At 39.0% G+C, this 113316-nt stretch overlaps 2 protein-coding genes across 5 annotated transcripts in view; one reads left to right on the forward strand and one right to left on the reverse strand.

The window, feature by feature from the left end:
- The window catches only part of Nxt2 (nuclear transport factor 2 like export factor 2), a 9011-nt gene extending 3013 nt beyond the window's left edge, over positions 1 to 5998 (reverse strand). The window contains exons 1-4 of one of the 4 annotated variants that reach the window (XM_048336758.1): positions 5782 to 5998; positions 5610 to 5694; positions 4564 to 4650; positions 2705 to 2849 (exon numbers count right to left, since the gene is read on the reverse strand). In XM_048336758.1, the coding sequence (XP_048192715.1) occupies positions 2705 to 2849; positions 4564 to 4650; positions 5610 to 5618 (241 nt within the window). In that variant the 5' untranslated portion in view covers positions 5619 to 5694; positions 5782 to 5998. Of the gene's footprint in view, positions 1 to 2704; positions 2850 to 4563; positions 4651 to 5091; positions 5366 to 5411; positions 5436 to 5609 lie in introns of those variants that run through there. The other 3 variants (XM_048336757.1, XM_048336760.1, XM_048336759.1) reach the window with 3 other exon arrangements.
- Positions 5999 to 34921: 28923 nt separating this feature from the next.
- On the forward strand, positions 34922 to 113080 carry Gucy2f (guanylate cyclase 2F, retinal). Its single transcript, XM_048336230.1, has 18 exons — positions 34922 to 35722; positions 45733 to 46034; positions 59504 to 59858; positions 61209 to 61293; positions 64544 to 64640; positions 70376 to 70507; positions 76647 to 76736; positions 81066 to 81242; positions 83960 to 84116; positions 89982 to 90131; positions 93229 to 93377; positions 95540 to 95703; positions 96469 to 96661; positions 101359 to 101533; positions 103255 to 103353; positions 106893 to 106987; positions 112814 to 112902; positions 112993 to 113080. Exons 1-18 carry the CDS (start codon positions 34993 to 34995, stop codon positions 113078 to 113080), a joined length of 3327 nt encoding a protein of 1108 aa, XP_048192187.1. The 5' UTR covers positions 34922 to 34992.
- The last annotated feature ends 236 nt before the right edge of the window (positions 113081 to 113316 follow it).

A 113316-nucleotide genomic window follows, 5' to 3' on the forward strand; every position in this document is an offset into this window, starting at 1 on the left:
GTGACAGGCACCAAAAGGAGTTCATTTGGACAGATGGATTTTTCATGATGTTTAGCTTGCTCATATTTTTACAAACAAAAGTTCCTTGTTGCTTTTGGTATAAAACTCACTGCTCATTAGCCAAGAAGAAAACACAAAGGGGATCCAAATAGGAAAAGATGAAGTCAAACATTCTCTCTTCGCAGATGACATGATCCTATACCTAAAGAACCCCATAGATACTACTCCCAAGCTACTAGAGCTGATCCAAAACTTTGGCAAAGTTGCAGGATATAAAATAAACCCTCAAAAATCAACAGCCTTTCTATATGCTAATGACCCAAAGACCAAGGCTGAAATCAGGAAAGCAACTCCTTTTGCAATAGACTCAAAAAAAAAATGAAATACCTAGGAATAACATTTACCAAAGAAGTGAAAGACCTCTATGATGAGAACTTTAAAAACATAAAAAATGAAATTAAGGCAGAACTAAGGAAATGGAAAAACCTCCCATGCTCCTGGATTGGGAGGATTAATACAGTCAAAATAGCAATATTGCCAAAGGCTATCTACAAATTAAATGCAATACACATTAATATCCCAACACCATTTTTTTAATGAACTAGAGGAAGCAATCCAGAAATTCATATGGAACAATGAAAGACCCTGAAAAGCAAAAACAATCCTAAGCATAAAGAACAGTGCTGGAGGAATTACGCTACCCAACTTCAAGCTGTATTATAATGCTATAGCAATAAAAACAGCTTGGTATTGGCACTGGAACAGGCCTGAAGACCAATGGAACAGAACTGAAGACCCAGAAATGAACCCACAGAACTATGCTTACTTAATCTTTGATAAAGGAGCTAAAAATATAGAATGGAAGGAAGATAGCCTCTTTAACAAATGGTGCTGGCAAAACTGGTTCAACACCTGCAACAAACTAAAACTAGATCCTTATATATCACCCTGCACCAAAATCAATTCCAAATGGATCAAAGACCTCAAAATTAAAACAGATACCCTGAAAACACTAAAAGAAGTAGGAGAAACACTTGGGATCCTTGGCACAGGATGGAACTTCCTTAACAAAGACCCAGAAATGCTACAAATCAAAGAAAGGATGGACAAATGGACTGCATCAAACTGCAGAGCTTCTGCAGGGCAAAGGACATAGCTCGCAAGATAAACAGAAAGCCCACAGATTGGGAAAAGATCTTTACTGGCCATACAATGGACAAAGGCCTCATATCTAAAATATATTCAGAACTAAAAAAATTACATTCCTCCAAAACAAAACTGCAAAGAACCAACAGCTCCCTTAACAAGTGGGCTAAAGATTTTAAAAGAGACTTCTCTAATGAAGAAATGAGAATGGCCAAGAGACATGGGAAAAAGTGCTCCACATCACTGGCCATAAAAGAAATGCAAATCAAAACAACATTAAGATTTCACCTCACCCCAGTAAGAATGTCCTATATCAAGAAAATTAACAATAATAAATGTTGGAGGGGATGTGGCCAAAAGGGAACCCTACTTCATTGTTGGTGGGAGTGTAAACTGGTTTAGCCACTCTGGAAAGCGGTATGGAGATTCCTCAGAAGGCTAAACATAGAGCTCCCCTATGACCCAGCAGACCCACTTTTGGGCATCTACCCAAAAGACCACAAACAAGAACACACTAAAGCCACCAGCACAACTATGTTCATCGCACCACAATTTGTCATAGCTAAAATAAGGAACCAACCCAGATGCCCCTCAGTAGACGGATGGATCAGGAAAATGTGGTACATATACAGAATGGAATTTTATGCCTCTATCAGAAAGAATGACACTACCCCATTCGTAAGGAAATGGAAGGACTTGGAAAAAATTATACTAAGTGAAGTGAGCCAGACTTAAAGAAACATGGACTTTATGATCTCCCTCATAGGGAATAATTAGCACAGGTTTAGGCTAGTCACAGCAGAGGATCACAAGAGCCTAATATCTATGCCCCTATGAATGCATAAGATAATGCTAAGTGAAATGAAAGTAATTAAAACAGTGATATATCACTCGTTTCTATAACATGAAGTTCATTTCACCATCAACATGCCATGTGAAACTGTAGCTTCTATTGTTGTATCCCCTTCCTGTGGTTGTACCAGCACTAACACTGTATCTTATCTGAGTACATTGGAAACTGTATATACTGGTATTAGAACTAGGAAAATGAAAGGGAAAATCAAAATTGAGAGAGACACAATAAAAAGACAAACGGCTACAAAAGCAAGACTTGCCGAACTGTTTGGTGTAAACCAACTGAACAACTCATGGGGGGAGAGGGAAAGGGGGAGAGGGGAGTGGGGAATGAGGGAGGAGGTAACAAACAGTACAAGAAATGTATCCAATGCCTAACATATGAAACTGTAACCTCTCTGTACATCACTTTGATAATAAATATGGAAAAAAACACTCACTGCTCACCAAAGGAAAATAAATGAAGCATCTTAAAGAATCTTGTGGCTGGGAATATGGCCTACTGGTAGAGTGCCTGCCTCGCATACATGAAGCCCTGGGTTTGATTCCTCAGCACCACATATATAGAAAATAGCCAGAAGTGGCGCTGTGGCTCAAGTGATAGAGTGCTAGCCTTGAGCAAAAAGAAGCCCAGACAGTGCTCAGGCTGAGTTCAAGCCCCAAGACTGGAAAAAAACAGATTCAAAAAAGAACATAATCTTACCATGAACCGGTTGACAATCTAACATATTAACCTGGAACTGACTAGAAGGCAACATTTCAAAGAAATGTCTTAGCTCGCTCAGCCCGGTAACAACGTTTCCATTCCAAATTAAAGTGGCCCTGTCCAGGTACAGTCGGATAAGTGCCTAAAAGAAAAAGGTTTAAAAGTTTTTTTTGTAAATAAGCACTTTCTGGAAATTCAGCCAAAGTTTATAATACTATATGTACATTTCCTAGCCCTACCTCAATTACTACTTCCTTTACCCTCTAATGTGAATACAGTATCTGTCATAATCTTAGCCTTTAAGAGGTATTACCCAACTCTTATCAATAGGCCAATTAATATATCTTTTCATCTTTCCAGTTTAGCCACAAGGAAAAAAATTTGCATACAAAACCAGAAAGGGCTTTAAGGTTTTGCTTTCTGTTGTACAGCAAATTAAAATTATCTCAAGTTCCAAGTACAGACTACTTCTAATTTTTAGAAATTAGTTTGCCAATTAAGCTCTACTATGTTTTAACACTAGTGGGTACATATATGGAATCATTTGTATTTGTTAGGAAGAAATTGTTTATTTTTAAAATATCAGCATATTTTATTCTAAGGGATCATGAGCACTTACAAAATATTTAATAAGTGATATATAACTAATATCCAAAGGAGGCAAAATTCAGCAATTTCCAGCATCAAGGGAGACTTTATTTGCTTTATTCTAAAACTTGTTTTGACTTAAAAGGCCAAAACACATCTTGATACTGCTAGTAAAATATGCTGTTTTTTATGTGCTACTGCTCTACTTATTTATTTGTGAAATTATGTTTGAATTCAACCTCCCAAGATAGCTAAGACTACGGGTGTAGCCAGATATACTCAGCTTGCTACTTCACCTTTGAGAACAATAAAGTATAATAGAATTCAAGACAAGGTACAATAATAGTCGGTTGTCAACTCCTTTCTCTATGCCTTACATCATCAAATATAGGTTTCATTTTAATGTCTACTTAAAAAATTACATTTTTAGCTCACTGGGTGCTGTTGGCTCATGCCTAGAATCCTAGCTACTTTGGTGCTGTTGGCTCATGCCTAGAATCCTAGCTACTTTGGAGGCTGAGATCTGAGGGTCGAGGACAAAAGAAGTAGAGCTGTACTTTAAGTGGCAAAACACTAGATTTGGGGAAAAAGGCTCAGAGATAGTGCCCAGGCCTTGAAGTCAAGCCCCAATGGCTGTAATCATAGCTACTTTGGGTGCTGAGATCTAACGATCAAAGCCAGCCCAGGCAGAAAAGTCCATGAGTCTTATCTCCAATAAACAAACTAAAAAGCTGGAAGTAGAGCTGTGGCTCAAGAGCCAGAGGGCTAACCTTGAGCAATAGAAGTTGAGTGATAGCAGACAGGGCCCCAGTACAAACCACATCTCACAATTAGCATATTAATCCCCCCATAAGTTGTTTTTTTTCCTTCTTTTTTGATGGTATTAGTTCTTTGTGCTTGCTATGTAGGTGCTCTAACACTTGAGCCACTCCTAATCCTTTTTGCTTTATTTTGAAAACAAGATTTTGAGAAATATGTCAAATGAAAGCCTAAAGCATAATGCAATTTTTGCCTGCTGGCATAGCTTTGCTGACAGGTGCACACCAGTAAGCCAAGCTTTTTATTGGCTGAAATCGGTCCCCCAAATGTCTTGTCCAGGTTAGGCTCAAATTCTAAATTTTATTATAAGCTAGGATTATAGGCAGAAGCCACTGTGCAGGTAGCAATTTTCTTTTAAAGAAAAGGCCATAATTATCACTTATGCATGTAAGCTAAACGACAACATAAGAAGTGTACTTGAGAAACAGCAGAGATCACATTAAACTCACCCTTCTTCTTTTGTCCATTGTATCATAGTAAATACTGACAAATTCCTCAGCAGCTCGACATGCCTGATCCGCGTAAGTTTTAAAATCCTATAAGAACAATTTCAGAAATGTATATTGCCATTCCACTGAGAAGACAGAAACAAATCACTTTCACATCGTATGTATTCTTCCATATGTTTGGATATGCTAAAGAAAGTCAGGGCTGCTAAGTTTGAAGTTTTAAAATCTTTACTATTTCTTGGTGCATGCCCTTAGGAAATATTTATCTTCATTAAAGAATTGATTTTTTTGTGCTGGTTTGGGGGCTTCATCTTATTATCTTCCTCTTTAGCAACTAAGGGATTTTTCATTATTTTACAAAAACAATCATCTCCAAAACTACGTGGTCAAAAACTTAAAAACGTAGGGATGGACTCCAGTTCATAAAGTTAGCAAAGTGCTGGGCGCTCTTATTGGAGCTAGAGGTTATGAATTCGGTCACAAGTTTGAAAACCAAAACCACCAAGTTAACAAGGAATTTCAACGGACTTTCTGTAAGTCTAGGGAGCTCCAGTTTAGGAAACTTCCTTATGTTCAATAAACTGAAATTCCCCGGGTTTAGTAAGCAGAGCGCTAAATGGAAAACCCACACTGGTAAAATTCCAGTAGAGCATGCGGAATTGTTAGCTCCTCCTAAGTCCTTTGGAGAGCCGAGGATATTAGCAGAATCAAAAACAAGGAATGGTCACTTTCCCTTTCTTTCTGAGGTTACTGAAAGTGACTTTCAGAGCATGAAAAAACTGGAGCTTGTAATCCATAAACTGCAGAAGCCCAAGTGCCCCACCCCCCACTTTGTTCCTGGTACTCACGATCTGGAGCCTTCTGTAGAGCTGGACAGCAGCAGCTGGTGGGCGGGTAGCAAAATGGAGCCGGCCTCACAGGCTGGCGGGCCAGACCCTGATTCGCCACTTTTCCACGTGACTAACAGCGAGACTGGCTCGCCGCGCCTCCCAGGTTCCCAAGCTTTAGCATCCAGGCGTTCAATCTTGGGCCACCCAAACACTTACCGCAGACATGCCGGACGGCGGTTTTGAGTCACACTTTTTCAACTTCGGGTGTCTTCGTTCTCTCCTACTTGATCCGTTCCTGGGGCTAAGGAATCACAAGATATTTACCATGAAAGCGAAACCCGCCAAACGCACATAATATTTGCCCCGCCCACTCCCTCCCCGGAAGTACCTTGGAGGGGATTAAAACGCTCCCAGCCGGAAGTACCATTTCCTTTCCGTTCCGGCGGATCTGTCACCTCATATTTATTATTTCTTGTAACGTGGTTTTAAAGAAAGACGTGTTTTGGGAAACGGACACTACGAATACAAATTTTCCAACTTTCCGACTCGGCTAGTTCCCCCCTTTCGGTTCCTACCCCACTCCCGTAGTCCTCCCCCAATGGTGAAACCCCGTGTCCCCCACGACCAAGCTGAAAAGCTCCGCTCCCCGTCCCGCCCTCAGGGGAAAGACCCCATTCCCCCCCCACCCCCTCAGCCTGTTATGCTCCACGCCTCAGGGCGTTCCCAGCTTCGCCCTTCTCGGGTGAAAGGACCCGCCCCCGCCTCCGCTCCGCCCCTCCGGCTCCTGGCTCTGGCTTCTGAGCCAAAGCTGAAGCGCTCGGCTGCTTCCCGCCCCACCCCCTTTCCCTTCCTGTTCCCCACAGGTGAAACGCCCCCGCCCCGCCCTCTTTTCCCGCCCTTTCCGCCCCGCCCTCTTTTCCCGCTCTTTCCGCCCCGCCCCGGGAGTCTAAGCAGAAAAGCCCAGCTCTCTGCCACGTTCTCGTCGGGTGAAACGTCCTCCCCCAGCCCTTCCCGCTCTCGCTCGGGCCTTGATCCCAAGCTGAAACACTCTGCTCCTAGCCTCGCCCCCTTCGCTCCTCATGCGAAACACTCTGCCTTCACCCCTTCGCTCGCCTCGCGCCCCCCCCGCAAGCTGAAAAGCCGGCCTTCCTGCCGTGTTATCCTCTGGTGAAACAACCTGCCCCAGCCCCTCCAGCTCCTCCTCCCAGCTTCCCGCCTCGTTCCCACTTCTCCCGCCCTGAACCCGAGCGAGAGCGCCGAAGCTGAAACGCAGTGCTCTCCGCCCCGGCCCCAACCCCTGCCCCCTCAAGCTGAAACACTCTGCTCCTAGCCTCGCCCCCTTCGCTCCTCATGCGAAACACTCTGCCTTCACCCCTTCGCTCTCCTCGCGCCCCCCCGCCCCCGCAAGCTGAAAAGCCGGCCTTCCTGCTGTGTTATCCTCTGGTGAAACAACCTGCCCCAGCCCCTCCAGCTCCTCCTCCCAGCTTCCCGCCTCGTTCCCACCTCTCCCGCCCTGAACCCGAGCGAGAGCGCCGAAGCTGAAACGCAGTGCTCTCCGCCCCGGCCCCAACCCCTGCCCCCTCCAGCGGCGGAGAAACGCCGCGTCCCCCTCCCCCGCCCAACCGTGCTTGGGAGCAGACTTCGCTCCGGTAACGGCAACTGAAGGAAATCTCCCTCATCCAGTCAGGAAAGAGGGGCGGAGCCAGAGCTCCAGGGAAGCCACCTAAGCTGGAGGGCCGCGCCTCACGCTCCGCGACGGCACTGGGAGCATAAAGATGCCCCCGCACTGTCCAGAATAGCTTTTCAAACTCTAAACACGCGAATGGAACGTTGAAAATTTATCCCCACTTTGATTTTTAGCCTTTTTGACCAAAAAAAAAAATTACCGCAGCCAATCCCTCCGTTCTGAGGTAACTTGCACCCCTTCCCAAGACGCAAGCTACAGTTAAAACAGTTTAAATTAAACAGTTTACCTCACAAAAACGATGTCTGAGGTAATTCTGTAAACATTTCAATCCATAATCTAAGAAAAATATTAAAGCTTATCGCTACGATAAGATGCCTCAATGATTAGTAACCAGAATCACACCAATTCAAGGCCAATTAAAAACACACCCCTCCTTACAGAATATCACTCACATACATCTCAAAGCTACCAACAACTTTAGGCTCTTCGATCCGAAGTTTCTAGAAACGTACCAGTCGTGCTTGGCATCTCTTTCCTTGCGGAATCGGCTGTATCTTTCTTCTCTTTCCCCCTCCCAGTCATCCGACATGTTTCCCCTTCTATTCGAGCTTCTGCTCCGCCACATCCTACCTCTAACACCAACGGTCTGATTTCAGCCGTTATTTTCTGCTTAAATAGGAACACGGCTCTGACATCACTTCCGGCGACCTTCCAGCTCTCTCGAGATCTCACAGCCTACTCTCATCCCAAGCACCCCGCCCCCCGGGCCCCTTTTCAGAGCCGCAGTGGCTCACGTAGAGTTTTATCGAAATGTGTTACACACCTTTCTAACTCTTATGCCCCAAATTTAAACTCATTATTTTTGGTATATTTTCAAATCTATTTTTTTCATACACCTATGAATGAATCTTTGCGATCTTTAAGTTTGGTTTTCCTCTGCGCATTCATCACATAGTCATTCAATAGATATTTACTATGTGCTAGGCATTGCACACGGCTCTAGATATATTATAGTAAACAAACTAGAAACAATCTATACATTCATGAAACAGTGTCTCTAGAATACCAGACAGGGCTGGGGATATGGCCTAGTGGCAAGAGAGCTTGCCTCCTATACATGAGGACCTGGGTTCGATTCCCCAGCACCACATATACAGAAAACGGCCAGAAGCGGCGCTGTGGCTCAAGTGGCAGAGTGCTAGCCTTGAGCAAAAAGAAGCCAGGGACAGTGCTCAGGCCCTGAGTCCAAGGCCCAGGACTGGCAAAAAAAAAACTGACAATAAACAAAACATGAATGACTTCTGAAGAAATTCCAAGTAACTAATTCGCGGTAAGTTGCCTAATTTCAAACAGTCTCTAAAACTAGATATGCTTTTACATTTAAAATTTCTTTAAATATATTAAACCGGACTATTTATAATCTGATAATCCTCAAATTTTCAGGTTTTGTTGGTCTATTCAATGTTGTGTATTGTTTGTCATCTACATAATGTATTTTCCCCAAGCTGCTGGAAAATGATTTTTTTGTGCTTATTCTGGAGCTTGAACGTAGGCTCTGGTTTTTTTTCCCACTGTAATATTACATGTATCCATTTGTTGATTGATGAATATATATATATATGTGTGTATATATATATATATATATATATATATATAGTTGTTGTTGTTGTTGTTTTTTGCCTGTCCTGGGCCTTGGACTCAGGGCCTGAGCACTGTCCCTGGCTTCTTTTTGCTCAAGGATAGCACTCTGCCACTTGAGCCACAGTGCCGCTTTTCGCCGTTTTCTGTATATGTGGTGCTGAGGAATCAAACCTTCAAGCACTCTTGCCACTAGGCCACGTTCCCAGCCCCGATTGATGAATATTTGAGTGGTTTCTACTGCTGGCTATTATGAACAAAGTGTCTATGAACATCTGTGAACAAATTTTTTGTCTGAGTGTACCTTAGATACTTGTGAGCAGAATTACTGGCTCATATGATAATTTGTGCTTTATTTTTTCAAACATTCACCGGTCTGATTTCCATAGTGGCTGCAATTTACATTCCTACTGCAATGCATGAAGATTCAGTGTTCCACATCTTTACCAATATTTGCTTTCTCCTGTCTTTAGGTTTATAGGCATTTTCTTGAATTAAGTAACAGCTCATTGTATGAAATAATATTTCACTATGGTTTTGAGTTGAATTTCACTGATGTGTATTTTCGATAAGCTTCTTGGCCATTTGCATATTTTCCTTGGAGCAGTATTTGTTTAGAGCCTTCTGTCTTTTTTCATATTTTATATAAATGTGTTTCATAGTACTAGTACTATACAAACATACAATAGCTTCTGATCAAACTCATTCCCCCTATTATTCTGCTTCACCTCTTCTTCCTTCTAAAACAATTTCAACCGGCATTGTTCTATTTTCATATTAGTAGATAAACTACTTCAATCATATTCACCCGAATTCACCCTCTCCATTTGCCTTCCTCCTTCCACTGGTACTCACCCCCTAACAAAAGCCATTACATATTCCTATCATTCATTTTCTTTAGTGTATATTAACTTTGCACCTTAAATATATATATGCATTTAAAAGCAATTGTTTAATTAGAAACAAACATAATAACAGTACATATTAGTTACTAGGTTGTGTTTTGATAGAGGCATACATTGCATAGTATTTAAGTCTGATTAAATCTATGTACTCAAATATTGATTAATGAAGGTAAAGACTCAAAACCTGGGCTGGGAATATGGCCTAGTGGTAAAGTGCTTGCCCTGTATACATGAAGCCCTGGGTTAGATTCCTCAGCACCACATATATAGAAAAAGCCAGAAGTGATGCTGTGGCTCAAATGGTAGAGTTCTAGCCTTGAGCAAAAAGAAGCCAGGGACAGTGTTCAGGCCCCGAGTTCAAGCCACAGGACTGGCAAAAAAAGACTCAAAACCTTTTTCTTCAAACTTTCTGAGATGTACAATGCATTATTGTTGTCTATAAAAGGACTGCTGTTCACCAGAAGAAAAAAAAAATCAGAGCTCTTGTTCCTATCCAAGTGTAACTTGAAAAGTCCATTTAGCAACTGCTTCCCATCCTCCTATCTTCTTATTCTCCTCAGTCTCTGGTAAACTATTTTTCAATGCCTCTTTTAAAATTGGGTGGTTTGCGCCTTGTGTCTGCTGCTTACAACTGTAATCCTAACTACACAGGAGATCGAGATCTGAGAATTATGGTTGAAAGCCAGCCTGGACAGCAAAATCTGTGAGACTCTTATCCCCAATTAACCAACAAAAGCCCAATCGTGACTCAAGTGGTAGAGTGCCAGCCTTAAACAAAAAAAGCTCAGGGACAGTGCCCAGGCTCTGAGAACAAACCCTGAGAACAGTATTGGTGAGCACATGTACACACACACACACACACACACACACACACACACACACACACATAAGTAGTTCAGTTTCCTTAGTGACTTTTAACTGTTTATATATATATTTTTTACATATAAATTCTTGATTAAATAGGTAATTTGCAAATATGTTATCTGTGAAGCTGCTGTCTAGCAGTAACGTGAGCAGTTCAGGTTGACTCTCCAAACCCTGCTGACCTTATACTTCTTCTACAGTTCTTACTGAGTGTTCCTCTGATTTTACTCATTTGCTTGGCTTCTAGAATTCTAAAAAACCTTCCTTTTGACCATTTTGTCAGTCTTTTTATTATTAGGAAATTGAAAGGGAATACCAAAATTGAGAGACACAGGGTAAAAAAAGACAAACAAAAGCAATACTTGCAAAACTGTTTGGTGAAAGTGAACTGAACACCTCAGGGGGGGAAAGGGAAAGGGGGAGGAGGGAGGGGGGTATGAGGGACAGGGTAACAAACAGTACAAGAAATATATCCAGTGCCTAACGTATGAAACTGTAACCTCTCTGTATATCAGTTTGATAATAAAAATTTGAAAAAAAATAAAAAATAAAAATACTGAAAAAAAATAAATATAGTCACATGTAATCATTACAAAGAAAAAAGAATGTAGTTTTACAGAAGCCTGCATGCTGCCATTACAGAATTCCTGTCTTGATGTTCATAGTTTTAATATTAGTATAAATTTACATATGTGCATATTATGTGCTTTGATCAAATTTTGATCAAATTCACCCCATCTATAGTACTCTTTTTAAAAATTCATCTTTTAGTAGTTGTACAAGAGTTGCCATTTAACAAAGCAGTTTATGAATACAATGCATCTTCACCCCTTTCAACATTCTCACCAATCCCTACCAACCCACTGCTTCCCTTAGTTTTCTTAATTTTGTGGGGTATGCATTGAATTCTTAATTGTATTCTCCCCTGCTTCTCCTTTTCATTCATCTACAGCTCTCCCCTTGGCCCCACCCATGCCTTGCAATACCCATTTCCTGGTATTTATTTTGTTGAGCTTTAACTTTGCCTTTCTGAACAATTACACTATTTCAGTTCTCCCTTGAATCTACCATATTTCACTTAATACATTTTGTGAACTCTTGCATATCACCAACCTATTTACTTATAGAGTTATAACTTAATTCTGGCATCCACATGTGAGGGAATATATGCAACCTTTGTTTCTCTGGGCATCACATAGTATTATTTTTTCGAAGTCTTTCCATTTCTTTACAAATGGTACAATATCCTTCTTTCTAATAAATGAATGAAATTCCACTGGGAATATATACTGTATTTTCTAGATCCATTCTTTCATTGAGGGGCATCTGGGCTGATTCCATATATTGACTATGATGAATAGTGCTCTAATGAACATGGTTGTGCTGGTGGGTTTACTATAAACCGGCCTGTGATTTTTTGGATAAATACCCAGGAGTGGAATTGCTGGTCATAGGGAAATTCTATCTCTAATTTTTTAAATTTATTTTTTGTTTGCATTTTCTTTTTTTCATTAAAAATTATTCATTTCTTTATTGCCAAAGTGATTTACAGAGGGGTTACAAGTTCATACATAAGGCAGTGCATATATTTCTTATTCAACGCATAACCTCCTCCATCACACATACCTCCTCTACCTTCCACCCTCCCCATTTCCCTCCCCCTCATGAGTTTTACATTTGGTTTACAGCATATAGTTTTGTAAATATTGCTGTTGCATTGGTTTGTATTTTTATTCTTTGTCTCTCAATTTTGATATTCCCCCTCCCCTCCCTGGTTCCAATACACATATATACAATATCCAGGGTACCAAAATATAATTTTTTTTTTTTTGGCCAGTCCTGGGCCTTGGACTCAGGGCCTGAGCATGGTGCTGGGGAATCGAACCTAGGGCCTCGTGTATCCGAGGCAGGCACTCTTGCCACTAGGCTATATCCCCAGCCCAAAATATAATTTTTTGAAGAAACGCCATACTGCTTTCCAGAGTGTTTGCACAAGTTGATATTCCCACCAACAGTGTATTAGGGTTTCCCTTTGGCCACATCCATGCCAGCAGTTGTCATTTTTTGTTATCTTGATAATGGTCATTCTAACTGTGTTGAGATGGAATCTCAGTGTTGTTTTGGTTTGCATTGCCTTTATAGCCAGAGATATCAAGCATTTCTTCAATGTGTCTATTGGCTATTTTTACTTCTTCTTCAGAGTGGTCTCTCTTTAGCTCATTAGCCCATTTATTAATTACGTTGTTGTTTGGTTGAGAGATTAAGCTATCTGTATATTCTGGGTACTGGGCCCTTGTCTGATGTGCAACTGGGAAAGATCCTCTCCCATTCTGTAATCTGTCTTTTTATCCTATTGGCTATGTCCTTTGCCGTGAAAAATCTTTTAAGTTGATGCAGTCCCACTTACCAAGTCTTTTTTTGATTTGTTATGCTTCTTGATCCTTACTCAGTTCTGGCCTGTGCCAAAGACTCCTAATGTTTCTCCCATTCTTGTAATAGTTTCATGTCTTACATTGAGGAATTGGATTCATTTTGAATTGCTACAGATTCAAGGATTTTTTTTTTTTCAGTTTCCTGCATGTAGATATCCAGTTTTTCAACACCATTTGTTGAAGTGGCTGTTTGGGGCTCTCATATTGATGGCTATTGGTCTGTAGGTGTATGGTCTCCAATTGTATTCCATTGATCCTCAGGCCCATTTTTGTGACAACACCATGCTATTTTCATTACTATAGCTCTGTAGTAAATAAATACGAGAAACCAAAGAAATACAATGCTCACAGTAAACAACAACTGCACAACTATATTACTATTTCTTAATGTCCTTTTTCCCCCTCTCCATTAAAAATTTAGTAGGATTCGTTATGCTATTCTTATACATATACATAATTTACTTCTATTGTATTTACTCCCATTATCCTCTCATTTTCCCCTCCCACCTTCTGGTCTTCTCCCTGCATACAGTCTCCTTTTAAGATCATGTCACATTATTTTTAAGGACTAGATTCTGCATATGAATGAAAACATGCAATATTTATTTTCTGAACTTGGCCTAATATTGCACACTTGTATGTGTGTGTGTATGTGTGTATGTGTACATGTGTATGTGTATGCTGCTAGGGCTTGAAACCAGAGCATTGTACATACTAGGGAAATGACCTATGGATTTTTGAAGTATACCCCAACACCTCTTGTGTACATCTCCTAAAAGTATGTTATTATAAATAATACAGTGAACATAGGAGTATAAATAGCTTTATGAGGCACTACCCTTTGGTACATAGCAGCATTATGCACAATAAACAAGTAGTGGAAACATAGGTGTCCATCAATGGGTAAATGGACAAACTATGGTGCATATATAAAATATAATGGCCCATAGCCTTAGAAAAAGATCCTGATCCAGGCACTTCTGGCTCATGCCTGTAATTCTAGATATTTAGGAAGAAGAGATATGAGGAATGTAGTTTGAAGTCAGTCTGAGCAGAAAAGTTCATGAGGTCCTTACCTCCAATTAACTACCAAAAAACCAAAAGTGCAACTGTAGCTCAGTGGTAGTAACAGACATAGGTCAAAAGCTAAAGGAGAGTGCCCTAGCCCTGAGTTTTACGTGTATTGACACACATGAAAATAAAGATTGTGCTATTTACCCAATGTGAATGATTCTGGAGGTCGTTATGCCAAGAGGAATTAGCCAAACCCAAACAGGACAATATTGTATGACCTAATTTTTAAGTGGAATCTTTAAAAAGGTGAAATTTACAAAGATATGTCTACACTGGGTAGAAGTAGGCCATAAGATATAAAATAGAAGGTAAGTAGGATAAATAGGCCCATATATTTAATGTAATGAAGATTCTAGTATGCTGTATTAGAGATTTTTGCTAAATGAGTACTCGTGCCACAGGGGGAAAAATAGGTAACCATGTATGAGATTATAGCTATGTTGATTTGATTCACTGTAGTGTATATGTCTGTGTATGTCTACACTCATTTATATGCCTATTATAACATGTTCTATATGTTAAGAATACACAATAACTTTTACTTTAGAAAGACCACTGTTGGGTTGGAGGTGTGATTCAGATGCCTAGCTAGCAAGTACAAGGTCTTGAGTTCAAACCCCAGTACTGGAAAAAAAATAAAAGGCACTGCTATGGTCTGCCTCTCATTATTTATGTTTTTTAAATTTTGACGTGGTTATAAGTTCCTGGGGATAACATGATATAATTTTCATGTATTAAACACTTACCTAAACCACTGATATTGAATAAAATCCATACAAAATAGGTGGTTAAAAGTGAGTGATGAAATAAAATTTGCTTCTTGTAGCTTACCTATGTCCCCATTCTAAATCCATTCTGAAGCAGGTGAAGGTGTGAATTAATTTCCTATAAAGAGAAGTTTTTCTTCCTGTGATACAAAAGTGAGAGCATACTCCATTTTCACCTCATTACATTTCAATTGCCTCCTCTATGGGGTATTCACAAGTCTTATCTTCAAGGGAGAGCAATTCTCTCAACTCTCTGCTGGAAACTTTTTCTTCAAGTAATTATTTTCAGAATCAAACCATGTAATAAGGCTGTTGTATTGGTTGAGTTTTCTTGTTTCAGGAAGTCCCACTAAGACTCTGGTGTATCCAGTTTGCAAATTTCTTTTTTTTTAAGATTATGCATATGAAGCCATTGTAATGAAAGTTTTCAACAGAGACATACATTTAGTCAACAAGATGAGAAACTAAAATCTCCAAGTTTCTCCTTGTCTTTTTTTTTTTTTTTTTTTTTTTTGCCAGTCCTGGGCCTTGGACTCAGGGCCTGAGCACTGTCCCTGGCTTCTTCCCGCTCAAGGCTAGCACTCTGCCACTTGAGCCACAGCGCCGCTTCTGGCCGTTTTCTGTATATGTGGTGCTGGGGAATCGAACCTAGGGCCTCGTGTATCCGAGGCAGGCACTCTTGCCACTAGGCTATATCCCCAGCCCCCTCTCCTTGTCTTAATTGTCTCTACTTCATAGTAAAAATCAATGTACGTCTTATTCTGTCCCTCCCAGTTAGGCCTAAACTTCATCCTGGTCCATTAACTTAGACAAAACAAAACAAAATAGAAAAAAGGAGAAGTTGACACCCTCTTCACCTCCCAAAAAAGAAATAAAATATTGTGCTCTATATGTAGTGACTCCGATTTTTCCCCTGCTAATTATGACTACATTCTTCTAATGCTAGCATGGAGCTATTAGCATTTGTAGTTAATATGTGTCTAACATAAGTTTATTCTAGCATTTTCCCATCAATCTTTTTGAGTCCTTACATCGACATGTTGGTATTCTATAAATTGCATATGGTTTAATTCTGTTTGGCCTTAAATTTTTTTCTCTTCCAAAAATGTTACAGATATTTTAGCTCCAACAGTGTTCACAAAGTTGAAGTGTATAATTTGAACCCACAAAAGAATTAACTATATTAAAAAGAGAATAATTTCAGTGCCACAGAATTCAACTTCATGTTCTGCCCTAGCTATATTCTGTAAATGTAACTAAACTGTTATTGAAATTCATGTAAATGCTATTAAATAGGATGTGCATCTGGACTTCTAATTTAATTTTTAATCAACAAATTATATGCACATATGGTGTATAATATAATACTTTATATCTGTACACACTGTAGAATGGTTATATTAAGCTAATTAATATATCCATCAGCTCACATACTTCTTGTTTTTGTAGTGCAAACATTTACTATCCTCTTTTAGTCATTTTGAAATATGCAATATGTTGTTACTGGCTTTCGGCATGCTGTGTAACTGACCTTTAGAAGCATCTGAGCATTTTTACTTAAGAGCAAAATTCGAGTCTTCCATGTTATTGATGTGGTTTATTATTTTTTTATTGTTACTCAGCCCGAGTATAGCATAGCATAATTGTCTATTTTTCCATTGATTATTTCCTTATTTTTAGTTTTGGATATTTCAAATGAAGATGTCATGAACACGTGAGTGTGTGTGTGTGTGTGTGTGTGTGTGTGTGTGTGTGTGTGTAAGAGAGGGAGGGAGGGAGAGAGAGTCTTTACTGGTCCTGGTACTTGAACCCGGCCTGGATACTGTCCTTGAGCTCACTTAAGTCACAGCTCCACTTCCAGGTATTTTGTGGTTAATTGGAGATAAGAGTCTCACAGATCTTCTTGCCTGAACTGGCTTCAAACAGCGATCCTCAGATCTCAGCCTCCTGAGTAATTAAGATTACAGACATGAACCACCAGCACTGTGTACCTTATTTTTATTTTTATTCATTTTTTTTTTGCCAGTCCTGGGCTTGGACTCAGGGCCTGAGCACTGTCCCTGGCTTCTTTTTGCTCAAGGCTAGCACTCTACCACTTGAGCCACAGCGCCACTTCTGGCAGTTTTCTATATATGTGGTGCTGGGGAATTGAACTCAGGGCTTCATGTATGTAAGGCAAGCACTCTTGCCACTAGGCGATATTCCCAGCTGGGTACCTTATTTTTAAACTGGATTATTTGGTGAGACTTAATATTGAATTGAGTTCCTTATTAATTTTGAATATTAATCCCTGCTATATTTTCTCCTGCTTTATAGGTTGTCTCTACCCCACTGATTATCTCTTCTCTTGCACTAAATCTTTTATACATACATATATATATATGTATATAATTTATTTTTTTGCCAGTTCTGGGGCTTGAACTCAGGGCCTGAGCACTGTCCCTGGCTTCATTTTGCTCAAGGCTAGCACTCTACCACTTGAGCCACAGCGCCACTTCTGGCTTTTCCTATATATGTGGTGCTGAGGAATCGAACCTAGGGCTTCATGTATATAAGGCAAGCACTCTTGTCACTAGGCCATATTCCCAGCCCTCTTGCACTAAATCTTTAAATGTATGTAATACCATATGTTAGTATTTGTTTCTGTCACCTGTTCTTTTAGAGGCATTAAAAATGCATGCTTGGGAATGGGAATGTGGCTCAAAAAATAGAATGCTGGCCAGCAAACATAAGGCTGTGAGTTTAATTTCCAGTATTGCAAACACACAGAAAAACAAGTAAACAAATCTTTTTGCTTGTCTTAAAGTGTAATCCACAAAGTGTCTTTTACAATTGTTTCATAGTTCAAGTCTTGCATTCTATTCTTTTTTAGTTGACATTTGTAACTGATCAGAGAAATGGTATGGTCTCATTCTTTAATACATGGATAACCACTTTTCCCAGCACCATTTATTGAAGAGCCCCTATATTCCTCACTGTGTGGTCTTGGGCATTTTCTCAAAAAATCAATAGGCTATAAATGCATGAGGTTATTTCTGACAACTTTTCTTTGTTCTGTTGGTCCATGTGTCTGTTTTGTGATGTAATACATTTGTTCTCAGAAAGTATAATATTTCCACCTTTTTCCCCCTCAAAATTGCTTTAACTTTGTGGTTCCATGTGAATTTCAAGATACTTTTCTTTTCTATGTCTGTCTGTCTGTCTTTTTGTTTCTGCAGTTTGAACTCAGGGTTTTATACTTACTAGGTTAGTGCTTTACTATTTAACCACACACTCAGACTTTTTGCTTCTACTATGTTTTCACAAAATGTCTTGTATTTTTGCATGGGCTCATCACACATCATGATTCTTCTGCCTATTCCTCTGGCCTAATTGGGATTATGGATGTGAAAAAACGTGCCCAGCTTATTTGTTAAGATGGGGGTGTCACTAACATTTTGTTTGCATTGGCCTCAAACCACTATTCTCTTGATTTCTGTTAGCCTACTTGCTGGGATTACAAATGTGAGCCAATGACCAGTTTTATACTATTGTTGTGAAGAATTGCATTGATATTTTGATGAGGATTGCACTGAATCTATGGATTACCTCGGGCAATATGGATATTTTAACAATAATATTTTCCTAACTCATGATCATAGCATGTCTTTCTATTTACTTGTGTCTTTTTGCTTCTTCAACCAATATTTTATAGCCTGCATTGTTGATATTATTTATGTAATTAACTAAATTTATTTGTAAACATTTTTGTTGCTATTTATAAATGGGATTGGGCTGGGAACGTGGCGTAGCGGTAGAGTGCTCACCTAGCAGGCATGAAGCCCTGGGTTTGATTCCTCAGCACCACATAAACAGAAAAATCTGGAAGTGGCACTTTGGCTCAGAGTGCTAGCCTTGAGCAAAAAGAAGCTAGGGACAGTGCTCAGGTCCTGAGTCCAAGCCCCAGGATTGGCAAAAAAAAAAAAGAAGTAGAAATGGGATTATGGGATTATTCATTTGTTTTTTTTAGGGAGTTTGTTATTAGGGTGTAGAAATAATATTGATTTTTGTGTGTTTTAAATGCCAGAGCTTTACTAAATTTGTTCTAGTAGCTACTTTTGGGTGTGAAATCTTTAGAGTTTTCTATATACATGATCCTGTCATCTGCAAATGAGGAAAGTTTGAATTTTTTTCTTTCCAATATTGATGCTTCTTGTTTATTTTCTTGCTTAACTGCATTGGGTAACATTCTCAGTGCAATGTTGAAGAAAAGAATTAAAAATGCAAATCCTTGTCTTGCTCACTGTCTTTGAGGAAAAGCTTTCAACTTTTTCTCATTCAGTATGATATTGGTTGTGTACATCATGTATGGTCTTTATTATACTGAGATACTTTCCTTTTATGCCTGATTTTCTGAGAGTTACTTTTTTAAAATGGATTTTATTAAATTCCTTTTGTTCACTTATAGAGAAAATCAAATGGATTTTGTCTATACTTCTAGAAATACTATTGTTTGATATTGTACCATTCCCATGACAAATCCTACTTGATCACAGTAAATGACCTTTCTCATGTGCCATTGAATTCAGCTTGCTAGTATTTTATTGAGGATTTTTGGTATCAGTATTCACTGTGGATATTCGTATGTAGTTTCCTGGTGATATCTTTAAATTTGTGATTATGATAATAGTGGTGTCATAGAATGAATTTAAAAATGTTCTTTACTCTTTAATTTTGTGGAGGTTTAAAAGAATTGATGCTAGTACTTTAAATGTTTGGTAAACTTAATCAGCCAGATGTTTTTTGTTTGGGTGAGAGGTTTCTGATAATGATTCAATATCCTTGCTATCAATATGTCTGATGATATTTTTATTTCTTCTTCATCATTTAGTCCCAGTGGGTGGCATGTTTCCAGAAATGTATCCATTTACTAAGTTATGTAATTAAGTATGGTTAAGTACAATCAATCCACACAGATGCTGTGACAGAATCTCTCAAAATAAAATATGAATAGCCTACTAACATTCTGTGTGCAAATGTGTATATATATATGTATATATATGTATATGAGTCACAAGTATCTGACAAGAACACACATACACACACACACGGATAAATTCAGGTCTGTGAAAGATAATCTAACATGAGTCACTAGAGATTGGCAGTGACTATCCAAGTTCTTAGACTTATGTGTATTTATAGATATGGACAGCCCAGTTGAATTCTTTGAAGAAGCACTCTGAAACAGAGACATAGGGGTATACTGTTCCATTTTTTCAGCCTTTCCAAGTGATCTTCAGCCACATACCAAGATGATTATGCAGTGAGCAACAGAACATAACAGAAGTTTTGATCAACTGTTAGGTAGTGGCTCTCACTTGTTAAGACAAAAGATCCATTCTACAATTATTTCCATAGAGATAGAATATAACTGAAGGAATTCCTATTTTCTACTTTGGTTCACTGATCTCATTAATGAGGTCTATTATGGTAGGAGAGGGCCAAGGAGAAAGAAGTTCTTGGAAATTCACCCATTCTACTCTAGCACAATATACTAAAGAAATGCCTCATTCCTGGATGCAGTGCTGTGATAAGACTAAAATCTTTAGAGCCTTTTGTCACAGATCTATGGAACTCATCTATTGACTAGTTTCAAGATTAATAGAGAAGGATAGGTATGCAGTCCAGTGGTAGTGTGGATGAGGGCTTGAGTTTGATTCCCAATACCACAAAAAAAAGTAAAAAGTAATCTGAAGGCATGGCTCAGTGGTATCATACACCAGCATAACAAATATGAGGACTTGAGTTTAATTTACACACACACACACACACACACACACACACACACACACACACACACACACACATATATATACAGGTGCTTGTGGTGTATACCTATACTCTTAGCTACCCATGACTCTGGAGACTCATGGTTCAGAACTAGTTAGAGTCTGCAAAGCTATTTCCAAAATAGCAAAACATAAAATGAACTGGATACCCTCATTTCCAACACAGGAAACATGCTTTTTATGCTTTCAGAAAGTCAGATCATCATATGAAAACATAGTTTTAATTCTTTCTAAAGCATGAGAATGAAAATACAAATCTGTTGCATGTGTGTGACAACTCTGGAAGGGCTGAGTCAATTCAGCATATCTACTCTAATATGATATTTATAGTTTAGAACATTTCAACATTAATTTCTTAAAATAAGTGGACATAATTTTTTAAAATACCTTACATTTCTAAATGTATACTAAGGCACTGACAGCATTTAGTTCTGGTGCTTGCATAAAAAGGGCCTGGGAAAGTACAGATCTTTTCCCAATTTGGGAGGCAGAGCAGCTTCATTTTCTGTTCCAAATAATTTATGTCTTTCAGTAGAAACATGATTGTTTGTGCTTACATGCTTAACATAGCAAAAAATTAGAAGTTACTTCTTGCATACATAAAAACTTGTAAAAATAAAAACCAGTGAGGCTTAAAGCATGATTCAAGTGATAGAGCACCAACAGAAAAGTAAGATAGGTTGAGAATAATGACATGAAATTGTTCCAAATATAAGCTGGTACTGATGCCAAGTACAAGTAGATTTTTTGGTGTGATGTTTTCTACAAAGACAAATGAATGCCCCTTTGGGCTCCTAGTGTGAAGTTAGTCACATGGCATATGCTTTAGCTTCCCATTCTTGGAATAATGAAATAAAAAATAAACATAGAAGTTGGGAACTGGTGGCTAATATTTATTATCCTTACTACTAAAAAAGCTGAAATCTGAGGACTGTGGTTCAAAGCCAGCACAGGAAAGAGAGTCCGTGAGACCCTTATGTCCAATTAACTACCAAAGCGCTGGAAATGGAGCTGTGACTCAAGTGCTAGAGTGCTATCCTTGAGCACACAGCTCAGGGACAGCATTCAAGGTTGAGTTCAAACCCCAGCACCAGCTCTCAAAATAAAATAAAATGAAAAGAGTTGACCATATAGCTTTACTTGGTCCCAAACCTATGCTAGTTGTCCTGTTCTCTATAATAATAGGGTTTATGGGGACCTTGATTATTTTGATATTCCATAGAACATCATTTTTTCAATTAAATTGACAATACTATTGTAGGAAGAATTGATAATTAGAGAGTAAAAATAAAACTAGGTACTACAGGCCTGGGAATACGGCCTAGTGGTAGAGTGCTTGCCTTGCATACATGAAGCCCTGGGTTCGATTCCTCAATACCACATATATAGAAAAACCAGACATGGCATTGTGGCTCAAGCGGTAGAGTGGTAGACCTGAGTAAAAAGAAGCCATGGATGATATTCAGGCCCTGAGTTCAAGCCCCAGAGCTGGCACATAAAACCAAACAACTAGGTACCTCAGTATGAGAGAGTAATGTACATATGATGAAGATAATTCAGGACTCTGGAATGTAGATGAAGTTTCTAGGGATCCAATGGGGAGTAGCTTGAAATGTCTTTGCAAAAAGAAAGATAAATTGTTTTCTACCTTGAAGAAAGGGGCTTAATTCTTGGTGAGAATCTTTGAATTCTGAAGGCAATGCACACTATGTTTGAACTTGTTTAATCAGCTGCTATTTGTGTGTGAGGGAAATGTTTCAAGAGTAAGTCAGAGTTGAGACTGTAGGGCAAGCTCTACAACCACTTCAGCTTCATGCTGTGTAGAAGAATAAAGGGTTAATGGCAGATAAAACTGCTGAATGGAAACTGTGGAAGATTCCAATAAGTAAATCTTATCACAGCTAGGCCTGATAGTTAGCTTCTTTAAACGTACTCAGAAGGCAGAGATTGGGAAGGTCAAGGTTTGAGGCTAGCCTGGAGGTGAAGTGGGTAGATAATTGGCCAGAAATAATTTGAACCAATAAAATGTTGGATATTGTGGCACATGCCTACAACTCCTGCTACACAGGAAGTGTAAGTAGGAGGAACTCACTCTAGGCTGGCCTGTGCTAATGAGACGCTATCTGAAAAATAACCATAATACAAAGGCCTAGAGGTGTGCTTCAAGAGTTAAGAAAGCATACCTAGCAACCACAGGGCCTTGAGTTAATCCCCAGTACTGCCCGTTCTTATCACATTACAGATTCTAAATTTGAATTAAGTCCATAATTTTCTCATTTTTCTTTCCTTTTGTGAAAGTAGTGGAGCTTGAATCCAGTACCTTGCAAATTTTCTTGGCTTTTTGTTAGGGTTTGAAGATATGTCACTTTAATTCCAAAGTCTGTGACCTTAAAGAGAACTTGTGCACATTGCAATGTTAAATTGGTAAAAAAAAAAAAAAAAGTTTACAAAATTTTATGCCTGATTTAATTATAATTTTGGAATGTTAAAATATTCAAAGGAAAGTATGTTTTCTGATTTGCACTGCTCTTCCTTAAAAATAATTTTTACAATCATTTTGCCACATTTTAATTAACTAAAAAATTGATCTTTAGGCATTTCAATACTTAATGGTGTAATAGTGACATCCTGTGGTTATGTGTGGTCATTATAGCCTCAGCTTTAATCTTAGTTTCAGAGGTAACCGCTAGAGGGAAGCACTGAGCTTTATTCGGGCCTAAATTTGGCAGATTCCTGGGAGGACATTCTATCCATCTACTTGAAAGTGCAGATAATTAAACTATTATAATAATATAAATACATTCATATATAAACAAAATGCCATCTAATACATTTTTTCACAACCTGAAGGAAAACAGAAAAGCAAATAAGTGCAAGCTTCTGTAACCATGCTGAGTTTGAATCATGGGTACACTATTTCCCAATTATTCAATCATGGCTAAGTAACATAACCTCTACAGGCTTTATCTTTTGCTTTGTATATAAAGCAAAGTGGGGATAAAAATTGTTCCTTCCTCTGAGGGTTTCTGTGAAAAATAAAAAAATAGTACATTTATAATGCCAGTTGACTATATAACTATATTGACTGTTTCCTCAAACTACGCTAGTTTTGAGAACTGATATACCTCTGGAGGTACTGAGGTATGAACTCAGGACCTCATGCTCGCTGGTATGACATTATTGATCCATACTTGTAGTCATGGTTTTCACTATGTGTTGGGATCCATTTTCCCCTTGATGGAAGGGGCTTGATGCACCTCCCCCAGACCTGGGGAATGTGGCCCTGCTACCCCCTCTGGATTGGAATCCAGAGAAACCGGTTGGGCAAACAGCCCCCAACCCTCTAGCCAGCCTGGCGCCTACCAACCCCGCCCTGGTTCGGCGAGCTCCAGTGACGTTAGCCCTTGGGGGTCAGGTGATACCTTTCACCCAATCGACATCCTGGCCAAACCCCTCCCTTGGAATCATCTCCCCTTGTCCTTCTCTTAATAAAGTTAGTTCGCTCTAAGAAGCCAGCCCCGTTGCATATGTACGCCAGACTTCTAGCGTAAGGAGGTGAGCACATATCTGCGGCAGACCACATGCGCGCCAGGCCGGAGCTATCTCCCCCGTTCCACTCTAGCTTATTTGCAGGTCGAATGACTAGGGGAGAGGGCGTGAAAGGGAGAGTGGAAAGGAAGAAGTAAGAGTCCGAGCCAGGAGGGGCAAAAAAACCCAACAACTATGCATTTTGAAGATTCAGTCTTGCTTCTTGCCCCAGTGCAACCGAAGAGGGATCTGCCCTCTATCAGCTTCTCATAGCTGTTGGATTATAGGTTCTTATCCAAGCATCCAGTTTTCCTTCTGTTTAGAGGGACTTTTGTGGACTTTTCTGTCTAAGTTGGCTTGGCTCCACAATGTTCCCAGTCTTATCCTTCCATGTAGCTTAAAATGACAGGTACATACCACTGTGTCCAGATATGGTTTGAGGAAGCATCTTGAGGATGTTACAGCCTGGGCGGAGCTTAGAACAGTGATCTTCATATGCTCACTTATTATGTGGCTAGCATTGAAGGTATGAGCTTAGATGGAGACATGAAACTTATCAAGAGGATGAGTGACCTCCTAACTAAATTCAACAGGCTGGTGGCCCCTCAGGCCAGGCTAGTAGAGAGCTCTTTGGATGCCTCACCTTCAAGTGTGACTAGGAGGCCTCAGAGCCTAAAACCAGCCTTTGTGGAGCTCTTCTGTATCACCTGGCATTAGGGCTTCAGCCTGTGCCTCATCTTCTAGCCACTGGGCGACCTCTTAACCAATTACCCTGGAGCCAATCCCAAGCCTTAGACTAAATAAACCCAAGCTTTTTCCTTTTCAGAAAAGAAAAATACTCAAGCAAAGAAAAACCCAAAACACAAAAAAATCCCTTCATAGTATTGTAAGTCAATACATATTATCACCTAATTATCTCATCCTAATTCTCATTTAGAAGATAGGGAGAATAAAACTTACCTTCATAGTTGTTATGGATATAAAACCTTAAAAACTAAACAACTCTTGTGAAGGATTTAAAGAAGCATGTACCCTGACATATTGCTGAAAGAAATATAAAATACTGTACAGTTTGGAAACATTTTGTCAGAGCTAAATCTTCAAATACAGAGTGATCATATGTCTAGCAATTCTCTTTGCTTTGTTTTGTTTTTTGCCAGTCCTGGGGCTTGAACTCAGGGCCTGAGCACTGTCCCTGGCTTCTTTTTGCTCAAGGCTAGCAGTCTACCACTTGAGCCACAGTACCACTTCCGGCTTTTTCTATATATGTGGTGCTGAGGAATCAAACCCAGGGCTTCATGTATATGAGGTGAGCACTTTACCACTAGGCCATATTCCCAGCCCCTGTCTACCAATTCTCTACATACATGTCCAAGTGAAATGGAAACAGTACATCCACATAAACCTTTTACATAAACAGAAGCAGTATTCAATAACCAGAGTGGAAATATTTCAAATAGATATCAACTGATAAAGCAAATATCATATATCCAATAAAGTGGAATATTAATTGGTCACAAAAAAACTGAAGTGCTAGTGAGTAACAGAACATACACGAACCTTGAAAATATTACTATGCTACGTGAAAGAGGCCATTCACAAAAAACATACATTGAATAATTTGTTTATACAAAACGTCTAGAATAGGCAAATTCATACACATAAGACAAATGATTCCCTGGGGTAGCAGAGGGGTAATAGATCTCTTTTGGTAAGTGGAAGTCAATTTTTGTTAAATATTGTTAAAGTGTGGTTACTGATAAGCCTTTATTGTAAGCACCCTTGAAACATAGTTTGTCAAAAGAAAAGTAGCTTCCTGAATCATTGCTTGAGGAAAGGTGGAGGAGAGATGGACAACAGAAGAGCTGAAGACCTGTGATTTTTCATTTTTCATTTTAGTTTTCATTTCATAACTTTTAATTTGCATAACGGGGTATACCATGATTGAGACAAATAGAAGGAGACTTTTGATTGATGCAGATGCCCTTGTCCCTTCCCGCTCTGGCTATATATTCAATCTTTCATATCTCACTTTCTAAGCAGTTGTAAAATCCCTCGCTTGTAGACTTCCTGATGTTCTAACATCAGGTTTCAACAAACACTTGCTCTTTAGTGGTGATATCCCTTTGCTGAGCTGGTAACACAAATAGAGGAGGAAGGAAGTACCTCTGTCAGAAGGGCAGTGGTAACATCTGCGAGCAGGCAAAGCTGCCAGGAGTAGTGGGGCAGACAGTGACTATCAGCAAAGTTTAAGAGCAGGCAGTGGACAGCTGTAACACTTACGACTCATAGCCCCTGGGGTTATCAGAGAGACCTTACTAGCCACACGAGCTGTAACACTTAGGGTCCTGATCCCTGGGTTGCCACTGTAGCTGCCAGGGTTTTAGACCCCAACCCAGAGGCCCAAATCCTGCAGGCACAGAATGTCTTTGTGGGAGTAATGAGAATGTTTTGGAATAGGAAAGTGATAATAGTTGAACAGCTTTGTGAATATACTAGAAACAGCTCAATTGTATTCTTAAAAAGAGTGAATATGATAATACCATTATATCTTTAGTTGGTTATAGTAAAGATGTTTCTCATAGAGTAACTTTTACTCAGCAGAAGCCATTTTCTTTGGCCAGTCTTGGGGCTTAGACTCAGGGCCTGAGCTCTGTCCATGGTTTCTTTTGCTCAAAGCTAGCACTCTACTTTTTGAGCCACAGCACCACTTCTGGCTCTTTCTGTATATGTGGTGCTGAGGAATCAAACCCAAGGCTTCGTGCATGCCAGGCAAACACTCTACTGCTAAGCTACATTCCCAGCCCCAGAAGCCATTTTTAGCAACTAACACCTCAGCTTTTAGCCTCAGCTATATACAGCAGGATATTGAATGAATAGTACCCGGGGGGACAGAGAGAATAACAAGAGAAAAGGGACAGATCTGAGGTCTGGGGGTAAGAAAGCTTGTGTGGAGAAGGTTGGACTCCCTCTTGAAAGGAGTCAAAAAGGGAGACAAAATTCACTTACTTTGAGTTTAGCAGCGAATCAGTCTGGATCATCTTTCATATCTTAGGCCAGAATCAAAGTTAATGAATGTTCTGGCATTTAGAGCTGTCCTAGAGAAAGCACAATTTGTAGTTATTAGACAGAAAGGAAAAAGGAAGAACATAGAGGCTAAAGGCAAACTCCAAGGCTATGTGAATCTGATTTAAAAGTTACAAAAAGGAATTTTCTGGAACGTGAAATGGAATCTCAGTGTTCTTTTTTTTTTTTTTTTTTTTTTGGCCACTCCTGGGCCTTGGACTCAGGGCCTGAGCACTGTCCCTGGCTTCTTCCCGCTCAAGGCTAGCACTCCGCCACTTGAGCCACAGCGCCGCTTCTGGCCGTTTTCTGTATATGTGGTGCTGGGGAATCGAACCTAGGGCCTCGTGTATCCGAGGCAGGCACTCTTGCCACTAGGCTATATCCCCAGCCCCTCAGTGTTCTTTTGTTTTGCATTTATTTTATGGATAGTGTTGTTGAACATTGCTTCATGTATTTCTTGGCCATTTGTATTTCTGAGAACTGTCCAGTTCATTTGGCAATTTATTAATTGCATTATTTGTTTTGTTCTTTGTCACACTGCTGTTATTAAAAACTAAGCTACAGTAAATGCTGGTGAAGATGTGGAGTCAAAGGACCCTCATACATTGTTGGTAGGAAGGTAAACTATATCCAAAAGAATGTGAATTAACAAACAATAGACATACTGCACACCATGTTTATAGTAACAATATTCACAATAGCCAAAATGTGGAACCAACCTAGATGACCAATAACCAATGATTGGATAAAGAAAACATGATACATATAGCAAATGTAGTGGTACTCAGCCATTAAAATGGAATTATTTTGTTAAATAGAAAGTGGATGGTTATGTTAACTGAGATAAGTCAAGCTCAGAAAGACAAATAATCATGTTTTCATTCATATGTGGGATCTAGACCTTTCAAAAATGCCATCATTGTAGAAGGGGGTACCAACAGGATGAAGGAACAGTAAAGAAGAAGGCAATGGCAAGAGATTAATATTATAGAAATATATATGCATATGATGTGCATACATCATATGCATATATGATATATGCACATATACTTTCATATACATACATTAAAAATAACATATTAAAACTGTAAAATCTCTTGGAGGGAAAAGAGGAAGGGTGCTAAAATAACATAGAATGGATGAATTTGAAGAAAGTATAACAATAAAAAGATCTTATTTTAAAAAGTATAACAATAAAAAGGTCTTTATTGTGTAACAATGAAAAGGTCTTAAAAAGGAGGAGGGAGGCAGAAGAGGGTTAAGAAACAGTAATACAGAGTGAGTAATTTGATCACAGTACCTTGTATTCATGTGTGTATATATCATAATAAAACCTTTGTACAATGAATTTATACTAATAAAAATAATGAAATACATATTATTTCTAAAAGAAGATGGCATTGTCTGTGGAGGATTCTAACTGTTAATCTCTGGGTCAATGCATTTAGGTCATCTCTAACTCAGCTACAGGTAGGATCAATTTAAAGGATTAGAAGTGTCACTCTAAATCCTAATCCAGGGCTTGGTCTGGAGACACTGAAGTGATTTTTTCAAAAAGGTTTGCTCACCCCCTTTATTATTTATCCTTTTAAAAAAATTTCTCAACAGACTGGAATCCTTGCAAGATTGTAACTGCATAGAAGATGCAGAAACGCACACCCAAGGTGGCTATGCCAGAGATTTGCATGTGCAGGTGGGAAATTGAAGCCATTTGAGTGGTGAATTACATGGTGAGTACTTGATTGCTCTTGTTCTTAAGAACAATTGTTATAGGAGAAAACACAGCCCACCTGTGAGCTCAGACTCTACCTGAGATGTTATTTTTTTTACTACCATATTTTTTAAAATTAAAGAATGAAAAAGAAAGGAAAGAAGGGGCGAAAAGGCTGCAAGATAGTTTTAAATCAAGATTTCAAGGCTCTTCTCTGAGCTTTCATTTTTCTATCTTTCCTTTTCTCTTAGGTTGTTTTACACAAGCTGTTAACTTGATTCGGGCTGTAACAGCAAAGATCAATCATTCACAGAAGTCCTGTACCTGACAAGTTAGGATGAGGAGTCATTTATCTCTGAAAGCCATTTGTCACCATCTTTCTTGATATATGCTTAAAGAACAGAGTTTCTCTTGTGAAACCAGGCTTGCCACTAGATTGTAAAAGCTACCTGAAATGAAATGATGCCTCTGTGCTCGCCAACTACTGCCCATGGAAGCTTGATCCCACGGAGCTGTTTATACCTGTGTTACCTTGGCAACAAGCTCCAGAATAACGGAGGGTCAATGGTATTCTATTTCCAAAACTTCATACTTTCAGATTTTATTTATGTCCGTGTTTTCAATTAACCCCAAGGAGGCCTTCGGCTAGCTTGCTTTGAAGTCAACAGATAATGTCTTTTACACAAAAGCTTTATCATTTTGTCTTGAAATCTAAACCAGTAAACTAAGGCTTAGGGCATTCTTTTCCTTTCCTTTCTGTATCCCTCCTGTCATGTCTTCTCCTTCCCTTTCCCTTTCTTCTTTTCCTTTTTCCCCTCCCCTGCTCTCCTCTGCCCTCCCTACCTTGTCTTGCCATCCACCTTCCTACCTTCCTTTCCATTTAAAAAAAATAAGTTTCTTTCTGTAAAATGGCCCCACTCCTATTAAAAACACTACTGGTTGGGAAAAGTTATGAAAAGCATCAAATAATATCATTCATTTACAAAGCAGTGCAGATAATGTAGAGAGTTTTTCCCTCCCTAGAGGTGTTTTTCTCTCTAGTAGTGGAGAGGGTAGATAGAATTAGGCTAGAATTTTGAAGGCAAACTTTATTGATTGGACAATTTTGCCAAGCTGAGTTCTGATCAAATCTAAAATAGAGCCTTGGCAAGAACATAGTACCAAAACACATTCGTCTGTGCTCCATGTCTTCTTTTTACCATTTGTTCAGCAAATACTGAGTACATACTATGTGCCAAGTATAATGCAAAGCACCAGAGACAGGATCATGAGCAAAAGCAAAGAAAGGACATACAAATTTTGCCTTACAAACAAGCATGTGTTGTTTCTCTCCTCCTCCCGAAATAGATGATTGCTTTTCCTGTTGAGAATTTTTGGCCCCATCACTCTATTCCCATCTTCTTTTGGCAGTTACTGTCCTACCACAGACCACATTCTGAATGTGTATTGTATAAACAATGAAAACTAATGGCTTCAGGAATATGGGCTTTCAGCATAGCATAACTCCAGGATTGAAGGAGAGAGTGGCCCTTATATCATAGGCTCTTTATAGAAGATTATAGGTCAAAAGTACTATCTGAACTGAGTCTATCAGATAGAAGTAAGTGGAAATGACGTGGGCATTACTAACTCTAGTAAGAAGCTAATTTGAGGGCTGGGGATATGGCCTAGTGGCGAGAGAGCTTGCCTCGTATACATGAGGCCCTGGGTTCGATTCCCCAGCACCACATATACAGAAAACAGCCAGAAGTGGCGCTGTGGCTCAAGTGGCAGAGTGCTAGCCTTGAGCAAAAAGGAAGCCAGGGACAGTGCTCAGGCCCTGAGTCCAAGGCCCAGGGCTGGCCAAAAAAAAAAAAAAAAAAAAAAAAAAAAAAAAAAAAAAAAAAAAAGAAGCTAATTTGAGGAGAAAGAATAGGGAATGTGTAATGAAGTTTGACAGTAGTTAAGAGTGCAGAGGCTTAAAAAAATAATTTCCTGGAAGAAGTCAGAAGTCCAGGATAAAGCTGTATCAGAGAAAGAAGGAGCTCCTATAGCAGAGTTTTTTGGGGAAACAAAAGACAGACCTGTGGAGGAGGGGCAATCTGTTGGAAGTCCCATGGTGTGGTGGTACAGAGCTGAATCCAAGATCCTCACCTTCTGATTCCCAGTGCAATCCAATGTCCAAACAGCAAGGAAGAACCAGAAAAGACAATTGTGTGCTTAGCATTATAATCTCTTGTTGCAAAAGGATTACATTGACCTCCATTTTGTAACTGAAGGAATGGAGAATCCAAAACTGGACATAGATTTGTATAGAACAGTCTTCATTTTGCTGTGACTAGGGGTCTGCTCCCTTCATAGGGTTGTCCTTCCTGTTGCCCACTTTTAGTTGCTTTTAGGGCCTTGTAAGGACAAGTATAATATAGGTCAATACCTTCCACACCTTTGTCACAATATATATTGGAAAGTGGGACCTTTCCTATAGAAGCTGTCAATTTTTGCCATAACAGAGAAATGGCTAGGACTGGAGAAAGGTGGGAAGAGAAGCATGTGGCTCTAAATTAGAGCTCAGCTTGTGGTTCACACCTTACACTTCATCTTGTATCTCACTTACATGCTTTCAAACCAGCACACAAATCTGATATTTTGAGCCTTTTTGTTGTTGTTTTGATGGTCCTAGGGCTGGAACTCAGGGTCTGGGTTCTGTCCCTGAGATTCTTTTTCTCAAGGCTAGCCCCTCTACCACTTGAGCCACAGCACCACTTCTGGCTTTTTTGAGTAGTTTATTGGAGATAAGAGTCTCATGGGGGAGGGGCGGGCTGGGAATGTGGCCTTGTGGTAGAGTGCTTGCCTAGCATGCATGAAGCCCTGGGTTCGATTCCTCAACACCACATATACAGAAAATGCTGCAGGTGGCGCTGTAGCTCAAGTAGTAGAGTGCTAGCCTTGAGCGAAAACAAGCCAGGGACAGTGCTCAGGCTTTGACTTCAAGCCCCAGGAAGGGCAAAAAAGAGTCTCATGGACTTTCCTGTCTGGTATGGCTTTGAACCATGATCCTCAGATCTGTCTTCTGAGTAGCTGGGTGCTGGTGGCTTACACCTGTAATAGTAGCTACTCAGATCTGTTTTGAGGAAAAGTAGTTACAAGGCCTTTTACACTACACTTTTCTTTGGGTAAAGTGGAAAATTATCCTTCTTCCAGCCCCCACAGCTATTAGACTCTGGCTCACGATATTTTGTGAGGTTGCTTCAAATCTTTTTGGTGTCTCATTTAAACCAGCATTCACCTGTGTATGAAGGTTGGGTATCTTATTGTGACGAATCTCTAAGATTTACCAGCTGTGTTCCAAATTTGTTTCTGGAATAGAGTTTCTAGCAAAATTAGAGATGATAATCAAGATAACATCCAACAGGACTAGGACAGGCAAGAACTGTTGTTGACAATAAACAACCAGATTGGGCCTTGAGCATTATATATTTATGCGATCAAACCTGAAGACAGCAATGCCATTGTTTGGATATTTGACTAGAATTAAGTATTTACTAAGAAGTCCCCTCATTAACATATCTCTCAAACAATTGTTTCTTATTATACCTACTGAGGTTATTCATAACCTTGGATCAAGTTAAGTGCCTTAGTCATTTCACCTACAATCTGTAGGGCAATTGGCTAGGCATTAATACTATAAATAGGGTCTCTAGGAAGTCCTAGTCCAGTGGGCTCTGTTTGCCACAGAATTCCCTTCATCATTGGTCACTTCTTCTGGCTGGAAATATGACATCCTAGAAATTCATAGCTATTAAACAGTTTTATACCCTTGTCACAGCCAGAAATACAGACAATTTATCATCAGTGAAGCCTACTCTAATGGTCTTATGTGTGAAGCACAGATAAAGACACAAAGAACTCAATGAAGGGATGCTAACTAAGGCAGCAAAAAGCAGGGAAAACTTCATTTGTGTCTTTAAGGGAGAGTTTAAGAAGAGAATGGGGGGTTGGAAAAAGGCCTAGTGGCAAGAGTGCTTGCCTCATTCATATACATGAAGCCCTGGGTTCAATTCCCTGGCACCACATATACTGAAAATGGCCAGAAGTGGCGCTGTGGCTCAAGTGTCAGAGTGCTAGCCTGGAGCAAAAAGAAGCCAGGGACAGTGCTCAGGCCTTGAGTCCAAGCCCCTGGACTGGCAAAACAACAACAACAACAACAACAACAACAACAACGAGAGAGAGAGAGAGAGAGAGAGAGAGAATGTGGAAGCAGAGCAAGAGAAGAAGGGTTACCCAAACAATAGGAATAGCACTTTCCAATAATAGTCAATACATGATAAGACATATGTCTGATGAACTACATTAAACTTACTGTGTCATGAGAAAAGAACAGTGGAAGTGTAGTCAAAGAAAAGCACAGATTACAGAAAGGCCTTGCATGTGTTATCTTAAGAAGTCTCTGCACTGCTGCCATTACTTCATTAATTCCCCTTTATTCTTTTGCTCATTGTGATATTATAGTCCATCAGCAAAGATCATTGTGATATTATAATTCATCAACTTGCTTCTTTGTACCTTCTGAGTACTTACTTCACCTTACGTGGCTTCTTAGCAGAGTTTAATGCTCATTAATATTCTGTATCCTTAAAGTTTCATCTTCAAATTGGAAAATATTGTTGTCTCTTGGATACTGTTGTTTTTCTGAGCTCATAAGTATTCATTATGACCTAGTTTATCGCTGACTGACCTGTAGGTGTGGTGAGTTCTCAGAATTTTCTCTTTAACATTTAATTCTGGAGAAATTTATCTTAATTCCTCCTGATTTGTCATCATTTTACTGTTGAGCCTTCGAACATGTTATTCTGCTTCTAGTCTTGGTACACTGCTCCTAGCGTGGTATTTTAAAATGGGAACCTGAAAATACTTTTTCTTTTCTTAACACCACCATCTATAAGATTAAAACCTAACATTTAGGATCAGGCCCTTGTTATGGCAGATAGAGTAGACCATAGTAAACCTAAGTGAAAGAAATGATTTGCAATTCTGAGAATCTAAACACATATACATCTTAAGCTCTGGTCTTTTTTTCTTTTGCCAGTCCTGGGACTGGCACTGGGCACTGCCAGGCCTGGGCACTGTCCCTGAGCTTCTTTTGCTCAAGGCTAGCACTCTCCCACTTGAGCCACAGTGCCACTCCTGGCTTTTTCTGTTTATGTGGTACTGAGGAATTGAACCCAGGGCTTCATGGATGCTAGGCGAGCACTTTACCACTAGGTCACATTCCCAGCCCCAGCTCTGATCCTTTCTTCATAATATTGTTCTTCCTGTCTAGAAGCCTCTCCTCTCCTCTCCTCTCCTCCCCTTCCTTCTCCTACCCTCCCTTCCCCTCCTCTTTCTATCTTTCCTCTCCAGTTCATCTCCCCTCCTCTCCTCTCTTCTCCTCTCCCCTTCTCTCCATTCTGGATTTAGGTAATCTGGAGGTAATTTAAGTAATTTAGAGTCTGGATTTAGGTAATCCTTTCTGTCTGACTTTGTTTAGGCTATCTCAGTCATAGCACTTTTTATTCTCCATTGCCATTATCTGTTTTCAGCCATCTCTTACTTGGATAACAGTACAGGGGAGAGAGTGGACATATTGAAAACTATAATGACCATAACATAACTACTACAATGCTCATAAGAAGGTGGGCTCAGTTATAAGCACTTGCCATATGTTAACACATATAGTCTTCCCAACACTGTAAGGTGGGAAGATATTACTAAAGTTGAGTCAACATGACTTGTTGTGGATTGAATATGGAGAACAGAGGAGTCTCAATTTCAAGACTTCTTACTGAAGGAAGAAGGCATAAAATGGATGGAGGTGCCATCTACTGAGAAGTTTTGGCTGGGGAAGGAAACTTTCAATTCAAGGGAATGGCATTCTTTCGTAAGCGCTATTTCTAGAAGCTTCAGAAACAGCATGAGTAACATCTAATCCTGCAATCAGTTAGCATGAAGTACTCATAGAGAATATTGTGAGTAACAAAACTTTTTTCTCTGATTGACAGGCATTTGGAAACACCATTGTTCACCTCATCAGAGAACAACCTTCCAGTATCTCATTATTAGCTTACTGAAAGCAGAAGGGCTATGTTTCTGGGAATCTGGCCTTTTCCTCGCCTTATGCTCTGGTTTGTAGTTCTTAGAAGACTGTCAGGAAAGCATGGCTTTGCATCTGCCAAGCTCCAGGGATGCTTGTGTCTCCTGGCCTTTCCAACTCTCTTGCAGCAGGTGTGGGCACTGCCCTTCAAGATAGGGGTAGTGGGCCCTTGGACCTGTGACCCTTTGTTCTCTAAAGCCCTGCCTGAGGTTGCTGCTGCATTGGCAATTGAGCGAATCAACCGGGACCAATTGTTCGACCAGAGTTACTCCTTTGAATATGTGATTCTCAATGAAGACTGCCAGACTTCGAGGGCTCTCTCCAGTTTCATATCTTACCACCAGGTGGCCTCAGGATTTATTGGACCTGCCAACCCTGGTTACTGCGAGGCAGCCTCGCTCCTAGGAAACAGTTGGGACAAAGGGATTTTCTCTTGGGCTTGTGTGAATTATGAATTAGACAATAAGGATAGCTACCCGACCTTTTCTAGGATACTCCCTTCTCCCATCCAAGTGCTTGTAACTGTCATGAAGTATTTCCAGTGGGCTCATGCTGGGATCATTTCCTCAGATGAAGACATTTGGGTGCATACAGCCAATCAAGTCGCAAGTGCTCTTCGGAGCCGTGGCCTACCTGTAGGGGTCGTCCTGACTACAGGACAAGACAGCCAAAGCATTAGGAAAGCTCTTCAGCGGATTCGCCAGGCAGACAGAATTCGCAGTGAGTGTTTGCTTCTGGCAGAGGTTTAAATGTGGCTCTGGTGGAAAATATGACAATCACCAAAAGGTTTTCTGCTCTCACATCCTAGGATAGACTTCTGCATTTATTCTGTTTCCCTCACTCTTAGACCTTAAACTTCCAGTTTCAACAGAATCTCTTAGAAATTCAACAGTGGTACAAAGAACTCAGTGGCTAAGATATCCCTGGGCTGCTAGTTCCACCTGTAACCCCTAGGTGTGGAAGAATGACATTATGACTAGTTTAGCCACACATCCTCTCTGCTCTGGGGACCACAGTGGTTTCAGACTAGCCAAAGAGGGTCATTCTTGTGAAGTGTGGGTTTTTGTTTTTTTTGTCTGTCCTGGTCACTGAAGAGAGATTACCCCTTCTGAGTACTTTCCTTCCTAGTTGCCCAGTGTCTATGTTAGGACATCTCACTTAGAACCTATTTTCTCTGGGAATCCCAAATGCCTTCCATTTCACCCCTCTCTACAAAGCAGGCGTTTTCTCCCTGTAACATGTGGCTAATTGATGTGGTTGGCACCTAGATAATAAATGAAACCATATCAAAATAGCAAGACTGACTAAACATTAGGGTTATTTCCCTCTCCACAGAAAGTTTTACATTCAAAGAAAATTCTCGCATAGATAAGGCATCCTGTGACACAAAAAGACTAAATTTACTATAACAAAGATCTCCCAGGCAAGTTGGATGGATGTGGGAGAGCAGGGTCCTTCCTGCTCCTTTAGAAGATTTCTTTTACTTACGTCTATGGCAAGCCCTTGTGACAAATGATTTTAATTATGTGTCTACTCTGTGTGTGTGTGTGTGTGTGTGTGTGTGTGCCAGTCCTGGGGCTTGAATTTAGGGCCTGGGTGCTGAGCTTTTTGGCTCAAGGCTAGTGCTCTACCACTTTGAGCCACAGCTCCACTTCTGTTTTTTTTTTTTTTTGTACTTCATTGGACATATAATTCTCAGGGACATTCCTGCTGCACGAGCTGGCCTCAAACTGTAATCCCCAGATCTCAGCCTCCTGAACACCTAGGATTAGACATGTGAGCCACGGTCACCCAGCTTACTCTCAGATTTTAAAAGTCTCCACTCTACCTTTCTTCAGAAGGAGCAGCAATTGGTGGGAATGCTGCATATTTCCTCACTGCAGTCACCCTAACACTTTAGGATGGATAGTTCAGAAATTACTTGTCAAACTGATTACCTCTGTGATTAGTCTTGGTTCTAGTCATTTCCTTAACATAACAAAGGGCTTGTTAGAGAATAGTCCAGTTTAGGCCTGGCTTATAACCAGAAACTCATTTTAAGTTTCCAGTGTCTCTAGTATTGGGGTTTAATTATGATCATTATGGGAGGATGAGGGCAAGAATTTTTAGTTCCAGGAACTATAGTAATCTGCTTCCAACTCTAGTCTATAAGATCTTATAATATTAAACAATCAGCATGGCTGTTCAAAACAGAGCACAAAAGTATGTGGGTTTATAAAATGATTTCCAGTAAGGACCTATGCTAGAAACAGGTCATCATATTTAGTATCATAACTTTCTAATAAGTTGCAAAGCTTTATGAAACCCAGTGTCTCTAGCAAGTTTACATTCCATGAGTGTTTCACATCCTTCCCTTTTAAAATAGTACATTTAGAAATGACAACCTGGCCTCTACCATGACATGTTAAATAAACCTAGGCCCTGGAGCTCTTTGGGGTATCAGAGGAAATACAATCCAACACTTATCATCCACAACACTTTTGAGGCAGAGAAGTAGGAAATGTACGTGTTATTGTTCTACCATTAAGAATCCATTCTTTAAATCAAGGGTTCTCACTCTGGCCACATACTGAAATTATCTGGACACTTTTGAAAAATAACTGGAGGCAGAACACCACCTCCAGAGATTCTGATTGGTCTGTGTTGGAGTCCCAACAAAGATAATTTATTATATTTTTGGCAGTTCTGGGGCTTCTACTCAGGGCCTGAGCACTGTCCCGGGCCTCTTTTCTCATTGTTGGCACTCTACCACTTGAGCCACAGCACCAATTCTGGCTTTTTTTTTCTGTTTATATGGTGCTGAGGAATTGAACCCAGGGCTTTATGCATGATAGGCAAGTACTCTACCACTAAGCCACATTCCCAGCCCACCAGCAAAGATAATTTAATTCCCTTCCTAGGTACTTATAAAGTCCAGCCAGATTTAAGATACATTGCTTTTGAGCTAATGAAACTGCATTTAAGTGTTCACCATTTGATGTGACCAATCATTTTTGTCTAGACCAATCATCTCTGTTTAATCAGAATATTTTCTTTGTAAGAGTATGGGGAAGGGGAAATTTGTCCTTGATGGACAAAACCTAGGATAAAAAGGTTAGGGAGCAAAACAAAGTCCTTGAGTAGTAAGGATAGCCACAACATTTAGAGGAGGGAGGAAAGAAAAAGCTCTGTATTCCAGAAAGTTTTTTCTCTAGCTCCTAACAAAATGTAAGTATATTCAGATGAGACATGCTAGGATCTCAGTGACATAAATAAGAATGTGAGTAGGAGTGACAAGACAGGGAAACTGAGTTGTAGACTGGTCTGGAACTAAGTATTATCTCAGGCAGCTCAATATGCAGGAGCCAAAGGAGTGTGTGGTACTCATAGTTGGCACAGTTAGGTGTTATTATCTGAAGGCATGCCAATTTGTGGAGAAGGAGTTACAGTAGATGTTGGGGAAAGCAAAAGAAATGTTAAAGACAAAATAGCGCTTGTCCTCATTGTCCACTTGGTCATTTATTGAGAACAGTGCCTAAGCCAGTAGAAGCATGAGGAACAAGATCCAGGAAATGAATAAAAATAGAGCATCAGGGCTCTTGCCAAGTGGCCTATGATCCAGGACACATCTGTGATCACATTAGAAAACTGGACATCAGGTGAAAAACAGTCAGAAGCCAGTGAATATAGACAGGGCCAATATCACAGTGTGGGAGGCTGCAACACACCAGGTACAGCATATATCAAAGCAAATCTCTAGCTGAGAATCCAACTCCTCTCAACTGGTGGGGCTGAAGCTGCCAAGTATTCCTAGCTGTTATCTATCTGGAGTAAGAACTATAAAGGTACTGAGATTTGTGTGATCACCACTAAGCAGGGCTGAGGATGACAAAGCTTAACTTCTTTCTATTTTGCTGGCTATGAAGCTATTTCTTATCACTCTAGTTGACTATGTAAAATTTCATAGAAGGAAGAGAAGAATAGGCCATTACTAGTGGTTGGTGTGTTGCTTCTGATATTGTAAATTAATGTTTTCAACTCAGATATATTATTGATACTTTCTTAAAGTTAGAAGAAATACTTTTCTTAGAAATAAGTCTAAGTCCAAAGGCAACAACAGTAAGTAGTAAAATAATAGTAAAAATAGTAAAGCTTCAAGCTCTTGGGAAGGAAAGCAACAGAAATGTTATTAGATATTGGGCCACAGAGACTGTTAGGGTCACCAGGGAAAATGGCCTTTTTCTTTGTTCTCTCTCTATGCACCACGGCAGGAAGTCCTTCTTTAGAGGTCCCCGCCCAGCACCTGTAACCCAGGTTACTGGGGCAGTGGAAGGTTCCCCGGGCTTTGAGGTCACTTCTGCCTCCACTGAGGTCACCTCCTCATCCACTGTGGTCACACCTCCTGCCTTTTCCCTATATAACCTCTCTCTGCACACCTCTATCTGGTGTGGGCTTGCAGCTTGGTTCTCACAATAAACTCAAACCTTAAAGAGACAAAGCAACCGTGGTACTACTTCTCATGTATATAGCACTCTACAGAAATGTACACACACATTATCTCTCAAGATTGGCCAGGATATATGTTAATGATCAAGTTTTACAACATCTGTGAGTCTCATAAGAAGTAGATTGGTGTAGGCATTATTAACACCAGAAAATAAGTATGTGAAGTCTCAGAGCAGGGGAGTTCAGCCTCTTCTTGGCTCTCTTAAACCTTGGGATCAATTGTCAATTGTAATTATTTCAGAAAAAATGACTTAGGAGAGACAGTGGTCAAAGATAAAAGCTTCAACTTACAGTCAGAGCTACTATGTGGGATTATGTAGGTTTTTGCCCTGCATAAGAAAACCTGAGTGGGCATGAGGGCCCAAAATCCCTTCCACTCTCTGCTCCTCCAACCATAAGCCCTGCTGGAGGCTTTTGTCCAATGGTACAAAGGAGCATTCACTCCCCAAGCAGAGCACCTGTGGGATTGCATTCAACCAGGAGGGGTTCCTTTTCTTATTTCTACAAAGGCTAGCAGGAGGCCCTACCTCCAGTTCTATAGAGAACTTTTCAAATGGCTATTTCAAGCCATCTTGTCTTCTCCTCACCTTTTTGCCTATCAGCCCTATGCTGGGCTGATTGTGAAATCCTTTCAATTTGAGCTTCTTGGGCTATTGGACCATTTGGGGCTTCATTTAAATCCTCCCAAATTGGAAATATTTCATTACAATGTGGCACAGAATGGCTTTCTCTTTTTCTTTCAAAATTAGACACCTTATTGCTATCATAATACTGGGGACCTGGCTAACTTCTTTCCATCTATCCAAAATTCTTGTACATAAAATAACAATGAAAATAACTAATATTTTTCAAGATTTATTATGTGCTAGTCACATTATGGATCAACTTATTCAATTCCTGCAGAAATTACTGCTTACCAATTTTATGGATAAGACTTCTAAGGCTGGGAGGTTAAATAACTTTCCCAATGTGTCACAGTTAGGGAATGGGACAGCTGGGATTATATATTTAGGTTGACCTAAAGCATAACTCCCAAATCAAAGTCTGTACTACAATTCCCCAAAGAGCTTGTTTTAAAACACAGATTGTTGGGTCTCTCTCCAGAGTTTCTGATTCAGGAAGTGTAGGAGGGGACAACAGAATTTACATTTCTAACAAGTTCTCAGGTGATACTGATAGCTAGGGATCACACTTTGATAACTATACTATTGAAAGAGCTATGCTCTCCTACTTCCTATCCATTTGAGATATGTTGTTAAAAATGCTTAATTGAAGCCAGGCACTAGTGGCTCATGTCTGTAATCCTAGTTACTCAGAAGGTTGAGATTTGAGGATCATGGTTCATAGCCAGACTAAGCAAGAAAGTCTGTGAGCCTCTTATCTTCAATTAACTACTAGAAAAGCAGGAAGTAGAGCTGTAGCTCAAAGTGGTAGAGAGCTAGCATTGAGCAAAAGAGCTCAGGAACAGTGCCCAGGCTCCAAGTTCAAGCACCATGTTAAAAAAACCAAAACCAAAACAAAACATGGTCACTTGAGATAGTGAGTTCGCTATGTGACACATAATTCAACCCTTCTGTTTTTCTTTCTTCATTTTTGGGTCTCAAATTCTTACTGATTAAATTATTTTAAATGCCTCAATGTACACTAGGCATTGGCCCTGTTTTACTGCAGTAATAATGACTGCAATAATAATAATAATAATAATAATGATAATGATAATAATGTCAAAGGACTTAGTGCTGATGGAGAATCTGGTATAAAATTTGGAAACAAATTTAAGTAAATACCAACAGAAAAGGGTTTTTTCGAATGGGTCCACTATCAGTAATGATGAAATTTTTGAAGACTCAGTGTAAGAGAATTCTCTAAACATCTAGGCTTCCTCTAAGAAGGTTTATCAATAATAGCAGCTTAGGAAAAACTACAAAGACCTATGTTGCAAAATATGGAGAAATATTTCGAATTTATCTCATGCTGGGTAGCAATGTTAATGCAATAAATGCACTTGGAATACAGATTTTACTAGGCATGAAAAAAATCATGTTCTCATACAAGCATATAGTCATGGAATGTAATATTGCCTACTGTCATGCTTAGCTATTTGGACCTGTTCAGCACTGGCAGAAGTTAAGTAGTGGTAGTTACAGAACTTCAGGCTGAATATATGTAGGATTTCCTCAACTGACAAAAACTGGCATGCATTGCTTAGTACAGTGATCTTAAAATGACTTGAATCACACTAAGGGACAAGAGGCGGAAAGCATTTAAATGCCAGAGCCTCCAACACTCTTCTTATGTAGCCATTTTATAGACAGGGTAAAAGGACACTGAGAGAAACAGGATATGAACCTACTTTTACAATATGGCTAGATGGAGGTGAATTCTGGGAGAGACTTGGAAAAAAGAATCTATATGTTCCCCCACCCCTCCTCTAATCTGTCCTGTCTTTACTCTCAACAATTTTCAAAATGAAATAGGTTGCAATGAATGTCAGTGAGCATACGTAAAATGAAGGCCAATTAAAATTGAGGGTTTCTGTACCAATGAAAGCAATATTGAGGGCTAACAAATATGAATGCGCTCCTAAGGGCCTCTCAGCACTAGTGAAAGCATGTCTATCTCACAAGGTGTGAGACCAGCACAGTTTCCTCTGCGTGGGACTCCATAACCAGAATTCTGTGAGAGAAAAAATGAGCTTTGTCTTTTGAGGAACACAAGTCCTCTATCTTAAGGAAATACCAGATAGAGTGCCTCAATAAAGGAAGAAAAATAAGAGTTGAGTGACTCAGGAACTGCCTCTTCCTGGACATTTCCTGTTAGTAGCATTGAAGATGAAGACATAACTTCCAGACAGCTCAAATGGGGCTCAGGTAGCCTGGAGAAATTGCAAATATCATATCCTGGTGAGAAACCATCTTAGGAGTGTGTATTTCCTGGCTCCTATTTTGGCTATGGAATGTCTTGGCTGTTAACAATCAGGACAGGAACTTGCAAATTAGTATTAGTTGGTGACCACCTGTTGACCCAAGCCTTGTCTAGGATTTAAGGTTTCTGTCTATTAATCCTTTCCTGACACTAACTTACAAGTCAAATCCCATTTTAATGAATGTAATTTTGAGATAATAAAGCTGTTTAGTAAAACCATCTTGTAGAACAGATGCATCCATAAATCCCTGTTCATGAAGCACTCAATCTATTAAATTAAGATGCTGTTGTTTGAATTCAGTATTTATGCTCTCTAGTTTAATTATGTGCAATGGCAATGTCTTGCCATGCCAAAAATCACTGATCATTCCTGCTTGAGGACAGGTTGGGCTAGATGGTCTCAAAGGGTCTTTATAGTTATAAAAATGGACTGTTTATCTAAAATTATATCAGTATAGGCCAATGAAAGAAAAACAAAGAGGAGAAATTCAGGTTGAGGGGAAAGGTCTTGGGTAAGTTATTTATAGGCTGGGTAGTATCTACCTGCCCAAGTATCATTTCCAAGATTGTTCCTAGTCTTAATGACCCAAACACCTCAAGGAATCCATGAAAAAATACACAAGTACAAACCTTCTCCTCCTAACGAATCTGTTAGTATGCAAGAATTCATCTAAATACCATTTGTTGTGTGCATAACATATTCCAGGATGTAGAGATAAATAGGACACAGTATCTGATCTCAAGAAGCCCATAGTTTCATAATAGAAGCTCACATATATAGATAAAGGCAATAAATCTTCTATCAAGGCAATGATAGGAGTCATTTCAGGGCATGATGAGGGCTCTAATCCAGTTTTCCTGGAAAACAGTCAGTCAGATGGAACTATGAGTTCCAGGAAATTTATTGGTTGAATAAGGGTAATACCTGGTGTGAGAGAGAGTGGGAGAATTGGGAAGAAAACTGAATTTCAGTGCACTTACAACAAAAGCTTCATCCAATCCAATAGAGCTCTGCAACTGGGATGACCCTTCAATGTTGTTCAGAATGGACCTAAGGAATCTGGAGTCTGACTCCATGTATAGCAGTCATTAGGTGCAGTCAAACCCAGAGAAAGGGGTAGGGTGTGGTAATAATTTTTTTTAATCACCATTTGTCCCAAGGGAGAGGAACAGGAATCCTGATTTGTAGCACTTGCTGATTTCCACTGTGTCATCACTCCTCTCATCACCAATTTCAAGCTACTAAAATGATACTAACTGGCTCAATGGACCCCTGAAAATTTAACCACAGGCTCTTATGAATCAGCTGTTTGAGCCAACCCTAGCAAATGGCTGAAGATGTGTGACCTTGGGCAAGACTACTCTCTTCAGCTGAGGGTAATTCTCAGCAAGGTATTAGCTACTGGTTTTTAAAACCCCCAGCAGCTAGGGGAGTGAGTGCTTCAATTCTAAGCTGTATATATGGATGGTACATAGTAATAGCACCCTCTATACACACTGAAGTATTTGCTGTATTTCAACCGACACAAAGGACTTAGCTCTATTTAACATTTTCCATGCAGCAAAGTAATTTTCATATCCCCTAAGGATATTTAATAGAATTGTATTAAGTAACCTTGATCAAGTCATTTAATCTGCCTTTGTAGAAGAAATATGCTAATACTGACTTACTTGCCAAGAATACTGGCAGATGAACTGGCCAATGAAAGCACATTGCCTAGCTCATTTGTTCCTCTTAACAGGACTATGACTAGGCTACTATGACCTAATTCATGTTTAATGGTGTAGCCAAGTACAGAGAGTGATGCTTTCATTCCTAGCTGCTCATTCTGAATCCAACTCTTGCCATGTCAATTCTCCCTGACATTACCCCTTTCCATTTTATGATATGTCTTTATGAGTAATTGAAGTTGAATTTCTTATTTGGCTCATGGACTAGCTCCAAAGATACCCTTAGAGAATTTTGAAGAATGTCTAAGCATCTGAATGCCTATAAAACCTCTTATGGTAATTATTTTGAAGGAGCTAATGGTCATTTTAAAAACTCAGATTATACTGTGCTACGGAATGTGGGGGTGGGTATATGCGTGGTATTTGAAGCAATTTTATAACTTCCTAGTTACTTTGAAAAAATAAATGATATTTGTCATTGCTCCAAAAGGAAACTTTCTCAGAGTATTTAACAAGTGAAGAAACAGGTTTTTGAAAACAGATGAAGCAGTATATGTAAATGCCCAAGACCACTCATTGAACGTAGTTCAGCACACTTAGTTCCTGAGATTAAAGGTTCCATGTAAGCATGTATAATTAATATTTACCAATGGCCATAGGACTTTCGCCTTTCTTCAAGGAGCTCAGAACACTTGCCAGGCATTATCTAATTAAGCTATGCAATGTACCTGTGAAATGCACTGGATTCTACATTTTAAAGATGTGGGCACTGAAGCACAAGTGGGCTTAAACTAAACTCATTTAGCATGCCAAGGAAGAAATTAGATATAAGACTTTCAGTCTCATGATCTAGCTGCCATTCTTCAACCGTGGCCCCCCTAATCCACTCTATTCTAGCATAACTTTGCCAAACAACATCGTTTCGTAAGTCTAGGAAGAATTAAATTGAGTGCAAAGTAATTCCAATTATAAGAAAGTTAGATTTTAAAAGTTGAACCTATCACCCATAATATTAGTAGCATTTACAGATGAGTATGATTTAGTGCCATTCATTGTCTGTAGTGGCCTTGGTAAGGGTGAGAATGATTGGTCAAAATGTATATTTTTAGGAGGTGGAAAATAAAAAGTAAGGGGCTAGGGGAATATCTCCCATCCTCTTCTTCTAGTCTTCTTATTCTTAGGCACATTAGTATCTTCTGTTCATTAAGTGCCATGTTCTAAGCCTATTATGGGTATTGTTTCCATGAATCATCACTACTTCTCCATGGAGCCCAGGTTACCTCTGTATTTTATGGCTGGAGCAGAGAGGTTAATTTCCTCAAGAGTATTCAGCTAATAGATGGTTGTATTAGGATATAAACCTATCATTTCTAACCCCAATGCTGCTTTGTTATGCTACCTGCCACTTAGTATACTAGTTGGTTCATGTTTCTATCTGTGCTCTGTACACTGTAGGCAAGGCTCTCTTGTTCCTATGCCCTATCCAGAGTTCCTGAACATACCTCAGCCTCATCTCAGGACCTCAATAACTTGTTCTTATTGGAGGTAGAGCAAAGAAATCATTTATAAATTTGCCCATTCATTTTCATCATCTACAGTTTTTGCGGCTGCATTTTACTACCAGAACCTCTTTGCTTTGTTTGTTTCAGTCATCATCATGTGTATGCATTCGGCCTTGATTGGAGGAGAGACCCAGATGCACCTCTTGGAATGGGCTCACGATCTGAAAATGACTGATGGAACTTACGTCTTTGTTCCCTACGATACCCTGCTCTACAGTTTACCTTATAAGCACACCCCCTACCAGGTCCTAAAGAACAGCAAAAAGCTCCGGGAAGCCTATGATGCTGTGTTGACCATTACAGTGGAGTCCCAGGAAAAGACCTTCTACCAAGCCTACACAGAAGCAGCAGCTAATGGTGAAATTCCCAAGAAACTAGACTCATATCAAGTAAGTGCAGACTTACAAATTTTCATGAGCTAAGAACCTCAAAAAGTGGGACAAGTAGGGTTTTTTTTCCTTTCAACAGCTTTGATTCCAAAGAAAAGCCAATGCATAGCAGATGACCACAGACAAATTAAAACAGCCTTTCTTCACAGAAAGCACTTAAAGAACAAAGACACATTGTAGGAATTCTTTTCATCTTCAAGCAACCAACACGGACAAGATATAGTCATGAAGCCCAAACAAAATATATTTAAGAATAGGGCAAAAAATTTTTAACATATACCTGTACTGTTCAAGGGAGCTTCTGAAATAGAAGTGTTATTTGTGACCCAGATTTAGAAGCAATTCAACAATATGACAAGAAAATGGCAACTTTATTATTGAAAATGCTACTATTGAAGAGTGTAGCTTCTATCTGTAGGCATTCAACCTTCCCAGTATTGAATTCAAGAATTCAATTGTTTTCTCTTACTCACTAGCATTGCTGGACCACTGGTGGGGGGAAGGAAGCAACATGCTTCCTGTGTGTAGCCCACTCCTAAGATAAAGAAGATAAGAGTGGCTTGATGTATACATACTTAGTGAACCTTGCAAACCAAGCAAATTAGAAAGTCACTCACTTCACCTTTGTAGGGATGAATAAGTTAGTGAGTAAAGAAAGCCCAGAGATAATTGTCTGGTAAAGCTATCTTTGTATGAAAGGAATCATGAGGGCTAGAAAAGAGGTCTTCCTTTCCGATACAGAAAATAATAATAATAATTTGTACATGTGTATGTGCATATAAGTATTGATATGTTTCATCTTTAGGCCACCTAAGTTCAAATTATAGCCACTTATAATACAGATGAAGGGAAAGGAGTAGGGAGCAGAAGAAAGCAGAGAAAATGGTGGCAAAGACAAAAATAAAGAGGAAGAATGCAAACAGGACCTAAAAAATGAAAGATAGGGAGGCAAGAGGAAGTCAGTTAGATTAGAAAAATGCATATGGCAGTTTTTTTTGTTTTGTTTTCTTGATACGGGATTTTTGCATGGAGTTCAGTCTGGTCTCAATTCTCTATGTAGCTCAGACTGGCCTCTAATGTGTGATCTTCCTGTCTCTGTCTCCCACGTGCCGGGATTATATGTAGCACCACCACACCCAGCTTCTGTGCTCTAGCTTATAGGTTAGAACTCACATGTAGACCATGAGCATTTTTAGAAGTATTTAGAATGATACATACATAAGATCCAAAGTTCAAGCATGTACTAGTATGCTGTATGAGTTCTACTGATTTAGACTCTTAGCAGCTCAACACTGATTGGCCTACATAAAAATTCATTTTCAAAAGTTAAGTACAGGGGCTCCAGGGTTCATTTAACTTAGAAATTCAATAATGTCATCAGTGAGTCAGGTTATTTTCAACATTATTATTATTATCATCATCATTATCATCATCATTATTACTGTAGATTGTGGGGCTTGAACTCTGGGCCTAGCTCTTCAGCTAAAGGCTAGTGCTCTACATTTTGAGCCACAGCACCACTTCCTAAACATTATTTTTTACAAGCAATATTATACTAGCATTCCCTTATAAAGCTGGTTTCTTATGGTTCCCATATGATAGTTGTAGACATTACATACAAACAGAAATATTCTCTCTTGTTCTTGGTTCAAGAAAGAGACAATCTTTCCCAGAAGTTCCCCAAGTTGGCTTCTCCCCACACCTGCTTGGTCACAATTGTGTCCCTTATTTATTCCTAAATAAGTAATTTGGAAAGATGAATGGGATTACCATCACTAACCCTCTAATATACCAACAGGCAGTAATGGTGTATAATATTTGTGTTCTCCATGCTATTCTTGTGTGTGTGTGCACGTGCATGTGTGTGTGTGTGTGTGTGTGTGTGTGTGTGTGTGTGTGTGTGTGTGTGTGTCGGTCCTAGGGCTTGAATTCAAGGCCTTGTTACTGTCCCTGAGTTTATGTTCCTCAAGACTAATGCTCTACCACTTGAGCCACCACACCACTTCCAGCTTTTTCTGAGTAGTTTATTGGAGATAATCTCATGGACTTTGCTGTCCATGCTGGCTTTGAAATGTGATTCTCAGATCTCAGCCTTTTGAGTATCTAGGATTACAGATGCCCCACTGATAGATAGTCTTTTTACCTACCCTTTATTTATTCATCTTTGGGTTGCTTTTCTGCCTGAATAAGTGATTCCAATGAAATTTAGGTTTCATATCATTCTCATCTCTGACAGCAAAGAGTTTGCTGTTTCTTGTTCTAGTAAGAAAAATGACTGAAAAATATTAGCATTGCAGAGTCTGAATTTTCTTGTTAGGGTTATGCCTATAATCTCTCTTTTAGGAGACACACAAGCACATATAACTTGAAACAAATGGCCAATTTAGTCAAGAATTATAAGGACCACTGAATTGCTAAGAACTGTTGATCAAACTAGTTGTTTTTGTGCTGTATTTACAAATAGTATATTTATTGGTGGCATTTTTGTAGTTTTTTTTTTTTGCCAGTGCTGGGGCTTAGGACTCAGAGTCTGAGCACTGTCCCTGGCTTCTTTTTGGTCAAGTCTAGCACCCTACCACTTGAGCCACAGTGCCCCTTCTGGCTTTTTCTATACATGTGGTACTGAAGAATCGAACCCAGGGTTTAATGTATAGGAGGCAAGTACTGTACCACTCGGCCATATTCCCAGTCCCCCATTTTTGTAGTTTTTAGTCAATAATATGGCATCAAATAAATGAACTCTAAGTCATCTTTCTACTTTTTCTACATTAATAACAGGATTAAGGGAATGAGGTGTGTGTCTGTGTGTGTATGTGTGTGTTGCATATGTATGAACAGATATGATATAAAAACTCAGACCTTGCACTCTTGATATTTGATTCAATCCTTTTGAGCCTGTGGAAAACATAAAGTAATTAAGGGGGAAAAAAAACCCAGACTCCATTAGCTTGGTTGCTAGGCAGCATGCACTCTGCTTTAGACAAGGAAATAGAGAGAGAGCTACAACAAAGAATCTAGAGCTTATTTTTAAAAAACGCCTGCCTCGATGCATTTCTACCCCCTCTTTGTAGGTGCCTAGGCTAGACCGTCAATCAAAGAATGATAAAAGGTGAGACAATTATCTTCATGTCTCTGATAAACAAAACCCCCGTTTTCTAATTTACTTGGATAAAAGGTATTTTAAAGGCAGCTGGTATAGAAGGAAGGACATATAATAAAGAGTTAAGCAAACTTGGGTTTACATCCCAGCTCTCAGGAGAAAGATTGATCAAATGAGTACTAAGTTGCAGTTAAATGGGATAAGAAGTTGTGGCATGCTATTGCATAGGGGTGACTATAGATAATAACAATATGGATTCCTAAACCTAGAGGAAATAATTTTGAATGTTTCTGCCAATAACGTATGATGTATGATATAAAAGATAGATAGATATTCAATGTAAGTTAAACATTGTACAAACATCATGTGTTATCTCATTAGCATGTATAATTTATGTGTTGTGTATCAGTGAAAGTAAACTATAAAAGCATAAATTCAAACTCTCAAGGTCGTAATAGCTTGTGCTGATTGCTTGGAGTTTATAGTTCTGTTTCTCCAGCTGTAAAATGAAGAGCTGTGTCTTCCAGGGTTATTGTGAAAACTAAGCAGAGTGACATGTCTGAAGTGGTTAGAAGAATGCCTAGCTCACACCTACCTTCTTTATTACTGTTTCTCTGTTTTGACCAGGGTGACCTTGTTGGTTGAGGGTGACCCAGTATCTACACTGCAATTTGATTTTGGCTTCCTATACTCTTGAAGTTTTCTCATTACTGGCAGAGGTTTTCTCACGATACAACTTTCAAAATTATTTTGCTTCTAGAATATTAAATGGTATTTTTCTCAGATCAGACTATATCATTCATTCAGTCTGCCTATTCCTTGCTTTCTGCTGCTCCCCACCCTCCCCTTCAGTCACCAGGCAAGTTGCTTATGGAGTTACTGCTATGTAGTAGGCACTATCACAGTAAACAAGACAGGACGTTTTTGTCAATGGTGTATTAGAGCCAGTTCACTGAAGCCAATTAGGTACCTTTTTCCCCAACTCTGCTCAGTGTCATTATTTTGGTAGCTTGAAATCAGGCATGGTTGAAGTATTTATATGACAAAAATGGCAATTATAGAGACATTGTTAAGCATATTTTAGTATACTACAAATGAGTAAGCAAAGATGTTAACAAGATGATTATATTATTCTCTTGCCCAGCAACTTTCAATGAAATTGGAAATTTTTATATATAAGTGCATTGCCCATAGCAGTGGTTTGCAATCCCTTTAAATTTATTCTTTGCTTCTTTAGAAAGTAAAGTAAACTGGGCACTCAGTGGCTCAAGCCTGTTAGCTCAGTTACTCAGGAGGCCATCCTGGGAAAGGGAAGTCCTTGAGACTCTGATCTCCAGGAAAGAGAAAAAATGGTTCAAATAGGAGAGCACTAGCCTTGAGAAAAAAAACCACAAGGGGCAGTACCTACACTCTGTGTTCAAGCTCTACTACCAGCACACACATATTAATTTTTTAAGTTAAATCTATAGTTAGTATTTTTACCACAGTGCCTATGTATCATGATAGAGTAAAAATGAAAAGCATGTATGTGGTGTGAATTATAACCACATGAATTGGAAAACTTTACCTTATACACAAAATAAACTTACCTTAATTTGACTTTCTAATTCAGTCCACATTTTCTGACAAGGCGTAAAATCCTCTCAAAACAATTTTATACATGGTAAAACCTGTTAAATCCCTTATTAATTTTGTTTTTCATGAGGCTCTCTATCCTCCTATTCCCATCTAAACTTATTAATAATAAGACTCTTGCACATATATTATGCTGGATACTCCATCTTCATCAACCTGGAAATCCTGTTGTCTATTTCTTCTTTGATAGGTTGACTATTTCATGACACTCTTCACTCCCATTTTCTTGGTTTATTTTGATGGAGCACGTCCTCTACTGGTTTCCCAGAAAGGTACATAGGAGTTAAAATGCTGAGATTTTTTGCATGTAAGAAGTCATTATTCTATCTTCACAATTGATCAGTAGTTTGGCTGAGTATATAAATCAGAGTGTAAATCATTTTCCCCCCAGGCCTCTGATGACATGGTACATTTTCTTCTAATTTCTACTATTGGTGTTGAGAAGAGCAATGCAACTATTATTGATAATCTTTTAATGTGACTTGTTTTTGTTCCTCCACCCTAACAGAAGTCTTCAAGATTTTCTTTTTATTTCTGGTGCCATTAATTATCATGATGATGTCTGAGTGTTTCACACATAGTATGCTGTATTTTTGATAAGGCCTTTTGATTTAGAAGCTTTTCTCTGGAAATTTTCTTATATATTATTATTTGATCATTTCTTCAACAATATTGTCCTTATTCGCTCTAGAAATAATATCAGTTAGATATAAAGTACCTTGAATTGATACTTTTTATACTAAGAAAATAGAAGTATTACTTTGTTAAAATAAATGGAAAGACATAAAAATAATGATATAGACTGGTTTTCTGTTTTTTATTATAATTGTTTGTATGTTAATGTATATTTGTATATTAATTATACAAGTTAATGGAATTCATTGCAATATTTCCATGCATGCATTAATCACGTCAGGCTTCCTTTCTATTCTTGGTTTCAGTTCATCTTCTCTTTTCCCTAGTATCCTTTTCAGTCCTTTAAAATCCTTTTAAATTTTCTTCTATTCCTACTGCCTAGTGACCACTATTCTGTTTGTGAGGTTACTTATTAGTTTCCTCAAATGAGTGAGAACATACGGCATTTGTCTTTCAGTGTTTACCTTATCTCAATCTAGGTAGAGACCTGTTCTGTCTATATTGCTGCAAATGATAGAATTTCATTCTTTATTATGGATGAGTAGTATTCAATTTTGTAATGATCTTGCTTTCTCTTTATCCATTCATTTGCTGAAGAGCATCTGAGGTGATGCCATAATTTGGCTATTGTAAATAGTACTTCAATAGACATAGAGGTGCAACTATATTTTGGGTCTAAATATTTCATCTCCCTTAGGTCTATTTTTAATTATCTTATTATTTAATAATTTAAATAATTATTTCTTATTAATTCTCTTGTGGATTTCATATCTATTTTTAGATTCCTTCTCTCGATTACTCCATTTTGCACTCTCAAATTTTACCATTAAAAACATGTAGCTACCTTTTTTTCTTAAAAGTCCATTCTATTTTAACAGCATTATGCTTTTGTGTGATTGAAAAAATAAAGTTGTCCCTTGGTATCTGTGGGATATTAGTTTCAGAACCTCCCCCTACAGATACCAAAATCTGTGAATGGTCATATCCCTAACATAAATGATGTAACATTTGCATATAACTTACACACACATACTGTGTATCATGTCTACGTGATTTGTAATACCTAGTGATGGAAACAATACATAAAGAGTTGTTATGCTGCATTATTTTGAAAATGATGATAAAAGTGTGTACATATTTAAATACAGATGTATTTTTCCCAACTATTTTGGATTTGTACTTGGTTGAATCTGTGGATGTAAAACCCATAAGTGTTTTCTCTTATTTCCCTGAATATACTCACTGTTGCTTCTTTGAAGCTTTGTTGATTAGTTTTATCTCCTTTTCTTCAGTTCCTATTTTCCATGTTTCTTTATTTTGGGCTTTCTATTTCATATTGGAGGCTTTCCTTGTATGTCCATGGTTATCTGTACTTAGGAATGTTGCTTTAAAGGGCAGATTTGAAGGTCTCTGAGCATGGTAGGTGTATTGTCCAGTGGCTTTCAGCATAGAGCTGTTATTTTGTTTATTTGTTTTTAGCCTATATAGCTAGGCTCCCGAACCAATCACTTTCTTTCTTTCTTTCTGAACCAATCACTTTCTTTCTTTCTTTCCTTTTTGTCTATCATGAGGCTTGAACTCAGGGCCAAGGCAATGTCCTTGAGCTCTTTTTGCTCAAGGCTAGCACTCTACCACTTTGAGCCACAGCTCCATTTCTCAGTCACTTTCTTTAGAAGAGTGTTTTTCCATCTCCTTGAGGTGGTCATCTTTGCTTTTTGTGCCTCATGTCACTTCTAATGTTCTGTGTTTCTTATGTCCCAGTTCTGGAACTGCTGTGAATCAATGTAGTCTGTTTTCTTCAAAGCTCTGTCTCTTCTTAGTGGAGGTGAGGATGGGCTTGTCTCATTGCTCCTTATACAAATGTACGAAGAATTCTATGTCTTGTTTAATGTTCAGCCTTACCCCACTTGTATAGCACTTGGTTTCTATAATTACTAATCTGACCTAGGATTCTGAAGGGGCACATTTGCTTGTTGCTTATCAATATTCTTCTCTGCAGGTTTTTAGGTTTGATTGGCCTCCACTCTGCTGAATCAATTACCACTTGGACAGCAGCTTTCTAGCTTCATACTGTCTGGTTTAGGATATCTCTTGATATCATTAGTTATTGAAGTTTACTTTTGTTCCTTGCTCTCCTTGTTGTTTGAGAGTGATATTTAATAAAGATGTCTATGGAAAACCATGAAGTGAAAAAAATAAGTCACAAAGGGTTGGTGTGATATTCTTTTATTGGTGAGTTTACCACAGCCCACGAATTGATTTACCACATAAAACATGGGCTTTGAAAGAAGAATACCTTAAGTTTACTGAAGTTCTCTGTATTTTCTTTCCATCATTTTTAGTTGGATATAATAATGGTACCTAATTTACAGAGTTGCTGTGAGGATTAAATGAATTAATGCCTAGATTAGCTTGTTTGGCAGCTAATAGCTTCTCCGTAAATACTTTATTACCAAGTATTATCAGAAAAGTGGTTAATTTTTGTTTTTACTGTGCATCAGACACTTTGGCAGGTATATAAAATGGAGAAAAATTATATATTTTCTCCAACAACATGGGACAGTTTGACCATTCAGGACCCTAAGTCTAAAACTGGTCACTGATTTAAAACTTAGACAAGAGACTTGAACATCATACTTCCAAGATATTATCAGATCTCAATGCTCTTCTGAAATGCAAAGAGTAACAAGCCTAAGTATTTAGTTGCTCTAAACTAAGAATTGAATCTTTAAGACAAGCCTACTAATTAGATATATTATTGATAAAGAAATTAAGGATCCAAATAAATTTCCCACAGTCATATAGGAGGCAAGTGGCAGATGTAGAATTAAACCCAAGGCTGCTACCAGAACATGACTACTTAATGTATCAAGCTTCTTTATTACAGTATGCTAATAATACATAATGGTAATGCTTTAGTAAAGCAAATTAACATTAATAAGTTGCTTATACTTTGATTTGAATAGATTTATTAGATAGAAGGGAATACTAAGTCTTTAGGAAGGCCTCTGCAAATAAAACAATAAATCAAAATAGAAAAATATTTTTTTTGGGGGAAACCAGTGACAAACACTTTAATGTGGTCTCAGGATTATTGGGCAAGTGCACTCACTTTGGATCATTGCTTTGGCATATGATAAATACTGAAATTAGATTTGAAGCCTTAATTTTCCCTTTGCCTTGAATTTTAAAGTGTGTTGTGTTTCTTTCTCTCTCTGTATGTGTGTGTGTGTGTGTGTGTGTGTGTGTGAGAGAGAGAGAGAGAGAGAGAGAATATCCCTGGGGCTTGAACTCAGGGTGTGGGTGATTTCCCTGAGCTTCTTTTGCTTTAAGGCTAGCACTCTACAATTGAGCCATAGCTCCACTCCCGGCTTTTTTTTTTTAAAGCAGTTTATTGGCAATAAGAGTCTCACAGACATTCCTGCTCAGGCTTACTTTGAACTGCTATCCTCAGATCTTAGCCTCCTGAGTAGCTAGAATTACAGGTATGAGCCACTGGCTCTTGTTTCTTTTGAATAACCATCTATTGGCTACAAGTGTATATTGATAGAATACACATTTTGATATTTTCTCCAGATGTGGCCTTATTTGGCTAAGTAAAGGAAAATTTTGGAGATTCGTAGCAAGCGTGGGGTACTTAATACTCCTTACTCTCATTGTTTTCTATTATCCTAAATAATAGTGGGGTGTTAACCTGAAATGGATGTGGTTAGGACTGGGGCATTTGAAGAAGAGGCTCACTAGACAGGTTGTCAGGAAAGATTGTTCAAAGCTTACTGTGGTTAAAATTTTCTGTCTCTCATTCTATATAAAATAAGAGTATTGTGTTCATGAACATCATATTAAATAGATGGCCTATTTAAATAAATGGCATGTTTTCTATCTCTTGGTCAATGTTGCTGTCCTACATTATTGTAGGCACCATTTTTAGTAACAAACATTCAAGTACCCTTTGGTTTCTCATTTTCTTCATGTTCCTGGCTTTTTATCCAAAATTATGTCCTTCAAATTATGACCTTCCAAGCCTGACATGTTTTAACATACAGTTTTTGATTCAAAATTCCTTGGAAGCCAGTTTTATATATTTCTCAAGCATTATAAGTTTGTGTTGATGATAATCAACTTAATAGCATGAACCATTAAACTGAAGAAACTCAAATATCACTGCCTCCTAGTTTGGAATTTATTCTCACATTTAAAAATTCTAAAATGCTTATGGTAGAGCTATCTGATGTCATAGAATGAAAATCAATGATATGTTTAGTTATTTACTTATTTACAATTCATGCATTTCTTTAAGTTCAGGTCTCCATAGTAAGCAAAATGACAGACTGAATCATCACAGGTCTCTCCATTTTATGGTGTGATGTCAAGAAAGTTACTGTTTGAGATTTCCTTCCAGTTCTGTCTTACTTCTTTGGAGCTGAGTGAGTAGCCATGGCAGAGAGCTATAGGGAATATCCCTTCTTCCTTTGTTCCATCCTCTACCTTTTCTCAGTATTATTTGCAGCAAGTGCAACTAGAGAACTTTTGTGATTGATATCCAGAGCATACTTTTAACTTATAGGAGGGCTGGGAATATGGCCTAGTGGCAAGAGTGCTTGCCTTGTATACATGAAGCCCTGGGTTCGATTCCCCAGCCCCACATACAGAAAATGGCCAGATGTGGCACTGTGGCTCAAGTGGCAGAGTGCTAGCCTTGAGCAAAAAAGAAGCCAGGGACAGTGCTCAGGCCCTGAGTTCAAGGCCCAGGACTGGCAAAAAAAAACACAAAAAAATCAACTTATAGGAAGAGGAATTCCCATTGCTTAAGGGTGGAAGTACAAGTTGAAGCACTTATGTGGACAGTGGACAGTGGGTCATTTTGATAGTCCCTCTTTTGCAACTCAATTTTGTTTCTACAACTATACTCTGTCTTTCTATGATACTTTGGTGATTTTGAATGTGTGTGTGTTGTGTGTGTGAGTGTGTGTGTGTGTGTGTGTTATGTGTGGATAATATATGGAGGAGGCTAGAAAATTCTGAAGAACAGGATTCAAGTTTTCATCATCTTAGGGGACTGCTGTTAGTCTGTTTTAACAGGAAGCAGTCTGAGTCACAAAGGGCAGTTTAGGTTGACTGCTGAAAACCCAGTGCCATGGGTTAACTGATAGGCAAGGGGTACTGATTTTAAGAATTTCAATATTTGCTTTTGGTTATAGGTAGATGTAGACTTTTCCCCCAAAGAATCTGTGACTTTCAAAATAGCACTAGCATTTTCTCTGATTCAAGGGGCTTGTTGCCCTTTGTTTTTTTTTTTTTTACTCATTTGTTTTACTAGCACTGATTTTGTTCTCTACTTTTGTTCTCTACTTATTTTCATAACCTACTGAAACACAGAACTAAGTCAGGCGCTTTTGGAAATCCTAAAGATAATCAAATGGAGACTCTAGGAATTAGGGCAGGGGAATCACAAACTTCTTATGAGACCCCGTTGTATGCTAGGCAACAAAGTGTGTATATCTTAGAGGTATCATCACCTATTCATGATTTATTTCTACACAGTGCATGTTCAGATAGGTTGGTGAAAGAAGATCATTAATAATCAATAAAATGCAGGCAACTGACGCATGGATTTTAGCTCTGCCGCTAATTATCTCTATTATTTGGGGTAAAATTGTTAAGAAGATTTATTGTAATTGGAGCAGAAGAACATGTGTTTGGGGCATGTTGATATTTAGCATTCAAGTTGAGAACACAAAGTAGGTAATTGACTATGTGAGTCTGAAATATGGGAGAGAATTCTGAGCCAGAGTCACTAATCTGAGAGATACGACGTAAATATGCCATAGTAAAAAATAAATAAAACCCATGAAAGCAAAAAGACCACTAAGGGAGAGAGTGTAGATATAGAAGAGGACCAGGAACTGACCTTTTGAACACTTCATTATTATGATGTCAGAAGAATAAAGAACTCAGATGTAGGCCAAGCAAAAGAAATGTCTCTGTGTTAAATGTGGTCCCAGGACTAGAAGAAGAGTTAGGAATTTTCAGAGTTCCAAACTATAAAGGATCACAGACAACATGTACCTTAGTGGAGAATGTGAAACTGTAAACAAGGAGACCCGGAGACAAGTGAATTTGACAGATCACTTCGTTTATCTGAACCTCTTCTTTCTCTCTGTAGATAAAGACCAGATGACGTAGAAGATTTATATATTCACAATTCTGTACCCTAAGAGGAAGAAACTGAAACTCAGAGAGATATGGAAAATGACTTGCTCAGACATTCCCAACCTAGGAACAGATCACAGGCCATTATGCCAACTTCTATACCACTGGTTTTGAATTCTAAATAAGTGTTAGAATCCTTACAGAACTTATAATAATGATTGCTAGATCCCATATTTAATATGCCTCATTTTGTTGGGGTGGGTTGGGTTTGATATTGATGGTTTTAATATTTCTTGGGTAATTCTAATATGTAGCCAGGGTAGAAGGAACTCTAGGCATGGAAGTATCTTGCAAGCTATTACATCTCTCTACGTCCTCACTTGGATTCTTACTACAAAAATAGCTTACTTAATTTTAAATATCTCTTCGTTTTTCCTCACAGGAAGGTCATTAGTTTTCTAGACTTGAAGCAAAAGTAGTAAATATCAATTTTTCTTGAAGCTTGTTAAAAATGCCCTTATCATAGCCTTTTGGAACTCCATTCTAGAAGTGAATGTTATATAAACATCTATGAAGCTATGAAGCCATGACAGTGTGTGTATGGTGTGGAGAAGTTACAGAGGAACGATTTTTACGTTCCTTTGTACCTTTTAGAATAAAAGACAGAAGATTTGGATAAAAAATAACTTAGGAGGTTAATGAGCAGTGTATCCGGTATAGTGTACAAACATTGTTGCTTTTCCTGTGTTTATTGAGACAGGATCTCCACATAGTCTTCTGTAGCAGTCTTGCCAGTTTACAGTGAGTTTTCCCTAGAGATTTGCTACTTTGCACACCAATAGCCTATAAGTTTTTTATTTTTTATTAAAATCCACATTCTTTATGCAATGTAACATTGGAGTCTGTGTATATGTTTAAAACTGGATTCTATCTGTGTATATGTTTAAAACTTTCTCTGGGGAACATGTGCCTAGGAGAACAGACATTTTGAAGTAAGACAGGACACAGACATCCACTGTGGAGAGCCACTAGTTGCAGTATTTCCACACATACCTGCCACTCTAGTGCTGCCAGCCAAATGATTGAGCCATGCGTAATGCACTTGTAATTAACCTGGTAAAATTTCTCTGAACTCCTCTTGTATAGTCTGTTTCTTCTTTTTTTTTTTTTTAGTGTCCTTTATAACCCTAAATCACTTTCTTAGTTTAGGAGCATAAAAATATATGGTGTATGGCTTGGTTTGTTCATAAAATTGTCATATTTGATATATTTAAAGATGCGAAGGCCTGGGGGGAGAAAAACAGAACAATTCAGGAGAGAAACCAAACAAGTCCTCAGAAACATTCTTTTTTCTTCTGAGTTTTCATAGCTTACTCCACTCAGACGTGCAGCATATAATAATGAACTCCCAGATTGCTGTAGGACAGCTAGGGCTCAAGATAATTGTAACGTGTGTGTGTGTGTGTGTGTGTGTGTGTGTGTGTGTGTGTGTGTGTGTGTGTTTCAGTCACGGGGCTTGAACTCTGGCCTGGGTGTTCTCCCTGAGCTCTTCACCTCAAGGCTACCACTTTACCACTTGAGCACCATTTCCAAATTTTTGGTAAATTGAAGATAAAACTGAACAACTCATGGGAGGGGGGGGAAGTAAAGGGGGAGGGGGGAGAGGGGAATGAAGGACGAGGTAACAAACAGTACAAGAAATGTATCCAATGCCTAATGTATGAAACTGTAACCTCTCTGTAATTCAGTTTGATAATATATATGTATAGATATATATATCTATACATATATATAAAATAAAAAAAAGAATCTCAAAAAAAAAGTCTCACAGACCTTCCTGCCTGGGCTGGCTTTTAACCATGATCCTCACATCTCAGTCTCCTGAGTAGGTAGGATTATAGGCGTCAGCCACTGGCACCTGGCTAATTGTAATTTTTAAAACTAGGTCTCACCATTGTTTGGAACCATCTATAATTCAATTTACTTTATTGCACAAGCCATGGATAATGCGATGAAAGAAAATGGACAGGCAAGTGCCGTCAGCTTGGTTCAACATTCCAGAAACCTGCAGTTCTATGGATTCAACCAGTTGATAAGGACAGATTCGAATGGAAATGGAATTTCAGAATATGTAATCCTGGACACCAACTGGAAAGAATGGGAACTCCATAGCACCTACACTGTGGACATGGAAACGGAGTTGCTACGATTCAGGGGGACCCCTATTCACTTCCCTGGTGGCAGGCCCCCTAGAGCAGATGCAAAATGCTGGTTTGCAGAAGGGAAGATCTGCCGAGGAGGTAAGGAATGGAAAATCACTAGTAGTCAATTTAATTTAGCTTGGGTTACTAGCTACCACTATAAGAAGAGGCATATTTTAATATTGCAACAACCACAGGCATTTGCAGTCAGGTGGCATAAGGATCTTGGAACTTTATCTTCCTAATTAAAATACAAACAAGAGATACTTTCCAGCCAGAAATAATCACCCACAATTTTAAATCCTCTCCATTAATCATTTTGAAATGACCCCATGCTTTCCCTAATAAGTTAGTCTACTATGAGGAAAGAATTTGCCTTCTCCTTGATCTTTTGTGGCTTGTGACCTGTGACTGCCTCATGCTAGAAGATCACCTTTGTGTTCCTTGAACCTGACTTTGCTGTCAGTCAGGTTCTACAACAGAAATGACATAGTTCACATCCTCTCCTCTCTGAATTCCCATTGCAGTAAAAAATCTATGCCTTACAGCTTAGCACAAAATTGCTTTTCAATTGTTTCTTGTATACTGGTGACTCCCCATTCCCCAAATATACTGCTCCTTGAGGGCAGGTACTATAGCTAATAATTCTTACGCTCTCCCAACTGCTCAAAACAGTAGGCATCCAGTAAATACTTGCAGTTTGATAGATTAGAAGGAGCTTTCATCAAATATGAGGGACAGAGGGTAACTTTGGAGGGGCCCATGTTACTCTTATGCAAGTGTACACTCCACTCTTCCAAACCCAAATGCATATATTTGATTTGTATTTTATTTTAACATATCATACCCAACCACCTCTTCACTCACTAGCATATATTTCTCTCTGAAATTTTGGTAATCTATTCAAATATTTAGCTTGTACAGAGAAGAATTTACAAGCTGATGAAAACATAATTATTCAAAGCAGTCTTGTCCTCATCCCTGAAGGAAGTGTACTATGTTTTCATCTATGAACCCATGAAGTCTGTGGGCTCTGAAGAATTATAAAGGCCTTTTATTTTATGAAAGCAACATAGAGCTCACCCTTCACAGGTGAGATAATGTAATTTTTCCCCCTCTCAAGGACTCTATTGCTATCCAACTTAAATTAAGGTGCTCAAAGTTTTCCATTCGTGGACTTTTTCCTCCAAAGAAACACCTCGGTCAGTCTTAATTCATGTGATTTGTTATTGTCGGAGTGGTGAGTGGTTTTGCTTCAGAACAGTGAATTGCTTTCTGTGTCCATAAAGTCAACAAGACAGACTGTACTGTAGAAAAATGGAATTAGGTTAGGTAGATGTGGCTTGATTTTAGAGTCACCAGAAAGCATGAGGAGTCGCTCTGTGGTGCCCTTTATTTACTGCTTTTCTCTGATAATGCCATTCTTCCTCTTCCCCTTACTCTCTGCAGGCATCGACCCCGCCTTTGCCATCATGGTCTGCCTTACTTTGCTTCTAGCCTTGCTGTCTATAACTGGATTTGCTTACTTTATAAGGTACATTTTGAGTGCTTTTTGTATACACAAAATACAAGCCCATAATAGCCTTGTTAATATTGATTTCCAGGAAGTCATGTTTCAGTACAATTGCCTCATTACATGACCCACTGATTTTCTTTTCCATCCCTACCGGTCCCATTTAGAGTGAAGTGTTTTTATGATGCCAAGAATAACTTCCCTAGCTGTGTTGTCAGTGTCCTTGCCTGTGTAGAAACACAATGGGGACATAGGAGAACTAGAACTTTGGGGCCTGTTTACTCCCTACCATACTCCTTTTTCCCCCTGTGTGTCCTATAACTATCTCCTTCCCCAAATGATGTGGTAGGGAATAGAGTTGGAATATTTTAATGAGTCCCAGGGACTTCGATGAGAATCCAAGCTTTAGGTATAGTGGTACTAACACATAGGACTGTAACGGGGATAAAATAACTAAAGTAACTGAAGAACATAGACCAATACCTGTCTGGCACATTATTACCCTAAGGAAAAAATGCGTAGAGTATATTAAATATTTGCACAAACTTGGACAAGGCACTCAACTCTCTTGGCCAGAATATTTTCATTAATACAATGAAGAAATTGGATTAGATGATGCTTAAGAACCCTTTCAGCTCTGGATTGAAATCATAACAAGTGTTATCCTTAGTGTTTAATATGCTGCTGTCACTGTGCAAACTACTATTATTCAGTCTCTCCAGTATTAGAAACTTGATAAAGCCAGAGAGTGGTAGTCAGTTTTTGAATTGTTATAAATATTTTTGATAAATACATGTAGTCAAATGGAAGTGTTTTTTGTCCAATTTCAGTGACTGGAAATATCCCTGCTAAGAACAGATATTTAATATCATTTAATTTAGCTTCCAATAGGAATAAAAATTTAATCAATATCTTTAGATAATTAACAAAAAATAAATGACTTCCCAAATCAACAGTCTACTCTCCTGAGGAGAAATGTCAGAACACCCCATGGCAAGGTGGAAAAATGGAGTCTCACTCAGCTGGCAATATTACTAGTCAATCTCTGCAAATGATAATCCTTGCTGATCTTTTCTGCTGAATGGACTGGTTATTTAGGTTTTCAGCAAGCCCAAGGGGGGAAAAACTATGGGGGTGGGGGTTTTGTTTGGAGTTTGTGGGTTGAAGGGCAAAGAAGACTGGAGAGGAAAATGATTGGAGAGGAACATGATTAGAGAGGAAAATGATTGGAGAGGAAAATGAGTTTGAGACAATTGGTACTTCAAGTGGTCACAGAAAACTCAGAGATGGAAGAGAGGCACATCATTTCCCAGAGTCACTTGGTCTCTGGTTCTTCAACTAACAAAGCACAAAAGATGCCCCCTCTTTGCTGCCTTCCTCCCTCTCTCTGCCCACCACGGCTGCAATCAGAAGAGCTGAGCGGCTGATGAGTTTCTGTAATAGATGGTGATTACTTGCAGGAGAGTGACTCTCAGTTCCTTCCTTTTCTGTGTGTTTTGATTGTTTAAGGTTTTTTTTCCAGAAAGAAAGATGTGCAAGGAACCCAACCACCCCAAAACAAAGGATTCTTTGAACTCCTCTTTTCTCCCTACTCCTCTGAACCAGATTGCATTGGCTGTCTATAAAGCTCTCCCGTGCTTTGTAATACTAATGATGATAATGATAATAATGAGCCCTTATACTTTCATAGTGCTTCACGCTTTTCAGAGCACTTTCACATACATTATCTCATTTGATTTTCAAAACAACTCTATAAAGCGGGTAATGCAAGGACTATTATCCTGCCAGATAGGAGACACTGAGGCATGAAGAGGTTAAATTATTTATCCAAGGTCACTTGCACCTGGCTAATTAATGACAGGATCAGCACTACCCCCCAGGTCTCTGGATTAGGAGTCCACCCAATTTGCTTTCTGCTAGATTCTATTCTGTTGCATGATTATTTTTGCAGGTGTGCTTGCTTTAAGACAATTTTCTCCGCATATGAAACAGATAAGTTAGGGAGAATGATGTTTTACTTTGCCAAAATATTCATATACTCTACCCAAGAATTCACTACAGGGCTCTTTTAATTTTCTCTGCAGGGCAGCAGTTCCCACCGTGAAAAGGGACGTATTTGTTGGTAGACAATTAGATACACATTAATTGTTTGTTTATAAACCAGAGAAGTCACTGAGAAAAACTGACTGGAGTGTTGGTACTTAAAGATACAGTGGAATTGTAGATTTCTCCTTAGAACAACGTTGACAAAATGTTTTGATTCAGTAGTTGTTCTCACCAATCTGACTCTCGGACTTAACACATCCCAGAGACTGACCATTATGGAGTTATGGAACTAACAAAGCCAAAATATGGCTGTCCAAGTCCCCAGAACAAAAAGGATAAAATATCCACACTGACTAATCCAAGCGTCCCTCAGGTCTTCAAATTATCTGCTAAGACCCACCTGACTTTGTGGGTAGACACCATAAACTCCTATGTGTCTAGTAATTGATTAGTAGAAAATAATTACATTCACAGCAAATGAATGGACATGTTTGGAGAGAAGCATGTTTGAACTGTGTCTATGTAATGCTCAGACAAGAGACCAATTCAGCAAAAAGGGGAAAGAAACCCAGTCAGCTCTCTTGTTTGGAGTCATGTAGACAAAACAACCAACTGATTGAATTTTTCCACTTTTCAACCTGTTGCTTTGGCAACGCATAGATGCAACTTTGCAAGACAAGTGGTCTTATGGGCAGAAATCTAGGCCTATAGCCAGGGACCAAGAATTCAAGTTCCAGTTTTGCCTAAGGCTAGGGGATCTCACCCAATTTGCTTTGTTTTGTTTTATTTCCTTAATATGGTCTTGTCTATAAAATGGAGATTAATGATCCTTGGCCCTGAGAATATTAGGATGAATACAGTGGTAAATGAGAAAGTATATTGAGTTATTTTAAATTATTCAATCAATATTTTACATGTGCCCTTGATGTGGGATCACTGTTTTATTAGTCTAAAATACCATCTTCATGCACTGCTCTCAATCTTTTCTTTTGATACCTCATCAAGAGTATTTTTCCTTTTTTTCTTCTTTTGGTATTTGCAAATCTGCAAGTCGTGAGGCCCAGCACTGTTGCCTCCCTTTGCGGCAGGTGTATGGTACAGATGTATGTGTGGTTTTCTTCCCAATTATCTTGTATACTCTTTAGCTACTATCTAGAGCAAACCAACCCTGGCTTTGCAAAACCATCCAAGCCTCTGTGATCCCCTGGTTTCGTGCTTGTTTCAGGCGTCGGATAAGTAAAATCCAGTTGATTAAAGGACCCAACAGAATTCTGCTGACTTTGGAGGATGTGACATTTATTAACCCCCACTTTGGCAGCAAGGTAAGAAAAAGCTTTCTTTCTTCTTACCCTGTGTAATATGGTAGCCGCAGGCAACAAATGACTAATGGTTTGACTTATGGCTAGTCTGAATTGTGATATGTTGCAGGAGCAAAGCACACACAGGACTTAGAATTCTGACTTACTACAAAACATGTGAAATAGCTCATTAAAATTTAGAACAAAATGTTTATGTGCCAAAATAACACTTTAGGTATGTTGAGTTAAATAGATGTATTTTTTATATTTTTAAATATGACTGCAAAGATGCTTAAAATTTCACATGTAATTTTATGGGCATTTTCTTTCCCTTCCCTTCAAGGAGTTTACAGTCAAGTTAGAGAGACCCAAAAGCTATAACAAAGAATAAAATATTTCCATTCACATCAATATAGATACAACTGGAGGACATTAGGCTAAAGACATAAGCCAGGCACAAAAGGACAAGTGCCACATGATCTTACCAATATGTGGAATCTAATCAAAGAACCAGAAAGCAGAATCATAGTCACTAGAAGATTAGAAGGGGAAGAAGAGAGTGAGATAGAAGAAGCTTAGATAATGGGTCCAATTAGATATTGGAGGAACAGTTCCAGTGTTTTATATATCAGTAAGATGAAAATATTTTACAATAACATATAATAGATTACTATAAAAAACTAGAAGAAGCAATTGTTGAAGTTTGTCAACGTAAATAAGTAATTCATGATTAGGAAATGGAAATGTTAACCTTTTTATTTTGCCATTAATATTATTTATATGCATAAAATTATCATACTATATGATGTGTGTGTGGTTATTGTCAATTAAAATTATGCATGTGACTCATTTTACATGTCAATTATATAACACTGACTTAGAGCAATGTTGTGGAAATAATTTCAGTGTACTTTGGGCAATACTGTACCTATGGCTTCATTTAGCCCTTGTATCTGGACTTATAAACATTTGATTGTTAATTCCTCAAAGGCAGAGATACTTTTTAATATAAATGAATGGTACTGTAAGCGTGGTGCTTGAGGTAGAGAATATGCTTGTAAAGTTTGATGAATGAATCAACTAAGAAAAGAGGATTGAATTTCAACAAGAACGCTGTACTGTAACAGGTGATCATCATTAAGGGTTGGCTACTTCATCCCAGCTCTGGGCTAGGCTTTGTGAGAGATGACATGCGTTCTTTACCTTCAAGGGGATTACAATCAGATCAGATTAGAGAGACAAATCATACAACAAAAGAGAGTTCAGAAGCACTGTATTGCACACAAGAAGATTAAATACAGTAGTACTTCAGAGGAGTCAGGTCAGTGGCGTGAGCTTTTTTAGAGCTCCAGAATCTAAGCTGAAGTTTAAAGAAGGATGGAAAGTCAGCTTAAAAACTAGTTTGCACTTTTTTTTGAATCCTCACAGTTATTTAAAAATAGCCAGAAATTTAACATTGTGCAATTATACACAAAAATCTTAGTATTAGGGTTTTCTTTAAAAGTTGTGATGTCAGTGTGTCTATTAGCTGAGGATGATTATAGATAATAGTATTGTAGCATGTAATCCAAAATAGCTAGGAGACAGAATGTTGAATGCTCTCATCACAAGTCATCATAAATATTTGACATAATCAATAACCTAAATATCCGGTGCTGATCAATATACAATGTATAAATATATCTAGACATTGTATTGTAATTATTATTGGTCAATATTAAAGAAAACGCTATATTTAAAAAATATAGTATTAAAAAAATTTTATCTCACCATGTAATTGTCCAAAACTCAGTGGTTGTTGCCATTTCTGGAAGAAGAATGTTTTCTCTCTGTAGTTTGATACACTTGTCATCACTCAGTTTTCTCACAGTTTATTTAATCTATTTTAATTATCTTCTTGTCCTCTATAGGCACCCTAGATAGAGAAAACAGCACAAACAGAAGCAAAAGAAAGAGAAGATGTGAGAGGCCAGAGGTAGCTCGAATGTTTCCTTATGCCAGTCTATGTGGCTGTAATAATGACACTAGTCTTTGGATTCTCTTATGTAGTGGTATCAAGATATAGCTAGAGTATCTAAGCCTATCAGAACTCTTCATATGCCATTAATTGTTGCTATACCACAGTACCAGGTTTGAGAATTAATTATCTCAGTGACCAAACTGGTCATTTGCTTAAATGTGACACTGAAAGGTATATTTAATTAGTTGGCTGAGTGAGAATGGATTTACATAGTAATATTCATGCAGTTGGAGTCAATTTCTTTGTTTGTTTTTGCCAGTCCTGGGGCTTGACCACAGTACCAGGTTTGAGAATTAATTATCTCAGTGACCAAACTGGTCATTTGCTTAAATGTGACACTGAAAGGTATATTTAATTAGTTGGCTGAGTGAGAATGGATTTACATAGTAATATTCATGCAGTTGGAGTCAATTTGTTTGTTTGTTTTTGCCAGTCCTGGGGCCTGAGCACTGTCCCTGGCTTCTTTTTGCTCAAGGCTAGCACTCTACTACTTGAGCCACAGCACCATTTCCAGTTTTTTCTATATATGTGGTGCTGAGGAATCGAACCCAGGCCTTGAGGCATATGAGGCAAGCACTCTACCACTAGGCCATATTCCCAGCCTAGTTGGAGTAAATTTAATTGCTTAACCATTTCATTTAATTTCTATGTACAGCTTCAATTCTTGTCTAACTCATCTGATGATTTTGTAACACTGATGTCATGTTCTGGAAATATGTTGCTGGAAGCTTAAACTATCCCTGTGGCTGAGAGCTGTACTCTACTCTCATGACATAAAAACTTAAAGTCCTTATTTTTTAAACTACAAGAGGACACTAGGTCTCATGGTGGTGGAATTTGTCTGGATTTACCATATTCAATATGTTTTTTTATGAAGTTTCCTATCTTAAACAATGCAAAGTACAGATGCTGAAATCCAAACTGTGAAGCTATCCCAATGCATAAGTCAATGCTGAGAAAAATGTATTTAATTCTGCGTAACTATATTTTTCTCCAGAAATGAGTGAAGAATAGTAAATATCATTGTCTAAATATCCCAAAATATAATAAAATTTTGGCCAAAAGGAAACCTATTTTTTAAAATCTCCATTTCTTTGGTGTTATCCATATAAAAATGACAGTTCATGTCAATTGCCTTTATGTTTGGCTCTAACATTTCAAAATAATAAACATAGCTCAACTTGGGACTGATTTAGCTTTTTCTTGGTTTATGTCTTGTAATAACCCAGTGAAGTCTATCATACCTCCTCTCTTTTGTACTCACACAAAAAATGGTATTTGGGGGACTAAAGAATGTCTGTTTTTATGAATTCCCCATAAATAGCAGAGAAATGTTATCTTCTTATAAGAGTGCCTAGGGTTTTAAAATCTTGCTTATGACTGACCTTTCCCTTTTCGATTATACATAATTTTGACTCATTGTCAATAAAAACAGATTGTTACCACTTTTCATCATAGGGGTGAGAAAATTGAATAGTAGCCTTATAGGGAATTTTTTTTTTTTGGTACTCAGCCTGGGTGCTGTTGCTGAACTTTTCAGCTCAAAGCTAGTGCTTTACCACTTTGAGCCACAGCACCACTTCTGTGCTGTGGTTAATGGGAGATAGTCTTATGGGCTTTTCTGCCCCGGCTGGCTTTGAACTGTCTTCCTCAGATCTCAGCCTCCTGACTAGCTAGGATTACAGGTGTGCGCCTGCTTGTTTTGTTACCCTAGAAAAACATAGATCTCATCTTCAAGAGCCATTTGGCATTTGATTTATATGAGGGGTTCTGATTAGAAAACCTAAGGGAAGTATATATTGTCTTTTATTTCTGTGTAGTCACAAACATGCAGCGGGCTCTGTCTAATCAGTCAAAAAGCCAAGCCAAGAATTCCATCCTAAAAGAATGTTTGAATGTGTAAACTCTAGGAGAATATAAAATTAATTCAGTCTAGAAAAATTGGCAGGTCAGGAGAAGACAAGTCAGGAAAGGAAGTTTTTTTTTTAAGAAAGTGAATCTGAAGTCCAAATATATGTGGATTTTGGCAGATTTTATGACTTTTTCGGGTCTTCATATACAGATCTCGGTACTCCTGCTGAGATAAGAAAATAAAGAATGAAAGGGAAGTAGATTCCCCATGGCCTTACCCTGTTGGAAATGGTTCAGGTTGCTGCAAGGGTTATGTGAAGAGTCAAGTTTTACATCTTCTCTGAATCTTGTGTTATTGAGATCACAGAACACTGAGGAGTAAATGTAGTTTATCATTAAAATCATCATTATTATTGAACTTCAATTGCAACAGTCTTGGTGGTTGAGAAGGAGCTTAACTTAGGACTAAATCTACTAGAGACCATCAATTAAACAAAGGCTACTAGTGTTAGAAAGTACTTAAGATTAATTTTCACTGGCTTGACAGTAGAAAGAACACAGGACCAGGAAATACAGTGACATGATTCTTGTTTCAGCCCCAGTATACTTCTGTAGGTATCGGTTTCCTCATTATAAAAATGAGAACATTAGAATTGGAGGTGAGGCCTGTTCTAGACAGTATTAAATTTGTCTGCTTGTTCAGAATCACAATTCTTTTGTATATGATTTATTTTATTTATTATTTTTATGATTTTTAGTTGTACAAAGGTGTTACCACTTGACAAAGCAGTTTATAAATACAGTGCATCTTGATCAATGTCACCCTTTCAACATGTTCACTCTAAAAAACACAATTCTAGAAATATGGAAAATAATATTGAGGAACCTATTGATTTCATGTTTTCAGGTGAAATAAGTCTATTAGTTCAGTTGAAGATGTAGAAGTTCAATTTTAAAGGTTAACATTGCAGATAACTTTTCATCTTGTCATCCAACTATGAAGCTCCCGGCAGTCTTACCAGACTATGTGTACAGTTAACAATCAGAGAATAAAAAATTTGGCCTATGTAAGCATCAGATACATAAATCATGGGTAGATGATTTGTTCACTCTCTACTATCTTACTACTTCCTAGGTAAGACACTAGTTGTACCTACTCCAAGAAGGAATCCAACAAGTATAATATAACAGAAAGAGTCAGTATTGAGAGTCAGTCATATGGATGGAATTCTATATTATTTCTGCTATTAAAATGTTCAGCATTTCTAAACTATATTTCTAAGCTACTGAGTATATGATATTGGAAAACCCATTTCACATATTTCTGTCTAGGTTTCTAGTCTAGAAAATGATGGCCCTGGATTAAACTATGTCTAAAATTCTTTCCTACCTTCATGCCTACGAATAAAATTCCGTTTTGGGAGATAAATGGACCTATAAAACTTTTCCTTTTCTTGATAGTAGATGGAGGTCAAGCAAGATACCAACTAAGAAAGAGTCCTTTTAATCAATCTCATGTCTACAGAGTTCAGCTTATGTAGTTACTGTAAAGAAACAACAAAGAAAAGCAAAGAAAAGACAACCACAAAATTTGTACTGTCATTCAGTATTCTATCTTAAATCATGTTAATTTTGTTCATAACTTTTTTTGTTCACAGCTTTTTTTTGCTAGTCTTGGGCTTAAAGTCAGGGTCTGAGCACCATCCCTGTCTTGTTTTTGCTCAAGGTTAGCACTCTGCCACTTGAGTCACAGTGCCACTTCTGGCCTTTTTCTATATATGTGGTGCTAAGGAATCGAACCTAGTGCTTCATGTAGTACGAGGCAAGCACTTTACCACTAGGCCATATTCCCAGCCCTCATAACTTTTTTCCCCTAATCTTTTCACAGAGAGGAAGTCGTGCCAGTGTAAGCTTCCAGATCTTCTCAGAGGTTCAAAGTGGGAGATCCCCAAGGCTTTCCTTTTCTTCTGGGAGTCTAACTCCTGCAACTTATGAAAACTCTAACATAGCAATCTATGAGGTAGGCCATCCAAGAGTTATCTAATCTGTTGCTTTCTTGCATTTTAAAATAAGGTAGTGATTTAGGAATTCGTCTTTGGGTAAAAATCAAGGCTTTTGGTAAGTTCAGTTTTTTCTTGGTCTTCCCTTATAGACTTGTTTGGTTGCCTGTTTTTTTTTGTTTGTTTTGTTTTGTTCGTTTGTTTTTGGGTTCTTTTTTGTGTTGGTCCTGGGGTTTGGGCACTGTCCTTCAGCTTCTTTTGTTCAAGGCTAGTGCTCTACCAATTGAGCCACAGTACCACTTTTGGCCTTGTCTGAGTAGTTTATTGAAGATAAGAGTCTCATGGATTTTCTTGCTCGGGCTAGCTTTGAATCACAATCCTCGTAACTCAGCTTCCTGAATAGCTAGAATTACAGAGGCATGAGCCACCAGCACCCAGGTTGGTTGACATTTTTGACAATACATTTCCTCAGCAACTAATCCACTTACTTATAACTTCTTTAATATTCTAACTCCATGTATTTATTATGCATGTGGAAAAAGACTCAAACACTTAACACATGTCAATATTCCCACAAGACTATATGTAATAAAAAAATCAGAAGACTATACTAGTAAAAGAAATGACTCTTGAGCCGCTTGTTTGGGATGAGATGCCCAGATATAAACTTAGGCTGGGAACGGTTTGGGTATTTCTTTCTTACTTAATCTAGTTGTTACTCCCATGCTTGTTATCAGCTGGTGTCACTGCAAAGTTAAAAATTAATTCTTTTCCTTCACCTGCACTGCCTTTCTGAGGAACAGATTGGTTTCCATTGAATAAAATAGAAATCATTTTATTTGACTAATGTTTCTGTTTTTTAAGATTTAAGAGGTCAGACCTTACCTCTAGTGTAAGATAATGGAATTTGGCAACTAGAACAAATCTTGCATCCGTTGGAGACATGAACTGTTTCTTCTCAGCAGGAAAGAGTTAAGCAGGGGGTAAAAGGGAAACTAGACTGTCCTCTCCCTCCTAAGTGAGGCCTTCTCAGTGTGGTTTCTTTGTTTTGTTTGAAGATACTCCCAAGAGCAGCAAACACTCTCCACCTCAACATTAAGTACAAAGAAAGTCCTAAACAAGGAGGAATGAGTTTTTAGATTGCTAACCACACTGGATTTTCTGTTGGATAAATAATTCACAATGGCCATGCTCTGGAATGAAACTATCACTTCCACAATTCAAGTGTTATAATTTAATGAGCAATGTTAAGAGATGAAGCTGTAAAAAGGTGATTAGACCATGAGGGTTCTTCTCTCAAGAAAGGGGTAAAGTCCTTATGAAAGGGGCTTCATGCAGTATTTGATTAGCTTAGTCTTCTTCCTTCTCCCATGTGAGAACACAAAATCCTCTCTAGACAATGCGGAAATAATATGCCATTGTGGAAATAGACAACAGTTCTTCCTAGAAAACAAAATCTGTTGTCTCTTGGTCTTGGACTTTGCACTCTCTAGTGAGAATGAGAAATGTGAGAAATGAATGTCTGTTCTTGATAAAGTACCCATAACTACACAAATGGACTAAGATGGGCCTACACACTAAGAATGTCCTAACCAGTATACTTGAGGACTTTGACTTAAATTTGAATCACAAAGCTTCTAGATCTTACCTTGGATTTAATCAGAGAGAATTGTTCTAAATGTATGGTTAAAGTGTTGATCGATTTGTAGCTCTACTCCTTCAAAAACTGAAGAGAAGGTAATCAGAATGCAGAATGTCAAATGGATAAGCTGATAGCTTTATAATTACATCAGTATCTCTAAGATTTAGAAGTCCATATCAATAGCCTTGATTTCTCATCTGCAAATGAGGGTTTGAAGCGAGTTCTTATTCCTGAGTGTTCATTAGAATCTCCTTGAACAACTTAGAATGTACTTACCTCTGGGCTGCCATTCCTTGAAATTCTGATTTAGGTAGTATGGAGTAGGGCCCTGGCATTGGCATTAAATTCCCTTAATATGTGCAGCCAGGCCTGATAATTGCTGCACTCAAACCTCTAAGGACACTTCTGGCAAGAATAAGCTCTATTCTTTTAGTCTATGGAAGGATTTAAGAGTTTAAGAATTGTGGTATGTTTTATTTGGTGGTGTTGGAAGCTAACAGTGTAGAATTGAGAAGGAAAAAAATAAATATCTGTATGCAGCTGGCTTTTAAGACTCTATCAGTTATTTCCTCATTTTTAGAAGGGAGCGAACTGAGTTAATTCCCAGAATGATTGTTGGCCAGTCACATCATGAGTGGGACTTTTTTTTCTTAAAAAGGATGATGTTACAATAATACTGTATGGTATAGTCAAGATTAAGCAAAGGACAGGGATAAAGGGACAGGTGAAACTAGAAAACTAAGGCTAAAGAAGACTGATAAAAGAAGTCCAGTGTATCTTCTCAAATGCTACCCTACTTCGAACGCTCATTTTCTACATTCTTTTTTAAATAAGTCATATTTTTTAATAAGAATTGCTTTAGGAAGTCCTGGTTTCTATGTCAAGTCTATATGCCAGATAATGTTAAGTGTAGCAGATGCCCAGTAGCCAAAAAGAAAGAAAGAAAGAAAAAAAAAACCAGACTTTCATGGTTGTACTATGAATTCGCTTCTTGATTGTATACACAGAGACATACTTTTCAAACTGGAAGACAAAATTAACCCTTACTCAGATATTCTTTGAAATATGGAAATGAGAGCCAGCTATGCTGAACAAGCGGTGATGATTGATACAATGCGAGACGAGCCATGATCTTTCTAATAACTATAGTCCAGAAGAGTGGAAGCGGGCTGAGAAGCAGTCTTTGTCTTATATACTTGGGAAGAACCCACTAGATTCCTCTTCATTTTTCATTTTCTGACTCTTGCCTCCCAGCCTCCTCCTGTTTTCCTTTTTTTGTCTCACCTTTCTATCTTTCTACTCACCTCCCTTTCTAACAGCTCTTTTCCTGTCTCCCCAACTGTCTTATCACTCCCCCTTCACTTCTACTGACTGTCTTCGCTTTCTCATAATGCATCCATAGATTAGCAAAGATAATGAGTAACTAAGCACTCATTGAATAAGTCCGACATAGAGCTCAAGCTGATGAAGGGGAAGTAGTAAGGCTACCATTGAGACTGAAGCAGAGCCACGTCCTACAATCTGGTTCCCTTGCTTTTTAAGTTAACATATAGTGTCCTGAGTACAAACCTGATGAACTTTAAATTACTTCTGAAAATTTACTGAATAGAGTGTGATTTTTCCTTCTCTTAATTAAAAAGTGAGTGATGAGTGAAGTATTTTATCATTCTCCTTTAAAAGAGGAAACCAAAACAAATAGTGCATGCATGGTGAAGATAAAACTTGCCCATTTCCTCCTTTTTCCTCATTATTCAGGAAATAGGATGCATATAGATTCAATAAAAACTTTACTACAAATTTTGTGAAAAATTTCAAACACCCTCCAAACCCATATGAGGAAAGAACAACAAACTAAGAGATGGAAGACCATCATTCAGATCTGCTTCTGCTACTGTCGAGTCTTCTGAAGTTAGGCAAGACAGTTTTTAAGACTTCAGTTTCTTTTTACATGTATAAAGGATTGAGTCAGGGATAGCTAAGGCCCAGTCCAATTCTCAAATTTAGTGAATTGGCAGGGAAAAGCTATTCTTAGCTACTAGTGGTAATTAATAATCTAGAAGGAAGGCTGCAGTAGGACTAACTCTAGGAAGGCCATATTAGGTGCCAGAATGTGTCAGGTAAGTGAAGGCTTCTGATAATGATGTTTAGGTTGTACCACATTGGTGAATAGACATCTATTCATAGTAAACACATACCATAAATTAAATGAAGAGTTATATATAAGCAGGAACAGTAATTCTGGCCCCTCAGACTGGTTCTGGAATAGTATGGAGTGCAGTCTTCTGCCATATAAATATATTCCAATATACCAGATTATGCACATATATAGTAATGGGAAAATACATGTGAACGTAGTTATGCACAATTGTCACTAAGTCCCAGAAGATCTTTGAGGTTGCTTCTCCCATCTACCTCGTATTCTCAGAGTCTCAAGTGTAGCATCTTCCTTTGGCAATTATATCCTCACTCCAAAGAACCAGAATCTTCTGGTGATGTGCATAATATCCTGTTGATAGGATGTACTCTGTGGTGTGTGTGAATACGTGTGAATGTGTAACATGAATGCAAGTGTATTGTTTGATATCACAAAGATACACAATATACTCTCATAATTATTATTCTTAGTTGAGAGAAAACACCCTATTCTGATGAGCACTAAGGTACCATAGCGTCTAGTATTGATTGTGGGTAGAGTAACACAATTGCAAAGAGTATGAGAAGATAAGTTTGTCCACACATTGGCTGACTTTTGTAAAATTCCAGATAGAATTTTATTCTTTCAGCTTAAGACTTAGCTTCTGATCTCTGTACTGGGGAAAGTTCTCTGATTGGTAAAACGTCAACTTTGTGTCACTCTCTCTTGTCTTCTGAGAGTCAGTTTTAGATATCAGGCTGACTGCAGAGCTTGATACAAACAACTAGTGTGAGACGAACAGGGGAGAGTATGAAGGAAGGAAGTAGAGGTAGAGATGAGGTATGAGGAAAACCTTGAGTGTTAGGTCTTAGATTGATCATATTACATGGAAGACTTAGTAAAACTCAAATTTCCAGTTCCATCCTCAGAATTTCTGATTCCATAAGTGTTGGTTGGGACTTCACTTTTGGTCTTTCTAACCAGTTTCCATGTGACACTGTTACGACTGGTATAGGAGCATACTTGGAGAATTGCTGACTCAAATGGCTCAACCATTCTGCAGCAGACACTGATCATAGACTGGTCGTCTGATCTCTGTGGGCAGTGAGCTTGGCTTTTACACTAATTTCTGCTGTTGAAGGTCTCTTGGAGCCATTCCCTAGCTTAACAGCTTTGAGCTTCTTGGCTTAGAAGATTCTTTCCCACACAGAAAGTGGGAGAGTTACTCAGATGCCTACGGCACCCATTAGCTCTGGCAGATTTCCAGTTGTGCTGTTCCGGCTGCCTATGTTCCCCAACAGGAGAGTGGTTACCCTCTCTTACTCTCAAAATTTGGTTGCTCAGAGCTCTCTGCTTTATGATCTCTACTTGACAAGTTGGTACAGCCTATAATGGAATCTCCAGGATCTAGGTATTAGATGCAAAAGCATTTTGAAGAGTAAAGAGCATTGTGCAAATATATGAGATTATTGTTATTACACAGGAAAAGGAATCTGTATTTATAATACTTCTTAAAATTTTGGAGTTGGACAGAATTAAATAAGGCTTGATAAGTGATGAATCCTTGTGGCAATGCACACAGAAGAAAATTCTCCACCAGCACTGATGTTGAAGTGAAGGCCATAAAACAGTTTTAATTTGACAGCTGCTTTAAAAATAGCAATTTTCTTTCTCCAAAGTTAAGATTAAATGCTAATTTCCCATATTTGATCATTATACACAAATATATATGTATCAAATTATCACACCATGTTGCATAAGCATATCCATATTAAACAATACAATCGTTTTGAATGAACAAAAGTTGGCAATAGATTCAGAAGTCTACTTATATTACTACCAATGTGTCTTTGTGCACTGAAATAAATAATGCTTAATTAACATTTAAGCCAGTCAGTTTATTATTAAAGCATAAAGAGACCCTCTGCCAGTGTCCTGTCCTACAAAAGAAAAATGGACGAAGGGAAATGAAGGAAACATTTGCTGCATTACATCTCTTGCCCTACATCTCCCACCACAAATGCCTCAAGGCAGTGGGAATTGCAACCTCCAACCATCACCATTAATCGCAGAACCTGATGCTCTGTTACTTAGCTATGAATAAATGAAATGACCCAGAATGTTTTGCACCTAGTTAAAGGCATTTCTGAGAGTGGTATCACTCTTTATTCTTTTTCTGAGATCTGCATACCTGAAATTGTCCCCATCAGTTAATTAGCATTTGTAACTTTTTCTGTTTGACTTCATTTGAGCTCAGAATACAGAAATTCTGTGGGTTAGAGGGTGGGGGTGGAAGGGGGAAATCTGTTTATCTTGTAGAAGTGATATTGATTTCAAGTTTCTGGTAACTAAGTCATCATTATTCTCTACCTGTTCTTTCTAGGGTGATTGGGTATGGCTGAAAAAATTCCCTCCTGGAGATTTTGGTGATATTAAGTCCATCAAATCAAGAGCAAGTGATGTCTTTGAAATGGTATGAGATACTTTCACATATGTATATTCCTACTAAAATGAATGATTTTATCAAAGTAAGTAATACCAGCTGATAAGGAAGATCCCTTAGAAACCAGAACAGGGAAACTACAGGGTTGTTCCTGGCAAACTTAAAGGCCCTGAAATCCAAGAAACATGAAGGAGTGAAACCACAATCACTCAGTCCCTCTAAGTCTTAATTTCCTTATTTGTATAAAAGTATATTAATGTCTTCTTTTTCCTTTCTTCCTTCCTAAGAGAGGATGAGCATTAACATATTAGTAGGAAGATTGTAGTCTGGGTCAGCCCAGGCATAAATGTGAGATTTTATCTGAAAAACAACAAAAGCAAAAAGTTCTCTGAGTGTAGCTCAAGTGGTACAGTGCCCTCCTAGTAAATGGTAGGCCCTGAGTTCAAGCCACATTATCGCAGAAAAAACAAAATAAAATAAATTATGGAGTCAAAACAGGGCCAAACCTATTTGGGGAAGATAATTAACTGTAAGAATGGGAATAAGGGCTGAGAATAAGGGCTTAGTGGTAGAGTGCTTGCCTTGCATGCATGAAGGCCTGGGCTCCATTCCTCAGTACCACATAAACAGAAAAAGCCAGGGACAGTGCTCAGGCCCTGAGTTCCAAGCCCTCAGGACTGGCCCAAAACAAAACAAAACAAGAATGGGAATAAAAAGATAGGCATTAACCCAAGCTAGGGTATGTCTATGATATGTTGTTTGGGGAGAACTTTCAATTTTGATATCATTTCAAATTTAGTGAAAACCCTCAATAATATTTTATAGAACTTGTATATTCTGCCCAGATTTAGCAGTTGCTGAAATTAATTTTGGCCTACTGTTTTCATTATATATTGATTTTTAGTCAGAACAAGGAGTTATACTATATGTTCCTTTACCTCTAAATACTTGAATGTATATTTCCTAAGGCTCAAGACATTCTTTTATATAATTATATTATATAACTTATTTATTATTAAAATCAAGACAATATCTACATAATATCTCAACTACTGTCCCTATTCTAATTTTATCATTAGTCATTTTTTTTGCCAGTCCTGAGGCTTGGACTCAGGGCCTATGCACTGTCTTTGGCTTCTTTTTGCTCAAGGCTAGCACTCTACCACTTGAACCACAGCACCACTTCCAGCTTTTTCTGTTTATGTGGTGCGGATGAATCAAACCCAGTACTTTATGCATGCTAGGTGAGCACTCTACTGCTAAGCCACATTCCTAGCCCTCATTAGTCTTAGTATAATATAGCTAATTCCCCCTACCCCATATCAGTTTCTAGTGTAGGTTCAGACACTGAAGTTAGTTTTCACGTTCTTCATTGCCTCCAATCTGAAGCCAATCCTCAGATTTCTTTTTCTTCACTTTAGTATTCTAAGGAATTCAAGTCAGTTACTTGATAGATGGTTCAACAGTCTGTTTGCCCAGTGCTCCTCATGGTCGGATTTAAGTTATACACCTTTAGCCAGAACACTGAAGCAGTGATGGTGTATCTTCTTCAGTGCCAATCACCTTGTTATTGAAAATGCTAATTTGTATTCCTTAGTATTCCCAAATGCCAGTACAATATCCTTGTGAATACCATAACCTTAAACTAGGTCCTCAAGTCAAGCTGGCAATAAACTCCTCCCACTTGTTTTTGTCAGGAGTGCTTTGGACAACGTTAACTCTTAAATTTTGCATACATTTTTACCATCAACTTGCCTATGACTCAATAAAGACTTTTGGAGTTTTAATGGGGATTGTAATTAATTTATATGTAAGTTTATGAGAAATGGCTATCTTAGCAATATTGAAGCATCCAGTCTATAAATGTAGTTTTTTTTAAATTTACTTTATCAATGCTATGATTCTGATGTTGTTATATGTGAAAATGGTCATGGTAGACATCTTTGCCACGTTCTTGTCTCTAGAAAATGATTTGATGTTTTACTCTGAAGTGTTGCACATGTTCTTTTCATGTCTGGCTTTCTGTGAATGTTTTTAATAGTGAAAACCTTTTATATTTTCTCAAAAACATTTTTGCTATTTATTGCAATGCTGTATTTTTTATACTTTCATTCTGTTAGTATGATAAACTACATTGTTTTAAACGAAATAGTAAGTACATCTTACTATCTTTGGGATAAATCTACCTTTATTATATATTATCCTGTTTATATATTTGTGCATGATATTTGCTAATACTTTGAGGTACATTGTCATGTATGCTTATGGTGAAAATTGGTGTATAATTTTCTTTTAATGTCTGTCAAGTTTATGTACTATAATGTAATTTTGGAATTCCTTGTTTTCTGAAAGAATTTGCATAAGATTGGTATTACTGAGTTATTTTTTGGTGATACTCTGGTTTGAATGCAGGATTTGCCACTCGCTGGGCAAGTAACTTACCACTTGAGCCATGCATCCAGCCCTTACTTATCACACATACATGTACATGCATATGTATGTACGTATGTATGCATGTGTATGTATGTATGTACGTGTATATATTGCCAGTCCTAAGGCCAGAACTCAGGGCCTGGGCACTGTCTCTGAGATTCTTTTGCTCAAGGCTAGTGCTTTACCACTTGAGCCACAGCGCCATTTCCGGCTTTTTCTATTTATGTGGTGGTGAGGAATGGAACCCAGGGCTTCACGTATGCCAGGCAAGCACTGTTTCACTGAGCCACATTCCAGCCCACTTATCTTATACTTAATAAATACTATCAATAAAATTATCTGAATCTAGAATTTTCTTTGTGGAAATGTTTTTGAAAACAAATTCAATTTCTTTGCTAAACACAGTGCTGTTAGGATTTTTATTGTATGTTTTACTAAGTTTAATAAATTCTATTTTAAAAGAAATATATTAATTTTTAAGTTGTCAATTTTATTAGCGTATGGCTGTTTATAAATTCCTTTATTATATTACTATCAGATGCATAGTGATACCACCTCTTTATTTTCTGATACTGATAATTTGTAGTTTGCTCTTTTTAATCAGTTTGTTAGATTTTCATCAAATTTAATACTCTTTTCAAAGAATGAAGTTTTGACTTCCTTGTTCTTCTATTTGTATAATTTCTACCATTCTTATTTCCTCCTTTCTACTTAAATTTGGCTTAATTTATTCCTGCTTTCCTAGCATCTTAAGTGAGATATAGATAATTAGTTTTAAGCATTCTTGTGGTTTTTTTTTGTTTTTGTTTTTTGCCAGTCCTGGGCCTTGGACTCAGGGCCTGAGCACTGTCCCTGGCTTCTTTTTGCTCAAGGCTAGCACTCTGCCACTTGAGCCACAGCGCCACTTCTGGCTGTTTTCTATATATGTGTTGCTGAGGAATCAAACCCAGGGCTTCATGTATATGAGGCAAGCATTCTTGCCACTAGGCCATATTCCCAGCCCCCAGTTTTAAGCATTCTTTTATTTAATATCACACACATTCTCTTGAAGCTCTGCTGTAACTTCATCTCACCAAGGTATCTTTTGTTTTGAGACAGGGTTTTGCTATGCACCCTAGCTAGGCTGGCTTTGAATTCATGATCCTCCTGTATTGGCCTTCTGAGTGCTGGGATTATCAGTATGGAATACCACACCCAGACTCATCAGTTTTAACATGTTGTATTTCTATTGTCCTACAACTGAGGTGTTTTTTTTTGATGTAGGTATATATTTTTAATTAATTACACATTGTTTAATTGAAGTTCTTGTAGAATTTATATTCAATTTATTCCTCATTTGATTATGTGTGGTTAAAGAAGATTATCTGAAATTTTAGTACATTTCATCAGTTGGGGGGTGCTCTTTTCATCTGTTAGGTAGATAGGGTAAAGAACTATTAATCTATGTAGTGATTACGTTCAGTTAAAGCTACGTTACAGTTTTAAGTTAGATACATCTCACCTGTTTGTTCTCCTTTATTTCTCAGGCATATCCCTCCAAGAAAGGCAACCTAATATCTTCTTTACTGTACTAATTCTCCTTACTCTTTTTGGATCATTGAGCTCCATTGTAGATTCTCAAAGGAATTAGAGGAGGTCCCAGCTTGAGCATGCACTTAAAGAATTCTAAGAGAGATCCTTTCTTCAATTTCCTTCTTTGGCTATTGCATACATTTTCTATTAGTACTGTAATGCAATTAGTACAAACTTACTTTATGATCTCACAGTTTTGTAGATAAGGAGTCTAGGAAGACTCAGGTATTTTGCACAGCATCTCATAATGCTGATGTCAAAGCATCAATTTTGTCAGTTGTGTTGGGTGTTTATCTGGAAACTTTTTATGGAGAAAACATTTCTAGTTTTGTTCTCTTTTCTTTTTGTGTCCAGATGAAAGACCTGCGTCATGAGAATGTTAACCCTTTATTGGGTTTCTTCTATGATTCTGGGATGTTTGCCATTGTGACAGAATTCTGTTCTCGAAGGAGCCTAGAAGATATACTAATAAATGAGGATGTCAAACTTGACTGGATGTTTAAATCATCACTCCTGATGGATCTCATCAAGGTTAATGCAAAGACCAAGGAAATTGAAATTGCCCTGTAGATTAGAGCTCCAATGTTTGGAGATGCCGTATTTTCCTCAGATTATTGTGATCATTTCACTCCTCAACTTTTCTTTCCAAAGTCTCAGTCCTTACCCTCCTCAGAAGTCCTATAGTCCATGTGTGTTATTTTGTTGTTGTTGTTGTTGATAATGATGGTGGTGGCGCTGGTCATGGGGCTTGAACTCATGGATTGGGCGCTGTCCCTGAGCTTTTTTGCACTCAAAGCTAGCACTCTACCACTTTGAGCCACCGCCCCACTTCCGGGTTTTTGGTGGTTAATCAGAGATAAGAATCTCACAGACCTTCCTGCCTGGGCTGGTTTTGAACTGGGATCCTCGGATCTCAGCCTCCTAAGTTGCAGCATTGCCCTGCCTGTGTTTGTGATAAGGTACAGATGCAGAAAGTGTTTGCTCACCTGTGTGCTCCTCAATTTAAAGGCCAGGTTGCTACTAAGCTCCTTTCTGCCTTAAGCAATCTTTCCTTCCATCTCAATTGTTTGCTTTGTGGTTATAAGACAGTATTCATTACCAAGACTATTGGTGATACTTAGCTCCTACTTTCTATCTTTCACCTTCTAAAAGGTGACTCAGCATAGAAGTAGAGTCTTTGCATATGTGTATGCATATGTATGAATGTGGAACTCAGTGCCACTGGAAAGTTGAAAGAGCACTGTTTCTATAAGGCAGCAAATCTATTCTCGGTGTTAAGGATTACCACAGCAATAAAAGTTCATGAAATGGGCTCATGGACTTCATGAAATGGTATGTCAAATTATATGCATGTGCATTTTTATGGAGCTGGTCTGCATAATTGATTACTGTTGAGTCTCCTGCACATTGATCACATGTTGATTTTTGTATGGTGACCTAAACCTTTTCAAGTGGGCTTGGAAGGGGAAGATATTATCTCATTCAAATTCTCTGTAAGACAGGTGTCATTACCCTTCTTTTACTGAGGCTCAGCAAAGCTAAATGAGACCCTCTTTGTTACACAGTAACTAGCACACATTATAGGTACTAACACATATTTATCAGTAGCAGAGCTGGTAATAGGATCCAAATCTCCTGATTCTTATCCTAGTCTTTCTACTCACCCTGTAATCAAAGCTCAGTGAGTTTTATGACTCTCAATGATAGCTCTCTCAGGCCTGTGATCGATTAGACAACCTGAGGGAAAAAATCCTCAGCCATAGTAACCCCTGCTTTGGAAGTACTGCAGAGGTGGCCTTTTGAAAGCACAAGATAGATGTAAAGCATCCAAATAAATAGCCAAGCCAGTACCTAAAATGACTCTTGGCATAAACAGTTCTAACGTAACTGCACTAGAATACAAACGTATTTGTGTGCAGAGTGATTAAGTCCTTTCTTACAGAGAATCTTGGCAGATTGCTTTCTGTGTGTCATGTAAAGATCCCAAGCAAGCATAGAGGTCAGTAATGCTTAGCTTTCGCCTCCTATGCATCATCTATTTATAATTTTCAAAACCAATATATTAAATTGTCATTTAAAATCAAATGATAAATACATAAGAGAAAGATACTGACATTTGTTCAGCCCTCCTTCTTCATATCTTTCACCTAGAGTTAATAAATGCTAACAATTTAAGGTCTTGAAATTCGTTTCAGGTGCATTTGTGCTCTAGATGATTATTTGTTGTTTTGAGACAGGATTTTGTTATCTAGTCCAGGGTGGCTTGGAACTCACAATCCTCCTGCCTCATCCTCCTAAGTGCTGGGCTTGCAGAAGTGCGCTATCATGCCTAGCTATTTGCTTTTAATAGACATGCTGTCGACATATACAGCAATTTACTATTTTCACTTAATTTTAGAGTTGTTGTGTCTTATATTGGTACATATAGATCTTTTTTTGTGCCAGTCCTGGAGCTTGAACTCAGGGCCTGCACACTGTCTCTTTGAGCTTTTGTGCTCAGAGCTAGTTCTCTATCACTTGGGCCACAATTCTACTTCCAGCTTCTTGGTAGTTAATTGAAGATGAGTCTCATGGACTTTTCTGCCTAGGCTGGCTTTGAACCTCTATCCAGAGATTTGAGACTCCTGAGTAGTTAGGATTACAGGCCTGAGCCACCAGCTCTGGGAAGATGTACCTTATTTTTTAAGTACTGCACAATATTGAAGAATATATGGTGAATCTAGCCACTTCTTTAGTGATACTGCATATATTTTAAATTATATGATTATATAAAAGCAAAGCTTCAGGGGTCACTCTTCTGTCTCTTTTGTGCATGGAGGCAAACAAATGCTTCTCTGGAGAAGTAGAATCCCTTGTTCACATGGCATACATATTTAAAATTTTTGCAGCTCTTGCCAAGTTGCCCCCGCAAAAAGCTGTAACAGTTTCCACTCCTTGGCAGCAATGGATGAGAGGTACATTAGACATGTTGAGGAAAATCAGAATTTCCTGCGTTCTGGAAATTATGGATCTATGGATCCATATTGTGTCTGAAATGTCAATAAATACTCCAGTAACACATAGTTCTCACCGTGAAAGAGAGAAGGGATCTAAAAATCTTCTTAAAGGTTTGCTTTCCCTGCATATCAGAGAAAAAGGCTCAATTCTGGATCATAATAGCTCATGCCATTAACAATTTCAGGAAGTGGCTCTAAAACCATAAAATAGTTAAATACGTTCCTAAATTAATTCTTTTGTGTTATCTGCAGGGCATGAAGTACTTACACCACAGAGAGTTTGTTCATGGGAGGCTTAAGTCTCGAAACTGTGTTGTAGATGGGCGTTTTGTGTTAAAAGTGACAGATTATGGTCTTAATGACATTTTAGAAATACTGAGACTTTCTGAAGAGGAACCTCTGGTGGAAGGTAAGCAAAGAATAGGACACTTCTGATGCTTGCAAGGTAACTCCAAGGTTTGAAAAAAATGCACTGAATTAAAGCTTCGGGCTGATTTCAACTACTCACTTTTGTTGAAAATCCAGCCTTATTTCCAAGCCAAGGGACTTGAATGAAGTTTGCATGCTGTAACCTCAGCTGAGCCTTTCCTTCTAAACAAAGCCAGTGCAATAATGTGCAGTTCCTGCTGTGGCAGGATTAGGCTGTATTGTTTAGAGACCCCAGCAGTCCCTGGAGAATCTTGCTGAGTGCTAGGCACACAGTAGGTGCTCAATAAATACTTGTCCAATTGAATGGAGGGTAATTTGGAAGCTGGACTCCCACAAAGTGCATTCTGGAATGGGATGTCCTTAGAGCATACCAGCACTGTATCTTTCACAGAAGAAACAAGGAGTGACCCCCAGAAAATAAATGGTTACAGACAGAATGATAGCTTTGTAGTAAACAAGAACGCATGTGTATAACGCCCATTTTGTGTTTTTGTCTTGTCTAGTGCACCAGTGACAGTGTTAAGCAATGCCTGTAAGGGATCATAATGGATCAAAGCAAAAGGGGAAAATCTAAGGAGGGAGAGGGAGAACCAGGGGTAATGAACTGACAGAAAAGAGGTAGAGAAAAAAGGAGAAAAGGACAAATAGGGCTAAATCCATATAGGAAACTTGGGCATTGCAACTTTTAACCAATACTGTGAATGTGAAGAAGGAAGATCATGACAGAAAAAGAGAGAAATAGACAAAACAAAAAAGAATGGGACTGTGGAACACTAAGTTTTAAGAAGTCTTCTAGTCCAACTCTGATTCTACATATGAGACAACTAAGATTTAATTTTTAAGTGCTGCAGAATATTCAAGAATGTATGTAGAATCTAGCCACTTCTTTAGTGCAGCTACTTTGCAGCAGTTCTGGGATTTTCATTTAGGGCTTGTGAAACCCAACCCCTTCCATCCATCCAAAGGGAAACTTGTAATTTCCTTTCTCTTTGCTCATTCATGCTTTGGGAGAGTAAAAGCTCCTAATAATCACAGTGAAATGCATGGATATTGCCACTCTTTCTTTCATAGATCTGTTCTTGTTCTTAGTTGTGCAGTGTTTGGCTAATTGTAGTTTAAAAGCTGGAGTAGTTGCCTTGTGCCTTGCTCTACAAGAGGATTTTAAGACAACAGCTGCAGAGAAGGCAAGTATATAGCATTCTGTCCAAATTATCTTATTAAAAAAATGGAGCACCTAGCTTTCCAGAGAGTTTCATTTAATTCACAGACTGGCAACTTCCAAACTTAAAGACATCTGCTTGGATGTCTTTTTCTTTTTGGCCAGTCCTGGGCCTTGAACTCAGGGCCTGAGCACTGTCCCTGGCTTCTTTTTGCTCAAGGCTAGCCTTGGATGTCTTTAAGTAAAGGATATCTGTAGTGTGTGTGTGTGTGTGTGTGTGTGTGTGTGTGTGTGTGTGTGTGTCTGTGTGTGTGTGTGTCTGTGTGTGTCTGTGTGTGTTGTGTTGTGTATTGTCTCTATTTTCCTGTCTCCCTCTCAACTTGTTACTCCATTCTCCAAATCGCAGTAGGTTTTTCACACCCTGCAGCCTGGGGGGCTTTCTAACCTGCCAATCTGATGGCTTTACTGCTAGGCCTAAATTCATTGAATGATGTCTCATTGCTCTTAGAATATATCTCAACTTCCTTTACATGGTTTATGAGCCCTGCCTGGTCTAGGTCTTAGTGAGTTTTCATGCTTAGTCATTCTGCCTCCATCTCTATGCTCCAGCCAAGCTGAACTTCTTTCAGTTGTTTATTTACACTAGGCTTTCTCTGAATTCCCAGACCTTTGCACATGCTGTTTCCTCTGCCGGCATAGTCTTCCTTTTTCATTCTATCCTAGGCTTATCTAGCTTTGGCCAAATTCTATTCCTTTTTTGAGACTCAATTTAAATACCATTATGTTACCTGGTTTTCCTTGACCCTCTATGCTTAGTTAAATTGCCCTCTTCATGCTCCTTTTGGGCTTCAAAATTTCTTCTAATATACTTTCCTAGTATTACTTATGCAATTACTTTTGTTCTTCGTACACACAAACTATACTTCTGTGAAGGCACAAAACAGGTTTAATTCCCTCTGTGCTTTTACCATACCTGGCAGAATAAATATTTGTTGAGTGATAATGAGTGAATAAAATAAAACAAAAGAACTTGCTCCTTTATTTTAGATGACAAAGCTAACAATATTTGATAGTTGGAAGATCTATTGAAGTAATTTGGCTTAACTTCTGTTTTTCATATAGAGAAACTGAGGTTCAGAAAGAAATGCTAAACAGTACTCAAACTGGAAATTTGAATCCAAGTCTCTTGACTCAGTTCTGTGTTCTTTTATACTCTACCACAGTGGTTCCCCAAAGTTGATTTTATTACCATAGTAAAGCTCAGAGTTAGTACTGGCTTCATCTCATACAAGACAAGCCAGAGTAATTTTTCTAGCTTCTCTGAGAGTTCAACTCTAATGGTAGCTAGTGACTCTTACTTGGTTCTGGAGTGGGGATGAGGCAATGGGAGATGGGTTATAAGTGTATTCATTACTGTCCACACTCAGGTAGGTAAGTATAGTGCAGATACAGATTCATTTTAGCCATTAACAACATACATGTCAGTGCTCTCTGAAAATACTATTTGGTTATGATTGTATTTAATCACTGTGCTTTTTACCAGAGAATTTTGCCCTTTTCTATTCTTGTGCTTTTAAATGTGCAAGGAGAGGATGCTGGAGAGAAACCAGCTCCACATAATTTTCTAGGCTCTAAAATATCCATTTCTGCTGCCCATGGAGCATGAAGTCTTCACCAAAACCATACTCCTTTAACCACAGTATGATTCAATCTTTCAAATTTTATTTGTAAATGGCAGTTCTCCTAGGCAGGGAGACACATAGTATCTATAGCAAAACCACCACAATGAGTGTATCGGAATTTGAGACATTATTATATAGAAAGTCAGAGGAGCCTGGTGGGGTGACAAAGGATGGGGACACCTGAATGATAAAGGTGGGTAGATGATTAGGAGACCAGAATCTCTCTCTCTCTCTCTCTCTCTCTCTCTCTCTCTCTCTCTCTCTCTCTCTCTCTCTCTCTCTCACTCAAACACACACACAGAGGAGAAAATGTGTGTCCTTGTGTCTGTGTGTGTGTATGTAACAGTACTGAGGCTGGAACTCAGGAGCTGGGTGCTGTATCTGAGCATTGTTGTTTTTTCTTTCTTTTTTCTTTTTTTTTTCACCATTCCTGGGTCTTGAATTCAGAGTGCTGATCCTCAGCTTTTTCACTCGAGGGTATTGCTCTGCCACTTGAGCCACAGCTCCTTTTCTGGCTTTTTGGTGCTTAATTGGAGATAAGTATCTCATAGACTTTCCTGCCCTAGCTGGTTTTAAACTGTGATCCTCAGATTTCAGCCTTCTGAGTAGCTAAGATTACAGGCATGAGCCACCAGCATCTGGCTGTCATGAGCTTTCTTGTTCAGGGGTATTGCTCTACCACTTGAGCTACAGCTCCATTTCTGTCTTTTATGGTAGTTAATTGGAGATGAGTGTCTCATGAACTTTCTTTTTTTTGGCCAGTCCTGGGCCTTGGACTCAGAGCCTGAGCACCATCCCTGGCTTCTTCCCGCTCAAGGCTAGCACTCTGCCACCTGAGCCACAGTGCCTCTTCTGGCCGTTTTCCATATATGTGGTGCTGGGGATTCGAGCGGAGAGCTTCATGTGTAGGAGGCAAGCACTCCTGCCACTAGGCCATATTCCCAGCCCTCATGAACTTTCTTGACTGGGCTGACTTTGAACTGGGATTCTTAGATCTCAGCCTCCTGAGTAGCTAGGATTACAAGTGTGAGCTCCAGCCAGAATTTCATTTTTATATTATATTTTTATTATCATTAAATAGTTATACAAAAGGATTACCATTCAACCAAACAGTTTACAAGGACAGTGCATCTTGAAGACTAGAAATTTATTTCCCTATTATTTTGATCCGGTTTGGTTGAAAATAAGAATTTGCAGGATGTATTTCTCTTGACTGGATTTCATTAACAAACCAAAATAGTCACTGCTCTTTCACTTTCTTTGCTTCATGGGAACTTGTTCCCTGGGCGCCCTTTCTAATATCTCATATTTAATAAGATGGACCATTAGTCCTCACTTTCCTCCTGACTCTCCCCACTTTTATCAGACACTCTTCAGCTTCCCAATCAGGATGTCAACCTGTTGTTTACTCCAAATCCCTCCCCTCCATAAAACTTAGTCCACTTATCTCTAGCCTGGTCACTTCCTTTTCCATAGATAGCCTTCCAATGTATCTGGTTCCCCACCCTGCTGATGCTGCCCCACCCCCATTCAGTCCCCTTTTACCTCAGCACTCCGGTTCTTACTTCAATAACTTCCTAGCTGCTCTCCCTGACTCAGCCTCTCTCCTTCAATCCTGCTTCTGCAGGTCGCCAGATTAATCTTCCTGAACACGGCTTTCATCAAATCCCTCTCTAGCTCCAGCACCCCTACTGCCTTTTGTATTCAGTCCAAATGCCTTCATTTGGCTCTCAGGGCCTCTCACCTTCTGCCCCCATTCTTCCAGCCATCCTCCCTCCCCCACTTCATCAAGCCCATTTCTCCTTTCCCATTATTCCTTAACAGAGCCCTTCTCTTCAGCCAAGCTAATCTGCTTACCACCCTCCCACCACCCGCAATTTGCTCCTTTCTGCCTCTTGTTCTTTTGCACATACTGTTCTTTCTCCCTGCAAAGCCCTTACCCTCTCAGCTCCAGAGAGCTACATCCTTGACCTTCTTAACAAGCACATTTAAGATTTAACTTTTCCAGGAAGCCTTCCTGGGTTAAGTTGGTCAGCTCAAGTTTTTATTTAAATTTGAGGAAATTACTGATATTCAACCATTTCTAATGCACAGAAACAGCAATTTTATATGGCTCAACCCACACGTTTAACTACCCTTTTAACCTCATAGTTCTTTATATTATTGCTTAAGTTGCCTAATATAAAACTTTCTAATATTCTGTCATACATTCTAAAAGCAGAAATATTTTTTGTTCCCTGTAGGGCTTCAAAAGCAACAGTGGATATTAACAATTGACTTTTAATGGATTCATTTTTGTGGGCTACATACGGGCCCTTCTAATTATCTTTCCCTTATTGCCATCAGATGTGTACATGGCTATGTTATCCAATAGTCTGTAAACTCCTAGTAGGCAGGGCAAAGCCAAGGTCTGATTCATCTCTGGTCCCACTTTTACATTTAGCTTAGTGCCTGGTATATAGTAGACCCTCAATAAATATTTGCAAAACTGAATTAAAGTCACTGTTGTACCCTTTTGTTTTGTAAGGAACAGAGAAGCCTGAGGATCCTCTAATCCTTTTAGAGTAGACCTGGTAAAAGCAACTTGTGAATCCCTGAGCCCTGGCACAATCAAATTACCAGACACATATAGATCTTAGTAAACAACAAATCCATGGCAACCAGTCTGGCAGTGCACTTGCCTTTCCCTGGAAACCTGCCAGCAGCTACTTGCAGGCTCAAGAGAGCAAGAAAGCAAGCACTAGACAGTGTCTCTACTGCAAGCGTCTTGCTCTTCCCCACATTTCTGCTGCATGGCCCTGAGGGTAGAGAGAGTAGTATGTTTTCTCTGCATGTAATTCCTTAGATTAATAGATTCAGATGCCAACAATGGGGGGAGCTAGCATGCCAGTCTGTCTAATAAAATTATAAAACAGTCAATAAAATTGCACCCTTAGTGCCCTTGAGGGCATTGCAGATGTCAGTTAATCTTCCTGGCATTCATTAGACAATTCTTTCTTTGCAGAGTTGCTGTGGACAGCCCCTGAACTGTTGAGAGCCCCAAAGGGCAGCAGGTTAGGCTCTTTCGCGGGAGATGTATACAGCTTTGCCATCATCATGCAAGAAGTGATGGTCCGGGGCACCCCATTCTGCATGATGGATCTGCCTGCTCATGGTAAGCAAGAGGTGAGACAGGGGCGCTAGGGTCCCACTGTGACCCAGATCATCAAGACCAACCAGGCTGTTGTGATTTGCTAGGAGATTGTGCTAACAGCTTGCTAGTCCACAAGCAGCCTGTGCTGTATGTAGGTGGGGCTTGAAGCTAGACAGCTTTTAGGAATCTGGATAAAATTTCCATATCCAAGAAACTGGTTCTTTTACTAAGTGTGATGTAAGCCAAGGGCCATCATAACCTTTGCCAATCCTTTAGTCTTCTTTACCCTAGGAAGTCCCCTTTATTCCTTTGAGACAGTGGTATTTCACAATCCTTCATAATCTTCATGGATGTCAGTCTTTCCCTATGAAGTGCCACAGGTTTTCATTTGTATTTTCCACCTATACACATAATTCTCAGGAAAGCTTTATCAATATATGATAAAATAAGTAGGGAAACAGGATATCCACATATCCTCAAAGAGATACTTGAAGCACAATGAAAAGTCAAAAAAGACTCTCCAGAGGTGGTGACAGGAGTTGGATGAGGCCAGGTGGAGAAGAGAAGGGGGAATTCTCGAAATTACAAATAGCATGTACAAAGACACAGATGTAGCGGAGGCCATGGTGCTTTCAGAGCTGCCTGAATCTGTGTGAATCTCCTAGAGACGTACAAGTAAACATGAAAAATATAGCAAGTTTACAGATGGAGTCTCTTGCAGACGTTGCCTTACCCAGGAGATTAGGGTGACTTTTATCAGTAATAAAACACACTGATATCATATACTTCTAACTTCATGTACTAAGAAGGGCACATTACCTCTGTGATGTTATTGCCTACCTTAATCAAATCATGAAAATAATCATAGCAGTAACATTTCAGACAAATCCCAGTGAAGAGATAGTCTACAAAATAATTGGCCAGTACCCATTAAAATCATGTCCACCATGAAAGATAAGGAAAGAATGAGGAATGGTCACAGATTGGAGGAGACCAAGACATAGCAATTACAAGTAGTGTGGGCTTTGGAATTGGTTTGCAAACTACAAAAAAGACATTAGGGGAAATTTGATAGAATTTAAATAAGGACTCTATTAATAGCATTATACAAATATTAATTTCCTTTTTGCTGTGGTTATATGTTATTAACGTTAGGGTAAGGTGAATGAGGGACACACAAGAAATCATAGTACTATTTTTATGTTTTCTGGAATTCTAAGTTTATTTAAAATATTTAAAAAAGAGAAAAAGAAAACAACATGGCTATCTTTTGCTACACTCAAAGTTCCACATCAATCCTCTACTTAAAGCCTTCCAACTAGTTCCCATAACTTGCTAAAGAAAGCCCATACTCCTTACATGACATACAAGGCCATTGTGCTTCAAGTATCCTATCTGTAGTTATCTCCATGCATTCCTGCTGAAGCATATGCATTGTTTCCACTTGTTTATTGCAATTTGACTGTGAGTACTTCAAGGGAATGCGTCCTACTGGCTGAACCTAAGCAGAGAAGTGACCCATTCAACTAGATATGTTCTGACAAAGGGACAAGGGCTCCTTCTGCCAGAGTGGACAGGGCATTCACATTCCAAGGGTAGGAGTACATTCCTATGACATGTATTGCACTGAGAGGATGATGCTGTGCTGGAGAAACCATTATTGGTAAGGAAGCTCTGGGTTAAAGGAGGAGGAAGTGTTATGTCACATGGGGCTAGGAAATCAGAAGCAAGAATAGAACTTCTTTCATGGAGTCAAGACATACAAAGGTATAAAGCAGCACTGCTAGACTTGTGTAGCCAATACGGGTGTGGGAATAGCACAGTGCTGGCTCTAGCAAGATTCAATTCAAATGCAGAGAGTAGGAAGTGGTGTGATAGAGAGTAGAACAGGGTTAAGGTGAAAAACAAGTTTGAAGAGATAGCCAAGAGCCTTATTAAAGAGCTTAAATTTTTATTCTTTGGGCTACATGAATCATGAATGGATTTTGAGCAAGAAAGTGACATGGTCGGATGTACTTTAAGACAGGTTTAGAGAAGTCCATGTTGGAATCAGAGAGAGATCAGTTGAAATCTTCATATGTATAAGTGGGGATATTGAAACCTAATAAATGACTTTCTACTGCTGCTAGGCAGTCGACTTTTGTAAAAAAAAAAAAGTCAATTCTTGTTGACTCAGACCTTTGGTTCCTAATGGCTTGGATATTGAGCTCTGAGATATCTATAAGCAAATCTATGTAGTAGGTATTCATTGCCCATGTTCAAATCCAGATTATGTTGATTATTAGTCATGTGACTGCTGGCAAGTTATTCTCTCTATGATTCAGTTTACACACTGGTAAAAATTAGAATGCTTACCTCATCTGCCTGTGGTGAATATCCAACAAGGCAATGCATACAAACTGTTCAGTTCATAGTCTGATGTATAGTTTCATTGAAAGTGGGCTTCATTGACCAACAACCAGAAGGGTTCTTGATAAGGCCCTGAATGGTTCTCAATTCTCTATGCCTAGAAGCTATCCAAAAACTAGGAATGGGGCCTGTAGGAAGAGCTAATTTGGTCAATTGTCGGCATTGCAAGGCTTAGATGATATAGAGGCAGAGGTGGGAACTAAGGCATTGCAGTTGAAGTATTAAAATTGATACCAGTGGGCTGGGAATATGGCCTAGTGGCAAGAGTGCTTGCCTTGTATACATGAGGCCCTGGGTTCAATTCCCCAGCACTACATATACAGAAAATGGCCACAAGTGGCGCTGTGGCTCAAGTGGCAGAGTGCTAGCCTTGAGCAAAAAGAAGCCAGGGACAGTGCTCAGGCCCTGAGTCCAAGCTCCAGGACTGGCCAAAAAAAATGACACCAGTAACTTCATGTAAACCCTAGCAGAATCAGGATAAAGCTACAGCTAAATGATGATACCAGTAGCTCAATTGATTAATTCTCAAGCTATAGTATGGCCTTTGCTGAAATACAATCAACATCCATGCCACCAAAGGAGAAAGCAAGAGATCTACCTTCTGTTTTCTCCTGACCAATCCCTTTGTTGGATAAACTCAGTTGTTTCTGTTCAGACTCGAGGCCTTTTCCAAAAACTTAAAACCCTTTCTATTCTTACATCTGGGCAGAAATCATAGACAGACTTAAGAAGCCTCCTCCTGTGTACAGACCAGTAGTTTCTCCTGAGTATGCTCCACCAGAATGTCTCCAACTGATGAAGCAGTGCTGGGCTGAGGCTGCAGAACAACGACCAACTTTTGATGAAATATTTAACCAGGTAAGGCTATGTCAATCTTATCAGTGTCCACAAGCTACCCTGGAGCCATTCTACACAGCAAGGACTTGTTGGTCATCATCATGCTATGAAAAAAATTCTTTGCAAGAAATGAACAGGATGCTCCTGAAGGAGCAACCCAGGGTGTTTTTTTTTTTTATCCTTTTAGGTCCTTGGCTCTGGAATATCGGTAGCATATCCTCCAAGAGTCCAAAGGTTGTTTTTGGTGTTCTTTTTTGTCTGAACTTCAACAGACTATTCAAAATTGAGCCTAACCAATCATTCAGTGATGGATTGAACTATTAGGTATTCACAAAGATTGAAACTATTGGAAGATGGATACCTTAGAAGAGATAGGGCTCCTCAAACATCCTTGTTTGCTCTGAAGATCTTTGAGAAACCTGATGAGTATACCATTTAGTTAATGCCAAGTTGTTTTTGGAGGGCAAGGAAAAACATGTGTTTGAACGGATGTTCACATGGAATGCAAAAGGCAGAGATTTCTTGGCTTTCCAAGAACTACTTGAGGCCATTGGTGTATGAAAAGTGAAAACCTCTCTCCTTAAGAGATATTAAATTTCTAAAGAGGTTGTTTCCCTGAAGGGAAGAGATAGGAAAAGGAGATGGAGGGACAGATAGAATTCCTGCTAAGGAAGCTAGGTACACTTCTGCCATTGGAGCATGCACTTTAAACTTGGTCAAAATTACAGCATACTTAAACTATGGGTACTCTCCCTGAGTGCTAGTTCAGAGAGAGGCTTTTGAGTCTGGCTGGAGTACAGCTCTGAGATGCTTTTTGAGTGTCAGGTATCTGAGACGGAAAAGAGAAAGAGTTTGATTGAAAGCCTAAGGGGCCCTGCTGATGAAGTCATCCGTGTCCCCAGCTAACAATGCCTCCATTAGCCTGGCTGGGTTTCTTGAGGACACTCAAACAGGTATTCAATAGTATGGAAAAAGCAAAGGACCATAAAGGCCACATTTCTAAAAACTTACCATGAGGCATGTGTTGATGCTAAAGATGTTATTTCAGAAGGCAGCAGAGAAGCTGGTGATAGATTAGAGGAGTGTGCACTGTGCAACTTTCAAACAAGTCCTTCTGGAGATAAAATGCTTCAGTGGAAGTTTAGCCTGTCTGACAATAAGGTCGAGCTCCCAACTTTCTGCAATTAATGAAACTTAAATGAAGACAGGAGAAGGACACTTCTTAAGTTAAGCAATAAAGGGATCCTGAACTCACTGCTGAATTTACCCTCCGGACCTTGGAGGACAATCGCTTGTGAATCAGGCTCAGAACAAAACAAAACTCTTAATATTTTCCATGTGGTATTAGGTACTACAGAAAGTGTTTGACCCAGATGTATAGGCAGGTTCACCAAGATAGAGATCTTGAAGTCTACTTAGCAAAACTGCCGGCAGTCTTTTATTGTTGTCAACACAGCCATGTGCATGGCAAATATAACATAATGGAGTGGGCTACTCCTTGTGACTCTAATGCTATGGCAATCGAGCTGTTTCTAGATGGATAAGGTCTCAGGAGGGTGAATGGAACATTTGTGACAAACAGCCTCATCTAAGGGTTCAGGACACCACATGGGGCAAGACCAATTGAATTTCTACATACCCCTGACTGACATGAATGGCAGGTACTAAGAGACACATTATATTCTTGGACCCCAAGAAATAGAGGTAGATCTTACTATGCATATATTGAACACTCCTTGGGTGATCGAGGGACCTACCATTGTCCAAAATTGACAGTACAGTCAGGTACTGAGGATAAGACTGTTTTAGTAGGCTGATAATTTAGAATGGTAGACTATTAGCTCTTATTCTTCTAATGCTTACCATACCTATAATGGGCCTGGGCTTAAGACCAAGCCCTATTGTCTTTGGAGTGGCTACGATTCTTCTGATAGCATCTCAGAACTAAAATGAGCCTGCCCAGAGCCACTTTGCTCAAATTTGAAAGAACCAAAAGGGTAGGGAACTAACTACTTAGACAGGGAAGAGAGCCTTATGAATGGGCCAGTGTGAGTAGTAACTTTTCTCATTTCTCCTTTCCTGGCATTTTAGAATAAAGTATTTTTGATAAAGGAGCCTGTTTTAGCATTTCTGAATATAATGCCAAAGCATTCCCTGGTTCATTTTTTCCATTTGACTTTCAGTTTAAAACTTGCAATAAAGGGAAGAAGACCAATATCATCGATTCCATGCTTCGGATGTTGGAACAATATTCTAGCAACTTGGAAGATTTGATCCGGGAGCGGACTGAAGAGCTCGAAATTGAAAAACAGAAAACAGAAAAGCTTCTAACACAGATGCTACCACCGTATGTGTGAACACCTGAGGAGTGTGAATCCTTATAACAGTGTGTTTCATTAAAAAAAATAACTTATCAACAAACTACTCCTTCCCCCCTGTCCTGCACCCTCTTCACTCCCCGTAGGTTTGAGTCACACCTTCAAATCAAAGTAGAATTGGCAACCCAATGGTGCAGAGCACACATCCTAATTTTCCACTACCTAGGGATCAGGCTGGTCATTTAAGTTTTTGGAGATTTGGCTTTTCTCTATGCCACTTTTTGAGTTTACCAGGAGGTTGACCAATTAAAACAAGGCAGCTCTTTGAGCTCTTATAGGAAAGTAGTAAGGTTATTTTCTAGGTCTTTATTCTTTTCTTAGTTGAAAATCTGATCTTTTGCTATCATGTCCAAAGTTTTTAGAGTGCCTTATCATGTTGTAACATGATCTTCTAGGAGGTAATTGGGGAAACTAGTCACGTGGAAAAGAAGCCACTTGGGAACATTCCCCTGAGGGACGTTGGGTAAGAGAGCTGAGAGACAGAAGAAAAAAACCCTTACCAAAGCACAGACCAATTTGGTCTGTTGAGTGCTGTATTCTAGGCACTGGCACAGTGACTAACATATTGTAAGCACTCAATATATATTTGCAGAATAAGTTTTTATCCAGGTGACAGTTTCTTTCTCATCATTTACTTGGCGGTCATTTGCAACAAAATTATGTTTTAGAAGGTGTGAGTATTAAACAGGAAGATTGGTATCCTCTTAGGAAAATTAGCCATGTCTGCTTTTCAGATCAGTTGCTGAATCCCTTAAGAAGGGCTGCACAGTTGAACCTGAGGGTTTTGACTTGGTCACCTTATACTTCAGCGACATTGTGGGCTTCACCACCATCTCAGCCATGAGTGAGCCCATTGAAGTGGTGGATCTTCTAAATGATCTGTACACACTCTTTGATGCAATCATTGGCAGTCATGATGTCTACAAGGTATGTTATCAAGGAAATAAGTTTCAAGGTGAACATTTTACAAGGCTTGTCTATGTGCATTCCAGTATCAAAGGATGCAATTTTAGTGAATGTTTTTATTTAGGGATGAAAGTGTTAAGCAATATACCAGTTCTATTGGTATCTCACTGGTAATAAAGGCCAGATAGAATGCATACTGTTTCCTAATTTACAGATTAACAGCTCTCAACTCAGCAAAAGATGGCCAGAAACATTCCTTCTGAGCTATTATTACCTCGAATTAGTATTAAAAAGAACTTGAGGCTAGATGAATTATTGCAGCTCAACAATTGAGTTCCACAATCTAAAAAGTGTCATCTAGTAGGCTCTGAAGGGGCCACAGAAGTGTTGATTTTTTTCCATAGTTAGTAGCTAGCTTCCACAGAGTCATCTTGGTAAGCTTTGTATTGATGTACTACATAGCTTGGTCTCTTCCCGTAGGCACTGTTTTTTATACATGAAGGAACTTGTCGTTGTACCAGGTTGATATTAGACCTAGGGTTCTTAGGATTGCTACTGGGTAACCAAAAGTCCATCTACATTGGTTTGAATTCTAAGGAAGTGATTGTGAGCTTGAAAACTCTTGCTTCCATCTTCTTCCATTCCTTCAACTTGCCCATGTCCATGCTTTCTGTCAAAGATGACAGAAGATGAGTACAGAGCTTATAATGCATTAGTTCATTTTGGCACCCTGCTTCCTTTAACTTGTTTCTATAAGTTGTCTTTTCTGTAGGCAGAGGAATGACTGAAAACCTCACAGCTATGTAGGGACATTTCCACATTGTTTGCAATATGGATACTTGTTTGATTGATGGAAAAAGATGCTCCAGACATACCAGAGCTCCTCTGTTCCAGGAACCAAGGTTGAGCTGGAGAATGAGTAGCTCCATTCATTGGGTCCTTCATAGTAGTCTGAAATGTCATAGCTCTCAAATCACACACAGGCAGTGTGTTTATCTCAAGTTTAGATAGGGCCCTTTCAGATGAGGTAGAGATCCTCAGGGCTAGGCCAAGCTACCTAAATAGGGCTCAGAAATAGACATCATATATGTCAATCAGCAGGAACTACAAACTAATCAAGAAACACACATGGAAACCATGATGGAGGGAAACAAAATCCATGGACTCAGACTACCTGTCTTACCTTCTTGAACTCAAGCAGCCTAGAGAGAAAAACAAATTGCTGAAAGCTAATTCAGTTGAAACTAAAACCAAAGATGACTGTGTCGTCAGTAACACAGCCACTGGTTTAATCAATCCAGCTGATTCTTTTCAGACAATTGTTGAAGGTCTTAGGGATGAGGCCATTAGCTATTGTAATACTTCATGACTGCAATAAGCTATTGTAATACTTCATAGTTGCAATAGTGGTCTGTTCCCAAGACAGAGTAGGGCTCTCCAACTGCAAAAATGGAATCTAATTTGCAGTCATGTTTATTATAAAAACAACAGAGTGCAAGGAAAATCAGAATTGAACTAGCAATGAATCACTGAACATGTTTGTATTTTCATTTTTCTTTACCTGTAAAATTGGAATCACCTCCCCTGGCACTTGATAATATGAAGTGCAAATGAGGAGAGTACTACAGAATTATAAAATTGGTGATTTGTCTTCACTTTCAGTTCTCCTGAAACTGCCCCATCTCAAGCAAATGCTTTTCTATACTTTCCCTTAGTATCCTTATGCTGGCTGAACCTACTCATCAATCCCCATAACAGTCTACACACAAAGTTCTAGCAGTGCCAGGCTCCTTGTTCTTCCAATGTAATCACTGATATGCTTGGGGGGGGGCTCCTGGGAGACTGATTTATCAAACCTGAAGTGTTAATCCTACCAGTTCAGCAGCTGAGTTTTTGCTTCCATGTTCCCATGTAGCATTCACTGAACAGAAGCAGGTTAAGGTGAAAAGACCTGTATTGGAAAAAGATCATTATTATTGGCAATGTAAAAAGTCTGTTTCTGCATACGAAACTTATTTCTTTGGAGCTGAATCATAGTCCCAATCCTGTTTGGTGATGGTGATGATGATGATGATGATGATGATGATGATGATGATGATGATGGCAGTGGTAGTGGTGGTGATAGCTTATACTGAATACATGTTATCATCCATCAACCAGGTTTCAAGTGCTTTGACATATATTGTCATTTAGCTCACAGAAAACCTCATAAGATAGGTGTTGTCATTATCCCTGTCTTTACAGAAGAGGATATTGAAGCACAGAGTAATTAAATGACTTGCTCCAGGTTTAGAAGCAGTGAATATGGGGTTTCTAACCAAGATAGTATGATTGGTTCTACAGTTCCGTACTGCTAAGGGATTTTGTGAGTATAGCTCCCAGGAAAACATAATTATTTTTTCTTTTGCCAGTCCTCAGGCTTGAACTCTAGGCCTGGGCACTGTCCTTGAGATGCTTTTGCTCAAGGCTAGCTAGCACTCTACCACTACTTCCGGCCTTTTCTGTGGTTTAATTGGACCTAAGAGTCTCACAGACTTTCCTGCACGAGCTGGTTTCAAACCGTAATTCTCAGATCTCAGCCTCCTGAGTAGCTAGGATGATAGGCATGAGCCACCATTATCTGGCTAACATGGAATTTTAATTGTATCCATACTTTTGAGTAGCTCAGCATAATTGCTACATTTTGTAGAAATCCTTTCAGCTTACTTATCTTTTGGATTTATCCCCAATGCTTCATTTTCCTGGTTATCTAAGAGTGCATACACTTGCGGGAAAGATTAGGAGCAGTAAGTTGCCTTTAGTTTCAAGTATTCTACTAAGCAGATTAGTTCAGTATGGCTGCCCCTCAGAGAAGCAGTAATAGGAGAGAGGGAGGTAGCTGTTGAGAAAACATCTAGTTCACATACTCATAGAAGTCCGCAAAACTAAGCCTATTTTATTAGCAAGTGAAATAGAGTGAATAGATACTTCCTTGGCCTTCCTATCCCATTTTCTAAACTAAGGATGTCCTATTTCATTTTATTTAAAATCCATGCTGGGGGAGCATCTTTTGTACTGTTCTTAGGGTGGTTCCCTAGGGACATTCTAGTGCTAGTCCTAGATATCTTTCTTTGCTCTTTTCACAGGAATTTCTTTTTTTTCTTTTTATTTTTGTAATTTATTTATTAATTAAAGAAAAGTTTTTTTGACAAGGTGTTGTGCAAAAAGGGTACAGTTACATAGTAGGGCAGTGTGTACATTACTTGTGATATCTTACATCCTGTTTTTCTTTCCCTTCCCTAGGTCGGTAGACATATATACAATATACAATGTACGAAGAACATGTACAATAGCCATGTGGCCTACGCCGAAGAAAATTCACCTAGGGCTTTAAATGTAATGTCGACAATAGACAATATGTCGACAATAGTCTTATATGAACGTACATACATAGCTTTTGAGCTATTGTGATCCACTGAGAGGTCAATTTTTGACCTTTATATGTTGAGTAGTTGTTTGGTTTTAGTTACATAGTGTAGGGTCGCTGACCCAAACCTGTGGGAAATACCATTTGACAAGAAGTTTTTGGTTTCACAGACCTGGTCTCTACTGTCTCCCCCTCCCCCCACCTTAACAGTCATACATCAGGGAGATCATGCCCCTTTGTTTTCTGTGTTCTAACCTGAGATACCACCTCACTCCAGTTAGAATGGCCTATACTCTGAACTCAGGTAACAACAAATGCTGGAGGGGGTGCGGGGAAAGAGGAACCATTCTTCATTGTTGGTGGGAGTGCAAATTAGTACAACTACTTTGGAGAACAGTATGGAGGTTTCTCAAAAAACTCAACATAGACCTACCCTATGACCCAGCCATACCACTCCTAGGCATCTATCCTGAACAACAGGTCCCAAGATATCAAAAAGACATCTGCACTTCCATGTTTATAGTGGCACAATTCACAATAGCCAAAATATGGAAACAACCCAGATGCCCCTCCACAGATGAATGGATCCAAAAAATATGGTACCTATACACAATGGAATACTACATAGCGATTAGAAATGGTGAAATATTGGCATTCGCAGGGAAATGGTGAGAATTTGAACAAATAATGTTGAGCGGGAATTTTTTTTTAATTTAATTGTTAAGGTGACATATTGAGGGGTTACAGTTACATTCATAAGGTAGAGAGTACATTTCTTGTCAAACTTGCTACCTCCTCTTGAAAACATATTTCTCTACATCACTCATGGTCCTGGGAAGCAGCTACACGAATTTCAGCATTTCTAAGTGTGGGACTTCAATATTAGTAATATTAATTTTTTTTGTAAAGCTTTTTAAGTGATTCTAATCTCTGTAGCCAGGACTGTGAACCAATGAGAGCCCCTTTATGCCTTCCTAGTTTTATCTTTTTTTTTTTTTTGCCAGTCTTGGGGCTTGGACTCAGGGCCTGAGCACTGTCCCTTGGCTTCTTTTTGCTCAAGGCTAGCACTCTGCCACTTGAGCCACAGTGCCACTTCTGGCCTTTTCTATATATGTGGTGCTGAAGAATTGAACCCAGGGCTTCATATATACGAGGCAAGCACTCTTGCCAGTAGGCCATATTCCCAGCCCGCCTTCCTAATTTTATAAAAAGACCGTTTGGTCTCCATCAGACCATCATATTCCCACAAATCTGTGGGAACAAAACTCCAAGAGGTTCCTTGCTTGCCGATTCTGTTTCACTCCATTCCCAGGTAGAGACCATTGGAGATGCGTACATGGTGGCCTCGGGCCTCCCAAAGAGGAATGGCAGTAGACATGCAGCTGAAATTGCAAATATGTCCCTGGATATCCTGAGCTCTGTGGGCACCTTCAAGATGCGGCACATGCCAGAGGTGCCAGTTCGAATTCGAATGGGCCTGCACTCAGGTAACAAAAACTACTTAAAGCAAGAGAAAACCTTCCTAAGTGCTTCAAGGAAGCTTGATAAAGAAGTGGGGTCCTTCCCTGATTGATAGGAGTAGAATTATCCAAGTGTCTAGGACTGCTTAATTCCATTATGCTTATCTAAGTTTATGTCTTCCAATGACTTGCACAAAAGCAGTGGCAGCATTTCTTGCTTTTTTATCATGCCCTTCTGAATCTTAATCATTATTTTCATGTTTGTGCTATAAAACCAGCAAATATTTGTTGTATGTAGGATAATTCATTTAATTAATTAAAATCTCAACTCTAAGTATTTTTCTCTCGTATTTATCTCCTGGTTGACTATCTTCAAGTTCTTCTCATTCACTATATCTTTCCTATCTAGTGTCACACATTCACAGGTCTCTTGACAAACATGTCACTTGATGTCACGGACACCTCACTATGATGACATGCTCCCTACTCAAAGTATTCCTTCTCTGCTTCATTTTTTTAGTTGTCTTAGCTCTTCCGGCTCTGTATCATTTTCTGCAGAACCTTCAGTGTGGTGATCTTACTTTCTCCATATCCTCACCTCTAATTTGTTTCTCAACCCACTCCAACCTGTCTTTGTTTTCTATTATAGATTGACCAGACCTTTTGTTTGTATCTGTCCTCTGTCTGTGTTTTCCACAGTTCTATCCTGATCTCTCTCTGTCTGTCTCTCTGTATCTCTGTCTCTGTGTCTCTGTCTCTGTCTGTCTCTCTCTCTCTCTCTCCTTATTCTCTTGGGTCATCTCATTCTCATCTGTGGCTTAACTAACATATGCTGATGGCTTTTAGCTCCACAAGTTTAGCCTTGTATATCAAACTTCCTGCTGACATTTCCGCCTGACTATACCCCATGGTCATCAGACTCCATATGTATTAAACAGAATTCTTTTATTCCCATAAAACTTCCTTCCAGTCCTGTATTACCATCATTAACCCAGTTCATATTTATTTTTATTCTCAAAAGAACTAATTTTCGAAGCAAAACAATTATTTTAACTCATGAAATGTCAATGACCAAAAACAAATGTTGAACATTTTAGGCATAGAAACAGCAAAGACCAGAAAAGATGAAGGCAGAGAGCTGACTTTTGGGTATGACTGTTGTCATTTGAAAATTATCCTGAACATCTAACACAGTCCTATTAAGAACAAATATCACTGCAGGAACAGACAGAAAATATTCTTGGATGATCTGGTTATACTGCTCTTCCATGCCCCTAACAGATAATTGAAAGTCATCTCTTATTTTCAGAGTTTTCTCTCTGCAATAATTCTATTGATAGGCACAGTGTGGGAGACAGATAGACCTATGAAATTCTTCCTTTTAACCTCAGGGTACAAGAGTTACATTTTTTCTCCCAAACAAACATGTTTGGATCCTGAATCTCTGCCCAGGTTTTTCTGGCTTGGTTTTGAGGCTTACTTGTCTTTGGTGACAGATATAAGCATGTTGGATATGATTGTTATTTGAAAGAGAAGTATAAATCAGAAAGATAGTCAGGTCTTCAATATTATAAACTTGCTTGGTCATAGACAAAATAGTCATTATTCAATTGTATGTATTTCTTCAGAGACATCATAAGGTTCCTAGAACTCTATGATCAAGCTACATTCCTTCCCCTTGTAGTGCTCCCCTATTAACATTGAGTACATTTTCTTGACTATAATCCCTATCTCCTGCCACTCTATAGGACCTGTCGTTGCTGGAGTGGTGGGGCTCACTATGCCTAGATACTGCTTGTTTGGAGACACGGTAAACACAGCTTCTCGAATGGAGTCAACAGGCTTACGTGAGTACCTTGAGGATGGATGGGATGGTATCGCCCTGCTAATAGGAAAGCGGTTCTTCTTCAACAGCGGGGAAAGAGACCAGGATACTTTGTGTTTTTAATGTTTTCCTGAAAAATAAAAGGTAATTTGAAAAGATTAAGATATATCATACATTTCCCTGATCTTTAATAGCAAACCAGTAGGGGGTGATGTTGGACTGAACATGTACGTATCTTCTTTCAGAAATAAAGCTGTAGCCAAATGACACTGAAACAGTCAGTCAATTTGATCAAAACAACTTTGAAAAAGTCTTTTGGGTAAAAGAAAAAAAGTGGTCAGCCTGGTGGGTGTGGGAGAGTCATAGGGAGAACAGAACTAGGTAAGAGACTGATATTTTCAGTTTTTCAACCAGTTTGTGAAGACACACATGAGCCAGCCTCCTCCCAGCTGGCTGATGTTTGCTGCTCTCGTCCTCTTTTTGAACTAGTTAGGACCCCAGGAGTTCTGGCTTCATCAAATAGCCCAGAATTTAGCAAGCAGTAATCCCTCAATCTAAGGAGCTTGGAATTCTAAAATAATTAATTCCACCTTGCTTGCATGTAAAACTCTTAGCTTCTATCAAAACAAGCCTAGTATTAAGATCCCACTTCTTCTCTTCGTAGAGAATAAAACTGAACATTATGCAATTTGTCTGCTGCTGGCAAGAAGCTTGATCAACCTTTCCTGGTTATTTAATGCCAGTACTGAAATACTGTCACAATCACAATGTGCTTTTTACTTACGTCAGGATTGAGGAAAGGTATTTTCCATGCTATGATTGGAAGACAACACACACACACACACACACACACACACACACACACACACACACACGAGTTTTCATGGACTTTAAGCAGAAAGAGAAGAGAGACAGAGACAGACAGAAATAGAGACAGAGAAGAAAGAAAGAAGGAAAGAAGGAAGAAGGGAGGGAGGGAGGAAGGAGGCAAGGAAGCAAGGATGCAAGGAAGGAAGCCATTAAGCCATTTGTCCTGTTTGCCCTGGCTTGGCAGCTACTAGGTAACACAAACTCTTCCCTAACTTCAGCAATATAGTCAAACTAGTCCCTGATGATGTGGTGGCCTATATCACAGTGGGTGGTGCCCTGTCTGACCCCACTCCTCATCATTCAGGTGAAGAAACAGTCTTACACAATGGGTCCAGTCTTAGTCAATCTTGCCTGTGCAGTCATGATTAAGTAGGCAGCACAGAACTTACAAGCTGTTGTCGGAATAAATTTTCTGACATCTGGGAAAGTCTTTAAACTCCACAGATATGGCAGAAGCCATGGAGGTCATCATCCAGGAATTACTCTGTGACTATGATTTTGCATATGATGTTACTATTGAAGTACAACCCAAGATGAAGAGAGATTGATCATGGAACCACAATGCAGTTTTAACACAGTGATCAGGACTGCTGTGAGCTTGTAGAAGGATGAAGCCCTATTCTGGGCTGCACTGGGAAATCCTCCACATACATTTCCCTTAGGAAATACAAAGTTGAAAGTAGAAATTGACTGTTGTGGTTTAGGCAGCATCTTGTCTAGTGATCAGATACAAAGAAGAAAATGCACATGATCTCTGTATTCCAGGGGCTACTTAGGCTGTTTTCCCAAAAGTGAATGACAGTAAATCAGATATTGCACTGAGGGCTATAGCAGACTGAAGATCTTGTAAGACGGGTTTTTCCCACACCTTGTGTTGTATATATGAAATCAGGACATGTAACAAGTCTATTAACAGAAAATCAATTTCATCAATGTCTCTTTTGTTTACAGATGAATCTTTTGAGATTCTGTGATCTACTCCTCGAGCTATCTTACTACAGATCTGGGTGGTGGTTAGACTTAGTTGTCTTTTGTGTTTCTCATAACCAGATCACCCTACTAAAAGGCTCCCTGAACACCAGATGCTAATGGGCTGACAAACATTGGACTGGCAATAAGTATTATGGCTAGAATTGTGTCTATTATGAATAGGACAGAGGCTTTGGGAGATCCTGAGTGAGTGAGAAGGGCACAAAACATGAGTACTGAGTTATTAAGAAAAGGAAACTATGCTGGGTGCTGAGGGTGTATGCCTATAGTCCTAGCTTCAGGAAGCTGAGGTCTGAGGATTGCAGTTTGAAGCCAGCCAGAGCAGGAAAGTTCATGAGAAAATTATTTCAAATTAACTAGCAAAAAGGGCAGAAGTGGAGCTGTGGCTCAAGTGGTAGAGCACTAGCCACAAGCACAAAAAGCCCAGGGATAGAACCCAGGCCCCGGGTTCAAGCTCCAGGTTCAGCATGGGGAAATAAAGAAAAAGAACTCCACTATGCCTTCCAACTCATATTGCAATCAGCTTTTGAAAGAATGACTTTCTCAAGTGTGAGAGCAAATCTTGAACTTTCATTTTAGGTCTAATCTCAACAAGGTATAACTTCATAGTGACTATTGTCAGGAAAGTAGAATTTAACAAGGGGTTGCTCTTTATTAAAGGAGTACACTAAAAGCTAAGTGCTGATGGGTCACACCCTGTAATCCTAGCTACTCAGGAGGCTGAGGTCTGAGAATCAGAGTTTGAAGCTCTGGCAGGAAAATCTATGAGACTCTTATCTCCAATTAACCTGCACACAACCAGAAGGAGAAGTGTGCTTCAAGTAATAGAGCATCAGCCTTGGGCCAAAAAGCGAAGAGACAACACCCAGACCCTGCACATACACACACACACACACACACAGACACACACACACACACACACACACACACACACACGACAGACATAGAGACATAGAGAGACACAGAGAGACACAGAGAGACAGAGAGAGATAGAGAGACAGAGACACACACAATGAGATAGAGAGAGGGGGAGGGAAGGAGGGAGAGAGAAAGCGCACTTAGGTTCTAAATAATTTTTAAATAAGTAGGGTTTCTTTGTAGGGCCTCTTATCTCAGATTGGGATTATTGATTGGAAAACAGTACATTGATTGTTGATTGGAAAACAGTATGTACACAGCTAAAAGCACCCACTCAAAGGACAGACAGCTTGAATGTCAGTTGTTGACAGTGGTCATAGACTGTTTCTCATTGATGTTTGTAAGCTGTAAGGATTTATCTGGAATATGAATCATATGGCTTTTGTCTCTTAAGTAGGTTTTATAAAACTTTTTAGCCTTAGCAGCAGCCTGTGAGGGAAGCTGCTGGTGCTAAATTTCCCTCAGAGGAGGTCATGTTTCAGCTGAGAACACAGTAGTGGTTGCTGGTTTCTCCTTCTCAACCTTCAAGTTAAATTAACACCTTTCTATTGCCCAGTCTTTCATCTAAGCCACCATCTAGGAAGCTGATAGGTGCTGTAGCCAACACCTTATCTGGGCCTGGTGAAAAGGCCATCACTCCCCCCTCTTCCAGTGAACCCTGAACTAAAGCTCTCACCCAGGACTTTGCTTAAGGTTTAGCACATTTTAAAGTGGGGCCATTTATTGCATTGACAGTTTATTAATGAGCAAAGAGCTAAACTCATGGCTCTCCTTTCTTTACAGCTTACCGAATTCATGTCAGTCTCAGTACCGTGACAATTCTTCAGACTTTGAGTGAGGGCTATGAAGTAGAGCTTCGAGGAAGAACAGAGCTCAAGGTATAAAGTACTTTTCTTTTGGAAACAAACCATTTGGATACACCTACTCCTCAAGAGGTCATGGTCTGCTGGAAGAACTTACCTGGAAGCTTGAGACTTAGAGCTATAATTTAGGCAGAATCTGTAGCTCCATTTGAGGTTCCCAAAAGGTATTTTTCTTCTGCTGTCAGTTTCTTCTCTCTGAAATATGGCTTAAGTAGGTAGAATTATTGAGACTCCTTTCTGCTTTTCTTTCAGACTATCAATTGTATTTTTGTTTCCTAAAAGACAGCTCAGTTATTTGGTTTTCTAATGAGCTATCTTTATTTCCATTTCCTAACTCCCATTTTATTTTCTCTTTGGAAGTTCTAAACTTTGTCCAATAAGCTACAGTACTGAGGAGTTTGGGTTTCCTATTTCCTGATCAATGGGCCCCCCACTTGCTCACTTTTCATCCACACCATTGGCTCACCATGTTACAAGGAAGAAGTCAGAGTCTATAAAAGAGAAACAGTTTGTAGCTATCTTTTCTCTCTCTTTTTTAATCAGAGTATTTTTATTGTTGTTTTAGAGGTGATATACAGCATAATTAACTTTACATGTATCAGGTGATATGTATATTTCTTTCCTTTTGCTTAGTATCACCTGTTCCCTCCTTCCCTCTCATTCCCTCCTCTTTTCCCTCACTTGGAACTATCATTTGACCTAGATTCAAGATGGGGATGGATGGTTTTCCTTCCTACCATTTCCACTGGAATCCTTTCCCTTCTTTTTGCATGATCTAGGACCATTGACTAAGAATAGTTGTTAGACATCCCAGACATCTGATCATTTAAATTACTCATTTTTAGATGAAGAATCAAGGCCCACATAGGTGAAGCAAGTTGAGTGGAGTCATCTAATCATCTGAGAGCAGAATCAGGCTAAACTCAGGAAGTCTGACTTGCTTCCATGCTACCATGCAGCATGAAGACAGTTCTTTTAGTGATTACCATTGGGTAAAGCAAAAGCAGGGCACTGGCTGATGTATGGTTTGTTTCTGTCACGGACCTATCTTCTTCTGGTGGAGGTAAATGTACATGTAACTAGATTTCAGAAGGTATAGTTCCAGTAGATCACTTCTTCTTTTGGCTTGTGTTCATCTCTTCCAATAGATGCTGAATATCTTCCTGTGGGTGGGCTGAGTCACTCACAAGGGGACAGAGGCTCTTTTCTACCTCTGCAGAGAACTCCCACAGTGAGACAATGGGGGCAGGGATCTTACTTGGGCAGTAAATCAAATTGCCCAAGGCTTTTGTGATCCCTCTGTACATTCTGTCATTTCTCAGCAGAGCACAAAGGCAGCTTGGTTCCCTGAAGCACTTTCCTCTGTATTGTTGGGCACAGAAATTTCATTTAAAAGCTGAAGATCTAAAAAGGTACAATTTTATGAAACTGAAAAAAAGAAAAACTGTGCACCCACCCCACACTGGTTTTTATTGCCCCACAAATTCTAGACAGAGCACTTACATCTTTGGGATTTCAAGTATAAGTCTTCAAATGGGCCCTTTGCAGCTTCATGGTTTCCTCTACCCCAGGAAATTTAGGAGCATGCTGCAGCATGTTGGAGGAAGAACTTTTTCTTTCCTTTTCATTTTTCTATTCCATTTATTGGCAATACTTGGGGTTTATATTTAAGCTATGCTCCTAGCCCTTTTGTTTTAATTATTTTTATAGTATCTCACACGTTTGTCTGGGAAGGTTTAAATTGCAATCTTCATACCTCTACCTTCCAAGTAGGTGTGTTACAGGCACGTGCCACCTCACCTGGTTTAGTTTTTGATATACGATCTCACTAATTTTGCTGAGCTAGTCTTGAATCTCTGCCTCTTGAGTAGCTAGGATAACAGGCATGTGCCCCCATACCCAGCCCAGAAAGAGCTTTGATATTGGAATGACAAAAGCCCTAAGATGGAAAGAGATTAAGAGGAAGATATTGAGGGAGAAGTGGAGAAGGAGACACTATAGGAAAGGACAAGCCATAAGAAGAAGGATACAAGGAAATATCTAAAGAAAAGAAGGGCGAAGCTATGCATTGCTGGCTTACTCCTGTAGACATACCTACTCAGGAAGGATGAGATCTGAGCACCGTGGTTTGATGCCAACCCAGACAGACAAAACTGAGACCCTCTTATTTTCAATTAACTAGCAAAATGCCAGAGATAGACCTGTGGATCAAGTTGTAGAGTGCCAGCCATGAGTTAAAAAACCAAGTGAGAGTGTGAGGACAAGTTCAAGCCTTAGTATTGGCACATGAGCATGCACGTGTGTGCGCACGCGCACGCATGCACACACACACACACACACACACACACACACAAAGACACACAGACACACAGAAAGAAGAGAAGAAATCCTTTCTGTTTCTATACTCTTCACCTCCCCAATCAGAGCAGGGATATAGTGTATTTTGTAGCTGGGGGATAATCTGGGGTGGGGAGCATCCAACATAAGCTTGAATAGACCACATCACCAGTACCCTTTAGAAAGTCTTTTTCAACATTTCTGGGCTTCATCTACTCTGTGTTGCTGGAAGGAAGACGTGCCCAGTACATGGGGCAGAAAAAGTACTTTTGATGGTCAGCTAGATGTGATTTCAAAGTCGATGGCTACAAACATCTTTTCTTTTCAGTTGGCTAATGCTTGGAATTCTTCCAGTAAAGCCTTTTTTCTTGGGTTCAACCTCCTACCTCATTTCCTTCACTATTTCCCTTAGTGTAACACAAGTTGTGAATTAGAGTAGCTGAGAGAAAAGAGCGTAATTATAACATAAATTACTTATAGTAATTGAGTAGGTTAAAACTATAAAGCAAGGGACCAAAATGAGAGTGCTAAAGTAGCCTGAGTTAGGAACTAGTTAAAGAAGAGAAGCTTGGTATAGCTGAAGAGCTGTCTCATTATCTACTTCTACAACTTCTCTATTATATTGGCAACAAATTAGCAGTCTAAAGTTATAGTTTGTTTTTTTTAGTATTTCTGTCCTGATGGGCTAGTGATCAGTTATTTTATTGCACTTATTCTTACACAAGTCCTGTTTTAGTCATGATCTTCCTGCCAAATTTGGTACTTCTTCCTGAGATTGTGTATACGTCTAAGCTCATCATATACATACGTATATATGTACATATCATATACAAACATATATATGTATATATATGGAAACATATAATTTGTAGTTACATTTATGTAATTAAAATTTTGTAATTTAAAAAATATAAGGTACATTCTGGAAAGACTTTCCCACACAATTATTATCAGCCAGTTTATGTTGTTGCTTTTGGTGCATAGGTTCTCACTTTCTCTCTGGATTATCAACTTTAATAGTTTTTAGCTCTTAGATCCCTAAGCATTAGTAGTGTTTTGTAATTTTTTTCTTGCACTCCTCTAAACTCCTGTGCATGCTCATGCACACATGCACGTGTGCACATGTGCACACATATACTGTATACATTAAGAACTGAGCTGAGATATAAATTATATTGATGAGACCCATGAAGGCCACAAGGTCTGATCTCTGTTTAGTGTATGACATTGGGCAATCCCAGTCCTTTCTATGTTCTTGTTTGCCTACACAGAGGACTCTTTAGACCTGCAATTATCAGGGAAGCTTATTAATTTCACATTTAAAATTCCCAAGAGTTTTTGTTTGGCCCCGAGACCTGGCCCAGTATATTGAAGAAGCTATACACAGTGGAGAGAAGAGCATTTCAAACTTGATTCAAGTCTCAACTTTGCTTGCTATTGATAAGTCAGGTTATCTCAGTGTCACTATTTGCAGATTAATTACGATTACAAGATTAATAGTGGAACTGCCTTCCAGGATTGCTTGAGGATTAATTAAAACAAGAGATGCCAAGGTATCTTCAAAGTGTAATGTTATAGCAAAGTGCTATTATTTGGGGGGATTTCTTGGACTGCCCTTAGATAGACACTGGGTCAAAACGTTTGCATGAAGCTTTTAGGGGTTGCTATACTTGTTTCCTCCTGTCCATGTCTTCAGCAGAATTGTGGAAGTGGGGTAGGTAAACATAGAGCGAGGATTCTAAGAATTCTCCTGGATGAGCTCCAAAACCTCAGAGAGCCCCTGGAGCTCCCCTTCATATTCTTTGACTTGGAATCTTGCCTGAGCCTGTAACACTCCCATCCTCTTTTGTAACCATTAATTTTGGCACCCCAGTGTGTCCCAGGACCTGCTCCTATCTCTGGACAATCCTGATCTCTACAAAGCTCCCTTGGAAATTGGCATGCTGTCCTACTGGCCTCTAGATGACAAGACAAATATGGCTGGGGGATGGAGTCAAGTTTGAGTTTTAACAGTATGTCTTACCAAAGTGAGCTTCAAGGAGCCTTAAGAATTCCAAGTGCTCAATGGTGGAACAGTCTGTGTGTAGAAGACATTTCACTGTGTGCTGTGAAAAGAAGAGAGCTCTGGAGGCAGAGGAACTGTGCTTAATGTGGTTTTTTTTTTTTTGCTCTATATGGTAAACTGCTCAGGGGACAGAGCCAGATCTATATTCTTGGCCCTGTTATAGAAAGAGTGAAATAAATGAAGGAGTGATGATGGACTGTATCCTCAAGTTATTATTGTTGTTTGTGTGAAAACAGAGTGGCTCCAAATAGTTCCATTGTTTGAACTCTAAAATGGATGCTGGTTAACAGAATTTGAACTACAGGCATATACTTTTCCTACTTGTCTTATGGGGGGCATGTGCAGAGCCTCGAACAAATATTTGCAAAATGCTTTGAGATTCTCCATTAACCAATTATTATCATAGTTATTGTCATTACTATTAAGGGATGGATATATGTGATTTGATATTTAAGACTTTGATATTTAAAGGGAATGAATCAAATGGGCATTTCTAAGTTAAACAATTTAGAACTGTTCCAAATGAGAGCTACTTACAATGAGACAGTATTTCAGATTAATGAATTGGAAATACTTCCTATTACTTTTCTTGGTTTTAGTAAAGCTTGCTTTTTGTGGATTAGAGGAAGTGAGAGAATAATCATAAAAGAACTGAAAGGAGAGAGAAATACATCAAAAGGAAAGTTTGTTAGGAAGAGGGGAGGGTATAAGAGAAGCCGATAAGTTGGCTCCTTTTTAGACATCAGAGTGATGGCCCTAGGGTGACTAGCTTGGGCTTTCATTCCCTGACTCTTCCCAGACCAATGATTCTTGAGTGAAGATAGAGGCTTCCTTGGCATCTTGCCCTACCAATAAGAATCAATTGGCAGGAGAAAGGATTACTGCAGAAATGTAGACCTCTCAAAGCAACAAGGATGCTCCAGGCTTCAAAATAAGTTGTAGAGCCTGTTTTCCACTTCTATTCCATTTTGGGATGTTTTGTTTAGAGTTATTGAATGGCAGACTATATATGGGGAAGTGGACTTTGAACGTATATACTTTGGATAAGACAGACAATGATTTGCTTAATGCCAATGATCAGGGCAAAAATAACAAACATCATCTTAAATTGAGCATCTGGATATTTGGTGGCTACGATGACAAATATCCACACATTTCCAAAGATAGAGTTGTGTGGTGGTGGGTAGAGAAAACATCTGGGTGACAGCTTGATATGATGTTCTCTTTTCAATTGGCTGCTCTGGCAGTCTATGGAGCTTGTCTGACTTGCAGGTATATATGGTAAGGAAATGTTACATAAAGGAAAACTCCAGAGAATGGTGACAAAGGGGAAAGCAGAGGTAGATTGTGAGCTTGAATGCTTGTACCCTACCAATGAGAAGAACTTCTTTAGAAGAACTGCTTATATTGTGGTGAATATTTTTCATGTTTTCTATAAGGGCAAAGGCACAGAGGAGACCTTCTGGCTAGTTGGAAAAAAAGGCTTCACAAAGCCACTTCCTGTACCACCACCAGTGGGCAAAGATGGGTAAGTAGAGCTCATATTTATGTGAATCTTCATGTGCCCTGCTCTGCTACACTCTGTTCACTACCTATTTTGGTGTTTCCTGTTCTGCAGGCAAGTGGGCCATGGCCTGCAACCAATGGAGATTGCAGCTTTCCAAAGAAGAAAAGCAGAAAGGCAGCTGGTGAAAAATAAGCCATAAGGTAATGGCCAGCAGGAAAACAGAGCACAAGAGCTTGCCAGATTTTTAAAGCCGGGGCTCCCTTTGGCATGTGAACCAGTCATGGCCTTCACTCTTTTGGCAGAGTGTGATAGAGCTGGTGAACTTCCAAACTCCACTGAGTTGGGCAAAACCTTTGTAGTGGGAAGGCTGTTGTAGACTGAGCTACACTTGAGTGAAGTTGGCTACCCTGGCCTGAGAGAGAGAAACCCTTCACT

Source organism: Perognathus longimembris, chromosome 28 (assembly GCF_023159225.1).
Source record: "Perognathus longimembris pacificus isolate PPM17 chromosome 28, ASM2315922v1, whole genome shotgun sequence".
Lineage (NCBI taxonomy): Eukaryota > Metazoa > Chordata > Mammalia > Rodentia > Heteromyidae > Perognathus > Perognathus longimembris.

Excerpts from the sequence above, each read along its gene's own strand:
- Gucy2f (XM_048336230.1), top strand. The coding sequence starts at position 34,993 with ATGTTTCTGGGAATCTGGCCTTTTCCTCGCCTTATGCTCTGGTTTGTA. Across the intron at positions 59,859-61,208 it reads AGGGAAGATCTGCCGAGGAG|GCATCGACCCCGCCTTTGCC; the intron begins GTAAGGAATGGA and ends TACTCTCTGCAG. Across the intron at positions 64,641-70,375 it reads ACCCCCACTTTGGCAGCAAG|AGAGGAAGTCGTGCCAGTGT; the intron begins GTAAGAAAAAGC and ends ATCTTTTCACAG.